General features: G+C 39.6%; 4 protein-coding genes across 4 annotated transcripts; all 4 read right to left on the bottom strand.

The window, feature by feature from the left end:
* Positions 1-9,205: 9,205 nt before the first annotated feature.
* Positions 9,206-19,740, bottom strand: LOC130915666 (lithostathine-1-beta-like). The gene is made up of 6 exons (XM_057835640.1): positions 19,682-19,740; positions 14,842-14,869; positions 14,670-14,755; positions 14,448-14,585; positions 9,522-9,630; positions 9,206-9,456 (listed from the first exon to the last, which is right to left on the bottom strand). Exons 3-6 carry the CDS (start codon positions 14,685-14,687, stop codon positions 9,377-9,379), a joined length of 345 nt encoding a protein of 114 aa, XP_057691623.1. The 5' UTR covers positions 14,688-14,755; positions 14,842-14,869; positions 19,682-19,740; the 3' UTR covers positions 9,206-9,376.
* Positions 19,741-27,372: 7,632 nt separating this feature from the next.
* Positions 27,373-41,877, bottom strand: LOC130916488 (galactose-specific lectin nattectin-like). Its single transcript, XM_057837253.1, has 8 exons — positions 41,752-41,877; positions 37,230-37,289; positions 37,045-37,107; positions 31,141-31,168; positions 30,970-31,055; positions 30,736-30,876; positions 27,658-27,769; positions 27,373-27,586 (listed from the first exon to the last, which is right to left on the bottom strand). Exons 3-8 carry the CDS (start codon positions 37,105-37,107, stop codon positions 27,507-27,509), a joined length of 510 nt encoding a protein of 169 aa, XP_057693236.1. The 5' UTR covers positions 37,230-37,289; positions 41,752-41,877; the 3' UTR covers positions 27,373-27,506.
* Positions 41,878-45,572: 3,695 nt separating this feature from the next.
* On the bottom strand, positions 45,573-65,941 carry LOC130916486 (lithostathine-1-beta-like). The gene is made up of 7 exons (XM_057837252.1): positions 65,891-65,941; positions 51,914-51,976; positions 48,419-48,446; positions 48,246-48,331; positions 48,012-48,149; positions 46,035-46,146; positions 45,573-45,967 (listed from the first exon to the last, which is right to left on the bottom strand). Exons 1-7 carry the CDS (start codon positions 65,939-65,941, stop codon positions 45,888-45,890), a joined length of 558 nt encoding a protein of 185 aa, XP_057693235.1. The 3' UTR covers positions 45,573-45,887.
* An 8,088-nt stretch (positions 65,942-74,029) lies between these two features.
* Positions 74,030-85,519, bottom strand: LOC130916525 (lithostathine-1-beta-like). The gene is made up of 7 exons (XM_057837312.1): positions 85,188-85,519; positions 85,009-85,071; positions 82,575-82,602; positions 82,402-82,487; positions 82,179-82,316; positions 74,306-74,417; positions 74,030-74,240 (listed from the first exon to the last, which is right to left on the bottom strand). Exons 2-7 carry the CDS (start codon positions 85,069-85,071, stop codon positions 74,161-74,163), a joined length of 507 nt encoding a protein of 168 aa, XP_057693295.1. The 5' UTR covers positions 85,188-85,519; the 3' UTR covers positions 74,030-74,160.
* Between the last annotated feature and the right edge of the window lie 36,377 nt (positions 85,520-121,896).

The raw sequence follows: 121,896 nt of genomic DNA, 5'->3' as shown, positions 1-121,896 counted from the left end.
CGTACGTACAGGCATCCCATCTGTGTGTGTTTTTCTGTCTTACCTAGTGGAGAAGTATACGCTGCATCCTTTTTGACTGAATATTCCGGCCAGCAACATTTATAATAACACGTTGAAAATGACTGTTTTTTTGTTTCCCGTCATTTTTCAGGGTTAACGTCTTAAGTGGAGCAAACTTTTGTTTGTGCTCTCCGACGTTTCATGGTCTTAATCTTCAATCCTTAGTTTTCGGTCAGTAGTTGTTGTCGCTTTTACAGTGCCTTGCAAAAGTATTCGGCCCCCTTGAATCTTGCAACCTTTCGTCACATTTCAGGCTTCAAACATAAAGATATGAAATTTAATTTTTTTGTCAAGAATCAACAAGTGGGACACAATCGTGAAGTGGAACAACATTTATTGGATAATTTCAACTTTTTTAACAAATAAAAAACTGAAAAGTGGGGCGTGCAATATTATTCGGCCCCTTTACTTTCAGTGCAGCAAACTCACTCCAGAAGTTCAGTGAGGATCTCTGAATGATCCAATGTTGTCCTAAATGACCGATGATAAATAGAATCCTACTGTGTGTAATCAAGTCTCCGTATAAATGCACCTGCTCTGTGATAGTCTCAGGGTTCTGTTTAAAGTGCAGAGAGCATTATGAAAACCAAGGAACACACCAGGCAGGTCCGAGATACTGTTGTGGAGAAGTTTAAAGCCGGATTTGGATACAAAAAGATTTCCCAAGCTTTAAACATCTCAAGGAGCACTGTGCAAGCCATCGTATTGAAATGGAAGGAGCATTAGACCACTGCAAATCTACCAAGACCCGGCCGTCCTTCCAAACTTTCTTCTCATACAAGGAGAAAACTGATCAGAGATGCAGCCAAGAGGCCCATGATCACTCTGGATGAACTGCAGAGATCTACAGCTGAGGTGGGAGAGTCTGTCCATAGGACAACAATCAGTTGTACACTGCACAAATCTGGCCTTTATGGAAGAGTGGCAAGAAGAAAGCCATTTCTCAAAGATATCCATAAAAAGTCACGTTTAAAGTTTGCCACAAGCCACCTGGGAGACACACCAAACATGAGGAAGAAGGTGCTCTGGTCAGATGAAACCAAAATTGAACTTTTTGGCCACAATGCAAAACGATACGTTTGGCGTAAAAGCAACACAGCTCATCACCCTGAACACACCATCCCCACTGTCAAACATGGTGGTGGCAGCATCATGGTTTGGGCCTGCTTTTCTTCAGCAGGGACAGGGAAGATGGTTAAAATTGACGGGAAGATGGATGCAGCCAAATACAGGAACATTCTGGAAGAAAACCTGTTGGTATCTGCACAAGACCTGAGACTGGGACAGAGATTTATCTTCCAACAGGACAATGATCCAAAACATAAAGCCAAATCTACAATAGAATGGTTCAAAAATAAACGTAGCCAGGTATTAGAATGGCCAAGTCAAAGTCCAGACCTGAATCCAATCGAGAATCTGTGGAAAGAGCTGAAGACTGCTGTTCACAAACACTCTCCATCCAACCTCACTGAGCTCGAGCTGTTTTGCAAGGAAGAATGGGCAGGAATGTCAGTCTCTCGATGTGCAAAACTGATAGAAACATACCCCAAGCGACTTGCAGCTGTAATTGGAGCAAAAGGTGGCGCTACAAAGTATTAACGCAAGGGGGCCAAATAATATTGCACGCCCCACTTTTCAGTTTTTTATTTGTTAAAAAAGTTTAAATTATCCAATAAATGTTGTTCCACTTCACGATTGTGTCCCACATGTTGTTGATTCTTGACAAAAAATTAAAATTTTATATCTTTATGTTTGAAGCCTGAAATGTGGCGAAAGGTTGCAAGGTTCAAGGGGGCCGAATACTTTTGCAAGGCACTGTAACTAGGGTTGGGAATCTCTGGCATGAAGCCGATTCAATATGTATTTAGAAACACAGGTTACGATTCGATTAAAAAACGATACATTTTTTAAGCCGAGCAATTCGATTTGATACAGTTTAAGAACGATACAGTTCGATACAGAGTGAAAACGATACGATAGTAAACATTTGTTGTGTGTGTTCGTACAGTATTTTAGAAATATAAAAAAGACCACATTTTTTAATAGCAAAATTAAACAACAAAATTTCATACCAATGTTATGTTTTATTTTTTTACGAGAAAAAAAAAAAGGCTCACTATATGACTGTCATTTTGCTGGATGGGATTGATAATACAATAAAACTCCAGTGACAGACAACAATAAAGTGCAGTAATTTAATTTCCTGGTGTTTTGAACACAATAGGTACTGTAAGTAATTTAAGTGCAAACTTTCAACGGAAACATCTTACAAGCAAAAAATATTATATGCAGCAGCTTTTGAAAAAAAGAATTAAACCTGTTAGTGTTATCATAAACAAATAGTAAATTATGCTTTACCACTGGTATAACTGGGGGAATAAAAACATGGCATTTTAGACTGACAGGTCTATAATCATTACTTTAACCCAGTGCTTCTCAATTATTTTCTGCTACGCCCCCCCCAAGGAAGACGTAAATGTTTCGCGCCCCCCAAAACTCTGTAAATCGTATCATTTGTCTATAATATTACTATTAAAAGTACGCCTCTGCCTCACATTGTATCCTTTTTTTCTATTAGAGAAAATAACAAATCAACTTATAAAGTGTAACTTTATTAACATTGTTTTGTTTGTAACAGAAAAGACAACGCGCATCAATTTGCCTGAATTAAAAAAAAAAAAAAAAGTCACATCCAAACTGTAAAAATACACTCAAGGTACATTTTTGACCATTTGATACTGAAAAATAAAATCAGTAGATAATAACAAATTCAAATTGATAAGAAACATTAAATCATGAGGACAATATGCCAAAAAATGTGACCGAAAAAACAAAACTGAATAGAAGGAGAAAAAAGCACACGTCCAGTTTGCAATGATGTGGGGTAATTTTGCACTGAGCATGCTAACAGTGCTCACTGGTTTACTGATATAACACTGACAAAGCAGGGCGATTGTTGGCAATATTCGGCACGTTTTCGCTGAAAAACAACCAAGCGGCTTATCAATGAGATTGAGGTCTAATGTCTTTAAGTGGCGTCTTAATTGATTTGGCTTCCGGCTTTCCGCTATAATCATTTTTAGACACAGTAAACAGTGGTCTTTCCTCGTCTACCAAAGGCAAACGCCCCGAAAAACACATTCTCGGCAGCCGAGGGAGAACCGTGGGTGAGGGTGGTCGTCGTGACGATCCCAAGCCGAAAATGTCACCTCTCGGGCGGACACGTGAGAACCGGAGAAGACAGTGGGTCGCTGCGTGAGTCCGGCCGGAAAACGGCTTTTGAAAACGGCGCACAGCTCTCCAACTCTTCATCAGTCCCTTCCGTGTGCTCTTGCTTACTTCAAAAATACTGCGCTCACTTTGAAAATGAGAGCGCCACTGCCACCCACTGAGTGGATGTGCAAGTACACTTTATTCTAGTACGGCCAAAAAAAAGCATGTTCCCCGAGGTCACACGCGCCACCCCTGGCATCACTCTGCGTCCCCCTGGGGGGGCGCCACCCACTATTTGAGAAGTACTGCTTTAACCCTTTAACACCGAACGTGTCGGCAGCGACGCGTTTACGCATATCATCTTTGAAGCTTCGTTACGCTGTAATACGTCACCCACGTGCTGCTGGTTGGTCTCATTTGAAAGTGCGGAAGTTGATGTCCACACCAGTTTTTATTTGAAGTCAATCGACCAAGAAAAACGGGAGATAATGTCATTTGAATTTTATATTTTTATCGCACTCATAAATATGCATTAAAACGCTGCATGGACCATGTATCTATCTCCATATTTCCATCATTTCTTGTCCTTTTTCAAAACCGAAAGCAGCACAAAAGACTACATATCCCAAGAGCCGTTGTGATGTCAAGAAGGACGAACCGAATGTGATCATTTTTAATAAATTTCCGAGCGAGGCGCCAACTAATGAAAGGGAGGCATGCGAAGCGAGCAACGGCCGGTTGGTTTGAGCGAGTGACTTTGAAACGTGCCGAATGAATCTAAAACTACATTTAGCGCAAGCTAATGCATTATTTCATTAACTCAAGGAAGAAGATGAGCCGTATTTATCGTTGTTTTTCTTTGGATGAGTCGCCGTCTCGGCGAGTAGAAGTGACAGCAGCGCGCAAACGGCGAAAGAGTAGCCTGTGTGACGTTGTGTGTGACGCAGCTCCGTGACCTGTTCAAGAAGAAGCTTTATTGAGTGAGCAAAAAAAAAAAAAAAAAAAAAACTTTATTGGGTCGCATGCCTGAAAATTTTGAATTGAACTGAACTACTTGTCAATATTTTTTAAAATACTTTTTTTCAATGTTATATATATTTTTTCTTCATTATAACCTTTTCAATTGTATGTAGATGTGTGTTCGAGATGCTTGATTGCATGTACGTATATACTTTTGATAAGTTGATTGGTACAACACCTAACTTCACAAAGAGATATCCTCCAAACCCTTTGTGTGTTAGATGATATATATAATCTTTTTTCTCACTATTTTGCACTGTATATAACCTGTTTTGACCATAGTATGTGTAAAGGCCAAAAACGCCTATGACCATACCTGCTGTTTGTGTTGAATTGTCAAACATAAAACTATTCAATCTTATTTTTTTCTATTGAATATTTATCCTAACAAGTTGAATTAATTTTATCAAGCTTCAAAACGGTTGGTCGAGCATGTTTGGTTGTCAATGGGACATCAACATTACAAATTTTGAAAAAAGATTTTGGGATTTTTTTGTCTTTTTGGGTCCAAAATGTGGATTATAATTGGTCAGTGAAGAAAACAACAGTTTGGACATGAAATTCAAGGTGTCCTGAAAAAAGGGACCCAACTTGGCCATTGTAAACATTTTTTTCTTTGAAATATAAAGGAAACATCAAATGCATGCAAATTCGGCCAAAATAGGCTTAGGTGTTAAAGGGTTAACCTTGTACACAGCAAAGTCCTTCACTTGTGCCTGTGCTTCCACATTTTTTATTCCTCATCACTGTCCATATCTTTTTTGAAGGGCAGATTTTTCTTGAGGAGGATCAACTAATCCACATGTTCATGTTTAAGTAGACTGCGTTTCGTGGAAACAAAATCTCCAGAGGGTCGCGCTGCCCTTTCCACCATTGTAGTGAGTTATTTTTCAGGGTTAAAAATAGTGTTGCACCGATACCATTTTTTGACCCCGATACCGATACCTGACTGTGCAGTATCGGCCGATACTGATACCATACCGATACCACCCAGTTTATATATGTATATATAATCCCCCCCCCCAAAGAGCTACATAATTGGATGTGAAATCATTGCTATCAAGGCTTTGTCAGGCTGTTGCTTACCTTTGCAAAATAGGAAAAAGACTAGTACAAAGTATAATACTAGCCCAACAGTAAGAAAGTAAAAATAAATTCATAATAATAAACTATGAATAATCTGAGTAAACTTTTTTAAACCTCTCAAAGGCCAAACAGTGCAACCTTCATGAAATTATTGTCACATTCTGCTGCTGGTTAGATTGTGTTTCGTTGTTGGGCTGTTAGTGGGGGCGTCCTGACATCGCACCTGAATCCAATGCAGGCTCATCAACGCAGCATTTAAGCACGGGTGATCTCAGAGAAGGCTGCCGAGATATTTGCCTTGCTGATCGCCATTTGACATATGGCACTATAGTCTTGCTACATTTGCTTGTTACGCCCCTGCATTGGGGTTTTTCTGTTAATGTGCTGCACTCGTTTGTAACCTCTAACCTGTGCATGTATTTGAGTGTTTTTATTTTGGCTTTTTGGCTCGCTGCCTATCGTCTTAGTCAACCTTCGAGTTTGTAGTATTGAGCTCCGTCGACCTGCTGTCACGGACTCCTTTTGTTATTTCTACTATCCCGCGATCGCGTGTTTTTTTTTTTTGTTTGCAATCATTAAACCCTTGTACGTATCCCCCGCTTGTTGTCCGCTTCGAGGTCCAACCTTGTTTCCGCATTTGCGGACGCTAACAATTATAAGTAATAATAATTGACCACAGCATCCCGTCTCTCTATTAGCCTCCTTTTTTCGGGAGGGGGGAGTCCCTTATTTCTATTTCTGAAAGGTGACAACCCTACTTTGGAAACAGTTCCCAAATTACTGCGGCATTTCTTTCAGTAAAACACAAAAGTAAAGTAGACGTAGTGAACTGACCAGAGATTGTTGCTCCAGTCCAGCGCCCTTCCTCTGGATAGCAGTCCTCCTCTTGCAGGCTCAAACTCGTTGTGTTCGTTCACGTTTCGTCTTCAAATATTTTATCAGGTTCGAGGTATTGAAACTGGCCGATTTAACTCCACATCTCGAAACTTTCAGGCCGCAAATCTTGCATGCAGCCATTGATTCTAATCGACTGGATTTCTATTTAGAAGTATTTCCCGAACGCCGCCATGTCGGCGCCGGCAAGCGGCCTTGTCATTGGTCAGGAGTGGCTATTGGCCCGTTCTCATTGGTCTGGAGCAGGCCAATAGCGATAGCTGCTTGGTGTTCATGTGTCATCACACAACACAGAGACAGAGTGTAGTGAGCGCCAGGAGAAAAAAAAAGGCTGCGGTCAAATGTTATAATAATGGACCGGTAAATGATATCGGCGCCGTCTTTGTTGGTACTTGCCGATACCGATACCACCATTTCGGGCCGGATCGGCGCCCCCTGCCGATACTAGTATCGGTATCGGTGCATCTTTAGTTAAAAACTCACGATCTCTGTACCGCTTCACGCTTCACACTTTTGTCCCATGCGAACAGATCTGGCTGCCTTCATTTCAAAGTCCGACTTTTGTTTTCCTGGGTGCGTTGAAAATCAATCGCTGCACGTCGCTGGCGTGGTGCGCAAACTGTTCATTGTTTTAGCATGTTGATTCGTTGCCACTAGTTTCATTTTGGGTTGTGAAGAAAACACTACGGAGCGTGCGTTACAGTGGTTTTGTTAGCTCTCACGTTGTTATGACCAGTGTTGTTAATAACGGCGTTACAATATAACGGCGTTACTAACGGCGTTATTTTTTTCAGTAGTGGGTAATCTAATTAATTACTTTTCTCATCTTGGCAACGCCGTTACCGTTACTGAGGACGGAAAGGCATGCGTTACTATGCGTTACTATATTGGTCAAAAAGTCTGAGGGAGACGGACTCACCGAGACGACAGAGCAGGAGCGGGGAGGAGGCAAGAAAGTTGTGACGTCGAGCAAACGCGATGCTAGGTAGCTCCAATAATACATGTTGTAGCCGATAGCCGACAAACTACGCCCACATGTTATGGTAGATATGGTAGACATGGTAGATACCACATGTACAATGACAGACATGGCACTAAATGCGTAAGTAGATAGCCGCCATCTTAAAGCAGTAGGCTTTTTGGGATGGCTCTGTTGTAGAGAACCTTCCTAGCGAACCTAAGTAACTTTTTATCTAAAATACTTCTAAATCGGCAAAATCTTGACTTGAATCTATCTTTAAATGATGAAACAGTTTTAAAACATTCATATGTCGAAAGTAGGGAGATGGGAACTAATGCAATAATGTGAGCAATTTTAACAACTTTTAACAGTTGATTCAGGGTAAAGGGTAAATTAGGGTAAAGAATTGGGCTCGGGCCAATTGTACCAAAAACCTTCACAAAAAACTTCACATAGTGTGGCCAATGTTTTTTTTTGTTGTTTTTTTGAGGGGGAAAAAAAAAAAAAAAGTAATTATCACCAATTACTTTGCCAAGTAACTAATTACTCTTACATTCAGGTAATTGAGTTACTAACGCAATTACTTTTTGGGAGAAGTAATTTGTAACTATAATTAATTACTTTTTTTCAGTAAGATTAACAACACTGGTCATCACACAACACAGAGACAGAGTGTAGTGAGCGCCAGGAGAAAAAAAAAGGCTGCGGTCAAATGTTATAATAATGGACCGGTAAATGATATCGGCGCCGTCTTTGTTGGTACTCGCCGATACCACCATTTCAGGCCGGATCGGTGGCCCCTGCCGATACTAGTATCGGTATCGGTGCATCTTTAGTTAAAAACTCATGATCTCTGTACCGCTTCACGCTTCACACTTCTGTCCCATGCGAACAGATCTGGCTGCCTTCATTTCAAAGTCCGACTTTTGTTTTCCTGGGTGCGTTGACAATCAATCGCTGCACGTCGCTGGCGTGGTGCGCGAACTGTCCATTGTTTTAGCATGTTGCTTCGTTGCCACTACTAGTTTCGTTTTGGGTTGTGAAGAAAACACTACGGAGCGTGCGTTACAGTGGTTTTGTTAGCTCTCGCGTTGTTATGACACGCCCGTGACGATCGGGTAATGACGGCGACTACTAGCGGTTCTGTCGAAATGAATGGGAAGTTGAGGCAACCACGACGGCGGTCACAATCTAAGTGCGCTGTGTGGTGAATGACACAAGCACAGCATGTGAGGTAAAGGCTAAATTATAATCATATTAAGCAATGGATTGAACTAGGCGTTAGAAGCCGATTCTTGTGCTCGCGATAGCCGAATTCTATCTCTACTATCGTTTCATTGAATATTTAATGGCTAATTACTGTCAAATGGTAACTCTACTATCGATACAGCTGTATCGCTCACCTGTAAAACCGGATATCCGGCCGTATCGGTTTATCGTTCTCAAGCTTATCAGGTAGCCTCGTCCCCTTACTCCTCCCGTCACCCTCAGAGCGTCTTCCGTCCTCAAGATGGAAGCAGCATTCTTGCTGGCTGACAGTGGGGGATGGGAACGAGGCTAGCATTCAGGTGTAGCAAACACAGAAACGTTAGCAAGCTTTGGAAAGCATTGTCTTATTGAAAGAGCAGGGACAAACAGCCTGGAATCATATGAAGTACGTGCGCTATTCTCGAACCTGAACGCACCCCAAGTCTTGGATGACAAATAAACAGAGCAGAGTACACTCGCTACGGCTGGTAGTTTCTTCAATTTATTCAGAGTAAATAACGCAGCACTTTTGACCGTCAGTAACGGTAACGGTTATTTATAACGGTGTTATTCCCAACACTGGTTAATTGTAATCTTAAATGAACACAACGTTGTCATAGCTTATCATAATAGTGGTTTTAACTTAAATTCCTTAGCGCTATGATTAAAATGGAGTGGAAAAAAAAGACACGACAAGATATTTTGATGCAGACAGATTCCTTCATTTAAGAGAGCAATACTCTTTGACGTAACAAATTTATCGTTAACAATTATTAAGCATTGCGGAAAAGATACAATTAATAGTAAACCAAGTCATTCAAATCCACCACAAAAGAGTGATATGGTCACACAAAGAGCATGATTGTTACTTAAGGCAGTATGGGAAGAGTGTGATTAGTGTGAATGATCCATAACATCCATGAGGCAAATATACGGATGTTCCGTTGAGCACTCCTCAGTGTCCCAGTATCCATCTGTAAGAAGTAAAGGCGTTAGTATAATGACATGATATTTTAGAAAAGACAAACCACTGACTTACCATCCAGAGCCAATGATACACAACCACTAGCGCTTTCAGGCTCGCCGTCCTCCGTATCAAATGCGCTGAAATCAAATTCTACGCCATCAATCCAATAGAATTCATTGTCCTGGAAGATATTTACATATTAATTAGTCATATGTGAGGGGGGGATGGCTTATTAGCCACAACAGTCATACAATACCATCAGCAAACTAATGTCACACTAGATTTTAAAGGTAGGACGAGTGAGGAAATGATGACGTGATCGGAGTGTTAACAATTGTTCAATTTGCTAAAAGAATAAAATGCTTCATTTTTCAAAGCTGACCTTCAGTCCTCTAAGTCAGTGTTTTTCAACCTTTTATGACTCACGGCACGTTTTTACATTGGAAAAAATCTCGCGGCACACTACAAACCAAACATGTTCCAAAATTATTTCCTGTACAGTATATTTAATTATAAAATAATTTCTCAGTATGCATACTAGAGATGTCCCGATCCGATATTTGGATCGGATCGGACGCCGATATGGGCAAAAAAATGCGCATCGGTATCGGATCGGCCAACACGGAAAAATTCCGATCCAGTTTTTTTGAAGATCCGGTCCGGGTTTCCCAGCGCACCAATTTACATAATCCATTCCAGTTTTTGCTTCGGTTTCCCTATAATCCGGTTCGCATTTTACGGCACACTTACAACACACTACATTACCGTCTCCCAATTTATCGAGAGACTTTATCGGTAAAAATGTCAGCTGTGTGGGATCATTTCATCTTAAAGGACGACAAAGACGAAGAGGCAGAGTGCAACATATGCCACATTAAAGTCAAGCGTGGTGGTAAAGCTGTAAGAAGTTTTAATACAACCAACCTAATCAAGCAGTTAGCGAAATACCACCACAAACAATATGAGGAGTATGTTAAGAAAACCGACGACAAAAAGGAAGGTCCTACGCAACTAACACTGGCAGAAACTTTTGCTATGCGTGACAAACTGGCACTCGACAGTCCCAAAGCCCAGGGAATAACAAGAGTCATTGCCGAAGAATTCATTCTGGATGACGAGACATTATCTCTCGTGAGTAAAGACGCACCATCCAACACTTAGAACCACGGTACAACATGCCCAGCCGTCATTACATCCTTGAGCGATTCGGCCGTGGAAGATTCTACAACGATTCACAAACATCCAAATTCCGATTATTGAAATATGTCAAGTAAAGCGGAACTAATACACAGCGCGGTCTTCGGGACGCAATGAGAAACGGACCGCATTGCGTCCCGAAAGTAAACATAACTTGTCATAGACCCGGGTAATTCCAATGCTTGACTCACAGCTTTAGCTCAACTCATGTCGCTGGATAAAAAACACAAGAATACCTGACTGCTGCTGACAGCCGCTACAAACTGCGTCAACATCATTTTACTGTAGATAATAGATATCACATGTATATACAACTAGATGCAAAATGACAGACTCGAGGGAGTTAGCAACATTGAAGCATTGAAAACTACTTGCGTTAGTAAACAACCGCCATCTTAAAGAAGGAGACTTCCCTAGTAAGCTGTTGTGAACCTTCCAAGCGAACCTAATTAACTTTTTATCTAAATTACTCCAAAATCGGCAAAATCTTGACTTGAATCTATCTTCAAAACAGTTTTAAAACTTTCACATGTCGAAAGTAGACAGAAGGGGAAATTATGGAATAACGGGAGCAATTTTAAGAACTTTAACAGTTGATTCGCAAAATTAAATGAATTGAATGTAGTTTAAAGCTGCTGATACAGAATGGGGACTTGAGCATTTTATTTACTTTTTTAAAATGTTAACTTCATACATAAATAGTCGTTTATTTAAACCTGAGAGGCTTTTTATACAATATTTGTAACTAATGCACGAAACATTAAAATCATCTAATAGCTTGGGGGCGTTGTGGGATTTTCCACTGAGGTTGTTGGTGTGTTTTGCTTTTTCAAGACAGTTTACAATATTATTTGCACGTTTTACTGACTGACTATGCTATTTCTGTTTGTTATTTATAATATTTTGTGTTTGTCACTGAATAAACAGGTCAGTTTCTTGTTACCAACCGTTGTGTGTTATTCAAACTCACCTAATTCAGCTGGCTAGTTGTTATCAAAAGTACTAAAACCTTTTTCAACATGAGTCTGACAATTAAGTAAGGAGGCTAAATAACTTTAAACTTTAACACATGCTCAGATAGGCCGGTATCGGTATCGGCCAGTATCGGTATCGGAAGTGCAAAACAATATCGGTATCGGATCGGAAGTGCAAAAACCTGGATCAGGACATCTCTAATGCATACTTACTCAGTGTGAAACTTGAGCCTGTTAAGATGAACACAAAGTTGATATTCTTATTCTTCAAAAGCTCTCAGTCTTCCTCTGTTTTTTATTATTATTATTATTATTATTTCATAGCAGTTAGGTTTGAAAAAGCTCAGGATTATGAGAAAGGGGGACTTGAGCAATGTCTTTAACCACATCAGGCCAAGCATCTCGCAGACAATGGCTTTGCAGGCAGGTAGTATTAATTATTTTGGATTTAGCAACAAGGTAACTGGCTTTGAGGGCTTTCTCATTTACCTTCGTGGTTTTTATCAAAAAAGTTGCCTGTTTCTCTGTGTTTTCACGAAGGCGAACAAAACAGTTCATCGACTTGTTTCAGTTGGCGATGACGTTTAAGCTTGCTTGGTACCATGGCGCTGTTGGAATGGAGAGCTGCTTGTGTCGCGTTCAAGAATTGTTCGGATTTTTAGCCATTAGCCCCCTTGCTGTTCTCAACAATGTGTTGGACTAAAACACAGGGGGAGGATTGACGGCCGTCACATTTGGATAAAATAGAAAGGACACTTTCGAGTATATCGACACATGACGAGTCTAACCAAATGATGTGCAGCAGGCTTGTCGGCTTAGGTTCCGTATTGAACGAATACGGAACGCAGTTTATTCCGTAGAATAAGACAATAAGACAAGACGCATATATACATTCAGCATACTGTACGTAAGTACTGTATTTTTTTATTATAACAATAAATCCACAAGATGGCATTAACATTATTTCTGTGAAAGGGATCCACGGATAGAAAGACTTGTAATTCTTAAAGGATAAATGTGAGTTTGTATATTGTTACTAAATATTGCCATCTAGTGTATTTGTTGAGCTTTCAGTAAATGATACTGTAGCGACTTAACTGTTCTGCCCAAATGCATGACAGGAAGTGGTGCAACCATGACTGTGTGTGGTTGCTGCAAATGCTATATCCTCTCTGCGTTGGGTACACTACAGGGTGTTAAGAAAAAATCAACTCCTGTCATTCTTCCCCACGTCGCTCCCCACAATATTTATAGTTGCTGTGGGAGAAATGACAAAGCTTTTGCCAATTAAAATCACGGCCCCAATGAATGCTTGTGTCTACTCCACTCACTTTACACTGCCTCTTATCTCTGTATATTGTAGAATATCATGTATCAAATTTCTGACCTATATATCGATATTCGCTGTGATATCGTGAGATAATCGTTATCGTGAGACTTGTATCGTGAATTGTATCGTATCGTGAGGTGCCCTGAGGTTCCCACTCCTACTAGCGATGTCATTCATTTAGAACAGGGGTGCCCAAACTTTTTGCAAAGGGGGCCAGATTTGGTGTGGCAAAAATGTGGGGGGCCGACCTTGGCTGACGTCCTTTAGGTAGAACAATATATTTAAGCAAATTTTAGCAAGCCGTTCTGTGTGTCACATTTGCTTTATTATAGGGCTGCAGCTATCGAATATTTTAGTAGTCGATTAATCGATGGACTAGTTAGTTCGAATAATCGAGTAATCGGATAAGGAACATGAAAAGTTAAAACACCTGAGCTGAGCTTCAAACGATATAATTTTTTTTTTTTTTTTTTTTTTAAATGAGGATCTGTGTACAACAAAAGAACAATTGGCTAACTTGGATAGAAAAAGTCTGCTAGCTTAAATGCTATAAAATGCTAAAGTTTTTTTTTTGTTTTTTTTTACAATGCTCTTAACAAGTGGTTCAGACACATATTCCCACAAAAAAAACGGCTAAATATACCTACAAACTAAATTAAGAATGCATTAAAAAAACATTCGCTCAAACAAAAACTTAGCTTATGTCGGTCTTGACAGGGATCAGTTGGATTCAGCCATGTGAAAAGAGGCAGACCAGAGGGCATTGTATCCACTCTCATCAGTAAAATTAAATGCAAACACTTTTAAAATCAACCGTTACAATGACACTTTAATTAAACGAATACTCGAAGCAACAAAATTTCGTTGCAGCACTACTTTTTTTTTTTTAATTAATAATTTCGACAATTTTGCAAGTAGCCTTTGTGGCGTTCTCTTTCGACTCTCGGGCTCATGCGAAATACTGCTGCTGTGAAATTAAACTAGCTTCAAATTGCTTCAATTTCTCGCTACGTATCTACCCTGTAATCTTGTCGTACATGTCAGCGTGTCTTGTTTGGTAATATAGCCTCATATTGAACTCTTTAAAAACAGCAACTGTCTCTTTGCAAATGAGGCAGACACACTCGTTGCGTATTTTAGTGACGAAATAGCCCAGTTTCCACCTATCCTTGAAGCGCCAGCCGTTGCAGTCAACTTTTGTTGTTGTTGATTGTCGCCATTTTAGAAAATTGGGAGTAAAGGGTCACATGTGGTAATGTTGCTTAGAGTGCTGCTCCCTTTTAGTGGGTAAATGAGGAGCAGCATTTAGTGTGTAAGCTACTTCATATGCTTGTAGCAGTACTGCTGACCAATTTATTAAGTCTGTGTGCGGGCCAGACGTTATTGATTTTATGACAGAGTGCTGGGGGCCGGATGAAATCCCACCACGGGCCGCATTTGGCCCCCGGGCCGGACTTTGGACATGACTGATTTAGAAGATGCTTGTAAATATTTTACCTCAAACGTATCATGGAGTCCGGTCCAGACAGCGGTGTCATTCGAAGACGCTTCTCTTTTAAACAGTTCGTGAACAAACACGTTTTCCAGGGAATTGTGAATGGACATTACATTTGCACCAAGAATATTGCAGACGCTCTGATATGAAAAGACAAGTTGTATTCACTTGGTCAGAGATTTAGACAATGGTTAGGAACGGCAGATGACTGTTGTTTTCCATACCTCTGCATCTGCAAGCATCCTCGGATTTCGTTGGTAGATGTAACAGTGACAGTTCAAGCGAATCCATCCTTTGGGACAATTATTATCTACAACATAATGACTGTGTTAGAAAGAAAACAAACATATCTGGTGTCAATTCTGACAAATCTTTGTATCTGTCATAATTTTGTACCTTTCTGTTCTTCCTTATGAAGAGACGACTGTAAAGAAAAGCACTCAATTAGATCTTGGCCGCCAGCACGTTGACATAAATAAGGATGAGTGTTGCACCGATACGGCCTAAAATGACATTATCACTATCTGGGAGTACTGAGAAAAGATTTTACACATGTACTTTTTGAGAACTACTTGTAGTTTCCCTACCCAAGATGGTAAAAAAATTAGGGCTGTCAAAATTATTGCGTTAACGGGCGGTAATTAATTTTTTAAATTAATCGCGTTAAAATTAGGGCTGTCAAACGATTAAAATTTTTAATCGAGTTAATCACAGCTTAAAAATGAATTAATCATAATTAATCGCGATTCAAACCATCTATAAAATATGCCATATTTTTCTGGAAAATTATTGTTGGAATGGAAAGATAAGAAACAAGATGGATTTATACATTCAACATACAGTATATAAGGACTGTATTTGTTTATTATAACATTACATCAACAAGATGGCATTAACATTATTAACATTCTCTTAAAGCGATCAATGGATAGAAAGACTTGTAGTTCTTAAAAGATATGTGTTAGTACAATTTATAGAAATTTTATATTAAAACCCCTCTTAATGTTTTCGTTTTAATAAAATTTGTAAAATGTTCAATCAAAAAATAAACTAGTAGCCCGCCATTGTTGATGTCAATAATTACTTACACAATGCTCATGTGTGCTGAAGCCTATAAAATCAGTCGCACCCAAGCACCAGCAGAGGGCGGCAAAACTCCATAAAACACAATTAACAAGTGGGCATATCACTGTACTGTCATTAAATCTGTCTGAGCGGGGCGTATGCGTTAATTGCGTCAAACATTTTAACGTGATTCATTTAGAAAATTAATTAGCGCCCGTTAACGCGATAATTTTGACAGCCCTAGTTAAAATATTTGACGCAATTAACAAACAGATTAAAGTGACAGCAGTGTAATGTCCGCTCTTTTCTTGTTTTTTGGTGTTTGGCGCCCTCCGCTGGCGCTTGGGTCCAAATGATTTTATGGGCTTCAGCACAATGAGTGAGCATGGTGTAATTATTGACATCAACAATGGCGAGCTACTAGTTTATTTTTTGATTGAAAATTTTACAAATTCTAATAAAACGAAAACAATAAGAGGGGTTTTGATATAAAATTTCTATAACATTTATCTTTTAAGAACTACAAGTCTTTTTATCCATTGATCCATGGAAGAGAATGTTAATAATGTTAATGCCATCTTGTTGATTTATTGTCTTAATAAACAAATACTGTACTTATGTATCGTATGTTGAATGTATATATCCGTCTTGTGTCTTATCTTTCCATTCCAACAATAATTTACAGAAAAATATGGCATATTTTATAGATGGTTTGAATTGCGATTAATTACGATTAATTAATTTTTAAGCTGTAATTTACTCAATTAAAATTTTTAATCTTTTGACAGCCCTAAAAAAATACATGCGTATTTACAGGTAGTCCCGGGTAACGAAGCAGTTCCATTCTTAAGCCTGAGTTATGCTCTCGCGTTGCGGTGATGGCGCAGCGACTACAGCGTCATTTGGCATTCGATAGTTTTGCGGTGAGGGAACACGTTGCTCTGTAATTCAACTCCAAGCCACTAGAGGGGTGTGGCGTTAAGTTTGTACGGTTTTGGGACATGCTTGTTGACTTCCTCTTGTCTAGTTTAACGGAGAAAAAAATAATGCAAGATGGAACGCTTGAATGTGGATCTTAAGCTCATCAACATTGAATAAATGTTGATCATATAAATGTTGAGGCGCAGGCAACGCAGAAGACGGTTTGAAGGCGGTCTGTCCAAATTTTGATGCCGCATAGAGAGTTCTAGCCTCGGATGGAAACCAGCTAGCTGTAGCGGCTAGCCTCAAACTGGCGTCGAGCACTGCGTCCAGCGTTTTTTCCGAGGTCTCTGATCCGATTTGTTTGCCGTGTCCTACAGCCAGTAAATAGTCTACATATTTTTATGATCATTATAAATGCATTTACACAACGAAATAACACTGGAAAAGTTTGTTAAATATATTTCTCGTATGAGAGCAAAGCGCCACATTTTTTTACATTAAGCGAAGCCGACACAGGTTTCTTTATAGCATCTTCAACAATCAATTTGAAGCCTTTCCATACCCCTCTCCTACCGGTGCATGTTGGCCTTTTCAATTAACCCGGCTTTAGTTTGTTTTTCACTTCTTTCTGCTCCATATCGAAAAGGAAATACCAGATCAAAAATGTAATAAATGCAGACTCGCAGAGGGGAAAATTAAAAAGATGGCGAGGCTACAGCGTTCACGTCGAAAAGCAAATACCAGGTCATAAACGTAATGGATGCAGACTCGGGGTGGAGAAGATTAAAAAGGGGGCGAGGCCATGGCATTCACATGCGCAGGCATGCCAAATTTTTTATTTTATGACAAGTAATCCTTGGTTTAACATCCATAGATCGTTTTAGTATACATTAATAAATTTTAGGGCTGTCAAACGATTAAAAGTTTTAATCTAGTTCATTACAGCTTAAAAATTAATTAATCATAATTAATCGCAATTCAAACCATCTATAAAATATGCCATATTTTTCTGTAAATTATTGTTGGAATGGAAAGATAAGACACAAGACGGATATATATACATTCAACATACGGTACATAAGTATTGTATTTGTTTATTATAACACCAACAAGATGGCATTAACATTATTAACATTCTCTTAAAGCGATCCATGGATAGAAAGACTTGTAGTTCTTAAAAGATGAATGTTAGTACAAATTAAAGAAATTTTATATTAAAAGCCCTCTTAATGTTTTCGTTTTATTAATATTTGTAAAATTTTAGCTCGCCATTGTAGATGTCAATAATTACACCATGCTCACTCATGTACTAACCCATAAAATCAGTTGGACCCAAGCGCCAGCAGAGGGCGCCAAACACTAGAAAACAAGTAACAAGCGGACATTAAACTGTAATGTACATTTTTATCTGTTTGAGCAGGGCATGTGCGTTAATTGTGTCAAATATTTTAACGTGATTAATTTAAAAAATTAATTACCGCCCGTTAACGCGATAATTTTGACAGCCCTAATAAATAAATATTTATTTTTTAAAAAGTTAGCGAGAGGGAAGTCCGGTCCGACCCCATTGTAACGTAAATAATTGACCATTTTTGCCTGACCCGGTCCTGCTGGTGCACAAAAAGGGAGGCTAATAGATGGACAGGAAGCTGTGGTCAATTATTGTTATTATCACTTATAATTTCATGAAAGTTGCACTGTTTTGCCTTTGAGAGGTTTAAAAAAAAATCAGTTCATTCAGAGTTTATTATTATGACTGTATTTTTACTTTCTTACTGTTGGGCTAGTGTTATACATGTTTTAATTTCACAAATTTAGCACTATTTTGGCCTTTGAGAGCCAAAGGTTTATTCAACTATCGTCACCCATACCAGGTATGCAATAAAAGGTTCTATCGGATTCCCTTTGTATTAGTCTTTTTCCTGTTTTATAATGGTAAGCAGCAGCCTGACAAATTTCACATCCAAGTCTGTTGCTATTTGAAAAAAAATATTTTTATATACACCGTATATATATACATATATATATATATGTGTGTGTGTAAACAGAGTGGTATCGGTATGGTATCGGCCGATACTGCACAGCCAGGTTTCGGTACATCGGGGCCAAAAAATGGTATCGGTGCAACACTACTTAAAACAAAGATAATGTGTGGTACAATAAGGTGCCGTTTACGAAGCGCCAAAAAAAAAACAAAACAAAAAAATGACCGAAGTGGCGGGCGAGACTCTGGCATTGTAAAGTCGAAATTGTCGAGTCAGTCGTAACCCGAGGACTACCTGTGTGTGTATATATATATATGTATATATATATATATATATATATATATATATATGTATATATATATATATATATATATATATATATATATATATGTGTATATATATGTGTATATATATATATATATATATATATATATATATATATATATATATATATATATATATGTGTATATATATGTGTATATATACCGTATTGGCCCGAATATAAGACGGTGTTTTTTGCATTAAAGTAAGAATGAAAACCTGGGGGACGTCTTATAACTGCGGCCTAAAAAAAAAAAAAAAAAAAAAAAAAACTGCGGCCTAGACATATACCCATTCACAACGCTGGATGGCGCCAGTCATCAATTAATCGAATGCTGAACGCGACGCCAGAGGATGGGAGTGAGGACAGTGACACGGAGCATAGCGAGGCAGAGGATGTTTGTGAGGAGTAATGTTCCGTCATGACTGCTTGCATTATTTTATTGCAGTGTTTTTCCTTCTTCCGATGTGTTTCAAGACTTCAGTAACAGTTAGATAGTTCAGATATTAAGTTTTGAATGCGAAATTAAATGCCTTTTCTCTCAAATATATTGTTATAATCATTTGTTTCAGATGTATTGTAATTATTTTCTGTATAAAAATTAATTTGGTGTTCAAAAAGTCTTTTTTCAAACTTGAGTCTTGAAAAAGAGGGGGTCGTCTTATAATCGGGGTCGTCTTATATTCGGGCCAATACGGTATATATATATATATATATATATATATATATATATATATATATATATATATATATATATATATATATATGTACAGTATATATGAAGTGAATATAAATGCGTTTGGATGTCTACTAAAAAGAATCTATTTAAAGTGGGAGGAGTTGCAGTGAATGAGCAAATGTTATATTGAAACATACAGTACAGACACAAGCAAGATTCAAGTGAATCGGTCAATTTAGGTCATGTGAGATTTTGACTTACGACTTTAGTAAAAAGTCCACAGATAGCACACAAGAGGAAGAACAAGCGTAGAGCGAAGGCCATCTGTGAAACAAGCAAAAAAATGGATATATCTGACAATAAATATTCTCATTACATCAAACAGGATTTTACCTTTGCAGCTGTGAGGCTTGACACTAAAGTCGATGGCGATGATTGCTTTTATACAGTGTTCTGCCAGTCGGAGGATGGCAAATGCGCCACGTCATGCCAACCATGTCACCCAACCGGATTAAACGATAATTACTTAATGAAAGTCTATCAAAAAAAACACAAACAAACAAATTATATGACTGCTTTTCAGTCTTTGCCAAACTGGTTTTTAAACAAGCGATCATGCCAACTTTTCAGGCCAAGAATTCTCACGGGAAACTCACATGAATCACTGCTTGTAACCCGAAAACCATACAGGGACTACTAATGCTCTGACCAATCGCATGCATAATTTAAACTTGGTGTTGATCTTTCTAAGGCTGCGTTCAGACTGCAGGCATACAGTGGGGCAAATAAGTATTTAGTCAACCACCAATTGTGCAAGTTCTCCTACTTGAAAAGATTAGAGAGCCCTGTAATTGTCAACATGGGTAAACCACCAACAAACAAGCAAGATTTCTGGCTGTCAAAGAGGTCTAACTTCTTCTAACGAGGTCTAACGAGGCTCCACTCGTTACCTGTATTGATGGCACCTGTTTTAACTCATTATCGGTCTTAAAGACACCTGTCCACAACCTCAGTCAGTCACACTCCAAACGCCACTATGGCCAAGACCAAAGAGCTGTCGAAGGACACCAGAGACAAAATTGTAGACCTGCACCAGCCTGGGAAGACTCAATCTGCAATAGGTAAAACGTTTGGTGTAAAGAAATCAACTGTGGGAGCAATTATTAATAAAATGGAAGACATACAAGACCACTGATAATCTCCCTCGATCTGGGGCTCCATGGAAGATCTCACCCCGTGGCGTCAAAATGATAACAAGAAGGGTGAGCAAGAATCCCAGAACTACACGGGGAGACCCAGTGAATGACCCACTGAGAGCTGGGACCACAGTAACGAAGGCTACTATCTGTAACACAATGCGCCGTCAGGGACTCAAATCCTGCACAGCCAGATGTGTCCCCCTGCTGAAGAAAGTACACGTCCAGGCCCGTCTGCGGTTCGCTAGAGAGCATTTGTATGATCCAGAAGAGGACTAGGAGAATGTGTTATGGTCAGATGAAACCAAAATAGAACTTTTTGGTAGAAACACAGGTTCTGGTGTTTGGAGGAGAAAGAATACTGAATTGCATCCGAAGAACACCATACCCACTGTGAGCATGGGGGTGGAAACATCACGATTTGGGGCTGTTTTTCTGCAAAGGGACCAGGACGACTGATCTGTGTTAAGGAAAGAATGAATAGGGCCATGTATTGAGAGATTTTGAGTGAAAATCTCCTTCCATCAGCTAGGGCATTGAAAAGACCGCGCCGCCGAAGCAAAAGCAAAGCTCTTTAGAAGTGGCGTTTGCGAAAGGCAGGACTTATCCAGGTAACGTAGTTGCTATTAGATAATCAGAGACAATATAAGCATTAGTGGCTGATGTGCAATATGAAACGATAAGCGTTTTTGTCATCTTTTATAAGAACACTGCAGCACCATTGAATATGCTTTGTAATGGGAAGTTATAGCTACATCTTGTTTGTGAAAAGTTCATACCACTTTATATAAAAAAGGTAAAATGACCATAGTGACATATTCAACAGTGAAGTATTACTGTAACCTAAATGTGAGTCTCCAATTAATAATTTTTGATACAATGAGGACAAATCAGCCCACGTCACATTCCATAGGATAGTCAAGTGAACTACGAGCAAGCAAGTTGGGTATAAAAGAATATATATGAATTATTACTTACGGTAACATTTTAAATAGATACATCTCCCCTTACTGTATTTGTAACATTAGCTATTATTACTTTTTTTTTTTTTTTTTTTTAAATGCCAGTGACTATTGTTTATTGGATTTGTTTTTAATGATCTATCATTAGAGGGCGGTAACATGCTTCTATTAATTCCTTCTTTAATTAGTTTCAAAATATTTAACTTAGGTGGATTAAAATTTGATCAATACAACGTGTAGCAGGGAAATGTTCTGTGCATATGAATTTAAGGGTCATATTTTAAGAGTGAGACTGACTAATCAGATTTTGTTGTTGATGGATTGGTTTGTGAGTTTGTAGGGAAATTATTTTGCTAGTTATTAAAAGCAGCAGTTTTTCCATTGCAATGCATATTTGACACAAAGAGACTTTTATTAATTTTTGAGTGTTTGCTGTAGTTGTACATTAGATATCATCATAATGGCTGAGAACTCTGCAGGGTTGTATATATATATATATATATATATATATATATATATATATATATATATATATATATATATATATATATATATATATATATATTAGGGCTGTCAAACAGTTAAATATTTTAATCGAGTTAATTACAGCTTAAAAATTAATTAATCGTAATTAATCGCAATTCAAACCATGTATAGAATATACCATATTCTTCTGTAAATTATTGTGGGAATGGAAAAATAAGACACAAGATGGATACATACATTCAACATATGGTACATAAGGACTGCATTTGTTTATTATAACAATAAATCAACAAGATGGCATTAACATTATTAACATTCTGTTAAAGCGATCCATGAATAGAAAGACTTGTAGTTCTTAAAAGATAAATGTTAGTACAAGTTATAGAAATTTTATATTAAAACCTCATTGTTGATGCCAATAATTACTTACACAATGCTCATGGGTGCTGAAGCCTATAAAATCAGTCGCACCCAAGCGCCAGCAGAGGGCGACAAAACTCCAAAAAACACAACAAGTACACCTTTCACTGTGCTGTCATTTTAATGTTTGAGTGGGGCATGTGCGTTAATTGCGTCAAATATATATATATATATATATATATATATATATATATATATATATATATATATATATATATATATATATATATATATATATAAAACTTTTATTTTTTACTAGTAAAGTAAAAATTAAAGTACTTTTGTACTTTATATACATATATGTATACAGTATATATATATATATATATATATATATATATATATATATATATATATATATATATATATTTATATATACCGATTTCTGGACTATTGGGCGCCCCTGATTACAAGCCTCACTCAGTACATTTTTAAAGGAAAAACCATTTTGTATATTCATAAGCCTCTCTTGCCTAAAAGCCGCGTCTGCCCACTTAGTAACAAAGAATTGACAAAGAAATAAACAGTTTTCTAAATTTTAATAACACACCACAACTTTTCATTCCAAACAGCGCCGGCAAACACGGCAGTTATATAGCAGCGGCACGGAAGTTACGTAGCATCAGCATGGCGGTGCAGCACTAATTGCGATGGTTAATAAAAACATAAAAGTCTTTGTTAGCAATCTTCATCTTCCTCCTGTGCATTCAAACCATGGAAGTCTTCATCGTCAGTGTGAAGATATGAAGACACTCAGATGCACTTCGCCACGCACCTACTCAGTCTCTCCTTCGCTGTCGCCTTCAATGTCTCCCATAATGAGGCAAATTCACTCCCAGCCTGTGCCGTCCTCCTCGTGCTTCACGGTGCCAGGCTCCCCCGGCAAACCTGTGCAAAAACTGCTCTTCGCATGCGGCGAGTCTTGGCAAACGATCTCTCAATATTTTTGAAAATACTTTTCCTTCACTATAATCTTTATAATTTTGATGTAGATGTGTGTTCAAGAAGCTTGATTGCATGTACGTATATACTTTTGATAAGGTGACGGGTACAACACCTAACTTCACAAAGAGATATCCTCCAAACCGTTTTTGTGTTAGACGATATATATAATTTTTTCTCTCACTATTTTGCACAGTATATAACCTGTTTTGACCATAGTATGTGTAAAGGCCAAAAACGCCTATGACCATACCTGCTGTTTGTGTTGAATTGTCAAACATAAAACTATTCAATCTTATTTTTTTTCTATTGAATGTTTATCCTAACAAGTTGAATAAATATTATCAAGCTTCAAAACGGTTGGTCGAGCATGTTTGATTGTCAATGGGACATCAACATTACAAATTTTGAAAACAGATTTTGGGATTTTTTTTGTCTTTTTGGGTCCAAAATGTGGATTATAATTGGTCAGTGAAGAAAACGACAGTTTGGACATGAAGTTCAAGGTGTCCTGAAAAAAGGGACCCAACTTGGCCATTGTAAACAATTTTTTCTTTGAAATATAAAGGCAACATCAAATGCATGCAAATTCGGCCAGGTGTTAAAGGGTTAATATGTTGATAAATAATAATAAAAAGAGTCATGAAAGGCACACAAAATACTATATGGACATAATTCTTACAGTACACATATCAGCTCTTGCTGTGTAAATCTTCTTAAGGGATTTCACTTTTTACACACCTAGTCTGTGTGGTCCACGGTAAATTTATTCCTGACATTTATTCCATAGAAAATGCATGTGGGTCAATTTTGACCCACATGCAATACAAAAATTACAATTTCTTCAAATGTATAAAAAGTTCATTAAAAATTTGAATGGCATTATATCACAAACATTTTTTTTAGGAATACCTGGAATATGAATTGATAGCAATTTTTCATTACAAAGATATTTCAAGAAAACAACCTCAACGGGTCATTTTTGATCCCCTTATGCATCTAAGGGTTAACTACTTCAGAACACAGGATATATATTAAAATTGAAGTTAATGTAACAATTTACTTTTTTTTTTTTTTTTTTTTAAATAATAAAGATATAAATAACATACATTCAGAAAAATAAGTACAAATGACATATATTATACAGAGTAAAATGGAATATATTTTGAAGATCATGCAAACACTGACTTTTTTAAATCATAAGGAAATGAATAAGTAGCCTAACATAAATGAACAAATATAAGTCCAAAGTGCACATTCACAGCTAAGATGTTCCGAACCTTCCCATCAGAGTAAATAAAACTAAATATGATAAATAAGCCTCCTCAACTCTTTCGTCGCTCTAAATCAGGGTCCCCAAATTTTTTTCTGTGAGGGCCACATAACTTTTCCCTTCTCTGATGAGGGGCCGGGGTCAGTTTGTAACAGAAAAGGTGTGACGATTGCAGGAGTGCCAAAATGTAAAGATTTATTGTTTTTCAGAAAGCCACAATCAAATAACCCTTTCTGGATTCTTCTCGGAACAAAAGTAAATAAAATAATAATATAATATAATATGAGATGTCAGATCACATCATTTTCAAAGTATCGGAATCGGCAAAAAAATATCGGACATGCCTTTTTTTAATATATATACAGTATATATTTTAATTAAATCGTTTTCTAATTCTATTTAACGTTACAGACATAATATGTTACACTCATCCAAAGTTTTTAGTTTAGGCTTAAGGTAGGGTTATCAAATCTATCCCGATAATGGCGGTAATTAATTTTTTAAAAAATGTATCACGTTAAAATATTTAACGCAATTAATGCATGCTCTGCACGACCCACTCACGCATTGTCACGCTCATTCTGTAATGACACCGTTTTACCTATATAGAAAGCTAAAAGGCAGTGTAAAATGAGTAGAGTGAATTTTGGCAGCCTTTAGAGCCTTTTTTTAATTGGCTAAAGCCTTACAATCCCTCTCCCTACGATTAGAAATAACGTGGGAAGCAATGTGGGGAAGCAAGGTAGTAATTGATCTTTTTCTTAACATCCTATGTTATTTCCCAACGCAGAGAAGATATATCAATTGGTAGCACTACGCACAGTCATGGTTGCACTTGCCATCTTGCATTTGGGCATGGCTACAGTATCATTTACTGAAAGCTCAACAAATACAATAGATGGCAATATTTAGTCACAATATACAAAGTCACATTTATCCTTTAAGAATTACAAGTGTTTCTATCCGTGGATCCCTCTCACAGAAAGAATGTTAATAATGTAAATGCCAACTTGAGGATTTATTGTCATAATAAACAAATACAGTACTTATGTACTGTATGATGAATGTATATAGGCTATTCGTCCGAGTTTTATTCATTTTTTTCTTAATGCATTGCCAAAATGTATATGGTCGGGAAAAATTTTCGGGAATGATTGGAATTGAATCGGGAGCACCAAAAAAAAAACCATCGGATCGGGAAATATCGGGATCGGCAGATATTCAAACTAAAACGATCGGGATCGGATCGGGAGTAAAAAAAACATGATCGGAACAACCCTAAATATAATATAATATAATATAATATAATATAATATAATATAATATAATATAATATAATATAATATAATATAAATTATAATAACGCTATTTTTTTTTTTTAATCTATATTTTATCTGGCAGTCTCATTGAGATCAATATCTCTTTAAATAGATAATAATTAAATAGATAATAAATAAATAACCCTCTCTGGGTTCTTCACAGAAAAAAGCCAGGAAATAAATAACGCTATTCGGGGGGAAAAAAATTTAAAAATTAAAAAGTTTTTTTATTTTTAAAAAAAAAATTTATCCAGGGGGCCGGACCAAATGTGGAGACGGGCCGTATCCGCATAGTTTGGGGACCCCTGCTCTATATGATTTGATCCATTTTATGTTGCATTGCCCTTTTTTCAATTCAACAAGCTTTTTTTATTTATTTATTTATTTATTTTTTGCTGTTCCAGTAAACATGCACATTTGAACCAATTAGAGCTAAACATCTCTGCTGATCACATGTCAGTATGTCAGCCAATTGAACGGATAAATAAGTCCAGGTGTTTTGCTTTGCTGGGTGCATTCGCACATTGACGTGACTCATCATCGTCAGACTCGGATAACTGCAGCAGCTGGGGAAACCTCCATGCCGTCCGTGGAATAAAATAAATAATAACTATTGGTGGAAATGGATTATGCTACACAAGCACTTTATTATTCTTGTTGTTAACACTTGTGTATGTAAATCTGATGTTGGTAGTTTGTTTTCTTCTTGGAGCTGAAATGCATGTGTGGCAGCTTAGCATTTAAAAAAAAAAAAATAATTTTTTTCACGTAGCGTTTTGACAGTTGTCATATTTTCGGAATCAAAGCACCGTGTACAGGAAAAGCATTCCAGCCCTGAATCTTATACCGGAACTGCGTTCCTGACCGTTCTGGCCCACTTTCACCCCTGAGTAGGGGTAAGTTGCCATTTCTGTTCAACCCGTTTTCTCCTGTTTTGTTTAGTGTAGGTAGCTAGGGTGGTGGCTGCCTTTTGGTTCTTTCCTTTTTATGATCAGGGTTTAGTTAGCGGGTGAGGTTTAAATGCAGATTCTTTTTGTTTGTTGTTTTGGCTTGGACTTACCCTGAAGCCACGCCTCTCAGTATTTTGTATCCATTGTTCATTGCGAGTTTGATTATTGTAAATAAATTGTGCCGCCTGTGAACTTGAGAACTTGTGTGGCTCGTTTTATGTTACGCCCTTAGCGAGCCGTCCGTGGGACGTAACAATGAACATACGTTGGAGTGGCTCCATCATTATCGTGGTTTTACACCTTAAAATTCCTGAGCGCTGTGATGAAAAAATGACACAAGACGATGCAGACAGATTCCTTCATTTAAGAAAGCAATGCTCGGTGACATAACAGAATTTGTTGGCGGCGATTATTAAGCATTGCAGAAGAAGAAAAAAAAGTTGACAGTAAACCAAGTCATCCAAATCTACCACAAAAGAGTGATATGGTCACATTGAGAGCTCCATTGTTACTCAAGGCAGTACGGGAAGAGTAATGATTAGTGTGAGTGAGTCAAAACTTCGGTGATGCAAATATACGGATATTCCTCTGAGCAGTCTTCAACGTTCCAAAGTCCATCTGTAAGAAATAACGGTGTGAATACTGTATAATTGCGTGATATTATTAGAAAAGATAAACCACTGACTTACCGTCTTCAGCCAGCGTTACACAAGCATCACTGCTGGTAACAGGCTCACTGTCACCTGTATCAAAGCCGTTGAAATCAAATTCTGAGCCATCAATCCATACGAAGGTGTCAGCCTGGAAGACATTTATATCAGCCAGATGTGAAGAAAATGGCTGCTTAGATTTGCTTCTGCTGTTAGTTTGCCCTAACCTAATCAATCTCGTTTCTGATTCATCATCGATACTGTCGTAAAAAAAAATCATCGTAAAACTTTCTGAGGAAATTGTTTGGAGATGCTTTGCCATGCGTCATATTCAATTTGGGGCATTTCCGGGTTGCTTCCCTGTTAACGCATTGGCTGCCATTGATGGTACTAGACGTCCAATCCGTTTGTTCATTTGCCCTAAATCAATTCAAGATAAAAGTTGGGAGAACATGTATAAATTATTAAATAAAACATTTTAAATTTTTTGTATTTTTTTGTTTTGTTTTGCCAATGGCATAAAATAAATTAATTTGTGAACTACACGACGATTACACATTTTAATCCTGAATAATCATGTGAGATTAAATGCAAGTAATCGCATTATTATACACATTAAATTATCTTTCAGCACCATCAAAGGGGACCATTGTGTTTAAATTCTATTTATTTAATTTAAATAATAATAATAATTAGGGCTGTCAAAATTAGCGCGTTAACGGGCGGTAATTATTTTTTTTAATTAATCACGTTAAAATATTTGACACATTTAACGCACATGCCCCGGTCAAACAGATTAAACTGACAGCAGTGTCATTTCCACTTGATACTTGTTTTTTTTGGTGTTTTGTCGCCCTCTGCTGGTGCTTGGGTGTGACTGATTTTATGGGTTTTAGCACCATAATTATTATTGACATCAACAATGGCGAGCTACTAGTTTATTTTTTGATTAAAAATTTTACAAACTTGATTAAAACGAAAACATTAAGAGGGGTTTTAATATTAAATTTCTATAACTTGTACTGACTAGGGCTGTCAAACGATTAAAATTTTTAATCGAGTTAATTACACATTAAAAATTAATTAATCGTAATTAATCGCAATTAATCGCAATTCAAACCATCTATAAAATATGCCATATTTTTCTGTAAATTATTGTTGGAATGGAAAGATAAGACACAAGATGGATACATACATTCAACATACGGTACATAGGACTGTATTTGTTTATTATAATAATAAATCAACAAGATGGCATTAACATTATTAACATTCTGTTAAAGCGATCCATGGATAGAGGGACTTGTAGTTCTTAAAAGAAAAATTTTAGTACAAGTTATAGAAATTTTATATTAAAAACCCTCTTAATGTTTTCGTTTTAATAAAATTTGTAAAATTTTCACTCAAAAAATAAACTAGTAGCCCGCCATTGTTGATGTCAATAATTACTTACACAATGTAATTGGTGCGGAAGCCTATAAAAATCAGTTGCACCCAAGCGCCAGCAGAGGGCAGAAAAACTCCATAAAACACAAGTGAGCGTTTTACTGTACTGTCATTTAAATCTGTCTGAGCGGGACATCTGCGTTAATTGCGTCAAATATTTTAACGTGATTAATTTAAAAAATTAATTAACGCCCGTTAACGCGATAATTTTGACAGCCCTAGTACTTACATTTATCTTTTAATAAGTCTTTCTATCCATGGATCGCTTTAACAGAATGTTAATAATGTTAATGCCAACTTGTTGATTTATTGTTATAATAAACAAATATAATACTTATGTACAGTATGTTGAATGTATATATCCGTCATGTGTCTTATCTTTCCATCCCAACAATAATTTACAGAAAAATATGGCATATTTTTTAGATGGTTTGAATTGTGGTTAATTACGATTAATTTTTAAGCTGTGATTAACTCGATTAAAAATTTTAATCGTTTGATAGCCCTAATAATAAAAATAATAATTATGGACTTTTGCGGGCATTTTTCCTAAAGAAAAACTGATCCTTTTATTTGTTGTTGTTGTTGATTTGTAGTTGTTGATTTGTTGTTGTTGTTGTTGATTTGTTGTTGTTGTTGTTGTCGATGTCGACGTCGTCGTCGTTGTTGAATTTATTTAAATATTTTAGATAATTGTTGTAACAGGTCACTTCCTGCACGTTTTTGGACATTCCGGCTTCACCTACTGTACATTTTGGTTCATTTACTGTTGAACGCAACGCTTTCCCTCTCGATTTGGGGGCTTTTTCAGATCAATTCCTGTTGATTTAAGGTATTTTTTTCCTATTGGAAACTAACTTACTAACGTTGTAATCTAACTAATTATTTTTTCCGCTGTTACAACGCCGTTACAGTTACTGACGGTCAAAAGCGGTGCGTTACTTACTTACAAATCTCACGTGATCCCACAGTCTGTGACGTAAACGCTCGAGCCTAATAGCGCACGTACTTCAGAGCCGGTGTTTTCACGCACAAACCAGAACAGCGCGTGCGGGAAACACACACACGCAAAAGAGATGCAGAGGGATATGATGGCAAAGCATTCAGAGGAAAATTTGTCCTTTACGAGGTGGAGATATTAACACTATTTCAAGTTGGTCGAAATTGAAGGAAAGAACGTGCATGTAAAGTGTAATTTATGTCCCGGGGCTAAGCTTTTGTCAAAATTTGTGGTAAGCGATTCAAATCTGTTTATTTTTGTTGCACTTCAAGTGTAGGATAAATCTGTTGCTGGTGAGGTGCATTGAATATTACAAGGTTCTATAAAACAGTTACCTGTCTGTTCTTCTCTTTTCAACTGACTCGAATACTGCTCAGCAAATTTCAAATTCTTTCACATCCAACAACTTAAAGTAACGGAAATAGTTACTTTCCCTCGTAATTACTTACTTTTACTTTTAATTCAGTTACTAACTCAGTTACTTTTTGGAAGAAGTAGTGAGTAACTATAACTAATTACTTTTTTAAAGTAACGTGCCCAACACTGACAAGAATAGAACATTGTTTTCCAAAGCTAAACCAAAGTACCCCAAGTGAATAACTGGCACATTTCACTACTGTTTCTAACACTAGTGAAAGGATTCAGTCTGAAGAATCTGGTCAGTGTTTTACCTCAATTGCATCGTTGAGTCCAATCCATAGAGTGTCGTCATCATCACTACTCCTATCCTCTCTAAACAGTTCATGCACAAACGCATTTTCCAGGGCACTGTGGATGGAAACTACATTTCCACCAAGAATATTGCAGACGTTCTGATGTAAAAAGAGAGTGGACAAATTGTTTTTACTTAGTCAGGCAGTTTAGGCTATAGTTAGGAACTTCATTTGAACTTGAACTTTCCATACCTCTGCATCTGGAAGGTCCCTCGCGACAGGTTGGTAGATGTAACAATGACAGTCCAAGCGACTCCATCCTTTGGGACAGTTATTATCTACGACAAAATGATTGTGTTAGAAGGAAGACGGGAAATATCTGGTCTCAATTCTGGCAAATATTTTTGTCTGTCAGTTTCTTACTTTTCACTTTTGTCTTCTGAACAGACGACTGTGAAGAAAAGCATTCAGTTAGATCTTGGGTGCCCGCACGTTGATATAAATAAAAACGAGTGCAGCAATGATAAGGCCTAAAATGATGTCATCAGTATCAGGGAGTCATAGACTTCACTATCAGTTGACAAGACAGCTCCCACAAATATTGCGCCTCGCCTTCCTGTTGGGGGCCGACCTAGGCCGAAGTTGAGTTGGCTTTCACTGTGATAAACTCAAACACAAGCTGCGTTCAAACACCGGATTTAGGTGGAAAAAGGACAAAAGTTTTACTGCATTCAAGCAGGCAAGAGTGTCTCGAGTGATTTGATCGTGGGTTTAAGGTAATTATTAACTAATTTGCTCCCAAAAACGTATAAATACGTTCTATTTTTAATTGTTTCAGTGTCCCAAAGACGTATTTAAAGGTCTTTGACGTTTTTTTTTCACAAGAGACATCTCGAGGTTCTGATTCAACCTAGCTCCAAAGTACAATGCTGAAAATCGATTTTAAAGCAATAAAACTGGCCACTAGAGGGCAGTAGCGCATTTGGTAAGACCCCCAACCCGATTCAACGGAACAAACGGTCGGTGTGCGGGAGACGACCGAATGGACGTCCGGGATGCCAGGTGGCGGACGAACGAGCAGAACAACCAGGAGGATGCCCGGGATGCCAGGCGCTGGATGACCGAGCAGAACAACCGGGACCACCAGTGCAGCAGACAATGCCGTTGAGTCCGTGCTGCTTGCCGAGCAGAGCCCGTGCCACCGCGCTCGGCCGCTCGCATCCCCTGCACCCTCCAGTGTCCCGTAGGGAAACGCGCAAGGCCAAAACAGTTCCCCACCAGGAACACAAGTTCCCCAGGCGAACTCTGCCATGAGGCAGTGGTCACCACAAAAGAAAGACTCAAATAAATCCATCTTTATGAGACAGGCGGTGATAAGTGAAAAGTTTACCCCGGCTGTCGCGGCCACAACAGCGTCATCTCTCAGTTAGTTATGTGTAAATAAATTGTTACTTTGCTATCAAAAGCTCTATTTGTCTTGTTGTTTATCTTATTTTGTGAAAGAAAAACATTATTCAGATGTTTGGGATGTAACAAAAGCAAAAAATAGCTGTGTTAAAGTCAAAGTTATGTTTGAAATGTATGCGTTGACAAAAAGCTCAATTTCTCTGTTTTGTCATCAGAAATTGGAAAATTGCTCAGACTACGCTATTTTCTAATGCTGATTTCTAAAGAATGGAAAAAGATATGAACTAACTTTTTTTTCTGCATAAAGAAAAGAGTCTAATCTTTCTTTTGGTGGGTTCCATGTTCATATAGCAATAGAACAGAATTTTCTGTGGGCCTTGCAAAATCAGTCAAAATCCAGTAAAACGGCCGGGAGCGAAGGGGGTTGCACTGATGAAAATGGCTGGGAGTGAATGAGTTAATGTTGCACCAATACTAGTATTGGCAGGGGGGGCGCAATACGGCACTAAGATGATGGCATCGGTATCGGCGAGTACCAACAAATAGGGCACTGATACCATTTACTGGTGTTGCTTGAATGCAGCCTTCTTTTCCCTGACACTTTTCATGCCAAGCAGCTATCATCCTGCTCCAGACCAATGAGAGCGGGCCAATAATCTCTCTTAACCAATGCCGGGCAGCTTTTTCATATGGAGGAAAAACAAACAAGGAATCTCGGCAGTCTGGAAATCATTCAGCATAGAAACTACGTCGAGTACAATGGCTGCATGCAAGATTTGCGGCATGAAAATGTCAAGAGGTGGAGTTAATTTGGCCAATTTCAATACCTCGACCCTATTAAAACATTTGAAGACGAAACGTGAACGAACACAAAGAGTTGGAGGCTGCAACACGAGGACTGCAATCCAGAGGAAGGGGACTGGACCGGAGCATCAAACTCTGGTCAGTTCACTTCGTCTACTTTACTTTTACTGTCTTTTACAGAAAGAAATGCCGCAGTAACTTGAGACCTTTTTAAAAAGTAGGGTTGCCACCTTTCAGAAATAGAAATAAGGGATGCCTCCCTCGCGCCCTAATTTATATATATTCAATATTAGTTCAGTTGGTTCAACTTTTAATTCCCAATTCTGAACGATTCCTTATTTCAAAGGACGGGTGGCCAGCCTATTCAAAAGTGCTGTAGAAGTTAGCAAAGTAAGCTAAGCTAAGTGGCTAAATTGTTCGTGTCAGAGAGAGAGAGAGAGAGATACTCGTGCGCTGCTTGCATTTGTGCGTTGCTATAAAGATGGAGTTATGTTGCTGCTGGTGCACAGAGAGGGAGAATAATAAAGAGACGGAATGCTGTGATCAGTTATTATTGAAATTCTTATTATTATTTGTCACCCATTCCAGGTATGCAATAAAAAGTTGGACTGGATTCGCTTTGTATTAGTCTTTTTTCCCTGTTTCACAAAGGTAAGCAGCAGCCTGACAAAGCCATGATAGCAATGATTTCACATCCAAGTATGTAACCCTTCATATAAACAGTATATATATTTCAAACGGAGTGGTATCGGAATGTATCAGCCGATACTGCACAGCCAGGTATCGGGGCCCAAAAATGATATTAGCGCAACACTAGTAATTGTTATATAAAATAGCACTAGCATGCACTTCGAAACATTGTGGAAAAAAATGCATGGAAAAAATGTTCGCAATTTTAGCTTAAAATATTTATGTGAAACGAATAATAACAGGCAGGTTTTTTTTTGTTGCTTTTTTGCTTCCAAGAATCTAGAATGTTCTAATTTCATATCTATAGAAATTCCGGGATGTACGCATCTATTTGCAAGATTTTTCAACTTAAAAAGCTCTTTGTTTTGTGATGGTTGCCATGTTGGGTTTACGCAATAGTCTAATTATAGCTCAAATTTTTTACGTAAAATGAATGATAACTGCCTTTTTTCATCTTTTAACCGAGAATCTAGACTGTTCCATGATCATATCTATAGGGTTAGGGTTCAAACGTAAAAAGTTCTTTGTTTTGTGATGGCCGCCATGTTGTATCCATACACAGTAGCGTGACCTTACATTCAAATGATCAGGTCATTTTCAGCCAACTGTCTGTTTTTGGCAAAAAAAAGTAGTAATTTAGACATTTCTTCGTCTATACAAAAAAAAAAAAAAAATTTTTTTTTTTTTTTTTAAATCACCTTTTACGTGTTTTATTTTATGTAACATTTTTATCTAAAAACGAGGAGGGCCAGATAGTTGGCAAGATGTGCTGAGACAATAGTGACATGGGAATTCTACCTAAATAAGTTGTGTTTGTATATATAAAAAAAAAAAAATGCAAATTTTGCTTTTGTTGAGTGAAAATAAGATGATTCTGCATGCTTTCTTCAAGTATTAAGTTCCTGATGTGAAAATTGAGTGATTTCTTAGCTGTTGAAAACTTAATACTTAAACTACATTTTTTTAAAATTATGTTGCCATTTTGGGCAAAAAAAAAAAGTCAAATATTGGCTATTGATCCTGATAATATAGTTGATTATATCTGCATTTGGTGATTTTTGTGCGTCTAGCGTAAAATTTGAGAATTTATAGCCATTTTAAATTTTGTCATACTTGTATAAAGACTTTTGAATTTTTGATGTCGCTGCTCATGGAGACTCATATATGACCAGGGGTGAAAGTGGCTCGAATTTCTTGCCGGAACTCTCCGACGTGAAGGTCGCCACAGAGCCAGAAATTTTATTTATTATTTATTTCATTTGTGTGTGTGTGTGTGTGTGTGGGGGGGGGGGGGGGGGGCGGTCAAACTTCTTAAACTGCTGAAATGCAAAGGAAACTATTTTAGCACAGTTACTTCTATAATGCATACAAAAACTGATTTTCATTCAAAATTGTATTTTTTCAATGATTTGCACAATAAAATTTAACAAAGACAGCAATAACCCCAACCTCCATCTCCTAATTTTTATTTTCCCTCATTTCCTCACATTCTAAATGCCAAATCTCAATTTTAACTACTTAAGAACATAGGATGTACATTAAAATGGAAGTTAATGTAAACATTTAATTGTTTTTTTTTTTAAATTACAAAGATATAAGTAACATACATTCAGAAAAATAAGTACAAATGACTTATATTATGCAGAGTGAAATGGATTATATTTTGAAAATCGCGCAAAAATTGGCAAACAATTTTTTTAAATCATAAGGAAATGAATAAGTAGCCTAACTTAAATGAACAAATATGAGTCCAAAGTGTACATTGACAGCTAAGATGTTCTGAACCTCCCCATCGGAGCAAATAAAACTAAATCTGATAAACAAGCCTCTTCAACTCTTTCGTTGCTCTGAAAGATTTGATCCATTTTATGTTGCATTGCCCATTTTTTGTCGCATCAATTCAACATTTTTTTTTTTTTTTTTTTTTTGCTGTTCCAGAAAACATCCACATTTGAACCAATCAGAGCTAAGTATCTCTGCTGATCACATGTCAGTATGTCAGCCAATTGAACAGATAAATGAGTCCAGGCGTTTTGCTTTGCTGCGTGCATTCACACATTGATGCGACTCCTCATCGTCAGACTCATAACTGCAGCAGTTGGGGAAACCTCCATGCCGTCCATGGAATAAAATAATTAATAAATATTGGTGAAAACAGATTACGCTACACAAGCACTTTATTATGATTGCTGTTAACACTTGTGTATGTAAATTTGATGTTGGTAGATTGTTTTTTTCTTGGAGATGAAATACATGTGTGGCAGCTTAGCATTTTTTTTTTTTTTAATATATATCTATATAGCGTTTTGACAGTTGTCGTTATATGTTCGGAATCAAAGCACCGTGTCCCGGAACAGCATTCCGGCCCTGAATCTTATACCGGAACTGCGTTCCTGACCCTTCTGGCCCACTTTCACCCCTGTATATGACAAAGGGTTTTGAAAATATTTGAATTATAGGCCCCCAACGGATCGGCCCCAATCCCCGTGTCCTGTCAACTGATAGTGAAGTCTATGAGGGAGTACTAAGAATTGACGTTGCTCCATATGTACTTTTCAAGAACTGCTTTCCAATCGCTAGTTGCGCTACCCAGATGGTAAAAAATATATGCATTAGGGCTGTCAAATGATTAAAAGTTTTAATCGAGTTAATTACAGCTTAAAAATTAATTAATCGTAATTAATCGCAATTAATCGCAATTCAAACCATCTATAAAATATGCCATATTTTTTTGGAATGGAAAGATAAGACACAAGATAGATATATACATTCAACATATGGTACATAGGGACTGTATTTGTTTATTATAACAATAAATGAACAAGATGGCATTAACATTATTAACATTCTGTTTAAGCGATCCATGGATAGAAAGACTTGTAGTTCTTAAAAGATAAATGTTAGTACAAGTTATAGAAATTTTATATTAAAACCCCTCTTAATGTTTTCGTTTTAATAAAATTTGTAAAAATTCCAATCAAAAAATAAACTAGTAGCCCGCCATTGTTGATGTCAATAATTACTTACACAATGCTCATGGGAGCTGAAGCCTATAAAATCAGTCGCACCCAAGCGCCAGCAGAGGGCAGAAAAACTCCATAAAACACAATTAACATGTGGGCATTTCACTGTACTGTCATTTAAATCTGTCTGAGCGGGGCATGTGCGTTAATCGCGTCAAATATTTTAACATGATTAATTAAAAAAAAATAATTACCGCCCGTTAACGCGATAATTTTGACAGCCCTAATATGCATATTTATAAATAAATGTAAACATTTTTTAAGAAGGTGTCGCTGTCATGGCACCCAATTACCCGATTTAGTGAGAGGAGCGAATAAACATTTGTTATTTTTATGAATATATAGTACATACACAAACACAAAAGTGAATAGTTCAATCTAGGTAGAGGGAGATTTGACTTACGACTTTAGTAAAAAGTCCACAGATCGCTAAGAGGAGGAAGAACGAGCGTAGAGTGAATGCCATCTGTGAAACAAGAGCAAAAAAAAAAAAAAGGATACATCTGACAATAAATATTCTCGTCATGTCATATAATAATGCAATGCTGAAAAAAATCACTTGACACTGAGTTTCAAGAGAGATTTTACCTTTGCAGCTGTGAAGCTTGATACTGAAGTTGACTGCGATTATTCCTTTTATATGATGTTCTGTCAGTTGGAGGATGGCATATGTGCAACATCATGCCAATCAGGTTACCAAACCAGATTCCACGATAATTATGGGAGCCAACAAAAAGATAATTAAATAAATTATATGACTGTATTTAGATATCTGCCAAATGGGTTTTTAAACAAGCGATCATGCCAACTTTTCAGGTCACGAATTCTCACGAGACACTCACCGAACTCACATAAACTCACTTGTAACCTGAAAACCATACAGGTTGGGACTAATGATGTTCCGATCGAGTGCATGCAGAACTTACAATGTATCACAAAAGTGAGTACACGCCTCGCATTTCTGCAGATATTTAAGTATATCTTTTCATGGGACAACACTGACAAAATGACACTTTGACACAATGAAAAGTAGTCTGAGTGCAGCTTATATAAAAGAGTTGATTTATTTTCCCCTCAAAATAACTCAAAATATAGCCATTAACCCTTTAACACTTAAAGTGCATGTGACACGAAAAAAGCAGGTTTATTTCATAATACACGCGGTAATTTATGCTCCTGAACAATATGGACCGCTTGGATGTGTGTGGAAGCGATCGCTATATTTTAGTTTTTTTTAATCCCTCGCCATGAAAATGAGTGACTTCCGGCAACAGTCTCGAGTTGAGAAAGAGGGTGCTGTGACGTGTATTGGAGATGTCCCGATCCGATATTTGGATCGGATCGGACGCCGATATGGGCAAAAAAAAATGCGCATCGGTATCGGATCGGAACACGGAAAAATTTTGATCCAGACTTCTGATCCAGTTTTTTTTTTTTAAAGTCCGATCCGGGTTTTCCAGCGCACCAATTTACATAATCCATTCCAGTTTTTGCTTCGGTTTCCCTAAAATCTGGTCCGCATTTTACGGCACACCTTCAACACACTACATTTACATTACCGTCTCCCAATTTACCGAGAGACTTTATCGGTAAAAATGTCAGCTGTGTGGGATCATTTCATCTTAAAGGACGACAAAGACGAAGAAGCAGAGTGCAACATATGCCAAAATAAAGTCAAGCGTAGTGGTAAAGCTGTAAGGAGTTTTAATACAACCAACCTAATCAAGCATTTAGCGAAACACCACCACAAACAATATGAGGAGTATGTTGAGAAAACCGATGACAAAAAGAAAGGTCCAATGCAACTAACACTGGCAGAAACTTTTGCAATGCGTGACAAACTGGTACTCAACAGTCCCAAAGCCGAGGGAATAACAAGAGTCATTGCCGAAGAATTCATTCTAGATGACGAGCCATTATCTTTCGTGAGTAACCAACACTTAGAACCACGGTACAACATGCCCAGCCGTCATTACACCCTTGAGCGATTTGGCCGTGGAAGATTCGAGAACGATTCACAAACATCCAAATTCCGATTTTTGAAATATGTCAAGTAAAGCGGAACTAATACACAGCGCGGTCTTCGGGACGCAATGAGAAACGGACCGCATTGCGTCCCGAAAGTAAACATGCTTGTCATAGAGCCGGGTAATGTCAATGCTTGACTCACGGCTTTAGCTCAACTCATGCCGCTGCATAAAAAATACAAGAATACCTGACTGATGCTCACAGTCGCTACAAACTACGTCAACATAGATTTTCTGGAGATAATAGATATCATATGTATATAGAACTAGATGCTACACGACAGACTCGACTGCGTTAGCAATATAGAAGTATTGAAAACTAGATGCGTTAGTAAACCGCCGCCATCTTAAAGCAGAAGACTTCGCTAGTAGGCTGTTGTGAACCTTCCAAGTCAACCTAATTAACTTATATTCTAAAATACTCCCGAATTGGCAAAATCTTGACTTGAACCTATCTTCGAAACAGTTTTAAAACTTTCACATGTCGAAAGTAGACAGAAGGGAAATTATGGAATAACGGGAGCAATTTACTGTTTTAAAATGTTAACTTGATACTGAAATAGTCGTTTATTTAAACCTGAGAGGCTTTTTATACAATTTTTGTTACTAATGCACGAAACATAAAAAGCATCGAATAGCTTGGCGGATTTGTAGGATTTTCCACTGAGGTTGTTTGTGTGTTTTGCTTTTTTAAGAGTTTATTTGCACGTTTTACTGACTGACTATGCCATTTCTGTTTGTTATTTATAATGTTTTGTGTTTGTCACACAGGTCAGTTTCTTGTTACCAACCGTTGTGTGTTATTCAAACTCACCTAATTCAGCTGGCTAGTTGTTATCAAGAGTACTAAAACCTTTTTCAACATGAGTCTGACAACTAAATAAGGAGGCTAAATAACTTTAACACATGCTCAGATAGGTCGGTATCGGCCAGTATCGGTATCGGATCGGAAGTGCAAAACAATATCGGTATCGGATCGGAAGTGCAAAAACCTGGATCGGGACATCCCTAACGTGTACGGTAGAAGGAGTCCTCTTCACTATACAGCCGTACTGTTGTAAGAGAAGAACTTAAGATTCAGCTGATTTTGCGGATTAATACGTTTATTTTTCGCATCACGCCAGCCAAACGGCTGCAGAAAAATCTTGCTGTATGAGGGAGAGGCATGTGCGCCTTTTTGGAGTTTCAAAAGGTTCCCATTCACCGTGGCTATTGGCCAAAACAAGCTCTACTACTGTGGGACCATAGGACTTACGAGGAAGTGAGTTAAACATCTTGTTTTGTATTATGTCAAATACTGGGATCATTTTAATACGGAGGTGGCTTGCATTTTGTGGCTGACATGCCCCTTGTCGCACATACCCCTATACGCACTATACTTGGCTTTTGCACTCTTGGTGTGCCCGATATTCAGTCAAATTTTCCACCCGATCAGAAATTGCAACTTTGTGTTAAAAATAGCCGCGAATACAGCGATTACAAAGTAAACACTCCAAACTTTCTTCAAATAAAGGACTACTTACGTTTGATCATTGATAGGCATGTAAAGAGCTCTCCTCATGCACATTAGCTGCACAACAACTGCGGCCACCCTCCTCCGGGGAACGAATTGTAAATTGCTCTCCGCCGGGCGGTTTGCCGATCGGCGAAGACAATCGACAACCCAGTCGTCATGTCAAAGATTCTGGGCTAGTTATGTGTGATTTTCAGCTTCGAAGACTTTGAAACATCACTCGGCTTGGGATAGCATGTCGGCTAGCTGTCACGCCTCTTGGTTTGTTTACATTCTCCGAAGCCGGGGAAGGGAAATGACATAAGCCCGATTTAGGTGTCATAAAATATCGTTCGGGAGGTGGGATAGTAAAGGTGAAGTCGACAGTTTTGACCATTATGGAGTAATTTTGCCATGTCGTCCTGAATTAGTGCATTTTTTTTTTTTTTTTTCATATTCCATTTAGCACAAGACTGTTATTTGTCATGACCATGCCATTCATTTAGCAATTGGGGAAAAATACTTGGATGAAAATAACATCCTGTAAAAATATTGAAGTAGAGAGACAGAAACAATGACATTTTGCAGTTTTCTTCGTCGCGTTTTCCTCGTTGTGAATAATTCCCCCTTGACGGGCTGACTGGTCCTTCTCAAGCCATTTATTTAGCTATTGGGGAAAAAAATACTTGGATAAAAAGAATATCGTGTTAAAATATTGGAGTACAGAGACTGAAACACACATTTTATGGCTCTCTTCGTCGCGTTGTCCTCATTCTGAATAATTCCCCCTCAATGGGCTGAATAGTAAAACCAATGAGCCCATTCTCCAGCTGACGTCATCTACCTGTTGGGGACGCTAGAGCCCTATAATGGTAGGCGTGGCTAACTGGCAGATTAAAAGACTAATGGCGTACCGAAAGCAACACGTCACTTCCGCTCATTAATATTCATGACATTAGCTACTGTTGCTAAGTAGGGACAAGCCCCCGTTTGTCCCTAATAGGAAATGAATGGAAATCGTGTATGAAGGAGATGTTTACAGAGCTAAACCTACTAATTCTCTCCGAAAATGATGTGCCTGGTGCCAAATTGACTGGCAAAGATGTGGAAGAACATAAAAATGTTCAGTTAAAGAGATGGCTTGAGTGTCGAAGGCTGAAAAAGACCAAAAAAATCGAGCCGACCTAAGCATAGCTTTAGCTTTTTTATCGACGCGACTGACAATGACATTCTCCTGTTTCAACAAGCTATCCTTTACCATCAGCCCTGTCTTTCTTATATATCCTCTAGTTGTCCTAGGGGATAATTTAGTTAGCTTTGTGTAGCGATCGCAAATGCAACTCAGTGACAGCCAACGAACACTTTTGATTTTTTCATTGATAACACATCTTAATTCTATAATTTATTTACACTTCCCCCTTACTAAAGTCTTTTATATATATATATATATATATATATATATATAACGGAAACGGTAACAGTGGCAGTCAGATAGCATTGTAATTCTTTTCAGGTCATTCATTGTCAGACAGAAGCAGTACAGCACAACGTTACGCTAAAAGAATAAGTTAAAAATATAAAAATGGCTTACCTCTTTGTCCTCTGAAAGACCATGCCAACCCAACATAATGTTTACTGCATATTAAATGTGAATGGATTCACCGAGCTGGTGTTAAAGTCCGAGCGAGTTGATTCGGTCTGTGATGCGTGATCGGCATGTTCGTTTTTGAAAAATTACCGGAGAAAAGTAGCACAAATTACGTTGAATCTATGCGAGGGCGGGTCTATAATGTCCCACTTCGGCTTTACTTCCGCTTTACGATGCGACGTCACGGTCTAAAAATAGCCTGCGTGCGGTACGCCATTACCGCATCACAGGAAACGATGAAACGGGCAGAAGGCACACTAGAAATATGATTTCATTATTATTTAAAGACTTAAAGGGATCCTCTATTTTTAAGACAAGTAATTCTTAAAAGATAAATGTTAGTATGAGTTATAATAATTTGATATTAAAACTCCTCTTAATGTTTTTGTTTTAATAAAGTTTGTAAAATTATTTTCAGTGATAGGTCGCCATTCTTGTTACGTCGCAGTGCGTGACCTCACTGGTCCCGTTGCCGAAATTCCAGCGTGTCACTCGTTAGCTTTCCCAACATGTCATCAGTTCTTCCCTTCCTATTTGAACCAGGTCTGAAAAGTGAAGAGCAGGACCGCACTGTCGGTCGTTCACAAGACGAGCTTCAGGGAAAAATGCGTGCAGCAAATACCTGATAAGACAAAAGTTGGCCAAAACTGGTGATGCGAGACAGTCCTGTTGGGAAGTCCGGTTGTGAGCGAGAGTGTATGCTGTCCGGTCTTATTAGCAGATATTCAAGGTAAGCATGTTGCGTTTTCAAACTTATCCCAATATAATTAAGTAGATTGTTAGCATCCAGAGCTGTCGTGTACTTACAGTACAGGCCAAGGAGCACACCTTGTGTAATCCATGTCTTGTACATTGTAACGCGTGGTAGCTAGTATACGTGTATAAAAGTACCGAAAAGGGGAGAAGCTTCCACTATGCACATTTATTCACAAAAAATAATATTTCCACCTTGACCACTCTCCACTCGGGAGCTCAGCAGTAAGCAAACACGCGTTCCATGGCGAACTCAAACATTGTTGTGAGGTCCACGTCAGAGTCACTGTAGCGTGCCATAGTGCTTTAATTATTTAGTACGATTTGGGGAAAACTCCTAGCATAGCAATAGTAATCCAAATCTGCGGTTTTTACTCACTCGAAGATCCAGGAATTAGACCGATCCCATGGCAATGTCGCAGCCGTCGATTCCACAAAATAGACTGATCCGAAAAGCCGCTGTGGGACCGACGAATCAAAAAAAGGGACAGATCCAAAACCAATATTTCAGACGTGGTGGGACCGTGAGATCCAGAAAATAGACGGATCCCTTACTTGACTGAGGATCCAGGAAAAATGTTCGGGCGCCAGTTGTAACGCGTGGTGGGTAGGGTACGTGCATACAGGTACCAAAAAGGGGGAGAAGCTTCCACTTACACACATTTATTCACTAAAAATAATAATTCCACCTTGACCACTCACTTCACTCCCCTTGTTTCCATTTGACTGGAAATTGCATCCAAAAGCAGCACATCGTGGCATTTTACTTCGCGAGTTTAGGCAGCAATAAGCAATTGTTTAACACGTTACAAATTTGGAAAGATACCAATGACGTCATCACTGCGAGCCCGCAAACCATGGCGCCAACTAACGGTCAAAATATGGACTAAATATTATAAAATATTGCCATTGATTTAACATTTTATGTGTTTCTAACAACATATTTTAGTACAAGAGAACAATTGTGGTTTATTAGTGCCTACATTTATTTAAGTTAGAGGATCACTTTAATACGATGTTTTGTTGTTGTTTTGTTTTATTGTCTTGGAATACTGCTATCATCAAATATTATTTGAACAATTTTCTTGACGCCCTTTTGGACGCTGCGATGCTAGCCTAGGCTAGGCCCTAGGCTTTTGCCTCGCTTGCCTTATGGACCGCACGGGTCTGCATTCGTAAACCGGGGACTACCTGTAGTGATTTTACAACTTTAAATTACTGAGCGCCATAGGCAGAGTTTGACTTTTGGGGCGGGGGGGCACAACATGTTGATGACCCCGAAATGCAGTGTCAGCAATAAAATAACTTACAAGAATATTTAAAATAATACTAAGTTTAAAATTAGCGTTTTTTTGTTTGTTTCCCATCATTCTTGAGGGGAATTCTAAATCAGGCTGCTTGGGCAATATTTTTCGCCATTTTTCGCAAAAGATCATCATCCAGTGAATATGGTACACCCGCTGGTGTTGTGCCAATGTAGTTACCTCAGTCAAAAATTGTATCCCCTGGGCAGAGCCATATGGAGGTAGATTTGTGTCTTCATTGTTCGATAAAAAAAAGTTGCTTCAATCAAAAAAGAAGTTGCTTTATTCAAAATAAATATTTTCAATTAAAAAAAAAAAAAAAAAGTCACTTCAATAAAAAATCAAATGTGTTTGAATGCAAAAATAAATTTGAAATAAAAAAAAAATGCATTTGTAAGTTATTTTTATTTGAATTTTTGTTTTTTGATTGAAGTCAATTTTTTTGATTGAAGTAATGTTATGTGTTTGGGCCACATTTTTTTTTTTTTCTTTGTGAATAATTTTATTGTCGTCATCATCGGTATCATTGACAATCATTGTCCCTGACATTTTTGCATCTGTTTGCTGTGAGAACATTTTGTTGTGGCTATGTGTGTGGCAAAAGTGATTATGTGTTATCACAGCTGGTGTGAGTAGCGACTCAAAATGCTTTTATTATAAGTCTCGTAAAAGGATACATTGCTAAAGTGTACATAGTGGCAACAATTGGCGCACACAAATATCACTGTAACAATTTCATCAGACACGACGTTTCCACAGCGAAAAACATGCTTATTATTCGTTTTATACAGTATCTTTTCCATTTACTCAGTAAACTAGACATTTGAATCAGGAGCTCGGTAGACACAGCAGATAATTATGTTTTTACGTGTCATGTTATATCTGTGCAAATTAAAGTCAAAGCCTTTGTTATCTTCAGTAGATAATCCTTAATGTGTTCAAGATTCTTGTAGAGACTCCTGCCGTTGACAAGTTTCAGTTTACCTTCCACATCCATGAGTTGTTATACTGGTTCGCTGTGTAGTATTTACAGTAATCCAGAGTTTCTCGTTTTCAGCGCGAATTAACTGGAGCTCTCTGATGATTTCTTGATTCTGGCTTTGAATCAAGCCAGTCAAGGAGACCTCCAACTTCTGTATGGAGGATTTTATTTCATCCAAGTCTCCAGGTTTCAAATTCTTTGGAGCCATAGTGGGAGTTGAGCTTGCTGGCCCTGAGCGCTTATCGGTTAGGATAAGAGAGTGCTTCAGGAGCTCAGAGGGTGCGTCTGTACACGGTGAAGTTCAGCCACGGAACTTTGGCTAGGACATTTGTGTCTTTATTATTCAATCAAAAAATAAGTTGCTTCATACAAAAAAAAAAAAAAAAAAATCAGAAGAAAAATCACTTCAATCAAAAAAATTTTGAATGCAAAAAAAATATTTGAGACACAAAAATTTGCATTTGAACACATATATTTTCATTAAAAAAAGTTTTCTGTGCTTTTAGCAAACCTTTTTGTGTTTGGGCCATATTATGGGTAGGACATTTGTGTCTAAATCATTCAAATGACCATCATCATTCTTCGTCATCATCATTCTAAGGTGCTAGTCACATGATCTGTTGGAAAAATCATTTTTACACATTATAAAAGTATATATTTTTTTGTTCATTTAATTCATTTTGGTTGTTTGTTTTTTTGCTTTACAACTTTTACATATATAGGAAAGTCATTTACGTGCAATGACATTTTTTGGCCACCAGAGCCACCCTGGCCCCCCTTAAACTCCGCTTATGCTGAGCGCTATGATTAAAATGGCGTGAAAAAAAGACACGAGAAGATATGTTGATGCAGATAGATTCCTTCATTTAAGAGAACGATGCTCTTTGACATAACAAATTTGTTGTCAACAATTATTAAGCATTGCAGAAGAAGATATAAAGAGTCAATCGTAAACCAAGTCATTCAAATTCACCACAAAAGAGTGATATGGTCACACAAAGAGCGCCATTGTTACTCAAGGCAGTATGGGAAGAGTATGATTAGTGTGAGTGAGTCAGAACTTCAGTGATGCAAATAAACGGATAATCCGTTGAGCACGGATCAGTGTCCCACTCTCCATCTGTAAGAAATAAAGGCATATAAGTATAATGGCATAATATTTTAGAAAGGATTAACCACCGACTTACCATCTTGAGCCAACGATACACAACCACTAGTGCTGTCATCCGGCTCGCCGGAATCTTCATCAAATGCGGTGAAATCAACGTCTGAGCCATCCAGCCATAAGAATTCATTTTCCTGGAACACAATCACATATTAATTATTCATTTGTGTGTGTGTGTGTGTGGGGGGGGGGGTTCTTAAATTTACATCTCCTGGTCATTAGCCAGAACATACAGTGGGGAGAACAAGTATTTGATACACTGCCAATGTTGCTGGTTTTCCCACTTGCAAGCCATGTAGAGGTCTGTAATTTGTATCATAAGCTCTCTTCAACTGTGAGGTACGGAATCTAATACAAAAATCCAGAAAATCACATTGTATAATTTTTAAATAATAAATTTGTATTTAACTGCATGAAATAAGTATTTGATACATTACCAACTAGTAAATATTTCATCTCTTAGTTCTTTTTTAAGAACCCCTCCTGTTCTCCACTCATTACCGGAATAAACTGCACCTGTTTGAACTTGTTACCTGTATGAAAGACACCTGTTCACATGCTCAAACAAACAAACTCCAACCTCTCCACAATGGCCAAGACCAAAGAGCTGTGTAACGACATCAGGGATAAAATAATAGACCTGCACAAGGCTGGGATGGGCTACAGGAAAATAAGCAAGCAGCTTGGTGAGAAGGTAACAACTGTTGGAGCGATTATTAAAAAAATGGAAGAAGTTCAAGTTGACGGTCAATCTGCCTCGTTCTGGGACTCCATGCAAGATCTCACCTGGTGGGGCATCACTGATCATGAGGAAGGTGAGGGATCAGCCCAGAACTATACGGCCGGACTTGGTCAATGACCTGAAGAAAGCTAGAACCACAGTCTCGAAGAAAACCATCGGAAACACATTACGACATCATGGATTAAAATCCGACAGCACACGCAAGGTCCCACTGCTGAAGCCAGTGCATGTCCAGAAACGTCTGAAGTTTGCCACTGACCATCTGGATGATCCAGAGGAGCAATGGGAGAAGGTCATGTGGTCGGATGAGACCAAAATTGAATTTTTGATGAGGAGTACAACCCCAGGAACACCATCCCAACCATGAAACATGGAGGAGGAAACATCAATTTTTGGGGCTGCTTGTCTGCCAAGGGTACAGGACGACTGCACCGTATCGAGGGGAGGATGGATGGGGCTAAGTATCGCCAGATCTTGGCTGACAACCTCCTTCCTTCAGTGAGAGCCCTGAAGATCGGTAGTGGCTGGGTCTTCCAGCATGACAACGACCCAAAGCACACAGCCAAGGTAACTAAAGAGTGGCTCCATAAGAACCATCTTAAGTCACCAGATCTGAACCCGATAGAAAATCTATGGAGGAAGCTGAAAGTCCATGTTGCCCGGCAGCAGCCCGGAAACCTGAAGGTTCTGGAGAAGATCTGCATGGAGGAGTGGGCCAAAATCCCTGCTGCAGTGTGTGCAAACCTTGTCAAGGACTACAGGAAACGTTTGGTATCTGTAATAGCAAACAAAGTATTCTGTACCAAATATTAAGTTCGATTTTTGTGATGTATCAAACACTTATTTCATGCAATTAAATGCAAATTTATTATTTTAAAATCATACAACGTGATTTTCTGTTTTTTTTTTTGTATTAGATTCCGTCCCTCACAGTTGAAGCGAACTTATGATACAAATTACAGACCCCTACATGCTTTGCAAGTGGGAAAACCAGCAAAATCGGCAGTGTATCAAATACTTGTTCTCCCCACTGTACAATATCATTGTGAAACTAATGTCACAGTAGATTTTGAGGAAGGACGAGTGAGGAACGCATAACTTGATTGGAGTGTTAGAAAAATTTTTCAATTTTCTGAAAGAATAAAATGATTCATTTTCCAAAGCTGAATTCCGGTCCTCCAAGTGAATAAGTGGCATATTTTTGTTCTATTTTAAGTACTGGCGATATAATTCAGAAGATGCTTGTCAATATTTTACATTAAATGTATCATGGAGTCCAATCCAGAGAGCACTGTCATCCTCATCTCTACCCTCTTCGAACAGTTCCAGAACAAACGCATTTTCCAGGGAACTGTGGATGGAAACTACATTTCCACCAAGAATATTGCAGACGCTCTGATGTGAAAAGAGAGAAGACAAATTGTTGTTACTCAGTCAGACAGCTGGTCAAATATTTCGACTGAAATACTTTGAAACTGTAGTTTTCCACACCTCTGCATCTGCAAGCATCCTAGCATCAGGTTGGTAGATGTAACAGTGGCAGTCCAAGCGAGTCCATCCTTTTGGACAGTTATTATCTACAACGAAATGGTTGTGTTAGAAGGAAAACGAGACATATCTGGTGTCAATTCTGACAAGTCTTTGTATCTGTCCTAGTTTCGTACCTTTCACTTGTGTCTTATGATCAGACGACTGTGAACAAAAGCATTCTGTTAGATCTGGAACGCCAGCACGTTGACATAAATAAGGACGAATGCTCCACCGATACGGCCTAAAATGATTACATTATTACTATCTGGGAGTACTAAAAAAGATGTTGCGCGTTTACTAATGGCTAATTCCCTACTCAAGATGGTAAAAAAAATATGGCGGAAAACACTGACAAGACTGAAAAAACTTTCTGCTCTTGGACTCCTCTTTAAAAGAAACTAGGGATGTCCCGATCCAGTTTTTTGCATTTCCGATCCGATACCGATATTGTTTTGGACTTCCGGTCCGATACCGACCTATCTGAGCATGTGTTAAAGTTTAAAGTTATTTAGCCTCTTACTTAGTTGTCAGACTCATGTCTCCTGCTTTAAGATGGCGGCTGTTTACTAACGCATCTAGTTTTCAATACTTCAATGTTGCTAACGCCGTTGAGTCTGTCAAGTTGCATCTAGCGCTATATACATATGATATCTATTATCTACAGTAAAACGATGTTGACGTAGTTTGTAGCGGCGGTCAGCAGCAGTCAGGTATTCTTGTGTTTTTTATCTAGCGGCATGAGTTGAACTAAAGCCGTGAGTCGAGCATTCGCATTACCCGGGTCTATGACAAGCATGATGTTTACTCTCAGGACGCAATGCGGTCCGTTTCTCATTGCGTTCCGAAGACCGCGCTGTGTATTAGTTCCACTTTACTTGACATATTTCAATAATCAGAATTTGGATGTTTGTGAATCGTTCTCAAATCTTCCACGGCCGAATCGCTCAAGGATGTAATGACGGCTGGGCATGTTGTACCGTGGTTATAAGTGTTGGATGGTGCGTCTTTACTCACGAGAGATAATGGCTCGTCATCCAGAATGAATTCTTCGGCAATGACTCGTTATTCCCTGGGCTTTGGGATTGTCGAGTGCCAGTTTGTCACGCATAGCAAAAGTTTCTGCCAGTGTTAGTTGCGTAGGACCTTTCTTTTTGTCTTCGGTTTACCTAACATATTCCTCAAATTGTTTGTGGTGGTATTTTGCTAAATGCTTGATTAGGTTGGGTTATTAAAACTTACAGCTTTACCACCACGCTTGACTTTATTTTGGCATATGTTGCACTCGACCTCTTCGTCTTTGTTGTCCTTTAAGGTGAAATGATCCCACACAGCTGACATTTTTACCGATAATGTCTCTCGGTAAATTGGGAGACGGTAATGTAAATGCAGTGTGTTGAAGGTGTGCCGTAAAATGCGGACCGGATTTTAGGGAAACCAAAGCAAAAACTGGAATGGATTATGTAAATCGATGCGCTGGAAAACCCGGACCGGATTTTTTAAAAAAAAAACTGGATCGGAAGTCTGAATCGTAATTTTTCCGTGTTGGCCGATCCGATACTGATACGCATTTTTTTGCCCATTTCGGCGTGTGATCCGATCCAAATATCGGATCGGGACATCTCTAAAAGAAACCGGTGTATTTTAAGCCAAAACAGCTGTTGAGTTTGATAGAACCATATGTCGATATGCTGCCATAGCAGATCCATGGCACATTAAGCCGACGAACTATTTTTAATTTCTCCGTTTTACCCTGGAAACCTTCGTTTACAGACGTCACGCAACCGCTTTTGTTTCAACCCAGCCGTAAAACGAAGGTAATTAATTATATTTGTTATTCAAAATGTCTGTCATTTTTAGCTTAGAATCATTAATTGATGCCTTATATTTCGTTTAAAAAATATATATATATTCACTGGTATATTTTAAACTTTTAAACTCATGACGTCACAATGAAAAAAATGGTGTCTGTAAAAAATTCACGAATATCTACCTCACAACTGTTGCTTAATTGTATTTTTTTGTTAATGTCGTATTTTCACCGATATGTTAGATGATAAATAATCGATCCAAACAAAGAAAATTGGGGAAAAAAATTTTTTTTAAAGGGAAAATATATGAAAAAGAAAATCTCGACCACTCCTCGATGTCTGCAATTTCTGCATCGCGACCCTTGTTATATTACCATGTTTCACCCATAAAATCCCTCCAAAAATCCTGCTATGGCCATTCACAGCCGTGTCTTGACACTCGATGATACATGCTACATGGAGTTTTTGGATTGAAACAATGTAAGTACGCGATAATATCTTGTAATAGTCATGGCGTCTTTAATTCTGCTCTTGCGTGCTCTTTTAAAAAATGTCCTCCTGTTCAAAATTTTTCTTCCCCCAGAAAATTGTGATAAACCTTTGGCGGAAAACACTCAGGCGACTTGAAGTTCCTCTCTGCGACCCCCAATTTGGCCAAATTTCAAAACTGTCCGATGTGCATGTGTGATACATCATTGGAAAGCTTAAAATCTCAATTTTCTGGGGGAAGAAAAATTTTCAACAGGACGGCATTTAAAAAAACAAAAAAAATTTTTAGACAGCAAAATCCTAACTGGAGGCGAGAGCACACAAGAGCAGAATTAAAGACGCCACGATTTTAACGAGATATTATCACGTACTTACCTTGTTTGGTTCAAAAAACTCCATGTAGCATGTATCACTGAGTGTCAAGACACAGCTGTGAACGGCCACAGCTGGATTTTTATTTTTTTTTATGGGTGAAACATGGTGATATAACAAGGGTCGCGATGCAGAAAACGCAGACAACAAGGAGTGGTTGAGAATTTCTTTTCATATATTTGCCCTTTTAAAGTTTTTTTCCCCCAATTTTCTTTGTTTGGATCGATTATTTACATTCTATCATATTGGGGAAAATGCAACAGTAACAAAAAAGATACAATTTAGCGATAGTTATGAGGTAGATATCCGTGACTTTTTTACGGACGCCAAATTGTTCATAGTGACATAATTTGTTTAAAATAAGTTTAAAATATGCGAGTGAATAATTTTTTGAAGTCGTTTTTTTTGTTTGTTTGTTTTTTAAATAAATATTAGATATCAGTTAATGATTCTAAGCTATAAATGACAGACATTTTGAATAATAAATATACTAATTACTTACCTTCTTTTTATGGCTAGGTTGAAACAAAAGCGGTTGCGCGACGTCTGTAAACGGGGGGTTTTGGGGTAAAAAGGACAAATTAAAAATAGTTCGGGGGCTTAATGCTCCATAAATCTGCTAGGGCAGCATATAGACATATTGTTCTGTCTAACACAACAGTTGTTTTGGCTTAAAATACTGCAGTTTCTTTTAAAGAGGAGTGCAAGAGCAGAAACTGCTTTTTCAGTCTTGTCTGTGTTTTCCGCCGTATATAAATGAAAGTAAATGTAAAAATGTAAAGGTGCGCTGTCATGGTGCCCAATCATGTTTCTGTTGTGAATATAAATGAGTTGGATTTCTACTAAAAGTAATCTATTAAAAGTAGGAGGGGAAGTAGTGAATGAACATTTGTTATATACATATAAATATATCGTACAAACACATAAGTGAATAGGTCAATTTGTGAGATTTTGACTTACGACGTTAGTAAAAAGTCCATAGATCGCACAAAGGAGCAGGAATGAGCGTAGAGTGAACGCCATCTGTGAAACAAGAGCAAAAAAATGAATATAACTGACAATAATAGTTCTCATCACGTCAATCAATAATGTGATGCCGAAAAAGTCACTTGACACTTAAGTGTCAAGAGTAGGATTTTACCTTTGCAGCTGTGAGGCTTGATACAGAATTTGATGGCAATGATTGCTTTTATATAGTGTTATGCCAGTCGGAGGATGGCATATCTGCCACGTCATGCCAATCATGTCACCCAACTGGATTCCACAATAATTATGGACACCAGCCATAAATAATCAATAAATCACGCGACTGTTTTTTGGTCTTTGCCAAACAGGTTTTTACCTCTTTAACACCTATTGATTCAACTTGTTAGGATAAACATTCAATAGAAAAAAAATGAGATTGAATAGTTTTATATTTGATAATTTAACAAAAACAGCAGGTATGGTCAACAGCGTTTTTGTCTTTTCTACAATGATCAAAACAGGTTATAAACAGGAGACCAAATGGTGAAATTATATATACTGTATGGCGGAAAACACAGACAAGACTGAAAAAGCAGTTTATGCTCTTGCACCCCTCTGTACACTAAACTGCTGTATTTTTAGCCAAATGAACTGTTGTATTTTATAGAACAATATGTCTATATGCTGCAATAGCAGATTCATGGCGCATCAAGTCCCCAAACTAATTTGTCCGTTTTACCCCGAAAACCCCCGTTTACAGACGTCGCGCAACCGCTTTTGTTTCAACCCAGCCATAAAAAAAAGGTAATTAATTATACTTATTATTCAAAATGTATGTCATTTTTAGCTTAAACTAATCAATTGATGTCAAAAATTTTGTTTGGGAAAAAAAAAAAAAAAACGACTTAAAAAGATTATTACTCGTATATTTTAAACTTTTAAACAAATGACGTCACAGTGAAAAAAATGGTGTCTGTAAAAAAGTCACGGAAATCTACCTCATAACTATCGCTTCATTGCATTTTTTTTGTTACTGTCGCATTTTCTCCGATATATTAGATGATAAATAATCGAGCAAACAAAGAAAACTTGGGGGAAAAAAAGTCTAAAAGGGTAAATGTATGAAAATGGAAATCTCGACCACTCCTTAATGTCTGTGATTTCTGCATCGCGACCCTTGTTATATAACCATGTTTCACCCATAAATTGCCCCCAAAGTCTGGCTGTGGCCATTCACATCTGTGTCTTGACACTCGGTGATACATGCTACATGGAGTTTTCGGAATGAAACAAGGTACAGTGCCTTGCAAAAGTATTCGGCCCCCTTGAACCTTGCAACCTTTCGCCACATTTCAGGCTTCAAACATAAAGATATAAAATTTTAATATTTTGTCAAGAATCAACAACAAGTGGGACACAATCGTGAAGTGGAACAAAATTTATTGGATAATTTCAACTTTTTTAACAAATAAAAAACTGAAAAGTGGGGGGTGCAATATTATTCGGCCCCCTTGCGTTAATACTTTGTAGCGCCACCTTTTGCTCCAATTACAGCTGCAAGTCGCTTGGGGTATGTTTCTATCAGTTTTGCACATCGAGAGACTGACATTCTTGCCCATTCTTCCTTGCAAAACAGCTCGAGCTCAGTGAGGTTGGATGGAGAGTGTTTGTGAACAGCAGTCTTCAGCTCTTTCCACAGATTCTCGATTGGATTCAGGTCTGGACTTTGACTTGGCCATTCTAACACCTGGATACGTTTATTTTTGAACCATTCCATTGTAGATTTGGCTTTATGTTTTGGATCATTGTCCTGTTGGAAGATAAATCTCCGTCCCAGTCTCAGGTCTTGTGCAGATACCAACAGGTTTTCTGTATATATATATATATATACTGGACTGTCTCAGGAAATTAGAATATTGTGTATTCTAATTTTTTGAGACAGTCCTGTGTATATATACAGGACTGTCTCAGGAAATTAGAATACACAATATTCTAATTTCCTGACTGTCTCAGGAAATTAGAATATTGTGTATTCTAATTTCCTGAGACAGTCCTGTATATATACACAGGACTGTCTCAAAAAATTAGAATATTGTGTATTCTAATTTTCTGAGACAGTCCAGTATATATATATATATATATATATATATATATATATATATATATATATATATATATATATATATATATATATATATATACTGTATATATATATATATATATATACTGTACATCCAGTTGACGATAGCACCAACATACAGGACTGTCTCATAAAATTAGAATACACAATATTCTAATTTCCTGAGACAGTCCAGTATATATATATATATATATTTATATGCTACAACCAGTGTTGTTAATAACGGCGTTACAATATAACGGCGTTACTAACGGCGTTATTTTTTTCAGTAGTGGGTAATCTAATTAATTACTTTTCTCATCTTGGCAACGCCGTTACCGTTACTGAGGATGGAAAGGCATGCGTTACTATGCGTTACTTTATTGGTCGAAAAGTCTGAGGGAGACGGACTCACCGAGACGACAGAGCAGAGCAGGAGTAGGGAGGAGGCAAGAAAGTTGTGACGGCGAGCAAACGCGATGCTAGGTAGCTCCAATAATACAGTACATGTTGTAGCCGATAGCCTACCAACTACGCCCGCATGTTATGGTAGATATGGTAGATATCACATGTACTGTACATAGATATAACTAGATGCAAAATGACAGACATGGCACTAAATGAGTTAGTAGACAGCTGCCATCTTAAAGCAGTACACTTTTTAGGACGGCTCTGTTGTAGAGAACCTTCCTAGCGAACCTAAGTAACTTTTAATCTAAAATACTTCTAAATCGGCAAAATCTTGACTTGAATCTATCTTTAAATGATGAAACAGTTTTAAAACTTTCATATGTCGAAAGTAGAGAGAAGGGAACTAATGCAATAATGGGAGCAATTTTAACAACTTTTAACAGTTGATTCAGGGTAAAGGGTAAATTAAGGTAAAGAATTGGGCTCGGGCCAATTGTACCAAAAACCTTCACAAAAAACCTTCCCATCGTGTGGCCAATGTTTTTTTTGTTTGTTTTTGTTTTTCTGAGGAAAAAAAAAAAGTAATTATCACCAATTACTTTGCCAAGTAACTAATTACTCTTACATTCAGGTAATTGAGTTACTAACGCAATTACTTTTTGGGAGAAGTAATTTGTAACTATAATTAATTACTTTTTTTCAGAAAGATTAACAACACTGGCTACAACACTGACAAAATGACACTGACACAATGAAAAGTAGTCTGTGTGCACCTTATAAAATAAAGTTAATTTATTTTCCCTTCAAAATAACTCAAAATATAGCCATTAATATCCAACCCCCTGGCAACAAAAGTGAGTACACTGCATGGGAACTACGTACATCCCTAAATGTCCAAATTGAGTACTGCTTGTCGTTTTCCCTCCAAAATGTCATGTGACTCATTACAGGAGTACTGTCAGCATTGCTGCAGAGATTGAAAAGGTGGGTGGTCAGCCACAGGCAGACACAGTTGTTGCGTATTTTAATGAAGAAATAGTAATTTTCACCTATCCTTGAAGGGTTGGCCGTCAACTTTCTTTTTTTTTTGCTGATTGTCGCCATTTTAGAAAATTGGGAGTAAAGGGTCACACGGAGTAATGTTGCTTAGAGTGCTGCTGCCTTTTAGTGGGTAAATGAGGAGCAGCATTTAGTGTGTAAGCTACTTCATATGCTGGTAGCGGTACTGCTGACCAATTTATTAAGTCTGTGTGCGAGCCAGACGTTATTGATTTTATGACAGAGGCTGGGGGCCGGATGGAATTTGACCATGGGCCGCATTTGGCCCCCGAGCCAGAATTTGGACATGTCTGGTCTAAGGTGCTAGTCACACGATCTGTTTGAAAAATATTTTTTAACCATTATCTTTTTTTGTTCATTTCATTCATTTTGGTTGTTTGTTTTCTTGCTTTACAACTTTTGCATATATAGGAAAGTCAATTACGTGCAATGACACTTTTTGGCCACCAGGGCCACCCTGGCCCCTCTTTAACTCCGCTTATGCTGAGCGCTATGATTAAAATGGAGTGGAAAAAAGACACGAGAAGATATTTTGATGCAGATAGATTCCTTCATTTAAGAGAGCGATGCTCTTTGACATAACAAATTTGTTGTCAACAATTATTAAGCATGGCAGAACATAGAAAGAGTTAATCGTAAACCAGGTCATTCAAATCCACCACAAAAGAGTGATATGGTCACACAAAGAGCGTCATCGTTACTCAAGGCAGTATGGGAAGAGTAGTATTAGTGTGAGTGAGTCAGAACTTCAGTGATGCAAATATATGGATATTCCGTTGTGCACTCCTCAGTGTCCCACTCTCCATCTGTAAGAAATAAAGGCGTAACTATAATGGCATGATATTTTAGAAAAGATGAACCGCTGACTTACCAGCCTGAGCCAACGATACGCAACCACTAGTCGAGGCATCAGGCTCGTCCTCACCAAATCCGCTGAAATCAAAGTCTGAGCCATCCAGCCATAAGAATTCATCGTTCTGGAACACAATTACATATTAATTATTCACTTGTGTGTGTGTGGGGGGGGGGGGGGGCTTCTTAAATTTACATCTCCTGGTCATTAGCCAGAACATACAGTGGGGAGAACAAGTATTTGATACACTGCCGATGTTGCTGGTTTTCCCACTTGCAAGCCATGTCTGCCAGAGGTCTGTAATTTGTATCATAAGTTCTCTTCAACGGGACGGAATCTAATACAAAAATCCAGAAAATCACATTGGATGATTTTTTAAATAATAAATTTGTATTTAACTGCATGAAATAAGTATTTGATAAATTACCAACTAGTAAATATTTCGTCTCTTAGTTCTTTTTTAAGAACCCCTCATCTTCTCCACTCATTACCGGAAGTAACTGCACTGTTTGAACTTGTTACCTGTATAAAAGACACCTGTTCACATGCTCAAACAAACAAACTCCAACCTCTCCACAATGGCCAAGACCAAAGAGCTGTGTAACGACATCAGGGATAAAATAATAAACCTGCAGAAGGCTGGGATGGGCTACAGGAAAATAAGCAAGCAGCTTGGTGAGAAGGTAACAACTGTTGGAGCGATTATTAAAAAATGGAAGAAGTTCCAGTTGACGGTCAATCTGCCTCGTTCTGGGGCTCCATGCAAGATCTCGCCTGGTGGGGCATCACTGATCATGAGGAAGGTGAGGGATCAGCCCAGAACTATACGGCCGGACCTGGTCAATGACCTGAAGAGAGCTGGAACCACAGTCACGAAGAAAACCATCGGAAACCCATTACGGCATTATGGATTAAAATCCTACAGCGCACGCAAGGTCCCGCTGCTGAAGCCAGTGCATGTCCAGAAACGTCTGAAGTTTGCCACTGACCATCTGGATGATCCAGAGGAGCAATGGGAGAAGGTCATGTGGTCGGATGAGACTAAAATGGAACTTTTTGGTCTAAACTCAGCTTGTCGTGTTTGGATGAGTACAACCCCGAGAACACCATCCCAACCGTGAAACATGGAGGAGGAAACATCATTTTTTGGGGCTGCTTCTCTGCCAAGGGTACAGGACAACTGCACCGTATTGAGGGGAGGATGGATGGGGCTATGTATCTCCTGATCTCGGCTGACAACCTCCTTCCTTCAGTGAGAGCCCTGAAGATTGGTCGTGGCTGGGTCTTCCAGCATGACAACGACCCAAAGCACACAGCCAAGGTAACTAAAGAGTGGCTCCGAAAGAAGCATCTTAAGGTCCTGGAGTGGCCTAGCCAGTCACCAGATCTGAACCCGATAGAAAATCTATGGAGGGAGCTAAAAGTTCTTGTTGCCCGGCAGCAGCCCCGAAACCTGAAGGCTCTGGGGAAGATCTGCATGGAGGAGTGGGCCAAAATCCCTGCTGCGGTGTGTGCAAACCTTGTCAAGGACTACAGGAAACGTTTGGTATCTGTAATAGCAAACAAAGTATTCTGTACCAAATATTAAGTTCGATTTTTGTGATGTATCAAACACTTATTTCATGCAATTAAATGCAAATGTATTATTTTAAAATCATACAACGTGATTTTCTGTTTTTTTTGTATTAGATTCCGTCCCTCACAGTTGAAGTGAACTTATGATACAAATTACAGACCCCTACATGCTTTGCAAGTGGGAAAACCAGCAAAATCGCCAGTGTATCAAATACTTGTTCTCCCCACTGTACAATATCATTGTGAAACTAATGTCACAGTAGATTTTGAGGAAGGACGAGTGAGGAACGCATAACTTGATTGGAGTGTTGATCATTTTTTCAATTTTCTGAAAGAATAAAATGATTCATTTTCCAAAGCTGAATTCCGGTCCTCCAAGTGAATAAGTGGCATATTTCTCTTCTATTTCAAGTACTGGCAACATAATTCAGAAGATGATAGTCAATATTTTACATTAATTGTATCATGGAGTCCAATCCAGAGAGCACTGTCATCCTCATCTCTACCCTCTTCGAACAGTTCCAGAACAAGCGCATTTTCCAGGGAACTGTGGATGGAAACTACATTTCCACCAAGAATATTGCAGACACTCTGTTGTGAAAAGAGAGAAGACAAATTGTTGTTACTCAGTCAGACAGCTAGTCAAATATTTCGACTGAAATACTTTGAAACTGTATTTTTCCACACCTCTGCATCTGCAAGCATCCTAGCATCAGGTTGGTAGATGTAACAGTGACAGTCCAAGCGAGTCCATCCTTTGGGACAGTTATTATCTACAACGAAATGATTGTGTTAGACGGAAAACGAGACATATCTGGTGTCAATTCTGACAAATCTTTGTATCTGTCCTAATTTCGTACCTTTCACTGGTTTCTTCTCAACTGACGACTGTGAACAAAAGGATTCTGTTAGATCTTGAACGCCATTGTGTTGACATAAATAAAGACGACTGCTGCGCTGATACGGCCTAAAATGATGATATTATTACTATCTGGGAGTACTAAGAAAAGATGTTGCGCATTTACTACTTGCTAATTCCCTACCCAAGATGGTAAAAAAAAAAAAAAAAAAGGCGGAAAAAACTGAAAAGACTGAAAAAGCAGTTTCTGCTCTTGGACTCCTCTTTAAAAAAAACTGCTGTATTTTAAGCCAAAACAGCTGTTGAGTTTGATAGACCAATATGTCTATATGCTGCCATAGCAGATTCATGGCGCATTAAGCCGACGAACTATTTTGAATTTGTCCGTTTTACCCTGGAAACCCTTTTACAGACGTCACGCAACCGCTTTTGTTTCAACCTAGCCATAAAACGAAGGTAATTAATTATATGTTATTCAAAATGTCATTTTTAGCTTAAAATCATTAATTGATGCCTAATATTTCGTTAAAAAAAAAAAAAAAAAAAACGACTTTAAAAAAATTATTCACTCGCATATTTTAAAATTTTTAAACAAATTACGTCACAATGAAAAAAATGGTGTCTGTAAAAAATTCATGAATATTTACATCAGGGGTGTCCAAACTTTTTGCAAAGGGGGCCAGATTTGGTGTGGCAAAAATGTGGGGGGCCGACCTTGGCTGACGTCCTTTAGGTAGAACAATATATTAAAGCAAATTTTAGCAAGCTGTTCTGTGTGTCACATTTGCTTAATATAGGGCTGCAGCTATCGAATATTTTAGTAGTCGATTAATCGATGGACTAGTTAGTTCGAATAATCGAGGAATCGAATCAGGAACATGAAAAATTAAAACACCTGAGCTGAGCTTCAAACGATATAATTTTTTTTTTTTAAATGAGGATCTGTGTACAACAAAAGAACAATTGGCTAACTTGGATAGAAAAAGTCTGCTAGCTTAAATGCTATAAAATGCTAAAAAATTTTTTACAATGCTCTTAACAAGTAGTTCAGTCACATATTCCCACATAAAAACGGCTAAATATACCTCTAAACTAAATTAAGAATTCATTAAAAAAACATTCGCTCAAACAAAAACTTAGCTTATGTTGGTCTTAACAGGGATCAGTTGGATTCAGCCATGTGAAAAGAGGCAGACCAGAGGGCATTGTATCCACCCTCATCAGTAAAATTAAATGCAAACACTTTTAAAATCAACCATTACAATGCCACTTTAATTAAACGAATACTCGAAGCAACAAAATTTCGTTGCAGCACTACTTTTTTTTTTTAATTAATAATTTCGACAATTTTGCAAGTAGCCTTTGTGGCGTTCTCTTTCGACTCTCGGGCTCATGCGAAATACTGATGCTGTGAAATTAAACTAGCTTCAAGTTGCTTCAATTTCTCGCTACGTATCTACCCTGTAATCTTGTCGTACATGTCAGCGTGTCTTGTTTGGTAATATAGCCTCATATTGAACTCTTTAAAAACAGCAACTGTCTCTTTGCAAATGAGGCAGACACATTTGTTGCATATTTTAGTGACGAAATAGCCCAGTTTCCACCTATCCTTGAAGCGGCAGCCGTTGCAGTCAACTTTTGTTGTTGTTGATTGTCGCCATTTTAGAAAATTGGGAGTAAAGGGTCACATGTGGTAATGTTGCTTAGAGTGCTGCTCCCTTTTAGTGGGTAAATGAGGAGCAGCATTTAGTGTGTAAGCTACTTCATATGCTTGTAGCAGTACTGCTGACCAATTTATTAAGTCTGTGTGCGGGCCAGACGTTATTGATTTTATGACAGAGGCTGGGGGCCGGATGAAATCCCACCACGGGCCGCATTTGGCCCCTGGGCCGGACTTTGGACATGTCTGATCTACATCATAACTATCACTTAATTGTATTTTTTTGCTACTGTCGCATTTTCTCCGATATGTTAGATGATAACTAATCGAATCCAAACAAAGAAAAATTGAAAAGAAAGCTTTAAAAGGGTAAATATATGAAAAAAAAAATCTCAACCGCTCCTCGATGTCTGCGATTTCTTCATCGCGACCCTTGTTATATTACCATGTTTCACCCATAAAATCCCCCCAAAAATCCAGCTATGGCCATTCACAGCTGTGTCTTGACACTCGTTGATACATGCTACATGGAGTTTTTGGATCGAAACGAGGTAAGTACGTGATAATATCTCGTTAAAGTCATGGCGTCTTTAATTCTGCTCTCGCGTGCTCTTTTAAAAAATGTCCTCCTGTTCAAAATTTTTCTTCCCCCAGAAAATTGTGATATACGTTTGACGGAAAACACTCAGTTGACTTGAAGTTCAGCTCTGAGACCCCCAATTTGGCCAAATTTCAAAACTGTCCGATGTGCATGTGTCATTGGAAATCTTAAAATCTAAATTTTCTGGGGGAAGAAAAATTTTGAACAGGAGGGCGTTTTAAAAAAAAAAAAATTTTTAGACAGCAAAACCCTAACTGGAGCACACAAGAGCAGAATTAAAGACGCCACAATTTTAACAACATATTATCGCATACCTACCTTGTTTCGATCCAAAAACTCCATGTAGCATGTATCACCGAGTGTCAAGACACAGCTGTAAATGGCCACAGCCAGATTTTTGGGGGATTTTATGGGTGAAACATGGTGATATAACAAGGGTCGCGATGCAGAAAGGAGTGGTTGAGAGTTTCTTTTTCATATATTTACCCTTTTAAACATTATTTTTCAGTTTTTCTTTGTTTGGATCAATCATTTATCATCTAACATATCGGGGAAAATGCAACAGTAACAAAAAAGATACAATTTAGCGATAGTTATGAGGTAGATATCCGTGACTTTTTTACAGACGCCAAATTTTTCATTGTGACATAATTTGTTTAAAAGTTTAAAATATGCGAGTGAATAATTTTTTGAAGTCGTTTTTTTAAAAATAAATATTAGACATCTGTTAATGATTCTAAGCTAAAAATGACAGACATTTTGAATAATAAATATACTAATTACTTACCTTCTTTTTATGGCTAGGTAGAAACAAAAGCGGTTGCGCGACGTCTGTAAACGTGGGTTTCCAGGGTAAAAAGGACAAATTAAAAATAGTTCGGGGGTTTAATGCTCCATAAATCTGCTATGGCAGCATATAGACATATTGTTCTATCAAACACAACAGTTCTTTTGGCTTAAAATACTGCAGTTTCTTTTAAAGAGGAGTGCAAGAGCAGAAACTGCTTTTTCAGTCTTCTCTGTGTTTTCCGCCATATATGAATAAAAGTAAATGTAAAAATGTTAAGGTGCGCTGTCATGGTGCTCAATCATCTTTCTGTTGTGAATATAAATGAGTTGGATTTCTACTAAAAATAATTTATTAAAAGTAGGGGGGAAGTAGTGAATGAACATTTGTTATATACATATAAATATATCGTACATACACAAACACATAAGTGAATAGGTCAATTTGTGAGATTTTGACTTACGACGTTAGTAAAAAGTCCACAGATCGCACAGAGGAGCAGGAACGAGCGTAGAGTGAAGGCCATCTGTGAAACAAGAGCAAAAAAATTGATCTATCTGACAATAAATATTCTCATCACGTCAATCAATAATGTGATGCCGAAAAAGTCACTTGACACTTAAGTGTCAAGAGTAGGATTTTACCTTTGCAGCTGTGAGGCTTGATACTGAATTAGATGATGATGATTGCTTTTATATAGTGCCATGCCAGTCGGGGGATGCCAAATGCGCCACGTCATGCCAATCCTGTTACCACACCAGATTCCACAATAATTATGGACGCCAACCAGAACCAATCAAATAAATTACGTAACTCTTTTTCGGTCTTTGCCAAACGGGTTTTTACCTCTTCAACACCTACGCCTATTTCGTCTGAATTTGCATGCCTTTGGTGTATCTGATGTATGTTTATATTTATAAGAAAAAATTGTTCACAATGTCCAGGTTGGGTCCCTTTTTCAGGGCACTATAACCTTCATGTTCAAACTGTTGGTTTCTTCACTGACCAATTATAATCAGCAGTTTGGACCCAAAAAGATGGCAAAAAAAATAATTGTAATTTTCCATTGACGACTGAACATGCCCAACGAAACGTTTTGAAGCATGATAATATCCAGAAGAGGGACGGTGATCTCAGCTGAAGGGGCTGAAATACCTGAAGGCAACATAACTGATGTGCAGCACAGCTACAAATACCTGGGGATCCCACAGGCAATTGAGAACCATGAGGAAGCAACTAGGAGGTCTGCCACAACCAAATACTTACAGAGGGTGAGGCAGGTCCTCAAGAGTCAGCTGAATGGCAAGAATAAGATCCAGGCCATTTACAGCTATACCCTACCAGTAATCAGATACAGTGCCGGCATCGTACCCTGACCGCTGGAAGAGACATCAAGACAAGGAAGCATCTTACAATGCACGGAGGGTTTCACCCTAAGTCAAGCATCCTGAGGCTCTACACAAAGCGGAAAGAGGGAGGTCGACGACTAGTGAGCATCAGAGCCACTATCCAGGAGGAAACTACATCCGTCCAACAGTACATCATGAAAATGTCCCCCAGTGATGACCTGCTCGGTGAATGCCTCAGGCAACAGAAGCTCAGTCAGGAGGATGACCCTGAGGAGATCACGGAAGGACAAGCCCCTGCATGGTATGTACCACCGACAAATTGAGGGGCTAGCTGACATGGCAGCACAAGAACAGACCCTAAACACAAGATCAATAGAGGCCAGGGTCTATCACAGCAGACAGGAACCCAGGTGCAGGCTATGCAAAGAGGCCTCTGAGACAGCCCAGCACATCACGACAGGGTGTAAGATGCTGGCAGGCAAGGCATACAGTTGTGGTCAAAAGTTGACATACACTTGTGAAGAACATAATGTCATGGCTCTCTTGAGTTTCCAGTTATTTCTACAACTCTGATTTTTCTCTGATAGAGTGATTGGAACATACTTCTTTGTCACAAAAAACATTCATGAAGTTTGGTACTTTTATGACTTTATTATGGGTGAACAGAAAAAAGTGATCAAATCTGCTGGGTCAAAAATATACATACAGCAGCGCTAATATTTGGTAACATGTCCCTTGGCCATTTTCACTTCAATTAGGCGCTTTTGGTAGCCATCCACAAGCTTCTGGCAAGCTTCTGGTTGAATCTTTGACTACTCCTCTTGACAGAATTGGTGCAGTTCAGTTAAATTTGATGGCTTTCTGACATGGACTTGTTTCTTCAGCATTGTCCACAAGTTCTCAATGGGACTTTGAGAAGGCCATTCGAAAACCTTAATTCTAGCCTGATTTAGCCATTCCATTACCACTTTTGATGTGTGTTTGGGGTCATTGTCCTGTTGGAACACCTAACTGCGCCCAAGACCCAATCTTCGGGCTGATGACGTTAGGTTATCTTGAAGAATTTGAAGGTAATCCTCCTTCTTCATGATCCCATTTACTCTCTGTAAAGCACCAGTTCCATTGGCAGCAAAACAGCCCCACAGCATAATACTACCACCACCGTGCTTGACGGTAGGCATGGTGTACTTGGGGTTAAAGGTCTCACCTATTCTCCTCCAAACATATTGCTGGGCATTGTGGCCAAACAGCTCCATTTTTGTTTTGTCTGACCACAGAACTTTCCTTATCTTTGTCCACGTGATCAGCAGCAAACTTCAGTCGAGCCTTAACGTGCCGCTTTTGGAGCAAGGGCTTCCTTCTTGCACGGCAGCCTCTCAGTCCATGGAGATGCAAAACACGCTTGACTGTGGACACTGACACCTGTGTTCCAGCAGCTTCTAATTCTTGGCAGATCTGCTTTTTGGTGATTCTCGGTTGAATCTTCACCCTCCTGACCAATTTCCTCTCAGCAGCAGGTGATAGCTTGCGTTTTCTTCCTGATCGTGGCAGTGACAAAACAGTGCCATGCACTTTATACTTACAAATAATTGTTTGCACTGTTGCTCTTGGGACCTGCAGCTGCTTTGAAATAGCTCCAAGTGACTTTCCTGACTTGTTCAAGTCAATGATTCGCTTTTTCAGATCCATGTATGTATATTTTTGACCCAGCAGATTTGATCACTTTTTCTGTTAACCCATAATAAAGTCATAAAAGAATCAAACTTCATGAATGTTTTTTGTGACAAAGAAGTATCTGTTCCAATCACTCTGTCGGAGAAAAATCAGAGTTGTAGAAATAACTGGAAACTCAAGAGAGCCATGACATTATGTTCTTCACAAGTGTATGTAAACTTTTGACCACAACTGTACATGAAACGACATAGCCAGGTAGCAGGTATAGTGTACAGGAACATCTGTGCTGAGTACGGACTGGATACCCCGGAGTCAAGGTGGGTGACACCTCCGAAGGTGGTCAAGAACAACCGAGCTAAGATCCTGTGGGATTTCCAGATCCAGACAGACAAACTGTTAATGGCCAACCAGCCTGACATAGTGGTGGTGGATAAACATCACAGGACAGCAGTAGTGATAGATGTAGCAATCCCGAGCAATAGCAACATCGGGAAAAAAACACAAAAAGCTGGAGAAATATCAAGGGTTGAAGGAAGAGTTGGAGAAAATGTGGGGAGTGAAGGCAACAGTGGTGCCAGTAGTGATCAGGACACTAGAGACAGTAACCCCCAAGCTGGGTGCATGGCTCCAATAGATACCAGGAACAACGACTGAAATCTCCGTTTAGAAGAACACAATCCTAGGGACAGCTAAGATCCTGCGCAGAACCCTCAAGCTCCCAGGCCTCTGGTAGAGTACCAAGCTTGAGAGGAGAGACCATACCGCCTGGGTGGGCGAGACAACAATTTTCAAAAATGTATTTATATGTATGTATGTATATATATATATATCAGAGGTTGCGCTAGACTTTTTCATTGTCTGTCATTTTGACTGACAGTGTAACTTGTCGCTATTATAGAATCGCAGCATAGCAACACGCTAACGGACTACCACGCAAAACAATCGGACGAACTATCATAACAACAGCAAAAGGTAATCATAACAAATTGTCTACGTAAATATGAATGCTGCTTGTGATACTCACTTTGCATTTACGCACAGCAATGAACAAACACACAATTAGACGCACGCTCATGTCGTGCATCCACCCGTGACTTTCTTACTGTAGACCCTACCCACCGACGTCACAAAACCACGTGCTCGCTGTATGGTTCCGCCCACTTCTCCGTCATTTTGTCTCTGTATTAGCATTGGTTTCAATTGATCGAGGAATTTAAAATGCATTTCATGGAAGACCCGGTGCTTTCTGATGCCGTAAACTCACTGGATGTGTTGCATAAAAGACGTTATGTGGAAAAGCTTCGTTCTATACAGTCGCCAGATCCATATTTGATGCCCAAATCGATGTTTTTCGACCCACTGTCTTCGCCCTGTCTGCCTGACATCTGCTACGCTGATATTTACAATTATCTTGTCCACACAAAATCAGCCTATTCTCACGAAAATTTGAAAAACTTCAAGAGCTTGGAGGCTTATAAATACTTCGTTGCTGGTTGGGTGAAACAGGTCCTCGTCCACGAAAATTTGGCAGGAATCTATCTTGTGCTTGGAAAGGTGAGTTACAAAATTTTCAATTCAAAATCTTTTGTTATTACTAACATCCACTGTCAAGTCTAATGTATTTCATGTCGTTTGTCAATGGAGTTAAGGCTTTTAATGTTTATATGGTTTAGCGATAGCACTCTCACTACATACATACGTGTATGTTGTCGGCGATTAGCCTAGCAATGATCTTAATTGTGGTTATTTGTCAGCCCAAAACCCTCTAAGTATATCTTAAATGCATCTTACCGGATATAAAATGACTACTACATAGTCTGTGGTGATTTTTTGGTGCCCAGTTTTCACGTCGAATTGCAGCCGTCCATTTCGCTCTCCTCTTTGGATCCCTCGGAATACGGTAAAACTTCAAGTCTCTCCTTCCATCTTCTCTGTTAGTGCAACCAACAGCCACACACGCCTTCACCATTTTGATTATTAATGTTAAGGAGCAGAAAAACACGCCGTAAATAGGAGGAATGTACGTAGCCGTAACAGGTTAACACTATGTTTTGACGGACAATTGGGCGGTACCATTCAGGAAAGCGGAGTTGTGACGTCACGTGGGTAGGGTCTATAGACATCCGCATTCTGGTACGGTGCATGCGCAATCCAACTTTTCACCTGTTTACGTCAGCCAAATGTGGGAATCAAATGATGCTGAAGGCATTGAACGAGCAACTGTGAACATCTTAAGCAAACAATCACATAACTTTGTAGCCTTTTCTACACTTAACAAGAGGCAAACAGACAGCGGAGTTCACCAATCAGCGACGGGCAGACGTGCCGCTAGCAAAGCGACAAGGGCAGGACGAGGGACTTGCGCACGGAAGTAAACATACGAGGAGAACGGAGTTTATTCAACATGGCTAGCGAGAGACAGACTTGTCAATGACTCGTTGTGTTTTAGCTTATTTAAACCTGAATTTACCGCGGATTGGAACATATTCTCGGCCCTCCCGTTCGCCATCCGTGTTGTTCTAGAGACGACTTTCGGCGCGCAAGAGTGACGTTGCTCGTGAAGAACACGTCACGCAAATAAACAAATCTGATTTGTCGATTGATTTTGTACCTTCTCGAGAGGCTGTGTCCCAGACTTTTCTCTCAGTGTTTGAAAAATACAGGGAGAACAGTCTGGCCGTGCAAGGCAAACACTCAGTTGCCTTAACATTTTTCCGAGTAAGGCCAACGACGTCATGCATCAAGAGAGACAATAGCTAATTAATATGCTCACTTGCCACCCTGTGGGTGTGAATTGCAACCTGTCAAAATGACGGATGGACTTCAGTTTTTTCCGTCACCGTTTTAAAAAACCGGTCAACGACGGAAAATATTCGGTTAACGCGAGCCCTGATATATATATATATATATATATATATATATATATATATATATATATATATATATATATATATATATATATACACAGTGATACCTCAGCTCACGAACATAATTGGTTCCCAGAAAGTGTGTGTAAGGCGAAAAGTTTGTCTTCCGAACATTTATTTCCCATAAGAAACCATTAAAATGAGAATAATCCGTTCCCAGGTCCCCATAAAACATAATTTTCTACTAAATAAGCCTTAAAACTACACAAAAATATACCTTATTTTCTTTAATGTCTTCTTAAGCTTAACACTATTCTGTGGTGGGGTCTTTTTCGGTCCCATAATAGCAAAAGTACACTCAATATGGTCCAAAATGTCTATCAAACACAAACAACGTCCGCACTCAACGAAAGGGAGGGGGAACAGTACACAAAAATCTCGGTTCGGTATGTACCTCGGTTTTAAGGTCACGGTTTGGTTCATTTTCCGTACGGTAAGAAAACAAAATGCAAAATCTAAATGTGCTAGTTGTTTATTACACACCTTTGTGCTTTCAACAATAGGAACATCAGCCTATACAAAGCTAGAATCCTGCTCAAAAAGTAGCGAGTATTTAAAGATAATCCAACAACAATTTGCCTTTCAGACCCCGCGTATTGGTCCGCTGAATAAAAAAGCAATCCCAATGACAAAGATTTTAACATGTATTTTACAAATGAAATGCCTCAATGAATCTTTTTTTTTTTCTTATGAACGGTTTTCATAAGCTTTATTGGTGGATTTTCTCAAGTTAATGTGCCACACAGAAATTAATCAATTTAATTGTGTAAGCAGGATCTGTGTATTATTCTTATTATCTAATTACAGGTGTTTGAGCTCATTTCAATTTATTTTATTTAAATGGGCTATTATTTATTTTATTATGTGTTTATATTTCACAAATGTGATGTAGTATTCTTTTATATTGTATATTTTATGTTGTATAACTTTAGTTCCTATGTGAATATTAGTTCCTACTTGTTTTATTGTGGTAGGAGGGTTTTGTATTGAACACGGGGCCGAGAAGACCGCAGTAAATCAACAAAGACAAGTCAACTGTGCCCCGATCTACCACTCAAGAGATCTGATGAACTCAAAAAGTGGGTTACGATTGCATATTAGTTTGAAAATCGACCGGATCCACCGTATTTTTACACGAGTGACTTCCAGTCTGCCCGATCCTAGCTACCGGTAGTAGTATTGACTCAGGAGGGTTGCGTCTCGCGTCAAATATTAAACTCTGCCGTTTTTTTGCGTGCATCGTGTTGAGCCGCTTCTGGGACGTGTCTAACACGTGGCCGCACTGCGACTGGTGTGCATTGGCTGATTGACTTTAACACCCGCGTGTCACTGTGTTCTCGCGGCGGCCACGTTGTGGCGCCGATGACGTTTCTGGGTTACATACTGTCCGTGTTGGTCCTCATTATAGTAGAGAAGACGGAGTAAATATAATCTACACAAAGAAACTGTAACCGGATCGACTCACAGCCTCGAAAAGTTAGGGTTACATTACGTCAGAAACCTGTTCGGTACGCCTCCGTTCCGAACCGAGCACCACGTACCAAAACGGTTCAATACAAATACATGTACCGTTACACCCTTAATATTCACCCTTTTAAACTTTTTTTTTTTTTTTCACATTTTCTTTGTTTGGATCAATTATTTATCATATAACATATTGGAGAAAATGCGACAGTAACATAAAAAATATCTAATTAAGCGATAGTTATGAGGTATATACCCGTGACTTTTTTACATACCGTATATTTCGGACTATAAGTCGCGTTTTTTTTTCATATTTTGGCTGGGGGTGTGACGAATAAATACAGCAGTTGTAGGGGTGCATGAGCAGAAACTGCTTTTTCAGCCTTGTCTGTGTTTTCCGCCATATATATATCTATACAGTAGGGCAAATAAGTATTTAGTCAACCACTAATTGTGCAAGTTCTCCCACTTAATAATATTAGAGAGGCCTGTAATTGTCAACATGGGTAAACCTCAACCATGAGAGGCAGAATTTGAAAAAAAAAAAAAAAAAAAAAAAACAGAAAACCACATAGTTTGATTTTTTAATAATTTATTTGCAAATCATGGTGGCAAATTTGGTCAATACCAAAAGTTCATCTCAATACTTTGTTATGTACCCTTTGTTGGCAATAACGGAGGCCAAACGTCTCTGTAACTCTTCACAAGCTTTTCACACACTGTTGCTGGTATTTTGGCCCATTCCTCCATGCAGATCTCCTCTAGAGCAGTGATGTTTTGGGGCCTTCGTTGGGCAACACGGACTTTCAAGTCCCTCTGCAGATTTTCTATGGGGTTGAGACTTGGAGACTGGCTAGGCCACTCCAGGACCTTGAAATGCTTCTTATGAAGCCACTCCTTTGTTGCCCTGGCAGTGTGTTTGGGATCATTGTCATGCTGAAAGACCCAGCCACGTCTCCTCTTCAGTGGCCTTGCTGATGGAAGGAGATTTTCACTCAAAATCTCTCGATACATGGCCCCATTCATTCTTTCCTTTACACAGATCAGTCTTCCTGGTCCCTTTGCAGAAAAACAGCCCAAAGCATAATGTTTCCACCCCCATGCTTCACAGTGGGTATGGTGTTCTTCAGATGCAATTCAGTATTCTTTCTCCTCCAAACACGAGAACCTGTGTTTCTACCAAAAAGTTCTATTTTGGTTTCATCTGACCATAACACCATTCTCCCCGTCCTCTTCTGGATCATCCAAATGCTCTCTAGCGAACCGCAGACGGGCCTGGACATGTACTGGCTTCAGGAGGGGGACACGTCTGACAGTGCAGGATTTGAGTCCCAGGCGGCGCATTGTGTTACTGATAGTGGCCTTTGTTACTGTGGTCCCAGCTCTCTGTAGGTCATTCACTAGGTCCCCCCGTGTGGTTCTGGGATTTTTGCTCTTTTCTAATAATTGCTCCACAGTTGATTTCTTTACACCAAGCGATTTACCTATTGCAGATTCAGTCTTCCCTGCCTGGTGCAGGTCTACAATTTTGTCTCTGGTGTCCTTCGACAGCTCTTTGGTCTTGGCCATAGTGGAGTTTGGAGTGTGACTGACTGCGGTGGTGGACAGGTGTCTTTTATACCGATAATGAGTTAAAACAGGTGCCATTAATACAGGTAACGAGTGGAGCCTCGTTCGACGAAGTTAGACCTCTTTGAAAACCAGAAATCTTGCTTGTTTGTAGCTGACCAAATACTTATTTTCCACTCTAATTTGGAAATAAATTCTTTAAAAATCAAACAATGTGATTTTCTGTTTTTTTTTTTTTCCACATTCTGTCTCTCATGGTTGAGGTTTACCCATGTTGACAATTACAGGCCTCTCTAATCTTTTCAAGTAGGAGAACTTGCACAATTGGTGGTTGACTAAATCCTTATCTGTCCCACTGTCCTTATTTGCCCCACTGTATCTGCAGAAATGCGAGGTGTGTACTCACTTTTGTGATACACTATAATTTTGACCTTTTTAATAGCTGGTTTATGCTTCTGGGGCGGACTGACAGCGTCAAAGCAGATTTACATTCCTCCGCCGTAGCCTGAGGTGCACCTCTACAAAATCCTGAGTACGTGCCATGTCAATGCGTGGTGACATGACGCAAACGGACTGTGATTGGTCCACTCAGACTGTCGTTTACGGTTCAGCGTGAAATCACCTCAAGTTACAAACATTCTTGGGCCACACTCAATAATGGACCTAGCCGACAAGAGGATCACTGAAGAAGCGGTCCGCAAGTAAGACCACTTGTACAATGTTTCGTCAAGGCATTGAAAAAATTGCCAAATGTCAAGCAAGTCGTGGAAGGAGATTGCTGAAAATAATGTGCTGGAGGTCAGCAAATGCATAAAAAATTGGAAGAACCTCCAAGACAAGTATGTATGTGTCATTTATTTTGTACACATGCTTGCTGTGAGTCTGTGACTTATTTACATTTTACACTTCAAGTATACAGTGCCTTGCAAAAGTATTCGGCCCCCATGAACCTTGCAACCTTTCGCCACATTTCAGGCTTCAAACAAAGATATAAAATTTTAATTTTTTGTCAAGAATCAACAACAAATGGGACACAATCGTGAAGTGGAACAAAATTTATTGGATAATTTAAACTTTTTTAACAAATAAAAAACTGAAAAGTGGGGCGTGCAATATTATTCGGCCCCCTTGCGTTAATACTTTGTAACGCCACCTTTTGCTCCAATTACAGCTGCAAGTCGCTTGGGGTATGTTTCTATCAGTTTTGCACATCGAGAGACTGACATTCTTGCCCATTCTTCCTTGCAAAACAGCTCGAGCTCAGTGAGGTTGGATGGAGAGTGTTTGTGAACAGCAGTCTTCAGCTCTTTCCACAGATTCTCGATTGGATTCAGGTCTGGACTTTGACCCGGCCATTCTAATACCTGGATACGTTTATTTTTTAACCATTCCATTGTAGATTTGGCTTTATGTTTTGGATCATTGTCCTGTTGGAAGATAAATCTCCGTCCCAGTCTCAGGTCTTGTGCAGATACCAACAGGTTTTCTTCCAGAATGTTCCTGTATTTGGCTGCATCCATCTTCATGTCAATTTTAACCATCTTCCCTGTCCCTGCTGAAGAAAAGCAGGCCCAAACCATGATGCTGCCACCACCATGTTTGACAGTGGGGATGGTGTGTTCAGGGTGATGAGCTGTGTTGCTTTTACGCCAAACATATGGTTTTGCATTGTGGCCAAAAAGTTCCATTTTGGTTTCAACTGACCAGAGCACCTTCTTCCACATGTTTGGTGTGTCTCCCAGGTGGCTTGTGGCAAACTTTAAACGAGACTTTTTATGGATATCTTTGAGAAATGGCTTTCTTCTTGCCACTCTTCCATAAAGGCCAGATTTGTGCAGTGTACGACTGATTGTTGTCCTATGGACAGACTCTCCCACCTCAGCTGTAGATCTCTGCAGTTCATCCAGAGTGATCATGGGCCTCTTGGCTGCATCTCTGATCAGTTTTCTCCTTGTTTGAGAAGAAAGTTTGGAAGGACGGCCGGGTCTTTGTAGATTTGCAGTGGTCTGATGCTCCTTCCGTTTCAATATGATGGCTTGCACAGTGCTCCTTGAGATGTTTAAAGCTTGGGAAATCTTTTTGTATCCAAATCCGGCTTTAAACTTCTCCACAACAGTATCTCGGACCTGCCTGGTGTGTTCCTTGGTTTTCATAATGCTCTCTGCACTTTAAACAGAACCCTGAGACTATCACAGAGCAGGTGCATTTATACGGAGACTTGATTACACACAGGTGGATTCTATTTATCATCATCGGTCATTTAGTACAACATTGGATCATTCAGAGATCCTCACTGAACTTCTGGAGTGAGTTTGCTGCACTGAAAGTAAAGGGGCCGAATAATATTGCACGCCCCACTTTTCAGTTTTTTATTTGTTGAAAAAGTTGAAATTATCCAATAAATGTTGTTCCACTTCACGATTGTGTCCCACTTGTTGTTGATCCTTGACAAAAAAATTAAATTTCATATCTTTATGTTTGAAGCCTGAAATGTGGCGATAGGTTGCGAGATTCAAGGGGGCCGAATACTTTTGCAAGGCACTGTATGTGCAAATTTTGGTGAGTTTTCAAGCATGTTAAGGTATCCAAACTGTCCATTTTCATTTGCAAAGTAAAAATAATAATAATAGTCCTTTGCATTGCATTACTACTCGTTTTTTTTTTATTTTTATTTTTTTTATTTAATGGCTATTTTGAGGTATTTAAATGGTTAATTCAGATTTAAGCTAAAATCCGGGTTAAATCTCCGGCGTAGGTATGGAAGTCGTTCATAACCGTGGACTACCTGTACTTGAATTGAATTGAAGCCTTTTGTTGTGCACCCTGTTTTCTCCTGTTTTGTGTTATTAGAAGGGAAGTTTATTAAATGTTTTTAATTTGTTCTTTTTCTTTTGGTTAGGGAAGGTAAAGGTTTCGTTAGATTGTTTTGTTTGTTCCCTCAGACCGGGTCGTAACAGGCATTGCAGTGGAAATGGACGTGATGTCTATCGCTGTCAATGGCAACGGATGTGTTCATTGTAAATCTTCAATAAAAAGAATGTTGTCATAGCTTCATCATAATACAGTAGTGGTTTTAACCTTTAAATTCCTGAGCGCTACGTTTAAAGTGGAGTGGGAAAAAGACACGAGAAGATATTTTGATGCAGACAGATTCCTTCATTTAAGAGAGCAATGCTCTTTGACGTAACAAATTTGTCGTCAAAAATTATTAAGCATTGCGGAAGAAGATACAAAGAGTCAATCGTAAACCAAGTCATTCAAATCCACCACAAAAGAGTGATATGGTCACACAAAGAGCATGATTGTTACTCAAGGCAGTATGGGAAGAGTGTGATTAGTGTGAATGATCCATAACATCCATGAGGCAAATATACGGATATTCCGTTGAGCAGTCTTCAGTGTCCCAGAGTCCATCTGTAAGAAATAAAGGCGATAAGTAGATGGCATGATATTTTAGAAAACATTAACCATTGACTTACCATCCAGAGCCAACGATACACAACCACTAGCGGTGGCATTAGGCTCGCCGTTAGCCGTATCAAATGCGCTGAAATCAAATTCTACGCCATCAATCCATAAGAATTCATTGTTCTGGAAGACATTTACATATTAATTAGTCATATTTTTGGGGTAACTTATTAGCCACAACAGTCATACAATATCAAGGATGACGTGATCAGAATGTTAAAAAAAATGTTCAATTTGCTGAAAGAATAAAATGTTTTTTTTTCGTGTTTTTCCGACTCGAGTGAGGCATTAACTTGACGGTCTGAACGTGACAAGTCGCATAGAACGGGACCATTTCAAATCCGATCTGGGTCACTTTCGTATGTGGTCTAAATCCGATCTGGGCCACATTTTTCCAGACTGTCGCGGCGGTCTGTACTGTCCAGTCCCGCAAATCGGATTTCATGCAGCAATTACGTCATCAAATAGCGAGAGAGTCGTTACCGTAGCGATGCACCTGTGCGTTATTAGCGCCTAGCTTGCCTTTCGGGGAAGGGCTGGGCTTCACAACAGTCAACCATAAAACCATAAAAATGGGTTGAGGATAAGCCTGAGAATGCTCAGTTTTCTCTGTTACAAGTGAGCAATATTTCAACATTGCTTACACCAGTGACGTGCGGTCAGGTGAGGCAGGTGAGGCAGAGCCTCACCTGTCATCAAGACAAAAAAATATTTATAGCATCAAATTTATATTAATATTTGTTCATTGCTCTTTATGTATGACTCATTTCAAACATTTTTTATTGTCAAAATCGCTGAATTTGCCCATTTCCTGTTCAAATAAAGAAATGAAACGAGAGGTGCGGCAGCAATGAGTAAAGCCTCACCTCTGATTGCGCAATCCACAACAAACTGGGTTGATACATGGAATTGGAGCGTGCTGGTTGCCGTACATCTGCATGTCGCCATTATAATGTTTCCAGATACGTTTATTTGACCTGATTTTCCACAGTCTGGCTAATGTCTTTATCCCTTAAAGTTTAATGTTTGTTAGTGACATATTTAGTTTTGCTGATGGGAAATAAACCCGCAGTGAAAAGGCACAGGTTGCGGCAGATAGTACTCTGCCGCACTGCAAGGGGGCGTACGTGAAACTGGACTTTCCATTAAAAGTGGACGCGGTTAACACAACACCGGAGCTAAGAGGTTTGCTTCAAACTACGAGACAAGATAACTTGCGCTTTTCAAACGGACTGGTACACCCGAAAAGACTGGCTATGTGGCTGTCCTTCGAAAAATCGCCTTTGCTGCTTTCCCTGCCTTTTCTTCTCAACTTGTGCCAATGTCTGGACTAACACGAGATATTGTGACATTAAAAAACTACCACGAAGCCTCAGCAAACATGACAGCTCTACCACTCACATTCAAAGCCTGATTGCTTTAAAAACTTTTGGAAAATCAAGGATCGATTTGGCTTTGACGAACAGCGAAAGCTCAACGGTAGCATCCTCCATGCTAAGGTAAAGAAAAGAGTTTGAAAGACCTCATTAATGCAACCTGCATCCTAGCTAAACAGGAGTTAACATTTCGTGGTAACGATGAGCGTGTAGCTCTTCTAAACGTGGCATATATGTAGAACGATTACATGGTTTTGTTGAGAAAGATGAAAGGTTAGCTAGACTTTTGGACACATCCACTGTGTTTTCTGGCTTGTCAAATAGAACACAGAACGATCTAATTGAAGCAATCCTCTCCATTGATGCGGAGAGATGTTTTTTAAAGTAAAGGAAAATAAGGAGGACTTTTACAAAAAGGGCGTAGGTTTGCATAGGGACGGTAGGGACATAACACTACCAACTTTTCAGGATGCTAAAATTGTCCCCACCAGCTTTTAAGCAACCTTACCTTTTTTGCATGATATAATGTTCAGTTATATAGAGAATTTAGATCTTTCAATAGTTCCATATGTTGTAAGGATAGAATTGACCCTGCCATTATTAAGTGAATTATTTTCATTATGTTTATGTTTGCTAATAAAAACCAGACATTTAATCAGGAAGTTTTCAAAATGTTTCTTTAGTATTTTTTGAAAACAAAGGTTTGAATCGAACAGTGTATCATCTGAACCAATGCATGTAAAAGTTATCAGAAGATAAGGATTTATTTTGCATTGATCATTTTGCCTATTAATTGATTAGGTTCATATACATGAGAAATGTAGCTCTTTGCCCCCTTCATCCAATCTGTTTGGTCTAATTAATGTCCCGTCCCCAGCAAAAAGTGTGCCTACATGCAGGTTATGCTGTTATATCATCCCTACGAATGTTGAGACCAAACTTATGCCCTTCAAAACTAACACCGGTTTTTGTGGTGATGGACAGGCGCAAGATCACAAACAGTTTTCATTTCAATCTTATTTAAAAAAAAAAAAAAAAAAAAAGAGCTTAGACCAAGAAAAATACAATAGAATATTTAAAAACTAAATTTTGGCCTTAAATAAAATATTCTTTGTTTTTCTTTTCACACTTTTTGTTTAGCAATCTGTAATAAATTGTTTAAAGTATCAGAATTAAAAGTTTTAAAAACAACAGAATATTTCACTAAAGGTCAGAATTGAATTCTGTGGTTTTGTACACCACTCTTTACTCTCATTTATGTTGCATGAATTATAGAATTGCGACGACCAACACATTGAGGGTGTAGAGCAAATGCATGTTATTTTCTTACTTTTATGTATCGATAATATGTACCGTGTGTGCGTGTTTTGTGAAGAATGCTGATAAGATATGAAATAACCAGTAGCCAATTGAATAAGCTACCCTTTTTGGTTGATGTATTTGGAAATCTGACACTGAAGGAGTCAATGCCTCACCAACCATGAACCTCACCGCACGTCACTGGCTTACACGGTGTTCGGCCATTCCTTACTACGCGGCGAAACGTCCTACACAATGCTCAGGGCGCTTGTGCATGCATTCACACGCATGCGCACATCGGTTAGAGGCGGTGATTACCATTTTTGTTTTTATTTAGTTATTTAGAACCTTTTCACAGCCTCAAATATACTTTTTGCATGTATTACCCTCTCATACTTTTAACCATTGTGTTTTTTGTGTTAGCTTTGAAGCAGTTGACCACATTAGTCACGTAGCGTGTTTAAACCGTCCTTATTTGATATAACTACATTTAAGTATTTTCTGCAGGCATTTTTTTAGTACTTTATTCCTGTATGCATCTAAACAAAACAAGTTTAGAGCGCACCGTAGTACTTTAGGTGTCAAATTCGACTAATGTAGCACGTTTCGCCGATGTAGGATATTTTGTCAGAACAACGGCCGAGAGAGAGTCGGGGCAAACTGCCCATATGTGTGTGAGGTGCACGGACAGTGCGTGCATGCTATCGATCCATATAAACTTTGAATAAAAGCCTAAACGGGGATTATTTATGTCTGTTATTTGTGTCCTCCTTTTGAAAAGCAAAACATGATATCCCTGGAATGACGGATGACGTGTGTCATTTGTTTTGATGCTTCTGCGCATGCGGGTCTTCTTGCTTAGCGCCTGGGGTCGCGTTAACCGGATATTTTCCGTCGTTGACCGGTTTTTTAAAACGGTGACGGAAAAAACTGAAATCCGTCCGTCATTTTGACAGGTTGCAATTCACACCCCAGACCACAGGGTGGCGAGTCAGCATATTAGCTATTGTCTCTCCTAATGCATGACGTCGTTGGCTCTTCTGTCAGAATATTGTAGCGTCACCGGGGTCTGGCGGCGGCACCGTGATTGACACATCAACGCGAGGTTCTTATTGGTGCACCCGGTGTGCCAGCGCGTCATCCAATCACCCAATCACATGACGCCCCCCTGACCGGAGCCGCCATATTGTGTGTCAGCTTACCGCTACGTACATGCCTCCTATTACGGCGTGTTTTTCTGCTCGTTAATATTAATAATCAAAATGGTGAAGATGAGAGCGAGATGGACTGCTGTAATTCGACAAGAAGTCTGGGCACCAAACGATCACCACAGACTATGTAGTAGTCTTTTTATATCTGGTAAGATGCATTTAATATATATTTAGAAGATTTTAGGCTGACAACCACAATTAAGATCATTGTGTGACGTTGGTGATTGGGGTCTATATCGTTGCCTCTTTTTCTTTGGGGGCGGAGTTGTTGGTAAGCAGAGTAAAAAGGGGGAAAAATACCACGACTTCCGTGTCTAATTTTTCGCCGCCAAGCAAGTGTTACAATATTAATTAAAATGAATGAAAACTAAATACTATTGAATATGTCATCATTATCATTTAAAAAATTTAAGTGACGGGTAAAAATAAACTATGACCGGATTTTTATGACCCTGTCAGTCAAAATGACAGACAACGAAAATGTCTAGCGCAACCTCTGCTTAGCGCGTGTCGGACTGCGAATTAGTGCGCATGCGTAATACTTGAACGGTCTCAATGGATAAGAGCAGTCTGAACCGGCACGCCAAAAAACCGGATATGACAAAAAATCAGATTCTTGCATTAAGACCTGTAGTATGAACGTAGCCTAAGTGGCATATTTTGTCTTCTATTTTAAACACTAGGAACTAGAGCTGGGAATCTTTGGGCACCTAACGATTCGATTACGATTCAGAGGCTCCGATTCGATTATATAAAACGATTATTGATGCACCCCCCCTCCTTTTTTTTTTTTTTTTTAATGTTTTGTACATTAGTTCAAAAATTGTTCAAAAATACTCTCAGGCTAAACCAAACTACTATTTCAGTATCAAGTTAACATATAGCAGTAAACAAATATACAAAAATAACAGTAAATAAAAAACTCCAGTCCCCATTCTATATCAGCAGCTTTAAAGAGCATACGACACGAGAAAAAAAGTCTTAAATAGCATTATTATGTGAATTAGAATCATATTTTGAGACGATTCGACTGTATACAACAATTTAGCAAAGCACAGATGACGAGAAATTAGTCTTTTAATCTGCTGGTTAGCCACGCCTACCATTATAGGGCTTTAGCGTCCCCAACAGGTGGAAGACGTCAGTGGTAGACTGGGCTCATCGGTTTTACTATTCGGCCCATTGAGGGGGAATTATTCAGAACGAGGAAAACGCGACGAAGAGAGCCGCAAAATGTCATTGTTTCAGTCTCTCTACTCCAATATTTTTACAGGATATTCTTTTTATCCAAGTATTTTCCCCAATTGCTAAATAAATGGCATGGTCATGACAAACAGTCTTGTGCTGAATGGAATATGAAATAATAAAAATGCATTTATTCAGGACGACATGGCAAAATTACTCCATAATGGTCAAAACTGTCGACTTCACCTTTACTGTCGCATCTCCCGAATGATATTTTATGACACCTAAATCGGACATATGTCATTTCCCTTCCCCGATTTCGGAGAATGTAAACAAACCAGAAAGCATGACAGCTAGCCGACATGCTAACCCGAACCGAGTGATGTTTCAAAGTCTTCGAAGCGGAAAATCACACATAACTATCCTGGATTATTTGACATGACGACCCGGTTGTCGATTTTCGCCCGGCGGAGAGCAATTTACAGTTCGTTCCCCGGAGGAGGGTGGCTGGAGTTGTTGTGCAGCTAACGTGCTGCTGCTAATGAGCATTAGGAGAGCTTTTTACATGCCTATCAATGATCAAACGTAAGTAGTCCTTCATTTAAAGGAAGTTTGTAGTGTTTACTTTGTAATCGCTGTATTCGTATTTGACATAATACAAAACAAGATGTTTACTCACTTCCTCGTAAGTCCAATGGTCCCACAGTAAATATCCACGGTGAATGGGAACCTTTTGAAACTCCAAAAAGGCGCATACACCTCTCCCTCATACAGAATGATTTTTCTGCAGCCGTTTGGCTGGCGTGATGTGAAAAATAAACGTATTAATCCGCAAAATCAGCTGAATCCTTCGTCCTCATACACAACAGTACACTGTAGCGTGAAGAGGACGTCTTCTACCGTACACGTCACAGCGCCCTCCTCCTCAATGCAAGACCGAAGCCGGAAGTCACTCATTTTCATGGCGCGGGATTCAAAAAACTAAATAAAAGTAGCGATCGCTTCCACACACATCCAAGCGGTCCATATCATTCAGGGGCATAAAATACCGCGTGTATTATGAAATAAACATGCTTTTTCGTGTCACAGGCACTTTAAACTACATTCAATTAATTTAATGTTGTGAATCAACCGTTAAAGTTGTTAAAATTGCTCCCGTTATTCCATAATTTCCCTTTTGTCTACTTTCGACATGTGAAAGTTTTAAAACTATTTTAAAGATAGATTCAAGTCAATATTTTACCGATTTAGGAGTATTTTAGATAAAAAGTTAATTAGGTTTGCTTGGAACGTTCGCTACAACAGCCTTGCAGGGAAATGTACTGCTTTAAGATGGCGGCCGTTTACTAACGCCCGCATATAGCTTTTTGTAGGTGTGCTGCCAACGCTACCGAATCTATATTGCATCTAGTCCTATACAAATGATATCTACCGTAACATTATGTGGATGTACTTTGTAGCAGCTTTTCGGCAGCAGTCAGGTATGTTGTTGTGTTTTTTAATCTCGTGGCATGAGTTGAGCTAGAGCCGTGAGTTGAGCATTGGCATTACCCGAGGGGCCGGGTAATGAGAAGCATGATGTTTAGCTACTCTCGCTCCGTTCCTCATTGTCCCGAAGACTGCGTGGCCCGCTGAGTGTGTTGTACTTCCGCTTTACATGGCATATTTCAATAATCGGAATTTGGATGTTTGTGAATCGTTCTCGAATCTTCCACGGCCGAATCGCGAATAATCTAAGAATCGGAAATTTTGCACACCTCTACTAGGAACATCATTCATTGAGAAGATGCTTGTCAATATTATAATAATTAGAGATGTCGGCGATCGATCGGGTCCGATCACGTCATTTTCAAAGTATCGGAATCGGCAAAAAAATATCGGGCATGCCTTTTTTTAATATATATATTTTTTTAAATTAAATTGTTTTCTAATTGTATTTAACGTTACAGACATAATATGTTACACTCATCCAGGGTCTTTAGTTTAGGCTTAAGGCAGGGTTATCAAATTTATCCTGTTAACGGCGGTAATTAATTAAAAAAAAAAAAAAGTATCACGTTAAAATATTTAACGCAATTAACGCATGTGCTGCACGACCCACTCACACATTGACGCGTTCAATCTGTAATGGCGCCGTTTACCTATATATAGAGCTAAAAGGCAGCGTAAAATGAGTAGAGTGAATTTTGGCAGACTTTGAAGCCTTTTTTTAATTGGCTAAATCCTAACAATCCCTCTCCCTACGATTAGAAATATTGTGGGAAGCAACGTGGCGAAGAAAGGTAGTAATTGATCTTTTTCTTAACACCCTATGTTATTTCCCAACGCAGAGAAGATATATCAATTGGTACCACTACGCACAGTCATGGTTGCACTTCCCATCATGCATTTGGGTTGAACAGTTAAATGTAAAGTATCATTTACTGAAAGCTCAACAAATACACTAGAGGGCAATATTTAGTCACAATATACAAAGTCACATTTATCCTGTAAGAATTACAAGTCTTTCTATCTGTGGATCCCTCTCACAGAAAGAATGTTAATAATGTAAATGCCATCTTGAGGATTTATTGTCATAATGTTTAATGTATATATTCGTCCGAGTTTTATTCATTTTTTTCTTAATGCATTGCCAAAATGTATATGATCGTGAAAAATTATCAGGAATGATTGGAATTGAATCGGGAGCAAAAAAAAAAGCAATCGGATCGGGAAATATCGGGATCAGCAGATACTCAAACTAAAACGATCGGATAGGGAGCAAAAAAACATGAATGGAACAACCCTAATAATAATTCATATCATATAATTACCTCAAGCGTATCATGGAGTCCGGTCCAGACAGCGGTGTCATTTAAAGCTGCTTCCCTTTTAAACAGTTCGTGAACAAACACGTTTTCCAGGGAATTGTGAATGGACATTACATTTCCACCAAGAATATTGCAGATGCTCTGATGTAAAAAGAACATTTTTTTTTCACTTAGTCAGAGATTTAGACAATGGTTATGAACATCAGCTGACTGTTGTTTTCCATACCTCTGCATCTGCAAGCATCCTCGGATTTCGTTGGTAGATGTAACAGTGACAGTCCAAGCGAGTCCATCCTTTGGGACAGTTATTGTCTACAACAAAATGACTGTGTTAGAAAGAAAACAAGACATATTTTGTGTCCATTTGGACAAATCTTTGTGTCTGTCATAGTTTTGTACCTTTCACTTCTTCCTTATGGAGAGACGACTGTGAAGAAAAGCACTCTATTAGATCTTGAACGGCAGCACGTTGACATAAATAAGGATGAGTGTTGCACCGAAACGGCCTAAAATGACATTATCGGGATCTGGGTGTACGAAGAAAAGATGTCATGCCATATGTACTTTTTGAGAACTACCAGTAGTTTGCCTACCCAAGACAGTAATATATACATTGGGGCAACTAAGTATTTAGTCAACCACTAATTGTGCAAGTTCTCCCCTTTGAAAACATTAGAGAGGCCTGTAATTGTCAACATAGGTAACCCTCAACCATGAGAGAAGGAATGTGGGGGAAAAAACCCAGAAAATCACATTGTTTGATTTTTAAAGAATTTATTTGCAAATCATCGTGGAAAATAAGTATTTGGTCAATACCAAAAGTTCATCTCAATGTTTGTTATGTACCCTTTGTTGGCAATAATGGGGCCAAAACGTTTTCTGTAGCTCTTCACAAGCTTTTCACACACTGTTGCTGGTATTTTGGCCCATTCCTCCATGCAGATCTCCTCTAGAGCAGCGATGTTTTGGGGCTGTCGTTGGGCAACACAGACTTTCAACTCCCTCCACAGATGTTCTGTGGGGTTGAGATCTGGAGACTGGCTAGGCCACTCCAGGACCTTGAAATGCTTCTTACAAAGCAACTCCTGTGTTGCCCTGGCTGTGTGTTTGGGATCATTGTCATGTTGAAAGACCCAGCCACGTCTCATCTTCAATGCCCTTGCTGACGGAAGGGGATTTTCACTCAAAATCTCTCGATACATGGCCCCATTCATTCTTTCCTTTACACAGATCAGTCGTCCTTGTCCCTTTGCAGAAAACCAGCCCCAAAGCATGACGTTTCCACCCCCATGCTTCACAGTGGGTATGGTGTTCTTCGGATGCAATTCAGTATTCTTTCTCCTCCAAACACGAGAACCTGTGTTTCTACCAAAATGTTCTATTTTGGTTTCATCTGACCATGACACATTCTCCCAGTCCTCTTCTGGATCATCCAAATGCTCTCTAGCGAACCGCAGACGGGCCTGGACATGTACTGGCTTCAGGAGGGGGACACGTCTGGCAGTGCAAGATTTGAGTCCTTGGCGGCGCATCGTGTTACTCATAGTAGCCTTTGTTACTGTGGTACCAGCTTGCTGTAGGTCATTCACTAGGTCCCCCCGTGTGGGTTTGGGATTTTTGCTCGCCGTTCTTGTTATCATTTTGATACCATGGGGTGAGATCTTGCATGGAGCCCAAGATCGAGGGAGATAATCAGTGGTCTTCCATTTTCTAATAATTGCTCCCACAGTTGATTTCTTTACACCAAGCGTTTCACCCAGGGGTACCCAAACTATGGCCCGCGGGCCGGATACGGCCCACCTCCACATTTGGTCCAGCCCCCTGAAAATTATTTATTTATTTTTTTAATTGTGTTATTTATTTCCTGGCTTTTCTGTGAAGAACCCAGAGAGGGTTATTTGGTTAGTATCTATTCGAATAATAGTGTTATTATTATATTATTTTACATTATTTTTATTTTATTTACTTTTGTTCCGTGAAGAATCCAGAAAGGGTTATTTGATTGTGGCTTTCTGAAAAACAATACATTTTTACTTTAGGCACTCCTGCAATCGTCACACTTTTTCTGTTACAAACTGACCCCGGCCCCTCATCAGAGAAGGGAAGAGCTATGTGGCCCTCACAGGAAAAGGTTTGGGGACCCCTGGTTTTACCTATTGCAGATTCAGTTTTCCCTGCCTGGTGCAGGTCTATAATTTTGTCTCTGGTGTCCTTCGACAGCTCTTTGGTCTTGGCCATAGTGGAGTTTGGCCTGTGACTGACTGAGGTGGTGGACAGGTGTCTTTAATACCGATAATGAGTTAAAACAGGTGCCATTAATACTGGTAACGAGTGGAGCCTCGTTAGAAAAAGTTAGATCTCTTTGACAGCCAGAAATCTTGCTTGTTTGTAGGTGACCAAATACTTATTTTCCACTCTAATTTGGAAATTAATTCTTTAAAAATCAAAGAATGTGATTTTGTTTTTTATTTCCACATTCTGTCTCTAAAGGTTGAAGTTTACCCATGTTGACAATTACAGGCCTCTCTAATCTTTTCAAGTAGGAGAACTTGCACAGTTGGTGGTTGACTAAATATTTATTTGCCCCACTGTATATATACTGTATATGTAAATGGTAAGTAGATGATGTAAAAAAATAAAAATTAATGTGCGCTTTCATGGTGCCCAATCATCCCTCTGTTGCGAATATAAATGAGTTTGAAAGTCTACTTAAAATAATATATTTAAAGCGGAAGGAGTAGCAGCGAACATCTGTTATTTTTATGAATATATCGTACATACACAAACACAAAAGTGAATAATTCAATTTAGGTTGAGTGAGATTTTGACTTACGACTTTAGTGAAAAGTCCACAAATCGCACAGAGGAGGAAGACCAAGCGTAGAGCGAAGGCCATCTATGAAACGAGAAAAAAAAAATGGATATATCAGACAACAAATATTCTCATCACGTTACACAATAATGCAGTGCTGAAAGGTCACTTGACACTGAACTTCAAGAGTAAGATTTTACCTTTACAGCTGTGAGGCTTGATACTGAAGTCGATGACGATGATTGCTTTTATATAGTGTTCGCCCAGTCGCAGGATGGGAAAAGGGCCACGACATGCAATTGTTACCAGACCAGATAATTACTAACTGAAAGTCAACTGAAAATGACCAAATAATTGATATAACTGTTTATCTGTCTCTGCCAAACAGGTTTTTGAACAAACGATCAAGCCAACTTTTCATGCCACAAATTCTCATGCAACAGCCACCAAACATTTATCAGAATAACAGAGAATGGGAAAAACAATTAAATAATTATAAATTTACACAAAACTCCAAAAATGGGCCGGACAAAAGTATTGGCACCCTTTGAAAAAAATCATGTGATGCTTCGCTAATTTGCGTAATTAACAGCACCTTTTACTGTCCTGTGGCACATAACAGGCGGTTGCAATAACTAAATCACACCACCTGATGTTGCTCTGTCTGATCACTACTGCATTATGTTTAAAATGACCACCCCTGTCCATCCTCTGAAAAGGGAAACAGAGGTAATTAGGAAGCGTTACATGAGTGATAACACATGTGCGTTATTCACACAGGCCTATGCCTCATCATTAACCCCTACAATAGCTCCAGTGGAAGAACTTGTAAATAGTTTCAGTTCCAGTGTGATGACTGTAATAGACACTATTGCCCCGATTAAGACAAAAACTTTGTCAAGAAAGAAGAGGTCACCCTGGAGAAATGCCATACTAGCTATAAAACAAAAGCAAGTTTGTAGACGAGCAGAACGCAGATGGCGAAAAAAAAAACTCCTAGTTTTTTATGATATCTACAAAGAGAGTCTTCGCAAATACAACCAGGAACTGAAAAATGCTAGATATTTTTCAGAGATCATTAGTAGAAACACCAACAATACTTGCACACTATTTTCTGTTTTTGACAAACTGACAAACCCACAAGCATCAATACCTCAGGAATTGGCATCTGAGGTCTCCTGTAATAATTTCGCAGCATTCTTTACACACAAAGCACTAAAGATTAGACAGACTGTGTGCAACTCCAGATTAACAAATGTTACACTAAATGCCTCCCATAATGTCCCCCACGTCAATCTTAGACAGTTTAGCCTCTTGGACTATGCCACTTTAACAGAAATTGTGTCAAAATTAAAGCCCACAACATGCTGCCTTGACATCCTTCCTTCAAACTTTTTCAAAACTGTTTTTCATTGCATAGCCCCGGACATACTTCAGATTATAAATACTTCTCTCCAAACAGGAGAGTTTCCTCAGACTTTAAAAACTGCAGTAATAAAACCTCTCCTAAACCTATTCTGGATGCCTCAACCATTAGTAATTACAGGCCAATATCAAATCTGACATTCCTGGGGAAAATTATCGAAAGGGTTGTGTTTGAACAGATCCAGACTTTTATGATGCAAAACAATCTTTTTAACTCATTTCAGTCTGGATTTCGGCCACAACACAGCACCAAGACCGTGCTTATCAAAGTCCTAAATGATATTCGTCGGAATACCGATGCAGGCAAATCATCTGTTCTGCTACTATTGGATCTCAGCGCCGCATTTGACACGGTTGATCACAACATACTACTCAGCAGATTGGAACAGTGGGTAGGACTTACTGACACTATTCTTCAGTGGTTCACATCCTATTTACATGATAGAGATTTCTTTGTGTCAATTGGAAACTATCAGTCAGAACGAACCAAATTCACGTGTGGAGTCCCTCAAGGGTCAATTCTTGGACCACTCTTATTTAACATCTATATGCTTCCGTTAGCTCAGATAATGGAACAGTATGACATCTCCTATCACGCCTATGCAGATGACACACAACTGTACATTTCTGTGTCCCCACATGATTATAGTCCCTTAGTCTCCCTGAGTAAATGCATTCGTCAAATCAATGAATGGATGTGCCAGAATTTTCTCCAGTTAAATGTGGAGAAGACAGAGGTGATCATTTTTGGGCCAAAAAAGGAAAGGTCAAAGATAAGCAGCCAACTTAGCACAATGTCACTTACAGCTACAAATCAAGTCAGAAACCATGGCGTAATTATTGACTCAGACCTAAAATTTGATAGCCATCTAAAGTCCGTCACTAAACCAGAATTAAGGGGCTTCTGACTCAACAAGACACGGAAAAACTTATGCATGCATTCATTTTCAGCAGATTGGACTACTGCAACGGTATATTTACAGGTCTTGATAAAAAAATCAGTCAGGAAGCTGCAGCTAGTACAGAATGCTGCAGCCAGAGTCCTCACAAATACAAGGAAGCTGGACCACATTACACCGGTTTTGAAATCGTTACACTGGCTTCCAGTGAGTCAAAGGATAGACTATAAAATACTACTGCTCGTCTACAAAACACTTAATGGCCTTGGACCAAAATACATGCTTGACTTGTTAGATTCCTATGAGACATCTAGACCCCTAAGGTCGTCTGGAACGGGTCTTCTGCATGTTCCAAGAACAAGAACCAAGCAGGGTGAGGCAGCATTTAGTTATTATGCTCCTCACCTCTGGAACAAGTTACCCGAACGTCTGAAGTATGCTCAAACTGTTAGCTCCTTTAAATCAGGGCTAAAAACGCTTTTGTTTGGCACTGCATATCCATAACTGTCTATATATTTCAACCTACCTGCCTTCTATTCCTCTTGTGCTTATCTCCATTGCTGATTTCAATGATTATTAGTAGTAGTAGTTTTTGCTTTATTTTTATTTTTGTTTTATTTTTATTTATTTATTTTTATTCTGTGATTAAATGCGATCATTTGTCTTGGTTTTTACGTTGTGTTGATTTAAATGTGATTTTTATGGTCTTCATGTGATGTAAAGCACTTTGAATTGCCCTGTGTTGAATTGTGCTATATAAATAAATTTGCCTTGCCTTGCCTCCAGTTAAAATGGAATAAAGTTGACTCAACCTCTGTCCTGTGTCCTTGTGCGCACTACATTGAGCATGGAGAAAAGAAAGAAGACCAAAGAACTATCTGAGGACTTGAGAAACAACATTTTGAGGAATCATGGGCAATCTCAAGGTCCATCTCCAAAGACTTGAATGTTCCTCTATCTACCATGCGCTGTGTCATCAATAAGCGTAAAGCCCATGGCACAGTGGTTAACCTCCCTGGATGTGCACAAAAAAGATAAATTGACGAGCGATTTCAACGAAAGATTGTGCGGATGGTGGATAAAGCACCTCGACTAACATCAGTGTTGTCACAGATTACTTAAAAAAGTAATTTAATTACTGATTACTGATTACACCTAAAAAAAAGTAATCTAGTTACTTTACCGATTCCTTTATCATCAAAGTAACTAGGTTACTTTAAAAGTAACTTATCAGTTACTTTTTACCAATTTTTCTCCTTTTGCTACCTCAACATAAAAATGACAACAAAAAATGTAATGTAATTGAATTTTTCACATGAGGCTTAATCTTTGAGTTAGCGGGGGTTTAATTAGTCGATGGAGTTGATTTCAACCACCATTGACTCGCGCTAGCTTATCCACCCCGGAGCCCTGAAACTAACAAACAACTGACAAACTGCACGGAATTTGTTCAAATCAACTCCAACGACTAAACAAACCCCCGCTAACTCCAAGATAAAGCCTAATGTCAAAAATTCTGAACTTCCCCTTTAAAATAAAGACCTAGCTGTTAAAATATTGTCTATAAAAGTTGTAAAGCAATAAAACAAACAACAAAAATTATTGAAATGAACAAGAATCCTACAACGTATTTCATATTGGGTCAAAATCATTTTTCGAGCAGATCATGTGACTAGTACCTAAGACACTAGCTTTTGCTTTGCTAAGCCAAAACTACACCTGTGGAGGCAAGATGGGTATTTAGAATTTTTCCTTTTGCCACATTTCAGGCTTCAAACATAAAGATATGAAATTTAATTTTTTTTGTCAAGAATCAACAACAAGTGGGACACAATCGTGAAGTGGAACAACATTTATTGGATAATTTAAACTTTTTTAACAAATAAAAAACTGAAACGTGGGGCGTGCAATATTATTCGGCCCCCTTGCGTTAATACTTTGTAGCGCCACCTTTTGCTCCAATTACAGCTGCAAGTCGCTTGGGGTATGTTTCTATCAGTTTTGCACATCGAGAGACTGACATTCTTGCCCATTCTTCCTTGCAAAACAGCTCGAGCTCAGTGAGATTGGATGGAGAGTGTTTGTGAACAGCAGTCTTCAGCTCTTTCCATAGATTCTCGATTGGATTCAGGTCTGGACTTTGACTTGGCCATTGTAACACCTGGATACGTTTATTTTTGAACCATTCCATTGTAGATTTGGCTTTATGTTTTGGATCATTGTCCTGTTGGAAGATAAATCTCCGCCCCAGTCTCAGGTCTTGTGCAGATACCGACAGGTTTTCTTCCAGAATGTTCCTGTATTTGGCTGCATCCATCTTCCCGTCAATTTTAACCATCTTCCCTGTCCCTGCTGAAGAAAAGCAGGCCCAAACCATGATGCCGCCACCACCATGTTTGACAGTGGGGATGGTGTGTTCAGGGTGATGAGCTGTGTTGCTTTTACACCAAACATATCGTTTTGCATTGTGGCCAAAAAGTTCAATTTTGGTTTCATCTGACCAGAGCACCTTCTTCCACATGTTTGGTGTGTCTCCCAGGTGGCTTGTGGCAAACTTTAAACGAGACTTTTTATGGATATCTTTGAGAAATGGCTTTCTTCTTGTCACTCTTCCATAAAGGCCAGATTTGTGCAGTGTACGACTGATTGTTGTCCTATGGACAGACTCTCCCACCTCAGCTGTAGATCTCTGCAGTTCATCCAGAGTGATCATGGGCCTCTTGGCTGCATCTCTGATCAGTTTTCTCCTTGTTTGAGAAGAAAGTTTGGAAGGACGGCCGGGTCTTGGTAGATTTGCAGTGGTCTGATGCTCCTTCCATTTCAATATGATGGCTTCCACAGAGCTCCTTGAGATGTTTAAAGCTTGGGAAATCTTTTTGTATCCCAATCCGGCTTTAAACTTCTCCACAACTGTATCTCGGACCTGCCTGGTGTGTTCCTTGGTTTTCATAATGCTCTCTGCACTTTAAACAGAACCCTGAGACTATCACAGAGCAGGTGCATTTATACGGAGACTTGATTACACACAGGTGGATTCTATTTATCATCATCAGTCATTTAGGACTACATTGGATCATTCAGAGAACCTCACTGAACTTCTGGAGTGAGTTTGCTGCACTGAAAGTAAAGGGGCCGAATAATATTGCACGCCCCACTTTTCAGTTTTTTGTTTGTTAAAAAAGTTTAAATTATCCAATAAATGTTGTTCCACTTCACGATTGTGTCCCACTTGTTGTTGATTCTTGACAAAAAAATTAAATTTCATATCTTTATGTTTGAAGCCTGAAATGTGGCGAAAGGTTGCAAGATTCAAGGGGGCCGAATACTTTTGCAAGGCACTGTAAATTATGCCAAACAAAGGGTCACCACAATGTCATTATCGTCATTTTAAAAATGTAAGTGACGGGTAAAAATAGATTATGACCGGATTTTTATGACCCTGTCAGTCAAAATGACAGACAACGAAAAAGTCTAGCGCAACCTCTGCTGAGTACTATGATTGATGATGTTGAAAAAGGACATAAGAACATATTTTGAAGCAGATTCCTTTATTTAAGAAAGCTATGCTCTTTGACATAACATAATTTGTTGTCAACGATTATTAAGCCTTGCAGAAGAAAGAAAGAGTTGATGGGAAACCAAGTCATCCAAATCCACCACAAAAGAATGATATGGTCACACTGAGAGCTCCATTGTTGCTCAAGGCAGTATGGGAAGAGTAATGATTAGTGAGAGTGAGTCAAAACTTCAGTGATGCAAATATACGGATAATCCGCTGAGCAGACATCAGTGTCCCAGAGTCCATCTGTAAGAAATTTAGGTGTGAATATGATGGCATGATATCATTAGAAAAGATTAACCACTAACTTACCATCTTCAGCCATCGATACACAGGCATCAGTGCTGCCTGTGCTGATAGAAAACACTGCAATAGAGTCTCCACCAGACTCTCCACCAGATTCTCCACCAGACTCTCCACCAGATTCTCCACCAGACTCTCCACCAGATTCTCCACCAGACTCTCCACCAGACTCTCCACCAGATTCTCCACCAGACTCGCCACCAGATTCTCCACCAGACTCATCAGTACTTGAATCAAAGGCCTCGAAATCAAACTCTGAGCCATCAAGCCAAAAAAAGCTGCCATCCTGGAAGACATTCGCATAGGCCATAAGTGGAGGGAAAAAACGGCCGCTTAAATTTGCAGCATTTGTTAGTTACTCCGAACCTAATAAGTCTTGATTCTGCTTCACCATAATGACAGTCGTACAAAATCATCGTAAAAATATAAAATGACATTTCTGGGGAAATTGTGTGGAGGTGCTTTGCTTTGCCATGCATCATTTCCTGCAGATTTTTTTGGGTCACTTGCTAAATAAACGAATGAGCCTAGCCTTATTTCTTCTATTACTTACTTATTATATCTTTTATTATTATAAAAAAAAAAATTTTTAAACTACAGATTTTTTTGTCATTTTATATCATATTTCTTGAATTTATTTTAAATTTTGATTAAAATGTTCTTACATGTCACTTGCTGTGAATTTTGGGGCATTCCAGGCTCATCTCCGATGCATTTAGGTTCATTTCCAGTTGATCTTAGTGTATTTCCTGTAGACCAGAATGTCCAAAGTGCGGCCCGGGGGCCAAATGCGGCCCGTGGTCAAATTTCATCCGGCCCCCAGCCTATGTCATAAGATCAATATTGTCTGGCCCGCACACAGACTTAATAAATTGGTCAGCAGTACTGCTACCAGCATATGAAGTAGCCTACACACTAGAGCTGTCCCGACTAGTCGACGTCATCGATGACGTAAATGTGTCGACGGGCAAAACATACCGTCGACGGGTGATGACGGGTTAAAAAAATTTACATGCGGATAAAGTTTAGAATGGCGGGCGCTCGCGATACAATCGGTTGTTACTGGCACCCCCAAGGGGGCCGCTGTTATTTCAATGTGACCGGCGTTGTCAGATTGAGCAAAGAGGAAGTAAGTGGGCAAGCGAGCGAGAGAGAGGGAGCGAGATCGGTGAGTTGGAAAAGTGCGCGGGTAGGTAGCGCCGAGTTGAATGGTTTCATCCCCCACGTTTTTGTTTTGGTCAATATAAGTATCCATAAAGAGCTATCCGACGCATCTCGGTGTTTTTATGCACGCCGCCACCTTCCTGAGGAGGAAATCGGACGAACCCAGACGAACCGACGACAACGAGCCGAGTGAATCGCCGGTGAGGAGTTGAAAACACCGCCAATTTCCAAAAAGGGCAGAGTTGGTAACACGTGAAAGCGGCGTAAAGCCAAAAAAAGTGGACCAAATAACCAGAGCCTGGAATTATTTCAAGGAAAATATGGAGGGTGTACTCTTTGCTAAGCTGAGCTCGCATACCACGGTAGCACGTCGGCTATGAACAAACACTTGAAGCAAGTTACCTTTATGTGCTTCGTATCAACGTGCATTTTTATTTAATAAAATAATTAATATAATTATATTTTTTTTTTAATTATTATTAAATTTATCAAGATCATGGAAGCTCCCACTTGGGGAAAATATATACATATATCCTGTAGATACATAATATAATAAAAATATATATGGAAACAGCACTGGCCTGCTTACTGTAATCCATGACTGCGCTAATGTTAGTTATTTAATATTATAAAGTTTTACATATAGTAGTAAACTATAAAATTAATACTATATATTTAATTTTTGTTACTGTGGGTATGTGTGCCTTTCATCCAAAATAATTGTGGTAATATTTCAGTGTGCCCTCTACTTTATCTATTTTCAGGTTAAAACAAAAGTTAAAGTTTTTCCCATCCCCCAAAAATGCGGCATGCACACCAGAAAAAGCATCTGAACTCACACAAAGTATTCTGAAAATGGTTGTCCGGGACATTGCAATTTATTTTAACATTTAGAAATATATCGACAATGACATACCACAAAAAGAGTAAAAATTATTTTGACTCCTGTTAAAGAGGTGGTCACAGTGTTTCCGTTTACATTTTTTTGCACTAGTTAATGCCAGCAGCATTTGACCTCATTGTTTGTGATTTATTTTTGGTATTTATGTTATTTATTTATACGTTAATAAAGAATTTAGGTGTTCCAAAATGTTTTTTGTGAATTAATAAGTTTGAACAAAAATTTCATTATTAAAGTAGTAGTAAAATATATATATATATATTTGGGCTGCAGCTATCGAATATTTTAGTAATCGAGTAATCGACTGAAAATTCTATCGATTAATCGAGTAATCGGATAAAACAAATATATTTTTAGGTGAAGAGCAGTTATAAATATACATGAGAAAACAAGACATTTCATCTAATCTTGAACCATTTTCAGTCAATCCATGTCTTTATTTTCGATGTATATTGTTGAAAACAGCCAGCAATTGCATCTCAGATGTAACTAGAATTTAAAATAAAAGTCTAATTCACTGCTTTCACTCAAAAAACTTTTAGATCTTATTTAAAAAAAAAAAATATATATATATATATATATATATATATATATATATATATATATATATATATATATATATCTTACCTAAAAATGCCGTTATGCTTGATAACACACATCACTTAAAAGTTTGGATTTTTTCCCACGTGTTTCAATTGAATTTCTCTTTGTGTCAAGCCATTTTTAAGTTCTAGTTAAGTTTTAAGTTAGTCTAAACTGTAAGTCCTGATAGGATTTTGAGTTTTTGCAGTGTTCAAAATAAATGTATGATACAGGCTGTATTGGAGCACATTAGGGACCAGTGCTACTTGGTGTTTTATCCAGCAATGACTACTGAGTTAAAATTGATAGTTAGCATAATTAAGTTTTTATTTTGCACACTCATCACTCCACAATGCTATGTTATGTTAAAGCCTGTATGTAAGACAAGTTAGCCACGCATCAACAGTGGTCATAATTAATTGAAACGTAGCCCTCCACAGGGCTAACGTTACGTGAGCTAGTAGCGACAGTAACGTTAATCTTATCTATTAGCGCTTAGCGCTCTTTATTAGCGCTTAGCGCTCGACTGCTTTAAGATGGTGGCTGTTTACTAACGCTGCCCAGACGTGGCCTAGTCTGTCATTTCGCATCTAGTTAAACATACATGTGATCTCTATGAGACGCATCAGACGCTACCTGTACCAACGTAGCATCGTGCGGGCTAGTATTTAGCAACGTCGGCGTCGTTTGTGGCGGCTGTCGGCTGCAGTAAGTTTTTTTTTTTCCTTCTTCCTCTCCGCATGTTGTCCCGCATTAAAAGTAGTCCGAGCAAAACGTGATGCTTAGAGCTGTCAAAATAAACGATTACTCGAGGTGAATAAAATTACTCGGATCAGTTTTTATACTCGAGTTACTCGAGTTGCTCGAGTACTCGTTTCAGCTCTAATATATATATTAGATAGTCGACTAATCGTAAAAATAGTCGGCTGACTAATCGGGAGGAAATTAGTCGTTTGGGACAGCCTTACTACACACTAAATGCTGCTCCTCATTTACCCACTAAAAGGCAGCAGCACTCTAAGCAACATTACCCCGTGTGATCCTTGACTTCCAATTTTGTAAAATGGCGACAATCAACAACAACAAAAAGTTGACTGCGACGGCTGACGCTTCAAGGATAGGTGGAAATTGGACTGGACTGTGTCTGCCTCATTTGCAAAGACACAGTCGCTGTTTTTAAAGAATTCAATGTGAGGCGATATTACCAAAGGAGACACGCTAACATGTACAGCAAGATTACAGGGAAGATATGCAGCGAGAAATTGAAGCAACTTTTGAAGCTAGTTTAATTTCACAGCAGCATTATTTCGCAAGAGCCCGAGAGTTGAAAGAACGCTAGATTGTTGAAATTATTAATTTAAAAAATATAATAAAACAAATGTGACACACAGAATGGCTTGCTAAAATTTGCTTAAATATATTGTTCTGCGTAAAGGACGTCAGCCAAGGTCGGTCCCCCACATTTTTACCACACTAAATCTGGCCCCCTTGGCAAAAAAGTTTGGACACCCCTGCCGTAGACTTTAGGGCTTTTTCATATCTAGCTCTATCTCAAGGGCCAGGTTTGCGGGCATTACGTGGGCGTGGTTGGGTGAAGGCAGGGTCAAACAGAAAGGTAAGAAGATGCGCGGACCTGTAATCAGATCTCATTACTATTGATGTGTCACTTCGTCATTCTTTGCCTTATCGGAGGGGGCCGAGCTTCATTTAGTAATAGCCAAAGACGGCACACGCTCATGTCCGATTTAAGCTTGGATTTACTTACGATTGGATCCTACTACGAAAGCTGTACCGCATACAAAAAGGAAGGATTGTCTCAGGAATTATTTGTTCGAGGATTCAGCGTAAATATAATATTTTTTGTGCCATGCATGCGTGTTGAGGTAATTATCGAGGTTTGTTTGATTAAATGTTTGCTTGATTGTTTGATTGAATATTTGCTTGTGCTCATATATACCATAAATAATACATATTGCCATATTTTTCTTATTGATATAACCAGTAAATGATTATTGCTTGCTATACTAGGTTGTAGTATAATGCTTAAGTCTTACAAAGAGTAAAAGAGGGTCGGAATGACAACTGCCTTGCTTCATGGCCGCATCATTGCGTAACTAAACCTTCCGAGACATCTTCAGCACCTGGCGTCTGGACTTTAGTCTAGACCTTCGAGGACAATTTTCCATCCGAGGACATCTTCCATGGCCGCAGCGTTTCATAACTGAAATGTCTGGGTCATTTTGACCATGGTTTACATGAGCTTTTGCTTACATACGTGTACTCACTTAGTTCCACCTACATGCACACACATATCCAATAAAAATCACATGGGTGTCTCCAGCTTGCTTCCCCCTCCCTCAGGGCGGCATCCATTTTGTATTAGGACAAACCCCTAAATAAAAATACCAAGGAGGATTTTTCTTTAGATCAATTTTGGTGACTGGACAGCGAAATCTAGCATTCCTCTGGCTAGTAACTCTTTTGCTCTCCTTGGCCAAGAAAACTGAGTGTCTTCTCTCCTTATTTCTGGGTAATTTTACAAATGTCTACCTAAGGGTCATTTTTTGATATTTTTGAACTTGACATTTATTTGGTCCTTCGAGCCGGATTGCGACATACCTGGTGTTTCCTGGAGCGGAGGGTATTTCCATTCAAAGCGTGCACAATGACAATGCGTGATTGAAGCATTTATTCACAAGAATTTTCTTCTTTGTTTACACATGGATGCAGCTAATTTTTGTAACTGACTAGCCTCATAGTTTACTTTTAATCAAGAATCGAGACCGTTTTACGTCCATATCTATGAAGAATTCGGGGATTTAAGCATTTGTTCACAAGGATTTTCGCCAGAAAGCTCCTTTTACGCCAGGCGGCGCTAGCCTCTTTCGCTAACATAGTAGCATTGTACTTCGTCAATATACGTAAAATAAACGCTAACTGCACGGTTTCTTTGCTTTTAACCAAGAAGTGAACTGTTTTACGTCCATATCTATGAAGAATTCAGGATTTAAGCATTTATTCACAAGAATTTTCGCCAGAAAAGCTGTTTACGCGAGGCGGCCGCTAGCCTAATTCGCTAACATTATATAGTGTATAGTGATAATAAAGGGCTAATCTATTCTATATTAAGTTGTGATTGTCCATAGAGTGTATTAATCACGAATTTACATATTATTTATAGTTGATTCTGGATGGTTTCCTCAAGTATTAAGTTTCTGATGTCAAATTGAGCGATTTGTTAGCTGTTGAAAAAAAATGTAAGTTGCTATTTTGGTCGAAAACTTATATGATATGTTAAATATAGGTGATTATAATTGCATTTGGTGATTTTTGTGCATCTAGTGTAAAATCTCAAACTTTTATAGACATTTTAAGTTTTGTTATACGAAGATAAAAGTCATTAATCGGAATTTTATAATGGAACGATTTTGAATTTTTGGATGCCGCTGCTCATGGAGACTCATATATGACAAAGGTAGGTGCCTCTTTTGGTTTTAGGTCGGTAGCAGCTTTGGTTTTGAAAATATTTGAATTTGAAGTTTTTGAAAATAGGCCCTCTAAGAATCGGCCCCGTTTCCTGTATCATGTCAATAGGTTATAAAGTAGCTGTAATATATTGTTTAAATTTTAAAATATCTCTTATATCTAGCACCCCCCAGCTAGGCCGGTCGTCTAGATGGGACCACAAAAAAAGTGCCCAATAATACCCACCCCCCACACACCCACACCCAAACACACCGGATGAGCTTGAGGGGCCCGCGAATACCCACTCCGGGCATCCTGTTTATTACTAAAAGAATAAAAGATTGTTTTCCAAAGCTTATAACTGGCATATTTCACGACAGTTTTTCAACATTTCAATCAGAAGAATCTGGTTAGTGTTTTACCTCAACTGCATCAGTGAGTCCAATCCAGAGATTGTCATCACCGTCATCCCTACTCGCTCGAAAGAGTTCATGAACAAACACATTTTCCAGCTCATTGTGGATGGAAACTAAATTTCCATTAAGAATATTGCAGACGGTCTGATGAAAAAAAGAGAGACAAATTGTTTTAATCAGTCAGGCAGTTGGTCAGAGATACAGTGGGGCAAATAAGTATTTAGTTAACCACTAATTGTGCAAGTTCTCCCACTTGAAAATATTAGAGAGGCCTGTAATTGTCAACATGTGTAAACCTCAAACATGAGAGACAGAATGTGGGGGGGTAATAGAAAATCGCATTGTTTGATTTTTAAAGAATTTATTTGCAAATCATGCTGGAAAATAAGTATTTAGTCTATACCAAAAGTTCATCTCAATACTTTGTTATGTACCCTTTGTTGGCAATAACGGAGGCCAAACGTTTTCTGTAACTCTTAACAAGCTTTTCACACACTGTTGCTGGTATTTTGGCCCATTCCTCCATGCAGATCTCCTCTAGAGCAGTGATGTTTTGGGGCTGTCGTTGGGCAACACGGACTTTCAACTCCCTCCACAGTTTTTCTACGGGATTGATATCTGAAAATTGGCTAGGCCACTCCAGGACCTTGAAATGCTTCTTACGAAGCCACTCCTTTGTTGCGCTGGCTGTGTGTTTGGGATCATTATCATGCTGAAAGACCCAGCCACGTCTCATCTCCAGTGTCCTCGCCGATGGAAGGAGATTTTCACTCAAAATCTCTCGATACATGGCCCCATTCATTCTTTCCTATACACAGATCAGTCGTCCTGGTCGCTTTGCAGAAAAACAGCCCCAAAGCATGATGTTTCCATCCCCATGCCTCACAGTGGGTATGGTTTTCTTCGGATGCAATTCAGTATTCTTTCTCCTCCAAACACGAGAACCTGTGTTTCTACCAAAAAGTTCTGTTTTGGTTTCATTTGACCATAAGACATTCTCCCAGTCCTCTTCTGGATCATCCAAATGCTCTCTAGCGAACCGCAGACGGGGCTGGACGTGTACTTTCTTCAGCAGGGGGACACGTCTGGCTGTGCAGGATTTGAGTCCCTGGTGGCGCATTGTGTTACTGATCGTAGCCTTTGTTACTGTGGTCCTAGTTTTATGTAGGTCATTCACTAGGTCCCCCCGTGTGGGTCTGGGATTTTTGCTCACCGTTCTTGTTATAATTTTGACGCCACGGGTTGAGATCTTGCATGGAGCCCCAGATCAAGGGAGATTATCAGTGGTCTTACATGTCTTCCATTTTCTAATAATTGTGCCCACAGTTAATTTCTTTACACCAAGCGTTTTACCTATTGCAGATTCAGTCTTCCCAGTCTGGTGCAGGTCTACAATTTTATCTCTGGTGTAGGTGACCAAATACTTATTTTCCATTCTAATTTGGAAATAAACTCTTTAAAAATCAAACAATGTGATTTTCTGTTTTTTTTTCCACATTCTGTCTCTCATGGTTGAGGTCTACCCATGTTGACAATTACAGTTCTCTCTAATCTTTTCAAGTAGGAAAATAACCACAATTGGTGGTTGACTAAATACTTATTTGCCCCACTGTATAGGAACTTCATTGGAACTGCTGTTTTTCATACCTCTGCATCTGCAAGCCCTCTCGCATCAGATTGGTAGATGTAACAGTGACAGTCCAAGCGAGACCATCCTTTGGGACAGTTATTATCTACAAAAAAATGATTGTGTTAGAAGGAAAATAACATATATCTGATGCCAATCATGACAAATCTTTGTATCTGTCATAGTTTTGTACCTTTCTCTTCTGTCTTATGAATAGACGACTGTGAAGAAAAGCACTCAGTTAGCTTTTGGACGCCGGCACGTTGACAAACATAAAGACGAGTGCTGCACCGATAAGGTCTAAAATGATGTCATCAGTATCAGGGAGTACTAAGAAATCATTTTGTTGAATATGTACCTTTCGAAAACTACTTTCCAAACACTAGTTGCCCTACCTAAGATGGTAAATTTAATATATATATATTTAACTCTTAGATGCACAAGTTACTGGACCCTACACTCTTCCATAAGTGGGTCAAAAATGACCCGTATTAGAACCAATGTGTTTTTATGCCATTTTGGTGAAGAATAATCACTTGTCTATTAATTTGAATGATATTTAGGGCCACACAAGAATGATTTCATGCTTGAAATATCTTTATGATTCACTTGACATTTTGGAAAAAAAAAAACAAAAAACAACAGCAATAGACTTCATCCTTCCTTGTATTTTGTATCATCAATTATGAATAGCTCCCATGCATCTTTTTGGTGAGACAGCTCTTGTGGAGGCACTAACCGATTTCTGAGGATATTGTGGCTCTGTGTTCTGCCCTGGGTGTGAGGTAATTCACTCTAGTAAGAGCCCTACCAACTCATTCCGTTGGCCATGGTTTGGACACTTTCTTCTTCAGAGGACACATAAGTGGAATCTTATGAGTCAGATTGATCCGGTTCAGTTGGATTTCCAGGTGGACAACTGCCACTGCCACCTGGACAATAGTCTGGATCCTCATCATAAAATTTCGGACACTTGAGTCCAACCCCATCACTGCTTCTCCATCATCCAACATCTGTAGGACCATTTCAGCTGTAAATCTAGCACAAATCCGATTTTTTTCGTGTTTTTCCGACTCGACTGAACGGGAAACGTGGCATAAAAGTGGACCATTTTCAAATTCGATCCAGGTCACTTTTGTATGTGTTTACAATCCCATCCGGGGCCACATTTTTCCAGAATGTGGCTGCGGTACGAACCGTCAAGTCCCCCAAATTGGAATTCATGCGGCAATTAACATCAGCAAAGAGCGAGAGCGACAGGGTGCTACGGTAGCGGTGCAGCTGTACTAGCCTAGCTTGAACCCAGCTTTTGGGGAAGGAGCGGGCTTGCCAACAGTCATAAGAAAATAAAATGGGTTGAGAATAAGACGGACAATGCTCGGTTTTCTCTCTGCTCCAATGCTCCTGCGCATGCAGGCCAGCTTGCTCAGCGGATCTCGGACTGTGAATTAGAGCGCATCTGTGATACTTGAACAGGCTCACTGGACAAAGCCAGTCTAAACGGGTACGCCAAAAAAACATATGACAAAAAATCGGAATATTGAATTAGGAACTGCGGTATGAATCTAGCCTTAGTTAGCTAGCTAGTTATGAAGTAGGTTAATTTGTTGATAAATAATAATAAAGAGTCATGAAGACAAGCACATAAAATACTATATGGACATAATACTTACAGTACAAGTATCAGCTCTGGCTGTGTAAAATAATCTTCTTAAGGGATGTCACTTTTTACATACCTAGTCTGTGTGGTCTCGGTAAATTTATTCCTGACAGCCAAAGTTGATAAGAATGAAAGATTCCCATTGGATTCCATAGAAAATGCATGTGGGTCTTTTTTGACCCACTTGTGGAAGCTTAGGGTAGTAATACAAAAATGACAATTTCTTCAAATGTATAAAAAGTTCATCAAAAATTTGAATGGCATTTTATCAAAAACGTGTTTTTTGAGGAATACATGGAATATGAATTGATTACAATTTTCCATACCGAAGATATTTCAAGAAAACAACCTCACCGGGTCATTTTTGACCCACTAATGCATCTAAGGGTTAAAGCAACATTAGGTAGCTTACAACCTTTATAAAAAATTTTCACAACATTTGTGATGATATGTCGACTGACAACTAGTTGAATGACAACCTCTTTGATATCGTGAGGGGGCCCTTTCCCAATTCGTTAGAAAGGCGGAAGTCGATGTGAACGCTTTCGTGCTAATTCTGCAAAGATGGCAGGAGCAACAGAGACAAAAAGTTTTGTCTGAGGAGGAAAAAGAAAGGGCCGCTGGCTACCAGGATATACAGAATATTCATTGGCCCGGCTTTCATTCGCTGTCGTGACGCCCCCCCTTGACGAGTTCGGGTGCCGTCATTGGGTTAGCCACACTAAGCCACGCCCAACCGTCATATGCTATTGTTTAGCCACAAACTCCATTCACTGCCTGATTACTTTTCAACCTTCACACAGCCGCTGGAAACAGAAATTTTGTTTAATCCAGTGGTCCCCAACCTTTTTTGCACCAGGGACCGGTGCAATGTGGGCCTTTTTTTCACAGACCGGCAATGTGTGGCAGAAAATGACAGTAAATATAAAATAACACATCGAGGCTAAAAACGAATATTAAGTGCAGGGAAAATGTCAATCACCATACACTGAATCAACCTTTTTTTTTTTTTAACAATGGCCTCTTCTAAAACTTGTCGGCAAAAATTCATGGTCGCAAGCATAATAAATTCTTCTCCAATCGTGAAAGGTTTCTTAGTTTAGCAATAGGGTTCACCATGTCCAAAGACATCAGCCCGCAGCACACAGTCAACATCAGCTAAAGTTACTGTTTACGTTGACTGGCGCTGTGCTGCTATAGGTGTGCAAACACCCTTGTAATTGCGGCCAACTAGTAGATGGCGACCGATACAAATCTTAACTTGGATTAGTCAATAGAGTAGACAGTGATATTGATGTGTCAAGAGCCACAGGCTAGATTGCTTTCGTTAATAAATTATTTATTTCTCTGCGGCCCAGTAGCAAATGCGGCGCGGACCGGTGCCGGTGGTTGAGGACCCATTGGTTTAATCCATCTTCAGGCGACCATCATGATTTTACGACACTATGCGGGTTTGCGCTGGTCCTCATGGAAAACGCAATGTTCCTTTTGGCAAAACACTACCGCTTTTGTCCACCGGCGTCGCTAAAATCGATCAAAACTGAAGGTAGCTTTTCAGTTTCGCTAAAATTGATCAAAACTGAAGGTAGCATTTCAGTTTTTATCGATTTTAGCGACGCCAGTGGACAAAAGCTGTAGTTTTTGTGTTAAGGAAGACTGCGTTTCCCATGACGACCAGCGCACGCCCGCAGAGTGTAGTAAAATCCTGATCTCCCGGTCGCCTGCAGATGGATTAAACGACATTTCTGTTTCCAGCAAAGGAAACAGAAATGAAGGATGAATAGTAATGAGGTAATGTATCCAGTTGTGGTTAAACAATAGCATATGGACCGTATTGAAAATAGAAACGTTTGATTTCATACCATATTCCCCCAAGGGTCCGCCGACCCCCACCGCCACCACCCAACCAAACTCGTGGGGGGGTTCACGACAGTGAGTGAAAGCCGGGCCAATGTTTATTCTGCATAGCCTGGTAGCCTCCTTTTTTCCCCCCTCCTCAGACAACACTTTTTGTCTCTTTTCTTGCTCTGCCATCTTTGCAGAACTCCCGCGAAAGCATTCACATTGACTTCCGTCTTTATAACGAATGGGGAAAGGGGGGTGTGACAAACAGCACATTTGTAGTTTGTTGTGTGGCAGGCTTCCTGCCACCCTCCTCAAAATTAATTAGTGCCGGTGAAAGGGATACAGACCCCCTACCCCCACCCAAAAAGAAAATATTTTATGAAGGTTGAAAAGTTATACAGTGTTACTTTGTGTTTTTTTTTTAGCTTTCTTGGTGCGGAATCATCCTTCAACTGTGAATACACAATAAATGAGTTTGAATGTAATAAATTAAATAAACTAAAAATCCATTTAAATTGGGAGGAGTAGCAGCAAATGAACGTATATACAGTAAATGTACAGCACATACTGTACACAAAAACAAAGTGAATAGGTCAGTTAAGGTCGAGTGACATACGACTCCAGTCAACAGTCCGATGATCGCACAGAGGAGGAAGAATGAGTGTAGAGCGAATGCCATCTGTGAAATGAGCAAATGAATATATCTGACAATCAATAACCTTATCACTTAATACAACAATATGGTTCATGCTGAAAAAGTCACTTGGCACTGAATTTCAAGAGTAGGTACTTATCTTGTTAGCTGTGATGCTTGATGCTGAAGTCTATGGCGATGATTGCTTCTCTAACTTCTGCTAGTTGGAGGACGGCCCAACATGTTACAAAGCTGGATTCCACGGTAATTATTTTTGGAAGCTAATCAGAAACAACCAGATAAGTCATTTACGGTCTTTGCCATATGGGTTACACAACAATCATGCCAACTTCTCAGGCTGAGAATTATTACGCAACACTCAACAAAACTCACATAATTCACAGTTTGTAACCCTAAACCCATACAGGTCAGGACTAGGGATGCTCCCATCGCTCGTACACAGATTTTAAACCCAGTCTTGACGTTTATACGATTGCATTCAGACTGCAGGCATACCTGTTTCCAATCAGATTCCTCCTTAAATCTTATTTTTAGAGCTGACTGTTCCCACTATCTTTAGCAAGTGTCCAAATCCAGTCTGGGGACTTTTCAGACTGGGCCATTTTCTTGACAAATCTGACAGGTTGCTGGAGAAACGAAGGGTCATCCAGCATAGAGTGATGTCACTGAAAGTCCAATCCCACCTGAGCTGTTCAGATTGAGAAGCATCTTGCCAATTCATGATACGAAGGGGTCTTGTTCAGGACTGACGGTGGGAGGGATCGACAGGCGGATCGTTGCGGGGTCTGCAATGACTCTGTACCGGTCCGTTGTGGTGAAAAAGGAGCTGAGCCAAAAGGCGAAGCTCTCGATTTACCAGTCGATCTATGTTCCTACCCTCACTTATGGTCACGAGCAGTGTTGTGTAATCTTACTTTTAAAAAAGTAATTAATTACAGTTACAAATTACTTCTCCCAAAAAGTAATTGCGTTAGTAACTCAGTTACCTGAATGTAAGAGTAATTAGTTACTTGACAAAGTAAAATAAATAAATAAAATAAAATGAAACAGGTCACACACCCTAACCCTAAACTCATTGATGACAAGAATAATTCAACTCAGATATAATATAATAAACCACAAGAAAACTGAAACATCATTCGTAAAATATTTTATCAAACATGGAATACATGACATGAAAATAGAAGGATTACAACAAAAAAAAACTAATTGGAACGAAATAGAAAGATGAAAATGGGTACAAAGGTGGATATACAAATTGGGAACTAAAACACCTAAAGGTTTAAACACAGGTTATAGACAGGGGTGCACATAAGTGCGCATGCGTACTGGACGTAGACAAATGCGCTGGCCCTCAACGGCTTCCATACGCTTTTGCGTACCGATGGCTGACGACTGTATTTGCGGCAGACACGTGGAAAGTAACTTCTCAAAATGTCAAAGAGGCAGGCCCCACTAAGTAATTACTTCCGTGTTCCCCCACCCCCGTCAAAAGTCAGGCAGACGACAGAGACGTCACCGGAGCTGCCAAAAAAAAGGGGTTTTGCTGAAAAGTGGCTGCTGGAGGTACCTTGGCTAGCAGCAAATGACGCTCGCACGGAAATGTGGTGCAAAATTTGCCGCGAGAATCCCAATTTCGCTGATAAGAGCAGCGCATTTTATGTCGGCTCAAAAAATTTCAGTCACCCAAACTTTGAAAAGCATGAAAAAAACAGAGCATGTGGCAATTAAGGAAACGATCGATGTCAGCCAGGACCCCACTCGCCCCATGGACAAGTGGTGGAATAAAGGTAATGAACAGCGACATGCACTGACAAACGTGTTTTTGCTCGCATTTTACAAAGCTAAACATGCACGTTCCGTGAGCTCTTATGAGGAGGACATCCCACTTTTACAGAGGCTTGGAGTTAATGTGGGAGCCGCATATCACTCACGCGAAGGTGGGAACCGAATAATGCAGACAATCGCTCAAACAATCAGCTCAGATCTGTATAAAAAATTGAAAGCAGCAAACTTTTGGGGGCTGCTCTTTGACGGTTCTGAGGACATCAACAAAATGGAGCAGGAAATCGTGTACATTGTGTCTGTGTCAAACCAGGGAGAATACAGCTCAGATTTCCTTGGATTGATTAATCTTGGTGCACAGCAAACTGCACAAGACATTCACGATGGACTTGAGCAACTTTTCCGAAGATGTGGATTAGAAGACGAATGGAGGGCAAAGTTGGTATCGGTGTGCACAGACGGAGCTCCTGTCAATGTGGGCGGATACAACGGCGTTATTGCTAAACTACAGGAGAGTGTCGTCATCAGAGATTCCCTTGTGCACATACTCTGCACTGCCCACACGCTCGAAAACTGCGCGAAATCAGCGGATCGCATGGTGCCATACTGTCAGCCTTTTAATTCTACTGTTGTCAAGGTGCTCAGCTTCTATTTAAAGAAGGGGGGTGCAAAGAGAACAGAACAGCTGAAGAAATTGTGTAACGAGCATAGCATTGCTTTTGTGAAATTAGGCAAATTTCACAACATTAGATGGTCTGCGTGGAGACAGGAGACTCTATTAAAAATATGGAGACTGTTGCCAGCCATTAGAATCCAGCTTGCTTCAAGTGATGATCATGAGCTGAAATATGCATGCACGGAACGGTTTCAGTGTTTCCTTGCAAACATGCTCGACACAGGAAAAGTCTTGCAGTCCCTCTCGCTCAAATTTCAGCAAGATGAACTCACTATAGGTGAATGCAAGGATGAGCTCATGGTAGCTGTTGGGCAGCTGACACTTTTAATTGACTGTGATGACCAGCAGTACAGGAAACAGACCAAAGCAAATGCAGATGCTGACATGGACAAAAATAACATACTGCGATGTCTCATTGAGGAGTTTGAGACTAGGTATGAATCACTCAAGTCCTGTGACAAGTTTTTGATATTTGATCCTTCAACCTGGCCACAGCAAATGAAGGACTTACACAGTTTTGGTAACACCACACTCTCTGGCATTCTGCAGAGTTATGAGGCCATCTTGTCTGTAGACAAAGACTCCACTCTGAGAGAATGGCAGACCTGTTAAGTTTCACGATTTGGTCGGGAGACTCCCGATTTTGACCCCAATGCTCACGCCTCACGATTAGAAAGCCAAATCTCCCGATTTTCCAAAAATGTCAAATTTTTTTTTTTTTAACGTTTTTGTTTGTCACCGTTTTGTAACGATACTATTCAGCCCGATTCGGAAAGTGACCAACAACGAATAGCCTGGCCGTCTCCGACTTCCCTGCCCTCCCTCCCCTTCAGAGCTGGAAAAGCCCAACCCATACATCTGACAGGGAGGGAAGAGGCGAAGCAACACCGACTTCCCAAGATGCTGGCACTAATAAACCGGCTTTTAGACTGGTTCAAGTCTTTATTTTGGAAGGAAGAGATGGAGCTGACCCTGGTCGGCCTCCAGTATTCGGGAAAAACGACGTTCGTCAACGTAATTGCCGTAAGTCTTACCTGCCAGCGATAGCTAACTAGCCTAATGCTAATAGCATTAGAGCTAATGATGGGAGAACGATGACGAGGAAGAAGTCGCTGCTTTACTCTGTGTTTTCGTGGATCAAACATCATGGAATATTAAACCACTGCGGTCCTACCCCCACAATATATGAATTTAAGTGAGAAAGCGTATCGTTACTTACTTGAAGTTTAATCATTTGGATTCGCTATTATGCTAAAGCTAAAGTGTATACTATACACTTTATTACATTATATCATTATTATTGTGCTGAAACAAAAAATATAAAGTTTTAATTCTAGGTCACAATTCAATTAAAAAACTGCCATGACAAAGATACTTTTAAAAACAAATATGATTAATTTTCTAAATGATGTAATTAATGTTTTTAATCTTGCTGATTTAGTCTCACGAAACCCTAATTGGAGTGATGGTTGATGAGATTAAGAGGCTGCTGAGGAAGCTGATGTCCAAATTTGTGCAAATGGATGTGATCAGGAAAGCTGAGGATATCCTAGATGTTGATTACAGGAACAAGGAGAACTGGCATGACACAGGCAACATAGCAGTATCACATGATGCCAGACAATACATGGAGCAAGTTGAAGACTATCTCTGATGCCACCAAAAAGAGGTTCTTTGACAGTGTAGTTAATTTTTACACAAGCGTTGTGACCAAAATAAACTTGAAAAAAAATGGTTGCATTTTGTCTTAGCGATTGTCGCGCGCGCGCGTCATCGGGGTTGGCAAACAGAAATCTCCCTATTTGCAATTTCTACAACTTAACAAGTATGGAATGGATGAGGTTAAAGCAGTCAGGCAGACGCTTAGCATCTTCCTCTGTATATGATTTGGTGAAAATCATGAAGACAAGCAACCCAGAAACTTACAGCAACATTTGGAAAGTAATTTTGTTGTCTTTAACACTGCCCTTAAAGTGCCTGTGACACGAAAAAGCATGTTTATTTCATAATACACGCGGTATTTTATGCCCCTGAATGATATGGGCCGCTTGGATGTGTGTGGAAGCGATCGCTATTTTTATTTAGTTTTTTGAATCCTGCTCCATGAAAATGAGTGACTTCCGGCTTCGGTCTTGCATTGAGGAGGAGGGCGCTGTGACGTGTACGGTAGAAGACGTCCTCTTCACGCTACAGTGTACTGTTGTGTATGAGGACGAAGGATTCAGCTGATTTTGCGGATTAATACGTTTATTTTTCGCATCACGCCAGCCAAACAGCTGCAGAAAAATCATTCTGTATGAGGGAGAGGTGTATGCGCCTTTTTGGAGTTTCAAAAGGTTCCCATTCACCGTGGATATTTACTGTGGGACCATTGGACTTACGAGGAAGTGAGTAAACATCTTGTTTTGTATTATGTCAAATACGAATACAGCGATTACAAAGTAAACACTACAAACTTCCTTTAAATGAAGGACTACTTACGTTTGATCATTGATAGGCATGTAAAAAGCTCTCCTAATGCTCATTAGCAGCAGCACGTTAGCTGCACAACAAATCCAGCCACCCTCCTCCGGGGAACGAACTGTAAATTGCTCTCCGCCGGGCGGTTTGCCGATCCACTAAGACAATCGACAACCGGGTCGTCATGTCAAATAATCCAGGATAGTTATGTGTGATTTTCCACTTCGAAGACTTTGAAACATCACTCGGTTCGGGTTAGCATGTCGGCTAGCTGTCACGGCTTCTGGTTTGTTTACATTCTCCGAAGCCGGGGAAGGGAAATGACATATGTCCGATTTAGGTGTCATAAAATATCGTTCGGGAGGTGCGACAGTAAAGGTGAAGTCGACATTTTTGACCATTATGGAGTAATTTTGCCATGTCGTCCTGAATAAATACATTTTTATTATTTCATATTCCATTCAGCACAAGACTGTTATTTGTCATGAACATGCCATTTATTTAGCAATTGGGGAAAATACTTGGATAAAAAGAATATCCTGTAAAAATATTGAAGTAAAGAGACAGAAACAATGACATTTTGCCGCTCTCTTCGTCGCGTTTTCCTCGTTGTGAATAGTTCCCCCTCGACGGGCTGACTGGTCCTTCTCAAGCCATTTATATAGCTATTGGGGAAAATACTTGGATAAAAAAAATATCCTGTAAAAATATTGAAGTAAAGAGACAGAAACAATGACATTTTGCTGCTCTCTTCGTCGCGTTTTCCTCGTTCTGAATAATTCCCTCTCAATGGGCTGAATAGTAAAACCGATGAGCCCAGTCTACCGCTGACGTCATCCACCTGTTGGGGACGCTAAAGCCCTATAATGGTAGGCGTGGCTAACCGGCAGATTAAAAGACTAATTTCTCGTCATCTGTGCTTTTCTAAATTGTTGTATATAGTCGAATCGTCTCAAAATATGATTCTAATTCACATTATAATGCCATTAAAGACTTTTTTTCTCGTGTCATATGCTCTTTAAAGTTAATTGGCTCTAATTAAAGCTTGTCATAATTTTATCGCATCAGGCGGGTCGGCTCTCAAGCTCAATGAGGACCAAGTCACATCTCCAGGTCCTCCTCTGAGAACCTGGGCAAAAAAATTATGTGCACCCCTGGTTATAGATGAAAACTATAATGAACCCGTAACCCTAATCCTACTCTAACACCATTCCTATTCCTCACCCTCAACCACAACCTTTCCATACACCCAACCCGACCCCCAACACTAACCCTAACACCCCCCCCAACCCTTTACCCTAACCTTAACATACCCCCCAACCCTTAACGTGGGGTGAAAGTGGGCCAGAACGGCCAGGAACGCAGTTCCAGTATAACATTCAGGGCCAGAACGCAGTTCCGGTATAAGATTCAGGGCCGGAATGCTGTTCCAGTACACGGTGCTTTGATGCATTTAGTATGTGAGGAAATGAGGGAAAATAGAAATTAGGAGATGGAGGTTGGGGTTATTGCTGTTTTTGTTAACTTTTATTTTGTAAATCATTGTAAAAATCAAATTTTGAATGAAATTATATGTGTTATAGAAATAACTGTGGTAAAACAGTTTTCTTGCATTTCAGTAGTTGAAGATGACGAAAAAGAAAGAGAAAAATAAAATTTCTGGCTCCGTGGCGACCGTCACATCGGGGAGTTCCGGCAAGAAATTCTAGCCACTCTCACCCCTGACTGCAGGCATACCTGTTTCCAATCAGATTCCTCCTTAAATTCGATTTTTAGAGTTGACTGTTCACACTATCTTTAGCAAGTGTCCAAATCCAGTTTGGGGACTTTTCAGACTTGGCCATTTCCTTGACAAATCTGACAGGTTGCTGGAGAAACGAAGGCGTCATCCAGCATAGAGTGACGTCACGGAAGGTCCAATCCAACCTGAGCTGTTCAGATTGAGAATCTTCCTGCCAATTCATGATATGAAGGGGTCTTGTTCAGGACTGACGGTGGGAGGGATCGACAGGCAGATCGTTGCGGCGTCTGCAATAACTCTGTACCGGTCCGTTGTGATGAAAAAGGAGCTGAGCCAAAAGGCGAAGCTCTTGATTTACCAGTCGATCTATGTTCCTACCCTCACTTATGGTCACGAGCAGTGTTGTTAATCTTATTTTAAAAAAGTCATTAATAACAGTTACAGATTATTCCTCCCCAAAAAGTAATTGCGTTAGTAACTCAGTTACCTGAATGTAAGAGTAATTATTTACTTGACAAAGTAACTGGTGATAATTTTGTTTTTTCTTAAATGTAAAAAAAAAATTTTTTTTAAAAACAGGTCACACACCCTAACCTAACCCTAACCCTAACCCAACAAACCCTACCTGACCCTAACCCTAACCTTTCCCTAAGGAAATGAGAAGGCCCTTATTTGGGGAAATGGGAACGAAGGTGGATATACAAATTGGGAACTTAAACACCTAAAGCAGGGGTCATGAATTAAAAATCCTCTGGGTCCAAAATTAAAAAATTACAACAATCTCGGGTCCGGAAATATTTTTAATGCTTCTTTTTTTTTTTTTTTTTTTTTTTTTACAAAAAATAAAAACTTATCTTTACGTGGCCGTGCTGATAATTACAACATTCAAAAATGTAAATAAAATATAAAAAATACATTTATAGTAAGTAATAAATCATATTTAATAATAATTAGTTACTAAAAAATAATAAAGCGATCATATTGAGCCCTTAATTCCGCTATTTTTTGAGAACGGATGGCAGAGTTCATAGGGAAACTTTGCGAAAAAGCTACGTGCTTCGTCCCATAGTGCCTTTTCAAATTGCTGCTTTTTACAAGCGCTACCGTTGTTCGGCCATTCCTTACTACGCAACGAAACGTATACACAACGCTCAGCGCATCCGAACGCATGCGCACATCGGTCAGAAGCGGCGAGTACTATTTTTGTTTTTAGTTTTTTAGAACCTTTTCATTGCCTCAAAAATACTTTTTGCATGTATTACCCTCTCATACTTTTAACCTTTGTGTTTTTATGTGTTAGCTTTGAAGCAGTTGACGACATTAGTCACATAGCGTATTTAAACCATCCTTTTTTGGTATAACTGCATTTAAGTATTTTCTTAAGGCATTTTTAGTACGTTCTGCCTGTAAGCATCCAAACAAAACAAGTTTAGCGCGCACAGTAGAACTTTGAGTTTCAAATTCGAGTAATGTAGGACGTTTCGCCGATGTAGCAGATTTTGGCAGAACACCGTTTCTGAACAGATGAGGCATGTGCTGCCGCCAAGTAAAATGAACAAAAATGTGTTGGTCTACTCCTCCTTAAACACTCTGTTTTCTGCATCAACCTTGCGTCGTTTTGAGCACGCCATTTGCCGTACCTTTTCGCCTTTTCTCCAGCTTCATTCAGCTCAGTTTTTGGCTGTTACTCCGCGGAGTCTGGAAAGCGAGTGTAAGACATGCTGTTCTAAAAATAACTTTCAAATGTTTCACTTCCATTGGCTGGCTCACGCGCGTCACCGCGAAGGTTTTTGTTTGTTGCCACCCTCCACTCTGTAATCCCGCAGGAAAAAAATGATTTTTGTTGTTGCAACGTGTATTAGTCCGGACAGCTTGCGATCCGGTCCAGACGGCTTGGGTCCGGAACCGGACCGAGGTCCGCGGTTCCGTGACCTCTGACCTAAGGGTTTAAATGAAGGTTATAGATGAAAACAAAATTATAATGAACTCGGAACCCTAATCCTACTAACACCATTCCTATTCCTCAACCACAACCTTTCCATACACCCAATTCGACCCCCAACACTAACCCTAATCCCCCTAACCCTAACACACCCCTAACCCTTTACCCTTACCACAACCCTTAACCAGGGGTGAAAGTGGGCCAGAACGGTCAGGAAGGCAGTTCCGGTATAAGATTCAGGGCCAGAATTCTGTTCCGGTATAAGATTCAGGGCTTGAATGCTGTTCCGGTACACGGTGCTTTGATTCCGAAAATATGACTGCTACTGTCAAAAAAAAAAAAAAGCTAAGTTGCCACACATACATTTCAGCTCCAAGAAGAAAACAATCTACCAACATTAGATTTACATACTCAAGTGTTAACAACAAGCATAATAAAGTGTTGTGTAGCGTAATCCGTTTCCACCAATATTTCTCATTGATTTTATTCCTAGGACGGCATGGAGGTTTCCCCAGCTGCTGCAGTTATACAATGATGAGTCTAGTCAATGTGCGAATGCACGCAGCAAAGCAAAATGCCTGGACTCATTCATCCGTTCAATAGGTTGACATACTGACATGTGATCAGCAGAGATGGTTAGCTTTGATTGGTTCAAATGTGAATGTTTTCTGGAACAGCAAAAAAAATCAAATAAAAAGCTTGTTGAATTGATGCGACAAATAAAAGGGCAATGCAACATAAAATGGATCAAATCTTTAAAAGCAACGAAAGAGTTGAGGAGACTTGTTTATCATATTTAGTTTTATTTGCTCTGATAGGTAGGTTCAGAACATCTTAGCTGTCAATGTGCACTTTGGACTTATATTTGTTCATTAATTTAGGGCTACTTACTCATTTCCTTTTGATTTGAAAAAGTCAATGTTTGCGCGATTTTGAAAATCGATTCCATTTCACTCTGCATCAGGGGTCGCGTTAACCGAATATTTTCTGTCATTGACCGGTTTTTTAAAACGGTGACGGAAAAAACTGAAGTCCGTCTGTCATTTTGACAGGTTGCCATTCACACCCCAGACCACAGGGTGGCGAGTGAGCATATTAATTAGCTATTGTCACTCTTAATGCATGACGTCGTTGGCTATTCTGTCAGAATATTGTAGCGTCACCGGGGTCTGGCGGCGGCACCGTGATTGACACATCAACGCGAGGTTCTTATTGGTGCACCCGGTGTGCCAGCGCGTCATCCAATTGGTGGACTAGATTGCCGCCTGTGTATAGACCCCAATCACGTGACGTCACAACTTCGCCCCCCTGCCTGGAGCCGCCATATTGTCCGTTAGCTCGTCGTGTTAACACATTACCGCTACGTACATGCCTCCTATTACGGCGTGTTTTTCTGCTCGTTAACATTAATAATCAAAATGGTGAAGGCGTGTGTGGCGGTTGGTTGCAGTAACAGAGAAGATAGACGGAGAGACTTGAAGTTCTACCGTATTCTGAGAGACCCGAAGAGGAGAGCGAGATGGACTGCTGTAATTCGACAAGAAATCCGGGCACCAAACGATCACCACAGACTATGTATAGTAGTAGTCATTTATATCTGGTAAGATGCATTTAATATATATTTAGAAGATTTTGGGCTGACAACCACAATTAAGATCATTGTGTGACGTTGGTGATTGGGGTCTATATAGTTGCCTATTTTTCTTTGGGGGCGGAGTTGTTGTTTTGTTGGTGTTGTTGGCGGTAAGCAGAGTAAAAAGAGGGTGAAAAATACCACGACTTCCGTGTCTAATTTTTCGCCGCCAAGCAAGCGTTACAATATTAATTAAAAATGAATGAAAACTAAATACTATTGAATATGTCATCATTATCATTTTAAAAATTTAAGTGACGGGTAAAAATAGATTATGACCGGATTTTTATGACCCTGTCAGTCAAAATGACAGACAGCGAAAATGTCTAGCGCAACCTCTGCTCTGCATAATATAAGTTGTTTGTACTTATTTTTCTGAATGTATGTTACCTATATCTATTATTAAAAATTAAAAAAAAGTTGATGTTTGCATTAACTTCAATTTTAATGTACATATATCCTATGTTCGTAAGTAGTTAACATTAAGATTTGGCATTTAGTATGTGAGGAAATGAGGGAAAATAAAAATTAGGAGATGGAGGTTGGGGTTATTGCTGGGTTTTTTTGCAAATCATTGAAAAAAATATAATTTTGAATGAAAATCAATTTTTATATGTGTTATTGAGGGAATTCAGCCCCCCTGGCCAAGCCGCGGAAACCGCGACAGCCGAACGAAGTGGCGCTCTGCTGATGCCGATAGACAAAAAAAAAAAATAATAATAATAATAATGTTTTTATTATACTTACTTAAAAAAAAAATATATATATATATATATATATATAATAAATAAAATAAAATTTCTGGCTCTGTAAAGACCTTTACGTCCAGGAGTTCCGGCAAGAAATTCTACCCACTTTCACCCCTGCCCTTAACCCGAACCCTAACACAACCCCCAACCCTAACCCCTTAATGCCGTATGTGGCGATTCGGCATCAAAGTGTTTCCGCTCAAAATGCGGCCAAAAAGCTGTCTCCCTCCGACGCCACCCCGCAAACGTACAGTGCCTTGCAAAAGTATTCAACAATCAAGAGTCAACAATCAGTCGTACACTGCACAAATCTGGCATTTATGGAAGAGTGGCAAGAAGAAAGCCATTTCTCAAAGATATCCATAAAAAGTCTTGTTTAAAGTTTGCCACAAGCCACCTGGGAGACACACCAAACATGTGGAAGAAGGTGCTCTGGTCAGATGAAACCAAAATTGAACTTTTTGGCCACAATGCAAAACGATATGTTTGTCGTAAAAGCAAGACAGCTCATCACCCTGAACACACCATCCCCACTGTCAAACATGGTGGTGGCAGCATCATGGTTTGGGCCTGCTTTTCTTCAGCAGGGACAGGGAAGATGGTTAAAATTGACGGGAAGATGGATGCAGCCAAATACAGGAACATTCTGGAAGAAAACCCGTTGGTATCTCCACAAGTCCTGAGACTGGGACGGAGATTTATCTTCCAACAGGACAATGATCCAAAACATAAAGCCAAATCTACAATGGAATGGTTCAAAAATAAACGTATCCAGGTGTTAGAATGGCCAAGTCAAAGTCCAGACCTGAATCCAATCGAGAATCTGTGGAAAGAGCTGAAGACTGCTGTTCACAACACTCTCCATCCAACCTCACTGAGCTCGAGCTGTTTTGCAAGGAAGAATGGGCAAGAATGTCAGTCTCTCGATGTGCAAAACTGATAGAAACATACCCCAAGCGACTTGCAGCTGTAATTGGAGCAAAAGGTGGCGCTACAAAGTATTAACGCAAGGGGGCCGAATAATATTGCACGCCCCACTTTTCAGTTTTTTATTTGTTAAAAAAGTTGAAATTATCCAATAAATTTTGTTCCACTTCACGATTGTGTCCCACTTGTTGTTGATTCTTGACAAAAAATTACAATTTTATAGCTTTATGTTTGAAGCCTGAAATGTGGCGAAAGGTTGCAAGGTTCAAGGGGGCCGAATACTTTTGCAAGGCACTGTATCTACCGTAACATTATGTGGACGTACTTTGTAGCAGCTGTCGGCAGCAGTCAGGTATGTTGTTGTTTTTTTTTTTTATCTAGCGGCATGAGTTGAGCTAGAGCCGTGAGTTGAGCATTGGCATTACCCGAGGGGCCGGGTAATGACATGCATGATGTTTAGCTACTCTCGCTCCGTTCCTCATTGCGGCCCGAAGACCGCGCGGCGCGCTAAGTGTGTTTTACTTCCGCTTTACTTGACATAATTCAATAATCGGAATTTGGATGTTTGTGAATCGTTCTCGAATCTTCCACGGACGAATCGCGAATAATCTAAGAATCGGAAATTTCGCACACTTCTAATATTTAGTACATATGTTGACTGATAGTTGGTGCCATGTTTTGTGGGCTCGCAGTGATGACGTAAATGGGATGTTTCCAAATGTGTAGCGTGTACAACAATTGCGTATTGCTGCCTAAACTCGCTTAGTAAAATGCCACGATGTGCTGCTTTTGGATGCAATTTCCAGTCAAATGGTAACAAGTGGAGTGACGTGAGTGGTCAAGGTGGAATTATTATTTTTTGTGAATAAATGTGCATAAGTGGAAGCTTGTCCCCTTTTTGGTCCCTGTATGTTCGTATCCTACCTACCACGTGTTACAACTGCCGCCCAAACATTTTTCCTGGATCCTCAGTCAAGTAAGGGATCCGTCCAATTTCTGGATCCGACGGTCCCACCGCAGCTGCAATATTGGTTTCGGATCTGTCTAGTTTCTGGATTCGTCGATCCCACAGCGGCTTTTGGGACCAGTCTATTTTGTGGATGCGACAGCCTGATTGCGGTTGCAACATTGCCATGAGATCGGTCTAATTCCTTCGAGTCGGATCTTCGAGTGAGTGGAAAAGCGCGGATTTGGATTACTATTGCTTTCTTTTTTTTTTTTTTTTTTTTTTTTTTAAAACCTGTCCTGTTAAGCTGTTTGACACAGAGAATGGAAGTCTAAGTGCCCGGATTCTGAACAGTTTTAATGTTTCACATTGAGAGTCTGACATACTCCCATTGTGATCATTCAAAATACCTTTTTATTATGACAAAGCAGCGAACAGGAAGGGATTATGGGGGGACAGAAGAAAAGAAATACAAGAGAAGAAAGAAAAGAAACATACACAAACAACAACAAGAAATACATTGAACATCTAAACTAGTTACTAATATGCTGGTGCTATCGTCAGCGAGATGTATTTCCGGTTTACACCATGTGGGGGCCTATTGGCCAGTGAAAGAGGAGAATGGGGGTGGGGGTGTCTATAAGACTATAAGCTAAGTGATTGAAAGGGGTAGAGTGTACACAAATCAGTTCTGTGATCTAGAACCCAGTAATCGTGTGAATCTCTTATGAGTGTAAGCCCGTTGGCGACCAACCCTACGCCGCCGCATCGCCAATCCCGGCACCGGAACCCCCAACCCGAGCATGCCCTACCACATCCAGCAGCACGCAAGCCCCACCGGGCGCGCGACAGCCACGCAGATGGGCGGAGAAACCGCGCGGGCGCCAACCCAGGGCCACGGCCCCCACCCAGCCAGCCCGGGGAGGGAGGGCGGGCGGGGGGATGGGGGGGCCATGCGCAGCCCATCCCTCCTCCCGCCGCCCAGCAAAGGAGCCACCGTCCCCCCCCGGGACCCAGGGCGGTCCCCCGGGCCACCCGCGCGCCCATCAACCGGCCTTCAGGGATGGCAGGAGGGGACGCATCACCAACCCCACGCCTACATCCACCCCCGCCCGCCCACCCGGGCCACGAGCCACAGCCCCCCAACCGGCACGGCACGCCACGGGACCCCCAGCAGCCCACCAAGCCCCAGGCAAGGCAGGGTCCCCCGCCGGTGCAGGCGACACCCCGCTGATACACTGGCGCCCAGCCAGCAACCCGCGACGGAGCGCGGGGCGGATGCCCAGCCAGAGAAGAGAGGGGAAGGCGGAGGCAGGAGAACGCCCAAGAACTGCCACGGGGCGATGCAAGATCGGAGACCCGACCCCCCAACCCACTCCCGCGGCTGGCAGCCGAGGCAGAGGGGAGGCCACACCCCGGGAGCCACGCCATATAGAAAAAGTATGGGACCCACCTACCACCCTATTACTGTGGCTGCCAGGTTCCCGATTGGCAGCCATCACCCAGCACCGTGATGGGGGTGTGAGGGGAGGGTAGTGCAATGTATGCATTAAAATAGGAGAGCTTGGCTTGGGGCAGTGGGACCGCAGCATGGAGTTTCTGTCCAGCCGCCCATCCCACCGCCCTTTGCCAGAGCTCTCCTGTGGAGTATGATGTGTGTGGTGCATTTAAAAAAGGTGCAGGGATGGCGGGGCCTGTGGTGAGGAGGCAGCCGTGAGGCCCCCCCCCCCCCAACAGGTCCCAACCATCCCACAACCTTGGTGTGTGGTGCATTAAAAACAGGGGGGAGTCGGGCTGGGACTGTAAAGCCCCGTCCCAACTCTCCCCGGAGAAATGTATGAGCATGTAAGTGCCAGGGTGAAAAATATTTACAGTGCCGAAGTGAGAAGTGCGTGAGTTAAGAGGCAGGCTCCCGCGGGCGTGGCCCCGTCCACCAGAACCACCGGCCCCAGGGCGGAAGAAGCGTCAGGGCCCCGATCAATCCCCGCCCCAGACCACCCACGGCGCCTCCGCGACCGCCCACCCCCCTCCCACCCACCGAGCACCCACCCCGCACCCCGAGCAGGTGCCACACCAAGCGCCGGCGACCAGGGGGCGTCCACCCCACCGGCAAGTTACAGCAAGCCTCACCCTAGGCCCCGCGGGCCCCAAGAGGCCCCGCCAACGACCCCGCCGGCCGGGGGGCAGCCGCGGCCGCCGCGGCCCAGGGAGGCGGACAGGGCCGGAAACAGACCAAGGGGAGGGAAGCTTTCTTTTTTGTTGACTTTTCTTCGTGGCAGTTTTCCCCAAATAATTAAAGCATTATGGCACGCTACAGTGACGAGTGACTCGGACACGCACCTTACTTTTATGTTGGAGTTCGTCTGGGAACGCATGTGTGCGTACCACTGAGCTCCCGAGTGACGAGTGCTCAAGGTGAAAATATTAATTTTTTTGTGTGAATAAATGTGCATAAGTGGAAGCTTCTCCCCTTTTTGGTACTTTTATGCACGTAGCCTACCTACCACGCGTTACAATGTATAAGACATGGATTACACTCGATTCCAGGATTTGTTCCCGTCAAACTGTTGGCTTGTACTGTATGTAAAGCATACGACAGCTGTGGACACTAAAAATCTACATAATTATTGTGGGATACGTTTGAAAACGCAAAATCTTACCTTGAAGATCTGCCAACAAAAACTGGAGTTCTCACCAGCATAAACTCTCTGCTGCGTTATCATTAAGACACACTTGCAGCGAGTACATCACCAGTTTTGCCCAATTCTTCTCTTATAAGGTACTGTATTTCCTATTCTCATTTTGCCTTTGCTGCTCGTCTTGTGAACGACCGACAGTGCTGTCCTGCTCTTCACTTTTCCGATCTGGTTCAAATTGGAAAGCCAGAATCGACGACATGTTGGGGTAGCTAAGAGTGACACGCTGGAAGTTCGGCCCGGTAACGTCACGCAGTGTTACGTAACAAGAATGGCGGCCTATCACTTAAAATAATTTTATAAATTTTATTCAAACGAAAACATTCAGAGGGGTTTTAATATCAAATTATTATAACTCTTACTAATATTTGTCTTTTAAGAATGACTTCTCTTAAAGATCAAGGATCACTTTAAAGTGCCTGTGACACAAAAAAGCATGTTTATTTCATTATACACACGGTATTTTATGCTCCTGAATGAAATGGACCGCTTGGATATGTATGGAAGCGATCGCTATATTTATTTAGTTTTTTGAATCCCGCGCCATGAAAATGAGTGACTTCCGGCAACAGTTTGAGTTGAGAAAGAGGGCGCTGTGACGTGTACGGACGAAGGAGTCCTCTTCACTATAGAGCCGTACTGTTCTATGAGAAGGACGAAGGATTCAGCTGATTTTGTGGATTAATACATTTATTTTTCACATCACGCCAGCCAAACGGCTTCAGAAAAATCTTGCTGTAGGAGGAAGAGGCGTGTGCGCCTTTTTGGGGTTTCAAAAGGTTCCCATTCACCGGTGGATATTGGCCAAAACAAGCCCTACAACTGTGGGGCCATGGGACTTACGAGGAAGTGAGTAAACATCGTGTTTCGTATTATGTCAAATACTGGGATCATTTTAATATGGGGGTGGCTTGCATTTTGTGGCTGACAAGCTCCTTGTCCCCTTGGCCGACAACTGGCGGCTTGTCGCACATCCCCCCCGCCGGGCGAGCACTATACTCTGCTTTTGCACTTTTGGTGTGTCCGGTGTTCAGTCAAATTTTCCACCTAATCAGAAATTGCAACTTTGTGTTAAAAATAGCCGCAAATACAGCGATTACAAAGTAAACACTACAAAATTTCTTCAAATAAAGGACTACTTACGTTTGATCATTTATAGGCAGAGATTAGAATGTGACATAGGCATTAGAAGAGCAGCCCTCTGCTGGTTTAAATCATATTTATCTAATAGATACCAGTTTGTCAATGTAAACCAGCAATCATCATCTTACTCTAGGGTTAGTTATGGTGTGCCGCAAGGATCGGTCCTCGGGCCCATCTTGTTTACGCTGTATATGCTTCCTCTAGGTAATATCATCAGAAAACATAGCATTAACTTTCATTGTTACGCTGACGACACACAACTGTATTTATCAATTAAACCTGAGCAGATCAGGCAAGTGGACAAACTAAGTACCTGCGTCCAAGATATAAATACCTGGATGAGCACTAACTATCTTCTACTTAATCCTGAAAAGACAGAAGTCCTTATAATAGGCCCGAAAAGTGTGAGAGACTCTTTAACTGCCCAGATAGTCACTCTGGACAATGTAAGTGTAGCCTCCAGCACCACAGTTAAAAACCTAGGAGTTTTATTCGACCCTGACTTATCGTTTAAAGCTCACATTAAACAAACCTGCAGAACGGCCTTCTTTCACCTGCGCAACATAACCAAAATTAGAAATATTTTATCTAAAAGCGATGCAGAAAAATTAATTCACGCGTTCGTTACATCGAGATTGGATTACCGTAACTCCCTACTTGCAGCTTGTCCTAAATGTTCCCTAAAAGGTCTTCAGCTTGTCCAAAACGCAGCAGCAAGACTTTTAACAGGAACCAATAGAAGAGAGCACATCACCCCTATGCTCCAGGCCCTTCACTGGCTTCCAGTCGAGTTTAGAATTAAATTTAAAATCCTCCTTCTTACATTTAAGACCATTAATGGGTTGGGGCCATCTTATCTCTCCGATGCTCTGGTTCCATACCACCCCAACAGAACACTCCGCTCTCAGAATGCAGGTCTACTGGTAGTTCCCAGGGTTTCTAAAAGTACTGTCGGAGCTAGAGCCTTTAGCCACCAAGCCCCTGTTTTATGGAATCAGCTTCCAGCTAATATTAAAGAAGCCGAGACAGTCTGCACATTTAAGATTAGATTAAAAACGTTCCTATTCAGCAAAGTTTATGGTCAGGCTAGTTGAAGTCGGAGTAGACTCAAAGTTTAGTCTAAGCTGCACTAGAAGCTATAAAGCTGGGGGAAGTACAGCCACTGAGTTCTATCTCCTTTTGTCTCACTCTACCTACCACTTATCTTACTTTATTTCTATTTTCTAATGTTAATATCTAGTTGTCTAGTCTCTTCATCACTAGTCACCCGGTGTCCCCTCCCCCCCTCCCCTCTGGGGAGGGGCTATTTTTCAGCTGCAGCCTCCTGACTGTCTGGACCCCAAGCTGGATGGACGTCCTCGTTGCTACCCCCGTCTCATCTGGCTAGATGGACCTCTTCTTGTTCCTTGACTCCACCGCATTTTTTACGGACTGTAACTTCGCCTGCTAATTCCCATTAGCGGTCCTGGGGCTTCCTGTCTATCCGTCCTGGGAGTGGATCTCTCCTCACTGTGGTACTCCCCAAGGTTTCTCGTTTTCTTCCGAAGACTCTGGAGTTTTTGGAGTTTTTCCTTGCCGACATGGAGGGTCTAAGGATGGGGGATACCCAGGACTTGAATTTATTTATTCATCTTTGTTGCTTCGTTTGCTGTTTCTGATTGTGTATCATATTGCCTTTGCAAGGCCTTTTGAGACAACATTTTTGTGATC

This window comes from Corythoichthys intestinalis, chromosome 5, assembly GCF_030265065.1.
Source record: "Corythoichthys intestinalis isolate RoL2023-P3 chromosome 5, ASM3026506v1, whole genome shotgun sequence".
NCBI lineage: Eukaryota > Metazoa > Chordata > Actinopteri > Syngnathiformes > Syngnathidae > Corythoichthys > Corythoichthys intestinalis.
Note: the sequence above shows the minus strand (reverse complement) of the source record. Positions and strands in the feature narration are given on the sequence as shown.

What these genes read in the sequence shown, in the direction of transcription:
- LOC130916525 (XM_057837312.1), bottom strand. Translation starts at nt 85,071, where the DNA reads ATGGCCTTCGCTCTACGCTTGGTCTTCCTCCTCTGTGCGATTTGTGGA. An exon ending in GGATGCTTGCAGATGCAGAG is followed by an intron (nt 82,317 to 82,401) that starts GTATGGAAAACA and finishes TTTTTACATCAG; the next exon opens with AGCATCTGCAATATTCTTGG. An exon ending in GACTCCATGATACGCTTGAG is followed by an intron (nt 74,418 to 82,178) that starts GTAATTATATGA and finishes AATGTCTTCCAG; the next exon opens with AACAATGAATTCTTATGGAT.
- LOC130916488 (XM_057837253.1), bottom strand. Translation starts at nt 37,107, where the DNA reads ATGGCATTCACTCTACGCTCGTTCTTCCTCCTCTTAGCGATCTGTGGA. An exon ending in GGGACCTTCCAGATGCAGAG is followed by an intron (nt 30,877 to 30,969) that starts GTATGGAAAGTT and finishes TTTTTACATCAG; the next exon opens with AACGTCTGCAATATTCTTGG. An exon ending in TGTAACGCTGGCTGAAGACG is followed by an intron (nt 27,587 to 27,657) that starts GTAAGTCAGTGG and finishes TATTTCTTACAG; the next exon opens with ATGGACTTTGGAACGTTGAA.
- LOC130916486 (XM_057837252.1), bottom strand. Translation starts at nt 65,941, where the DNA reads ATGAGCGTGCGTCTAATTGTGTGTTTGTTCATTGCTGTGCGTAAATGC. An exon ending in TCATAAGACACAAGTGAAAG is followed by an intron (nt 48,332 to 48,418) that starts GTACGAAACTAG and finishes ATTTCGTTGTAG; the next exon opens with ATAATAACTGTCCAAAAGGA. An exon ending in TGTATCGTTGGCTCAAGATG is followed by an intron (nt 45,968 to 46,034) that starts GTAAGTCGGTGG and finishes TATTTCTTACAG; the next exon opens with ATGGAGAGTGGGACACTGAT.
- LOC130915666 (XM_057835640.1), bottom strand. An exon ending in GACTCCATGATACGTTTGAG is followed by an intron (nt 9,631 to 14,447) that starts GTAAAATATTTA and finishes AATATCTTCCAG; the next exon opens with GACAATGAATTCTATTGGAT. An exon ending in TGTATCATTGGCTCTGGATG is followed by an intron (nt 9,457 to 9,521) that starts GTAAGTCAGTGG and finishes TACTTCTTACAG; the next exon opens with ATGGATACTGGGACACTGAG.